At 41.9% G+C, this 107,942-nt stretch overlaps 5 protein-coding genes across 12 annotated transcripts; 2 read left to right on the forward strand and 3 right to left on the reverse strand.

Moving 5' to 3' along the window:
- The first annotated feature begins 364 nt into the window (after window positions 1–364).
- NOCT (nocturnin) lies at window positions 365–7,980 on the forward strand. Its single transcript, XM_058803625.1, has 3 exons — window positions 365–545; window positions 5,573–5,842; window positions 6,669–7,980. The coding sequence occupies exons 1-3, from the start codon at window positions 365–367 to the stop codon at window positions 7,502–7,504; spliced, it is 1,287 nt and encodes a 428-aa protein (XP_058659608.1). The 3' UTR covers window positions 7,505–7,980.
- Window positions 7,981–12,936: 4,956 nt separating this feature from the next.
- ELF2 (E74 like ETS transcription factor 2) lies at window positions 12,937–41,370 on the reverse strand. 6 transcript variants are annotated; one of them, XM_058803061.1, is made up of 9 exons: window positions 41,251–41,369; window positions 35,533–35,728; window positions 34,421–34,586; window positions 20,295–20,408; window positions 19,150–19,323; window positions 18,098–18,184; window positions 15,599–15,791; window positions 14,883–15,236; window positions 12,937–14,651 (listed from the first exon to the last, which is right to left on the reverse strand). In XM_058803061.1, exons 2-9 carry the CDS (start codon window positions 35,602–35,604, stop codon window positions 14,024–14,026), a joined length of 1,788 nt encoding a protein of 595 aa, XP_058659044.1. In that variant the 5' UTR covers window positions 35,605–35,728; window positions 41,251–41,369; the 3' UTR covers window positions 12,937–14,023. The 6 variants fall into 6 exon arrangements, with proteins under 6 accessions (XP_058659044.1, XP_058659045.1, XP_058659046.1 ...); XM_058803062.1 differs by lacking the exon at window positions 41,251–41,369 and adding an exon at window positions 40,697–40,915; XM_058803063.1 differs by lacking the exon at window positions 41,251–41,369 and adding an exon at window positions 40,707–40,886.
- Window positions 41,371–45,509: 4,139 nt separating this feature from the next.
- MGARP (mitochondria localized glutamic acid rich protein) lies at window positions 45,510–65,384 on the reverse strand. Its single transcript, XM_058803584.1, has 6 exons — window positions 65,275–65,384; window positions 63,797–63,900; window positions 62,640–62,742; window positions 58,251–58,532; window positions 48,532–48,580; window positions 45,510–46,845 (listed from the first exon to the last, which is right to left on the reverse strand). The coding sequence occupies exons 1-5, from the start codon at window positions 65,357–65,359 to the stop codon at window positions 48,534–48,536; spliced, it is 621 nt and encodes a 206-aa protein (XP_058659567.1). The 5' UTR covers window positions 65,360–65,384; the 3' UTR covers window positions 45,510–46,845; window positions 48,532–48,533.
- Window positions 65,385–66,416: 1,032 nt separating this feature from the next.
- On the reverse strand, window positions 66,417–69,261 carry NDUFC1 (NADH:ubiquinone oxidoreductase subunit C1). Of its 2 annotated transcripts, XM_058804186.1 has the most exons (4): window positions 68,978–69,254; window positions 68,155–68,258; window positions 67,279–67,358; window positions 66,417–66,582 (listed from the first exon to the last, which is right to left on the reverse strand). In XM_058804186.1, coding segments are annotated over exons 1-4 (246 nt in total). In that variant the 5' UTR covers window positions 69,039–69,254; the 3' UTR covers window positions 66,417–66,581. The 2 variants fall into 2 exon arrangements, with proteins under 2 accessions (XP_058660169.1, XP_058660170.1); XM_058804187.1 differs by lacking the exon at window positions 66,417–66,582 and having other exon boundaries at window positions 67,278–67,358; window positions 68,978–69,261.
- A 158-nt stretch (window positions 69,262–69,419) lies between these two features.
- On the forward strand, window positions 69,420–104,736 carry NAA15 (N-alpha-acetyltransferase 15, NatA auxiliary subunit). 2 transcript variants are annotated; one of them, XM_058803212.1, is made up of 20 exons: window positions 69,420–69,664; window positions 82,968–83,052; window positions 83,878–83,982; window positions 84,620–84,777; window positions 86,527–86,661; window positions 86,838–86,991; window positions 89,305–89,424; window positions 90,079–90,174; window positions 90,309–90,415; window positions 90,819–90,891; window positions 91,591–91,760; window positions 92,226–92,378; window positions 93,925–94,053; window positions 96,519–96,732; window positions 97,515–97,708; window positions 99,331–99,439; window positions 99,808–99,906; window positions 100,574–100,717; window positions 101,155–101,252; window positions 103,081–104,736. In XM_058803212.1, the coding sequence occupies exons 1-20, from the start codon at window positions 69,611–69,613 to the stop codon at window positions 103,279–103,281; spliced, it is 2,598 nt and encodes an 865-aa protein (XP_058659195.1). In that variant the 5' UTR covers window positions 69,420–69,610; the 3' UTR covers window positions 103,282–104,736. The 2 variants fall into 2 exon arrangements, 1 of the variants encoding a protein (XP_058659195.1); XR_009274648.1 differs by lacking the exons at window positions 92,226–92,378; window positions 93,925–94,053; window positions 96,519–96,732; ... (4 more) ...; window positions 101,155–101,252; window positions 103,081–104,736 and having other exon boundaries at window positions 90,292–90,415; window positions 91,591–91,756.
- Window positions 104,737–107,942: the final 3,206 nt, after the last annotated feature.

The following is a 107,942-nucleotide window of genomic DNA, read 5'->3' on the forward strand; positions in this document are numbered from 1 at the left end:
CGGCGGGAAACCTCCCCCGGGCCAGACCACTCCACGGCGGGGTAGGGGAGGCGGGAGCGGCCACGGAGCGCGTCCTTCCTACCGCAGCGCCCTCCGCCAGCGACAGCGGGACGGTCGCGCAGCGCGGGCTCGCCGGTCTTTGCGAGCGGGCTCGGTGTGCGGGCGGCGGTGCCGGGAGGGTTTGTTTGTACCTTGTCACTCCCCCTCACGGGTGAGGGTGGTAGTGCCCGAGGTACGCGCCGCGCGGGGCGCCGCCGCCCGTATAAGCGCGGCCGCGGGGCGGGCACGGGAGCTGCCGCGCTCCTGATCCCGCCCGGTCCCGCCCGATCCTGCCGGTGCCGCTCCGTCCCGTCCCGCCGGGAGCATGTACCAGAGCTCCGCGCGCTGCCTCTGCTCGGCCCTGCCCGCCCTCTGCTGCGCTCCCGCCGCCGCCGCCTCGGCCTCCCGCCTGCCGCGGCCCGGCTGCCAGCCGCCGCCCCCCGGCTCCGCCGCGCCGCGGGCAGCAGCGGGCGGCCCGCCCGCCCCGGGGACGCCGCCCCGCACAGGTGGGTACGGGCCGAGGAGGGGGCGCAGCCGCCCCGGGATCCGCGCGGGGTCACAGCCGGAGGCTGATGCCTGGTTGGTGCTGTCGGAGCGGGATCTGGGCTGTGCTGCCCGCGTCAGCGTGTCTCTTGTCCCCTGGCCAGCCTCCTCTCCGGGACTGGACCGGCCCTTGGGCTCTAAGGCAGCGGCCGTGGCGTTCTCCCAGCCGGTGAGAGCGGGCAGCATCCCGCGGCACCGCGGCAGGCGCTGCCGGAGAGCCCGCCGGAGCTTTGGGCGTTTCTGGCTCGGTGCCCTCCGTGTGAGGGATGGAGCGCCCTGTGCCCGCACGTAGGCTGGGTGCGCCGGCCTGTCCGTGAGCCAGAGCGTCAGTGTCCGTGTGCCGCTGTCAGGAGCCTGCTGTCGGCTCGCTGAGCTGCCCTCTTTAGCTGCACTTGGTGTAGGATGAGCTTGACTCACTCGAGGCTCACTTTTCCCTCAAGGCAGCGTGTGGGAGCAACCCAGGTTACCCTCTGGCAGGCAGCAGCAGCCATCACGTCCCCATTTGCCTCTACTGTCAAATAATTACAGCCTGTTCTTCGTTCCCCACATGAGACCTGGAAAGTGCCCGATGCCCTCGGGTGCCTGTGCGGACCCCACGCACCCCTGAGCTCGGATCCAGCCCTAAGCCGCCTCTGTTGGCTCTGGCCGTGGCTCAGAATGCCATCCGAAGCCATTCCTGCTGACAGCTGGGGCAGCATTCACCGTGCTCCTCACTGCTGCCGTGGGCAGGGCGATAAGCCCAACTCCTTATCATTGAATGGCTTGGGTTGGAAGAGGCCTTAAAGGTCACCTGGTTCCAGCCTTCCCTCAATGGGCAGGGACACTTCTCACTAGCCCAGGTTGCTGAAAGCTCTATCCAGGCTGGGCTTGGACACTTCCAGTGATAGAACAGCCACAGCTTCTCTGGGCAATATGTCTGAGGCTGTATGACACATCTGGCATGCAGGAGATCCACTTTGCCCTACTGCCTTCAGCTGGGGCTGGGGTGAAGAGAGTTCCTTCCCTGTTGCCTCTGTGGCAGGAGTGTGGAAGCCAGGCTGGGGTAGGGTGCTTCTCTTGGTCCTGTTGATGCCAGGCCAGGATGCCATATGGCAGGATCGAAGCTTCATGGCACTGCAGGGAAGAGGAGCATATGCATCTGAGAGCTGGCAGAATCGAGTTCATGATTAATAAAGCATTCATGAAGATAAAGGTTTCCAGAGCTTGTGCCAAGTACTGATTCCCTGTATTACTGGAGGCAGGATTTGAGGTTCACTCTTCTTTCTGGTGTTGCCTGTTGAGAACAGGCAGCTTCTGCCTTCCTCTGGTGAGCTCTCATTGCTGTCCCAGACAAGGTTGTACATGTAGTATGATACCTTGGTAGTGTACATTTTGTCACATGGGGATGGCGCCTGTCATGTTGTTCCTGGAACTGGGGTTCCAAGGAGGGCATTTCTGGCTGCTGCCAGCTCTAGGGCTGTGGAGGCTGATGCAGCTCCAGACTGTGGTGTGTGGAGTCATTGACCTAGCAGGGAAAGCTTTGTGGTGAACAGGGTAGGGCTTCTGCCTGAGAGTGGGGCGGGGAGGTATGACCTGAAAGGAAGGGAAATGGGAATGTTGTTCACCTTACCCAAAAGGTCAGGGTCCAACACCCTTCTGCAGCCCTCATCTCTGAAATAAAGTATCTGATGGCTCATTGCCCAAGATCCTCGAAGTTCCTCTCTTCTGTGCTGGATGGAGCAAGAAGCCTGCCAACTTTACACCCTGTTCTAACATTTAACTGTCTGTTTGAATTCTTCCCTTACCCTTACTGTGCTGAGGTGCCACCCTTGCTGAGGAGAAGGAACTTTTGATTTAAGCACCTTGCATAGTAATTGCTGAGTTGGTGTTCCCTGTTACATAACACCAAGAGAATCACTTTTATGTTTGCTATCCACTGCTACAGTGCAAGCTCAGAAGCCTGCTTCCTTCTCAGGGAGGAAAAAGAGCTTCAGTCTTCTCTTGAGGGCCCAGAGATGATTGTGTGAAAGAGGGTCTAGACTGTAAATTAAACACATTCAGTCCTGGCATAGGTGGCTTGCAAGTTCTTGGCTGAAGCAGGGGGCTCCTTGGGAAGATTCCAGCTTGAGATGACTGCTTATCTGCACAAGTCTGCCTGTGCCCCCACCAGCACCACAGTGTCACAGTACTGGCAGCACACATTGTCCCAGCAAGTTCACTTCACTTGCACTGTGAGATTGCAGAGTGGTGACCTTGTGCCTGTATTGTAGCCGGACTGCTGTGGACACGGTTCAGCATTGCAGAAATAACAAAAAATGGATCCTGTGTTTGGAGTTTTCAGGTTTGGGTTGTTGGTCTGGCCCCTGTTCTGCAGAACACCTCAGTCTGTGTTGTCAGGATTCCAGCACTTTGGGTACAAAGAACTTGTGCAGATAAGCAGTCATCTTAAGCTGGAATCTTCCCTGCTTCAGCCAAGAACTTTTGAGCCACCTATGCCAGGACTGAAAGTGCTTAATTTACAGTCTAGACCTCTTTCACACAATCATCTCTGGGCCCTCAAAAGAAGACTGAAGGTCTTTTTCCTTCCTGAGTCATGACTGACTTTAAAAGCTGTCAGATCAGCTCTGGGCCACAGTACAGGCTGGGCTGTGCTTTACAGCCCATAAAGAGCTGGATACACCGAAATCCCAGGGATGATGAGATTTAGACAATGCTCTGGCTTTGTTTGCAGCTTGGCAGGTGGAGGCTGAGCTTAGCCTTGATCCTGCTGTAACAGCTGTAAGCTGCTCAGGGCTTTGCCAGCAGGCCTGTGACTCCAGCTGTGTTGCACCTACCTTCAGCATCATCCCTCTGACTCAGGTCAAAGCCACAAGCAGCCTAAGAGCTTGCTAATGGCTTCTTGGAGGGTTATTATTATTATTCCTTTGGAGAGCCCCACATGAGCCATGCTCCTCATCCATGGCACGGCACGATGCAGGATGCATGTCTGATGCAGCAGAAAGCACTGTGCTTATCTCCACTTGCAGCACTCAGCCAGGGCTTGTACCTGTCCTAAAAATAGGTGAGCGGCTCCCTGTGGAGCATCTATTAAAAGCTCTACTGATTTCTTTGGGCTTCTGCATGGCGGCCTGGCAGCCCTGCTTGTGTGTAATCTGCACCCTTCTGTATCCAGCACAGAGCGCGCTTTCATCCCTGCTCCCACTCCCCTCACAGCTGTGGCAGGATCCTGCTCAGGGATTTTGTGTTTTCCGTCACTATTAAGGGCACTTCTACTACTTCAGCAGTACTTGGCTTCTTGAGAAGAAGTAAATTTCTCTGTAAACTGAGAAAGGCTGCAGAAACAGAAACACTACACATAGCTGCTGTGGAAAGATGTGTGTGTGAGCTCAGAATCGCATCTCAGTTTGAGGAACTCCTATTCCTTTAACTAAAAGGACAGAGATGAGGAGAAACTTCCTATATCTAATCTAAATTCCCATTTCACAACTTTCTTGGAACTGTTCCATGGGCTTACACATACAAAACACACATTAAAGCAAATAGTTTTTAGTATCTTTTAAAAGAATCCATTTTCCTAAGTACAAGGATGTGGGGCTTATACTGGAGAGTCTTTCTTTTCCTCCTGAATATGTTTATTGAACTGTAAGGGTGTCCATCTTACTGCCTGCCCCTCTAGCCTGTCATTACTGTATGTCTGTCACCAGATCTTAAAATTGGTGGTGCTGTAGTTCAGTCTGAGCATGCAGGTGTGTTGGGTAGCATGCCAAGTCTTCTGCAAGATGTGATCACAAGATGACAATTTCATCCTCTTCCTTTTTTAAGTAACTCAAATGTACAAATAAACCTACTTAAAAACCACTGTGGGCCAACAGCAGTGCAATACTGAAGTTCTTTTGCTCAAGATTCCCTTTGCAAAAGGCATTCAGAGTAAATAAGTAAGTTGAGACAACAACAGAACTCAGTCAGCATTGCCTCTTATGCAAGTTGCTGTGGTGCAAGCACTGTCCTTCCTGCCTTTGCGTTTGAAGGAGCAAAGCCCTCCCTCCCTGAGACGGGGCTGGAGAGCTCTTGCACACACAGTGTAGCAATACCACAAAATGTGCACAGGGACAAAACAGAGCAGGGACACACGTGCATCCCCATCCCGTGGCAGCTGTGAGCCCGTGTGGGAGGGGGAGCCCTCCCTGCAGGAGACATGGGGCTGGGTGAGGGCCAGCTGCGTTAGCAGGGAGAGCTGGAGACAGCAGCTCCTGTGGGTGAGGTGGCCACAGGAACAGGAGGTGGCTGGGCCAGGGAGGGCTGAAAACTGCTGAGCTGGGGCACAGCACAAGAGAGTGAGGAGACAAAGGGAGAAAGGAGGGTGGGGGGAATGAACGTAGGGATGTGGAGCTGGGAGGCACCACCTTCTCCACTCCACATCGTGAAGTCTCAGCCAGCAGAAGCATCTGGCTGCTTCATGGTCATGACAGCATTACTGCTTTGGGGATAAATGACACTGATCAGAGATTGCTGTTAAATACCAACCTGAGGGTCAGTCAGGTTAACTGGAGTCTGCAGCCTGGAGGCATCCCATATGGACACAGGGTGCCAGGCCATACAGAGTGCCCTCTCCATCAGAAGTAAACGCTGTGCATGAAATAAGGAGCAGGCACCATTTGTCCACCTGCTGGGCTCTCTCCTCTGTGAACAGGGAAAAAGCGTGCTCTACTGTGTTTTCTACAATATATGCAGAGTTAATCTTAGCCCTGCTATTCTGGTTGAAAGAATTCTTTGTTGCCTTAGAAGACAGCAGCATGATGTCTTAGAGCAGGCTGTTTGCAGGCTGCAGCCCCTGATGACAGGCAGAACATGAGGCTGCACAGGACTAACCCTCTTCTGCATTCTTCTTGTTTTGCCTCAGAGTTGGGAACGGGCTCCTGCACAACCATCAATGGCTGGCACTGCAGAGAGGTACCCAGGTGATGAGGAGAGCTGTGGTGGACCATCTCTAACGGGAGTTTTTCCCTTGCAGTGTGTTCCATGGGAAACAGCACCAGCCGGCTCTACAGCGTGCTCGCCAAGACGCTGAGCAGTGGCGCCGTGTCCCAGCACCAGGACTGCCTGGAGCAGCTGGACTCAGCACAGCTGGATCCCATAGACCCCAAGGATTTGCTGGAGGAATGTCAGATCGTTCTGCAGAAGCGGCCACCCCGGTTCCAGAGGAACTTTGTGAACCTGAAGAAAAACACCGGCAGTAACCACCGCCCCATCCGGGTCATGCAGTGGAACATCCTCGCCCAAGGTAGGAGATGCTTGTGAGCTCAAGGTGTGAGCTCAAGATCAAATGCAGCCATGAAAACCCTGGCAGAGCAAAGGGAGAGAGGAGTGAACTCCTCTACATGAGACACAACTGACTGAGGGCCAGGGGGGAGTATTTTGAGCACTTGAAATAGTGGCTTTCCTTCTGTCCCACAGGAAAGGAAAAAAAAGGTCTCTCCTTGCAACTCTGATGCCAAAGGTAGCCCCAAATTCCTGTCTTAAATGAACAGTGTATTCTAAAAGCTGTGACCCATTGGTTTTAGATGGTTGTTAACCCCAGAGAAAACCAATCTTTTTCCTAAGTTTTATTTGTGACGTTTCTCTTCAGTTTCTGATTACCTTATTGGTGAGCTGTCCATAAATTCAGAGCTGCTACGGGAATTCTTGATGCTTAAAAATAATTTTATCTGCTGGTTTTGAATCAAGGCTGTAAGTTGACGACTGCAGCAGCCTCATCTTATCTTTTGAGTGTGGGAAATTTCCCTCATAGGGGCTGCCTTAACCTTCTGCAGTCTCTTTTAACCCACTTCATTTTATTTTGGCTTATGCTGCAGCAGCCACACGTGGGAGTACTTGCCCTTACGTAGTGGGCAGAGGGGGAGAAAGTCTTAATATATCTTTTATCTGTAAAAGGAACTTAATTTTTTTGGAGCGACTCCAGTGACTTGAGATGGGGTTCTCACACCTACTGGCAAATCTGGTACCCTTAGAGTCACCAGCATGTAAACTGATAAAACCTGGAGGATGACAGGCTGTTTCAGCTATCATTAACTTTTGGGTTTTTTGTTTACCCTCCCTGCTAATTCCAGCTCTCGGGGAAGGCAAAGACAACTTTGTCCAGTGCCCCATGGAAGCTCTGAAGTGGGAGGAGAGGAAGTGCCTCATCCTGGAAGAAATCCTTGCGTACAAGCCCGACATCTTGTGCCTTCAGGAAGTCGACCACTACTTCGATACCTTTGAGCCGCTCCTCAGCCGCCTGGGCTACCAGTGCACGTTCTTCCCGAAGCCGTGGTCGCCGTGCCTGGACGTGGAGCACAACAACGGCCCGGACGGCTGTGCCATGTTCTTCCTCAAGGAGCGCTTCGAGCTCGTCAGCAGCGCCAACATCCGCCTCACCGCCATGAAGCTGAAGACCAACCAGGTGGCCATCGCTCAGACGCTGAAGTGCCACGAGACCGGCCGGCTCTTCTGCATCGCCGTCACCCACCTGAAGGCCCGCACGGGCTGGGAGAGGTTCCGCTCTGCTCAGGGCTGTGACCTCCTCCAGAACCTCAAGAACATCACCCAGGGAGCAAAGATCCCCCTGATTGTCTGCGGGGACTTCAACGCGGAGCCAACTGAGGAGGTCTACAGGGAGTTCTCCAACTCCAGCCTCAATCTGAACAGTGCGTACAAGCTGCTGAGCCCCGATGGACAGACGGAGCCCCCCTACACCACCTGGAAGATCCGGCCCTCTGGAGAGTGCCGGCACACGCTGGATTACATCTGGTACTCCCAGCATGCCTTGAATGTGAACTCAGCCCTGGGCTTGCTGACTGAAGAGCAAATTGGGCCCAACAGGCTGCCCTCATTCAATTACCCTTCCGATCACCTGTCCCTTGTGTGTGACTTTAGTTTCAATCAGGACCCTGACAGACTGCTGTAATGTCCCGGAATGCCAGCTGCTATTGCCGTGTCTGAACTCTCCAGTCTTTTATTTTAGAGAAAACCTTTGAAGCTAGATGCTGTTGAAAGATGAGGAAATACTGTTGACTAACCATTATTTCAGGCACTTGTTTGGAGTTACACTTGCTGTTCAGCCCTCATTAATGTGCAGCCTTCGAGGGAGGAAGAAGGAAGCCAGTGTTCTCATCGTACTATTCTTGCCGCTTCAGGGTTTGAAAACTAGAAGGCAAATGGCTTTATTCTTTCACTAAGCCCCCTGTTTTAAGGATTTAATCCTCTAATGAATGTGGAGGCCTTAGTATTTAAATTAAAACATTGTGTCTGTAAAACATCTTGCCCTGAAAGCATGCTGATTTTATTTATTTCATATTAAGCTTCTGCAAGTACCAAAGGGAGTGAGGTTCAACTACCCAGTGAGATTACTTTAAATCTTTTTCTGTCGCAATACGAAGGAAGTTTAATGCAGTTTAGACAAAAAGCTAAGCTCATAATAGTGTGGTCTTGTCATTTTTCCATGACTTGAGATGACAAATTCATGACAAGTGTGAGGAAGGACCCCTCCAGTAAGAGCAGGTGAGGAAAGAGAGGCTGACTATGACCTAGAGTAATGCCCTCACTTTTCCAGAGCAATGTGCATGTATCTGTCACACACATACAGCCTCTAGGCTGTCCAGTGACTGTACCTTCATCTCTTCTGTGCTTCCCTCTGGAGGACACAACTAAGCAGGGACTATTTCTTCCTCTGAGTATTACTTTTCTAAATGGTTTAAATTTGTAGTCTTGTCAATCTTGCTGTTTCAGTAAAAGGCCAGTCTTAATATTGAAAGATTTTCTTCTATTTATCTTCAGAATCTAAAGCTACACTGGAACCTGTTATAAGATAAAATTTATTTATTGAGAGAAGTTGGTGATCCTGCATCTGATTGGAAAGCATGGAGTGAGAGTGTTCAGGAGCCTCTTCCTGTGACCCAGAGAAACTCTGGCAAAGCACCTGGGCTACAGCAGAGGTGTGTTAGTGCAGTAACTCCTGTGATGCTCACTGCTGACATAGGAATTGCATATATGGGTTGTAAACATGCCATTATGCCAGAAAATAGCATAGGAAGAGAGGGGGGAAGAGGGACAACAGTTGGGAGTTGTGCTGACACTCAGATAGTTGAGGAAGACATGGCAGGCAAATAAAGCAGTATTTCCATGTGAAGTAGGGTGCATAGTAACTCTTAAATGTTCCAGCTGTTTGTTAATAAAACTCTTTGGAAAAAAGTAATGTCTTGGCTGCTGTCTTTCTCACTTTGCTGTCCCAAGTTCCTGTTGCCAGGGAGGTGACCTGTCTCAACTAGTTTGAGCTTCAAGTTGGTGCTGATGCTTCCTCTTCCAAAGCTCTTTTCTCCCACCCCTAACCCGGGTCTCAGAGTGGCATGGCTGCTTTGCCTTCACAGCACACACTCTTTCTCCAGCTTGGAATGTCCAGATTTCACAAGTCTGAAAGGAACGGAGTTATGCTTAGCTGTTAAGCTGCTCACTCTTCTAGTTAGAGAGGAAACCTACACTGTATTACTGTAAATATTCCCCTCTCCATAAGTGTTTGTCAGTTAACATCTGTAGTCATCTGCAGCTAAACACTTCTAAAATCAACATCACAATAAGACCTATAAGATGGTACATTGAGTCGGTCAAATCCTTGCTCATCTACCACAAAAAAACCACACCAGAAGCTGGAGCTTCCATCCAGACTCCTTTTGGCAGTTTCATTTCTCTGGAAGAAACTATACTTGTGGTAGAAAGCCCTGACTTGAGAGCAAATATCAGGTCTGTATTTAAAAACAAACTACACCATAATCAAAAAACCCCACCACTCCCACCGAACATGAAATCACTCCATGATTTCATTTCACTTTTGTACAAGCAGCTTCATTTTCCTCAGGCCAGCCAAGGTGTCCATCAGTGTGGCCCCCTTCCCACTTCCAGAGCATAGAGCCACAGACCCGATTATGGGAGGCTTTTTACCAGCAGGAGCTGAACTATCCCAGCTGCAGAATTCCCACTGTCACTCTCACAGTGGAGTATATGGCATCTATGATTCTTAAGACATTTTGATTTATACCCTTGCTTGCATCCCTTGCTTAATTCTCCTAAACAAGAAATCAAACTGGTGAGAAAGAGCATGATTTGTATGGTACTGCCATCACTGCAGAACCTCTGATGAAGTGGAAAGGGCTGGGATTCTTCTTCATCCTGGACACGTTACAGTAGATGTTCACTGCTTCAACTCCTTAAAGGGTAATTTTGAAGGCAAGGGGGGGGGTGGAATAACTGAAAAGGCTGGAGACTCTTCCCATCTCAATGCAATACTGTCCTCTCAGAAAATCCCTGCTACAGTGCAATGTTGAACCCTTTCTGCTGCATTTTAATGAAAAGGTAGATAGACTGGAGAAATTAACTGCTAAGTTCCCAGGCAGCTTCACCCTTTTATTCCAGTACATGCCATAATTTATTTGGCAGACTCTTTTGGAAAAATTAAATGGATTATTGCTTTTGCTTTGTTTTATGCAGCGAGAGACAAGCCTGCAGCACTGAAATACTTTTGCCAGTTATAAATATCAGTACACTAAATATTTTTCAGAAGAAGCAGAAAGGATTTTTTTTTCCTGTGTAGCAGTATGACTCTTAACAATAAAAAATGTCTTCCAAGCTCTCCTTGTGAATGTATGCCTTATAAGCACACCAAGGCTAAAAAAAGGCTCCACAGATCCCTTGCTTTCATCTTGAATAAAGGCTGCCTTAGCTTTAGCAGTGACACTTTTCCCTCATTCTCAAGCAAGCTGCAGGAAGAAATGACCCACTTGTTTAATTTGTGAGAGGCAGAAGCTGCTGCAAGCTTATTAAAACACTATCTCTCCTGGAGAACAATTAGATCCCAAATACATAGCGTCATTTGGATCTTCCTAATAAGCTTAACACCTGCTATTTGAACTGTCTCTACAAGGCAGAATTGCACTTGGCTTGTTCTGGCAGTAGCAATCTTCACATGTAGCTGAGATCCCTGCTGCACATGTCGTGCTGAGTACCAGCTTGAGGCTTCAAGCGCCTCTCCATTTTCTCCTCAACTTCTGACTGCCCCTGGCTCACTCATCCCTGATCACCTCAGATGGAACTCCCCAAAGCCCTAAAGTTGATGAAATCAATTAGCAGAGGATCCCAAGTTCAGCCTTCCTTTCAGCACACTCTACCCAGAGTTGTGCCAAGGCCCAGGCCCCTTCGCTGGGAAAGATATGCAAGAGAGAGCTAACAAAACCAGTTGTCTCTAGAATGGGATTCTCCTCTCAACTTTTCTCATTTTTGATACTCAGACATTTATTCTGAGTTACAAATTACAGCTGAGGTATTTTTCCCCTCTGGATTACACACCACTCTTTTAATTCTATAACTTAAAACAGTGGATTTGAAAAATAAAAATAGTTCTTATCTGCAGAATCAGTGGTACCAAGTCTGTGTGTGTCTCAATGCCTTCTGTATAAGCATACTCACTTCACACAAGTTTCATTCTACCCACACATCTACGAGTTTCTGCTTGCCAAGGATTAAGTTAAGCCTGGCCCCTACATGAACCACCAGATTCAGATGTAAAAGGGAATCCTGCTTTCACCCATGTACCAAACAACAGGTTTTTCAATGGGATTTCAAAAGCCTGGGAGTACAGATAGATACTAAACTAACCACTTCAATATTCTAGTGTTCCTTTCATCTGTTTCAAATATCACAAACCCAACCAAGGCTCCCTCATCCTGAGGTCACGTCCTCCAACACCACCAGTAAAAACATCCCTATTGACAGCATCAGGGTAAGCCCCCTCTCCATTTCAGTTACAGCACATCCTCACACAGACTGAGATTCTCACAGCACTGCATGAACTCCAGTGTGCCACTCGCTGGTGGCCAGGGGAGAGAGCCAAAGGACCATCACTGGCTCCGTGGCAACACGCAGCACTGGCAGTGTCTCAGAGCTGCCTACCCCACCAGCAGGGGAGCTGGGTGCCTTCATTCCTCCACTTTTTGCCATTACATAATGAAGTCTTGGCATTACAAGGAGGTCATCAGCTGGAGATCCTTATCTAATTCCAGGAAGACAGTTTGTCCCCATTTGACTTCCACTGTATCTAAATTAGGTGTTGGAAAGGTCTTAATTACAAATACTCGACATAGATACTTCATGCTCTGAGATACAATCAAGTAACAGCCATCTAGAATTGGGTTTCTTAGAGACTGGACTTGCAACAGAAGCTTTAAAAACACTGGTTTCTCTCATCTTTTAGCTCAGATCTGTACCACCACCTGCCTCTCTTTACACTGCTCCATTTTCCTTTACTCAGAACATTAGTGCCTCAGACTGTCAGATAATGGAGTGATTGCCCAGCTTCCCCTACTTCCCTTTCCTACCTTTCTTAGGAAAAAAGTCATCTTCTCTCTCCATGTCCTTGTGTGAAGGGCTCTTAGTCCTCTACCCCATGCCAGAAACACAGTTCATGTGTAAGAACTTTTGATTCTCTGGATTGCTGCGTTACACTCACTTTTTTATTGGCTTCAGCTTCATTTTGCTCCTCAACTCCACTTCCCTGCTGAAGAGAATGAAAAATAATTGTTTTTCCAGAAGCCTTTAGTCCCCCCAGGGCTGGCCTGGCTGTGTGGAGATATTTCCACTTTTCTTACCAGTTGAAGGGAAGAATGGGCCTTGCTGCTTGAACTCCACAAGTAACCTGCTTCTCAGCATGTAAAGTATTTAATTCTGGTGTCTCTCAGCATTACAGAAGGCCTCAGCTTCAGACAGCTGTTAAAATTGCTCCGACAGCTGTTAAAATTGCTCCTCCAGGCATGAAGTACCTAGATGATGATTCAGACTTCAATTAAATTTCAAGATTACCCAAGTTCCTGCCCTGAAGACTTTTCAGCGCATATCACTAGGAACTGGGGGTCCATTGGCTACCTGACTACTCAGGTCCTCATGTGCTGTGACTACCATGACTACCCACAGCCTGATGTGCCAGTGTGGTGCCCCTGAAATCAGGGTAAGCTACACTTCAAGCCATGCAGATGGACTGGAAATACAGAGCCACCATCAGGTGTAGCTGGAGGAGCAGTTGGGTAGCTCACAGAGCCCATGTGTATGACCACCATACTGAAAACATCGAGGAACTGGACCCCTGCCAGAAGTTACCTCACCAGCTACTGCAAGCTCCACAGGTATTTACACAAATGAGTGAGAGAGCTGGTCAGCCCTTTGAAGCAGGGAGGAGTCCCAAAATTTCACACTGTATCATCTATATTAGGATGAATGCCTGGAAGATTTCAAGTAAGAAAAAAGGTTAACAGGTTAGCGGAAAGGAAGAAGGAAAAAACAAACAGCACACCAAAACCATTAAATTTTCTGTCTGTATTTCATTAAAACCTACTTGAATACACTTTGAAACAAGAGTACAACAAAATAGAATATACTTCAAATGTTGAATATACAAACTATTATAGTTCGTTCTGAACACTGGTACTTCCCTCTTAACTTCAACTAAAAAAAAATTTACAGGTTTAGAACTACCTGACAAAAGCTCATGCTGGGCGTGACCTTTGAAGTGAGAGTAGAGCTGAAACTGAAATGTATGCACAGATGTCAAGGCTAAGTGAGAGAAACAGGCATGGTACAGCAGAAGGCAGAAAACCTGCTGCTACTTTGTCCATGATTAAGAAATTTAGACAGACTTTTAACTACCATACAAAATATGTTACATGTTATTCTATAACAATACTGTGCTAGGTACAAGGTTTTTAAAAAATTTGTTTTAATAAAAAAGCTTTACACAAACAAGCCATTAGCTTATTTCAAGAAAGATAACTGAAAATCAGTCTAAGGCTTTCAATTTGAATCTGCTTAAGCTGTATGATACAAAAATCCCTCCAGGCCTCTGTCTTCTTTTAGAAGCTCTTTAATCTCCTTTATTTCACTTCCTACAACACCTAGTAGCATAGTTTTTCACATAGCACCAGTTGAGTACTGTGGGCACACAGTAGTAATCGCTGGTATGCACATAAAATGCATCAAATTTGCCATTTGTGTAACAATGAGACTTTCCTCTCCCCCTGAAAACTAAAAACCAAGGCAAACCTCTCACACAGCTCTCTCTTAGTGTTTCAGGTCTTAGTGTAGCTTGGTAACCGGTAGCGTAGTGAAATTGTTTGGTCCCTTTTCAGTCCCTCTCTCTTTCATTCTCCATAGGTTCAGCTGTTTCCCAACTGGAAGAGGCAGTTTGTAATCAGCGTATCAGCGTGCTTTAAGTCCCACTGAAACACGGGAAAATAATTTTTTTTCCAGTAAGTCTTCAACATATGCATGTTTATTAACATTCCACAACTCTCCTTTATGACTTGGTGGGGCATCCACATCCCTCCCCCAATCACGTCAGTATATTCAAAACCGTAACAGTCAGAAGTCCGTGCTGGAAGAAACCTATTCTTCATTTTTCACACGTGATGATTCCTTCTGTTTTCATTGTTACAGGAAGGGCAATGGCTGAGGGTGTACTAACTACTACTACGTGGGTTACAGTCTTGCTTCCATCCACTGGCTTCTCCTCCTTTACCAGCTGCAGTGTTTTCACTTCACATTCCTGTTTCAAGGCGGCCGTGTCTGATTTAACTTCTGGGCCTTTGAGAAGGGCACTGATCACCCTGGGCGGAGTCTGGCCCGAGGCCTGCTGAGCAGGAACCGACAGTCTCATTACGGGTGTCCCATGAGCTATGGACACGGGGGTCAGTGCTCTAACAGCCAGCGGGGCTCCCACGATGTTGATACTCCCTGACCCCGACAGGCTCGTTTTTGTTTGCAGCTGACACTGCGTGAGTTGCGTGGCAGGGATCGTGATGATTTTGGTGGGCTGCATTGTGATCTTGTCTCCATTTTCAGCAGAGGTTGGCATCACAGTAGGGATTGTCTGGATTACTACCTTTGGGGTTGTTGCTGTGGTTGGACTCGTGTTGGTTATTAACGGTGACCCTGCATTTACTGACTGCACCGCCACAGTGGAGATTTTCTGTCCCAGAGAGGTCATGACAACGGGCACTTGCATTGCCACTCGAACAGTCCTACAAGATAAACGTGTGTGTTTAGGCCAAAACACAGGGCACCATCACAGATGACAACAAGGACAGGCAGTTCCAAGAGAGACAGGTTTTTAACTGGTTCTTAAAAAAAACCAAACCTAACCGCAACAAAAAAATGAAAAAGCCAAACCAGCAAACAAAGAGCCCAACCCCAAACCTTTTGCACATTTAGCAATAGGACTTTGTAAATTTAACAGGTCCATTAACACAAACCTGGGAGTTGATGTTGCTGGGACAGTAGCAGTGGTAGTAGAAGGATGAGATGAGGATGTGTCATGAGCTGGTGAGGCAATATTCACAACTCTGGTGACTGCTTTTTCTGTTCTGGTACAGCTTAACTGAGAGGAATTTTTTCCTCCACGTGCAGAGGTTGCTGCTTTTAAAAGGTTTTCTGCAGATAAAGACACTCTTTCCAGGGACTTTTCATCTGTAGGCATTGATAAATCTTCATTGCAGGACTCACTTTTGTCATCATCTATGACAACTATATTTTTTGGCATCTCCTTAAACTGATACACAAGCCTCTGTCCCTCAACCTTTGCCAGGATTCCTCTTTGATAGTAGTATCTGCAAGTAAAATACAATTAAGTATTAAGCAACATTTTAAAGAAAACGTCATTCTGAGCTAACAAGACAACCTGAAGTAATCACAGTAAAATCTACAGTGTAAGGAGGTATGGAAAGAAGCTCTTAGAACACACTGGCAAATGATCTGAAGGATGTACCTGAAAAAAATCTTACCTTTCAAATACATACTTCAGGAATTAAAATTGCGAATTTACTGGTAATATAAAAAGTTACAGGGACTGCAAGATGAAGGCTAGATCTGCAAAAGGGCAGTTTTTAAAATTTCAGAACCTTTATATTTCTCTGGGCAAAAATAAGATTTTAAACTTTAATAGATAACCTAAGGATCTAAGAGTTTTTACCTGAGAGCTCTTCCCATAGTCTCATAGTTCATGTCAGGCTTGTTTTTGTGTTTTCCCCAGAGTTTGGAGACAGCTTTTGAATCCACAAGTTTAAATATTCCTTTCTCTCTCTGAGTCCATTTAATATATCGAGGACATGTATTTTTGTCCTGAAGAAGGTCCAACAGGAACTCCCATAAGTATGTTGTATTTCCTACAATCAGAAAGCATTTTTGTGTTAGAAAACCACTTTTAAAGATAACAGAAAGTTCTCCATATGACCTGCGTTACAAGCCATGTTACACAGAGGATGTGACCTGCACATAGTCATTCACTCTGTTTAGTTTAATGAAGTTTCCATAAATATTTACATTCTGAAAGAGCTAATTCAAGTGATTAACTATACAACACAGGAGCCTGCCTGTTCAATCCAATACCCATTTTCTTGAAAAGAAGTATGGGAGGGTGTTCCAAGTCAGTACCTATCTATGCAGCAGGACGAGCACTAGAATTTTCTTCTCATATTTGATTAAACAGGGCATGAAATGCCAGTACATTTTATGACACTGCAAACCAGGAGGATATAAATATGTAATTTTTAAAAGGCATACAACCTGCAGCAACAAACCATCTCAACTGTGGTTAAGTCTGTCAGGGATCTGGGACTCTCAAACTAACTGGTGGCACCCCATGTTCTAACCCTTCCCAAGAGCTGTTGCAAAAACGTAAGTGGGCTTTAGGATTAGAAAGCAAACAGGAACTTCAAGAGAATAAATAAGCTGTAGGGCACAATTAAATCACATTTACAGCTGCCTAACTTTGCACCAGAAAGTATCCAGAATGCACAAAGGAAGGAATGCCAACAAGGGATCCCCTTTCCAAATGTGCACAATCATCTCTCATTCTCCATGACTTAACTCTGATAGTACTAAACTGTAGAATAATTCCTGATTTTCCAAACCCATGCTGCATATGAAATAGCCTACCTTTGCAAGTGCTTTTTAAAATAAGTAACAAAAATTAAATCCAGTTAAAAAATATTTTGTAGGACATCAAGAAAAAAAATTAATTTATTCCACTTGTAGTATAAAATACGGAATGAGACACTTCATGAGAACAAGAGATATATGTAGTGTATATATATAGAGTTCATTAGGAAGTGCCAGAGAAATGAAATAAATTTAAAAGAAAGCTAAAAAATCTCCTGAAAACCACAGAGCAGTACCATCTCCCACTTTATAAAACAAGAAGCTATAGAGCTGAATTCACCAGCACAAAAAGGAGAACAGAGAGAAATACAGGCCTCCTTTTTCAAATCATTTGTCCAGGAAACTAGGACCTAGGACAACTGGAAAGTACTGTTCAGGTAAAAGAAAGCTGTAATACTAAAATCTGAAATAGAAAGAAAGACAAGGATTCAAGAAGACTACAGAAAAAGGAAATAATTAAACAAGACGTATTTTTAAATATAGCAGATACAAAATCTGTCATCTCCACTGAAGTCCACTGCTACACCAAATCTAAAGCAACTCTGGGCACTGTAGGGAAGTTTAATCAGTGTTTGCACTGGTTTCCATGAGCAAACATCTCCATGAAGTCAGTCCCATTCTTCCTTGCCCTATTGACAAAGGTGATGACTCAGGAGCTGTAGCCAGATAAGGAATTATGTAAACAGCAGAGACCTTGCTTTTAACCAAATGTCAAAACAGCAGTGGAGCTGACCACCACACACGCTTTCAGCTAGCATGCTGCTATTCCAAGTCACTAAGCTGTTACTCCCAGCCACAGCAACATCTCAGAACAACCACCAGTGCACCAAGTGGAGGCAAGATCCAGATGTGTCACCTGCAGCCAGGGAAGAGCTGATACATGGCACACCACCCCAAAGGTAACCTGTGAGCTCATGTCCCAGTCTGTCTTCTTGCTGAATGAGTGGCAGGGGCTTGGAGCCCAAGAAAGGAACCTCTATTTATCAGGAGAAACATCAGAACTCTTCTGCACATAATGCTCCACTCAACCAATATAGAAACACATCATCATTTGTTTTTCTCCTTAAACGAAACTGAACCTATATTCCCACTGAAGTTTGTCAATTAAATAAGAAATCGTATTCCCAACCTTATTACCTTTACTTCCAACCATCACCTTACTAAATGCTCATGTGCTGCTGTCTTTACTTGAAAGCAAGTCTTACAGCAGTAGCTTAATAAATTATGTGTGTAGCACTAAGTTGAAACATAACACAAAAGACATCACGAGTCAATAACCACAAAGTAAAGCAAATAAAAAATGAGAAAACCTATTAACTGAGGAGGGTACTAGAGAAGACGCCTACAGCACATCCTAGATACATCCTTGAGCTAGATCTTGTACAAACAAATTTAAAGACACTGAATAAAACTCTAGTAAAATAAGTACAATCTCATCCATCACATTTTTAAAGATATGTACATTTCCTGTGATAAATACCATACAGATACATTGCTTATTTTTAAAGACTCAATGATTGGAAAAATATACCTTTGCCTTCTCTAGGTTTCTTCTTTATACCTAGATCTGGAGAGCCATCAGATAAAGCTGATTGCTGGGTCTTGGGTTTACGGCCAGCTGCACATAACACATGGGGAAAAAGAAGTATTAATCATATGCAGAGTAAATTTTATAGTTTGCCTTTGCAAATTTTATAGTTTGCAGTTTGTGTATTTCCCCCCTGCTGTTTCCTTGCCACAGATATGGATAAACTTTGATTCTTAGATTACTACTGCACATCCAGTGCATTTACCATTCGGTTGCTTACTTCATGGGCAGATTTAACTCAATTGCAGACAAGTTAAAGTGCATTTTTATTAATTCTAAGACTCAAAGATCTTGGATTTGTATCATTTTATCAGAACATTGCATTTGTCTCCCTCTAAATTACAAGTAAATGTTCTTATCTCAGCATGTCTGGAAACTATTAAATCAATGTTCCTAAAGCTATGTGAACTGTATTGATGCCTCTAACAAAACTGCTAGACCAGAGAGAGCAACCTTACCAAGTGCCCACCTCTCATGTGACAGCAAAATGCTTAGAAATCAAACACTGTTCTGAATTGATTCTCCTCCAAGACATGCCAATTAGACAGGAAAGAGAAAAATTTCACAAATAAGATCTTATCATGATTTTGTAAACTGATTTATGTTTTTTTTAAGTTAGAATTTACCCTGATGCTTCATTGCATGAACCCCAAGTCTACCATCTCACCAAATACACCCACATTTCACACAAAGTGGCTCCCCACCACAAAAGTCCTCTTTGAATACTCTACCCTTCCTCCACTTTGTGTTAAAACACAGAACACAGAAACCATCTTCCTTCATGGCTTGTCAAAGCCCACTCTCTTGCTCCCTCTTTTTTCTTGATGCAGACCCATTTTTCTAAGAACTCGCATTTCAGACTCCCATCAATCTGTTTGTAAGAGCAAAGAGATCAGACCATCCAATCCATCCTCCCCTGTATCAACTGCACCATCCATGGCAGTGGACAACAGAAGAAAAATTTTGAGATTGCTCCTATGAAAAGCCATACGTACCCTTTTTCTTTTTCAGTGGTTCATGGATATCAGGGGAAGTTGGAACAGGAGACACATCCATTTGTTCAGATTCCTCTGTTGATACTTCCACCACGGTTTCTGTGATCACATCAGGTCTCATGGCTGCATGGATAAATTCTGGGGTGGACACACAAGGAGGGACAAATACTTCCACTACAAGAGAAGAAAAAAAGAATATCTGATGAAGTTTCTACCTGATTTTATTTTAATGTATCTTACATAAAATTATTTTAAACAAAGCATATGCAACACTGTATAAAGTTTCTGCTCCAAAATCCTGTCACCTTGAAAATCAATCCAACTCTCCGAAACATGCACACTTGTCAGTAGTTTTAGGCAAAAACAAGTACCACACCAATATTCTTCAGAACCAAACTCAACTTTGTTTTAAACAAATTAGAGCTTCATCTTTGATCATTACTCTGATCTCCACTTCCTATTTTGTAGCTTTTGCATTTCAGTTTGATCATTATTTCATCCAACATATATTAAATAACTTCAGAAGGGACATCAGTTAAAGTAACCATCAACATTAAGGTTTGGTTTTTCAGACTGGTAACACTGTGCAACACATTGGTTTTGGGTATTCTTTATAAAATGGAAAGATGAATAGAAATACTTTTCCCTTAAAATAACTCTATTTCAGCAATTTAAAATGTCAGATTCACAGAACCCAGAAGGGCTGGGGTTAGAAGGGGACCTGGTCCAACTCCATGCTCAAGCTGTGCCACCTAGAGCTGGTTGCCCAGGATCCTGTACTTTTTAGTATCTCCAAGGATGGAGTCCCCATGGCTTCTCTGGTCAATCTGTGCCAGAACTCTGTCACCTGCACAGTGAAAAAGTATTCCATGATCTTTAGGGGGAAAAAAATTAACTTTAAATATGTTGTTACTCAGCTATCTCTTCCCAACAAACCCTCTCAGAGAAATGATTTTATCTGTCAGTATACATGTTGCAGGGTGGAGAAATCATGTAAAACTCAAACAAATCAGTAGTTTTTAAATATGCAGGCAAATGTTTAAACAGCATACAGCTCTTCACAGAAACAGGTTTCCCATTTTGCTTGTCTTACTGATTAGTAGAAGGAGAAATGGCTCCCAGAGCAGAGACTGTGGCTGACATACCAGGACTCCTGGCATCTCTCAGGCAGGTAGGAGACTCCATATGAAGCAAGGCCTCTGCAGCTTCAATTGTCTTATCTGTGCAGTGCACATTACTGCCATGAACTGATGCTTCTACTGCAGAAGGATACAAAAAAATTATGAGAACAGGTTACTTATACAAGTCCACATGTATCCCTGTACAACTATATTCTCAATCTTTAACACGAAAACCACAGGATTATCAGATGTCTTCACACCTTTTATACCTTCCTGTCAACAGAAATATTTAGGGAAGACATAAGACAAGCAGAACTGACACTGTCACTTCCTAGATTAGATTTCTAGTTCACAAGCAAGCTACTCATTTCCATGAGGAGTTCAAGAGCTTACAGAAAGAGACTGAGATTTGTCTTCTGCCTTCAAATTAACCAGAAAAAAACAGATGAAGATGATTACAAATTAATGCAGCAGAACAGAGAAGCAGTACCATCTCCAACTATTATCCCATTAAAATCTAAAGGTCACCTCTGCAAATTTTCAGTCTTTTTGATAAATATATACATATACATGTCTATGTATATACATATATGCAAATACAAGACTAGTTTCCAAAACATACATCCTGTTTTGATTTCTGACACTGAAAATAATTTTGAGTTCATTTTAGCAGATTGGTTGTTAAAAAAACCACAAAGCACAACAAACAGTATAAAGAGTGTGCTTTATGCAAAAACTAAGGGAAGAAGGTAAAAAAAAAGTTCTTTTTTCAAGTTCTGAAAATTTAGGAAAACTAATTAAAAATAATGTAACTTCAAGAGAGCACAGTTAAGTTTGACACAGTGCAGATCACAGCACCAACACAAAAAACCCCAATGTACCATGCAAAACCACAATTCTATGCAAAGCTAACTCCATATTCCTCACCCCTGTAAAAGTTTGGAAAAGTGGTGAGTGCAGAAACACCTGTTGCCCATTATCCACCCTCTGGCCAAGGTAGCTGTCTCTCTTCAGTTGCTCTTTCCATTTATGGCCATCTGCTCTAAGCTGAGCCACTCCAGCCAGGCAGCCGGCAACCAGGAGATCTATCTTTAGCCTGAGCACAGTCACCTATCTCTAGTATCACACAACTAAAGAGGATTTGGGAATAATTCTCCACAAAAACTTCAAGGCACGGATGCTGTTACTGAAAAAGTCTGAGAAATACCTCGATGTTTGTTTAGTGAAAAGCAGGAAAACACAATGCCAGAGTTACCTCCGACTTAGGGAAACACCAGACACACAAAGATTATTCCCTGCAGGCTCACATGGGGAAGCCTTCCAGCATACTGCAGTTCTCACAAATGCAGGGATTAAAAACCTGAAAAATCTACTAGCCAGCAGATTAAACATATCAACCAGAAGCTGAAAGTGGACGAGATGTGGAAGATGCAGAAATGCAAAACTACAGATGACAAAGTTCTTGCTGCCCACCTGCAGACTGGCTGATGGGATTCCCACCACAGCCTGTTAGCCATGGCCTGGGATGCTATTTAGAGGGCTTTACCTTTTGGAACAGTAGATGCCTGTTAAGGCTGGCATTCCAGCACTGCTTCACCCCAGGCTGTGAACAATAAAACCTGACCTAAGAGCACAGGAAAATCAGGGAAGGATCTTTATTTTGCACTCTGTCCTTGGATACCCAGTGGCCACCAGCAGGAATTATGCACCATGAGCCCCTTTCCCCAGCTGCAAACCCTGGATGCTCCCCATGCTTGGCCAAGTGTTTCCTTCCCAAGCAGCTGTTTGGTTATATCCAAAGTCCTGACCACCTTCATGGTAACAGAACAGCCCTCCTGCAGCAGGAAACCCTCTGACTAAACATTTCTCTTCCTAAACAAAAGTTTCAGTTGCACAGAATTTGATTACTAAGTTTCCCTCATCTACCTGATAAAAATTTTCACTGATTATCAGAATACAGGAACAATATTCAGATAGTTGATAAAAAATGTGTAAATCCTACAACACTACTGAAGTTAGAAAATCCAAATCAGTATTTATATATGTTATTATTTTAATGCATGCAATAAGATTCAAAGCATGTCAGTAAAGCTTCTCCAACCAGATAGCTGCTTCTGTGCCATTAGGTTCAGTATATAAAGGACTTTTGTAAAGAAATTCAAACTCAGATGACAAATTTCAGTTTTAAGAGGGTATTGAATACACTACCTCCTAAATGCTTAAAAGCATACAAAACTTTCCTACAGAGAACAGTTTAGATGCTGCACCACAACTAAAAGGTACTTAGCAGAGGGCAGGAACCAGGCAAGAAACAAACATAGCAGAAAGCCACCTATGTACTTTTCCAGCACTAGGACATTCTGCTGAAGGATCAGAGAGGAGGAAAAGGAAATACAACCAGCACTGGGGACTAGGACTGCAGAACTGTAACAGAAAAGCAAAGGAGCCACTCAACCTCTCTCCTAAGCAACCCTTCAATGTCCAATAAAATCAGCACAATCTACTCCTCAAAGGCTCTGACACTTGAAAATACACACTTCACAAATGCTTTTCCCATGGGAGCTACTTGGGACTCCACTAAGACTGTCACCTAAAACATATCAAGCAAAAAATAGTAACACTCCTGGCTTTGGCTGAACAACACATGATGGCCGTCTGTCTGTCACGAAGTTAGCAAAGTAATCTAACATTGCCAGAAGGACAGCTATTAAAACACTTACTAAATTCAGTTCTATTACCAAGTTTAAAGCCTTCCCAGCTAACCAGTTCTCCTTTACCCAGTACATGGGTTTTAGCCTTAGAGGCATTTGTGAACATCAGGAGTTTGCATTTCCTCACAGGGAATGTTTGCTGCACCAACACAGTGGGAAGGAAAAAAGAGAAATTTGTATCTAGCATGTCAGAAAGATATTTAGGTAAAGGTAAAATACCTTTCTGACATGCTAGAAAATGTCTAACAAAAGAGAGCATGTCAGAGTGCTCAGACAGAAGACATGGTACCCAAAACCAGCTAAAACACCCATCCTAAAAGATGAAGTGAGGGAACAGGCTCTCTCAGAGAAGGGACAAGAAAAAAACAGGCAGCTCTCCTTGCAAATGACCAGACCAAGTGTCATCAACTAAATTATACTTGTAGCACAACAGTTCTCACAAAAAAAGATGGAGAGAAAAGGAAAACAAAACAAGTAGGATTCCACAATTAAAAAAAGACAACTTCCCAAGACTTTGATATACAAGTATCACAGTTCTAATTAAAGACTGAAGTGTGTCACCCACTTCTCTAAAAATGCCCAATTCTATTTCTATTATATTTATGCTATCAACTATATTCAAGACCTCCAAGCTAAAATAGACTGCATTGTTTCAGTAAACAATACAAGGGGTAGGTCTGTTATATTTTACAATCATTTCAGAAAGAACTGTAACTCGCCCAAATGAAGCAAAGTAGTTTATGTGGATGGAAGCAAATTTTCCACACTTCTGTAACTGAGTAATGAGAGAACTGCCATTTACTCATCTAGAACACACGAGAGCTTATCTTCCATTCTTTAAAATCAAATCTCATCTTACTGCTTTTATTAAAGACTCTGAGTCCTTGGCACATGATTTTAGAATATTTAATTTAAAAATTTTGATCTATTTATAGAAAAAAACCTCAAAAAACAAATTCAGATATAAAGTGTAAATAGATAAGTAGGCTAGTTGATATCTATCTTCACTGTTGGCCTAATGTTTGCTAACTCCACTTTCTACCCAAATAGTGTGTATAGTAGATTATTCAAGGTTCTCAACAGCTGTTACAAAATACTAACCTTGGTAATTAAGTCTGAAAGGGCTGTACTTTGGATTTACAGAAAAAAACTGTGGCAACATACTCATTTGGTAACAATGTCCCCCCCTTTTAACATAAGGCTAACAAAATTATTGAAAGCAATTTATGAGACTGAAAAAATGGATTGATATTTTCAAAATGGTATTCTTTTGCACTGCACTGCAGTAGCACCTGCAATAGCTTACCCTTTAATGCTGTCAGGCAATCAAAGCAACATTTTATTGAAGAATTCACAATTCCAAGCATGGAACTCAGTAGAGTGACTACCTATACACTAAGAGACCTCATTAAAGTTCACTGGCATTCATGTGCTTGTTTTATTTCAGCATTTAAAATCAGCAGTGGAAGTCAGCAAGAGTGCTTAAACAACATCTTAATTAAAAGCAGTTGAATTGCTTCTATAGGTAATACCCAGAAATCTTTCTGTATGCAAAACCTGACTTGGAAAAGAAAACATTCTTCAGTTTACTGCTTGTTTCATAGCAGACATTTATTCAGAAACCAAAAACCAATTTCTTGGGTTTTTCAATACTTCCCCAAGCCTGCCTCTGCTCAAGACTCTCAGCTGCACACAATGTAAGGATGATGCCTAACCCACTGCATAAAGGCAGATCAATAACAAAGATGAGAGCAACCATCTCAAAACACTTGTTTCACTGTGAGCCATATGTTATCGGCCCAATATTGACAGAAATATTAACTACAAAGCCAAAACATAACTTTGTAAAGTCATTTAGGAGTTGCTCTTACAACAGGCAATTAAGAGAACTGTAAGCAGTAATAATTTTGGTCCATCTTATTTCCCACAGTTATTAAACACTGAAGTTTTGTCAACACTGAAACCAGCAGCCATGGGAAAAAGCAACATGTAATTATTATAATTCCTTAGAATAAAGAATTCCTCACTTAAATCCACGTGATAGCTACATACAAAAGGAAGTAAACTGAAATGGCATCTTGATAGTACGATGATGGGAATACTAGATACGCATAGGTATCACTCACTGCAATGCAAATATGGAAAAAAAGGAATAAATTGGTTGGGCTAATGAAATTAGTATGACAAAGGACATCAAAAAGAGCAATGCAAAGGCCATTCATTATTTATCTAAGGGCTGGCTCTCAAGCAATCTAGTTACAGTGACTTAAGAAGGTGTTGACACAATGACCAGCTACTCAAACGTTCTCTATTCACGGACAATCAAAAGTAAAAAACAACTCACTGAGACCTGCAGAAATCAAAGTTGTTCGGCTGGCAAAGTCAAGCTATTGCTCCATCTCAGACCCAAGTGTCAAAATGCTTAGGACCTACTCTGTTATGCAGCACAACAGTTTTTCACTGCTTTGTAGTGTATTTTTACATGTCTGGGGTGTGGGTCATCCTCCTCCAAAAAACCCTGGGTATTTTTCCACATTGAGTAAAATAAATGATGATGATGATGTGACTTGGCCCTTTCTGAAAACATGTCTTAATACACTGATAAACGACAGAGCATTTATCTTTAGGCCTCTAAAAACCCACTGTCGTGTCAATGCAAAGCCAGTATTAAGCTTGACTCTCTCTGAAAACTCATGTCCAGCTACTGCACAATTTTCATTACCTATAATGCCATACACTGAACTGTTTATGGTTCCAAGGACTACTTTTAGAAGTTCAGATTCATGATGTAAAAGGAAAAATAAAATCAGATCTAGTACAACTTCGGTGGAGAACTGAATGCCTGACACTGCATTTGAGCTTTGGGTCAGTGGTAACCTTGCTCGTTCTCCAGGGCTTTACCACACTTTAAGACAAGTCTGCGATCACCGGAGTATCCTGTTGTCAGACGGACATAACGGAACGGAACGAGGCCAAACCATGCAGGGCTCAGAACACAACCCCGAACAAGCGCTGTAGCTCGGGCAGACGGCCCTGCCCCGGCAGCGGCTGCAAGGTCCGGCGGTGCGGAGAGAAAGCGCGGCAGCGGCAGGGCCGGCATTCCCGCCGCGGGGTAGCCTCGGCCCGGCCCGGCCCGGCGCACCGCCCGCCCGTGCCCCGCCCGCCGGGGGCGCCCGCAGGCAGGCGCGGCCACGTGCGGCGGCGGCGCGGCCACTTCCGTGTTTACAGTCGGCTCCCCACGGTGCCGCGCGCGCCCGCCGCGCCGCCACTCCCGCGCCCGCCGCGCGCCCATTGGCGGCCGGCGCCCCCCGCCTCCCCCGCGCGGGGCCCCGGGGGAACGCGCCGCTTCCGCTACGCGGCGCGCGTGGGGGAGGGGGCGCCACCGCCCCCCCGCGTCGCACACGTGGGGCCGCGGCCCTGCCGGCGGCGCCTCCTCCCGCCCCGCCGCCGGAGCCGAGTTTAAAAGGGCACGGGGGGCAGGCGCCGCGACAGCGGGGGACGCGAGCGGGGGTGCGGTGCCCGGCGAGACCGGGCCGCGGCCCTGCGCGCGGTGCGCGGCGGCACTCGGCCTGCCCGCTCAGACAGCGTGGCGGCAGCGCTCGGAGCGAGGAGAGGGCCGGGAAAGGCGGGAGGACAACAGCCCCGCGCACTTCCTGGTTCTCGCCCCAGCCTCCCAAACCCCGCTAAACTCCTCCGCGCGCCCCGCCGCAACTCCCGGCGGTGCCGCCCGCGCCGGGAGGCAAGTGCCGCGGGCCGGCCGCTACCAAGGTGATCACTTCCTGATTGCCCTCCATTGCCTCCCGCTCGCCGCCGGAGCGCGACGTGCACCGCGTCCTCCCCCCCGCCCGCCCCGGCCCGTCCCCGCTCCCGCCCCGCGTCGGGCCGGCGCGGCGCAGCTCACCGGCCCGAATGAGGAGGTCGAGCTGGTTCGTGGGCCCCTCATGCACGGACGCCGCCATGTTTACGCTGCCGGAGCGGCTTCACATTGACGGGCGGGCGCGCGCAGCGGCCGGCGGCGAGGCGCGCTCCCGCGGGCGGGCGGGCGGGCGGAGCGCTCACCGCCACGGCGCGCGGCGGCGGGAGCGCTTCCTGCGGGGCGGCGCGCGCGGTCCTTCCGCTGCCCGCCCCAGACAGGAAGTGCCGCGCCGGCTCCCGCCGCAGCGCGGGGGAACCGCCGCGCCCCGCGGCCGCCCCGCCGCACGCACGGGCAGCGCCTCCCCGCGCGGCCCCGGAGCCGCCCCAGGGCAAGGACGCGGCGCAGCCCCGCCAGCCCCGCACGCCGCCAACGCCTTCCGCTCCATCTCCCCGCAGCCCTCGGCCATCCGCGCCTCCGTGCCCCGGTGACGCTTTGTGAGCGGGGCCAAACCGCCCAGCGGTGTAACCCGGACAGGCCTCACCGAGGTGACCGCTGACTCATTAACAAGATTTCTCCTTGACAAGTCCCTGGGGCACCTATGTTAGTAACAACTGCCGGAAAAGCTCCGTGCCTGCAATCCACCCTATCTCCGTCAGAGGAACAGGGCCTATTCCAGTTAGCCAGCCTTCATCTCGGAAAAGATTTGTGGGGTGAAAAAAAGGTTTCATTGCTCTCTTAATTAAAAAAAAAAAAAAACCAAAACCCCAAAGCACTACCACCACTTTTTGGGGTTGCATCCTCTCTCCCCTGAAGAACACCTGTGTCACTCACTAAGGCCACAGCCCTGGACAGAGGCACCAGTCAGGAGAAGACACTCTCCACACTTCCTACCCAGTCCATGCACTAATGACTCCCAGGGTAAAACTTGAGAGCTGCATACAAAGAGCAGCTGTGCCAAGAAAAGCCAAGTATGTCTCACACAGAGCTGTGCATGGAAATTACACACAGGAATTCCTTCATTAAACCACACACCTGAGCAGGCCTACAATGTTAAGTCAAGATCTCACAAACACCCACTGCCTACAGAGCCTTCCTTGAACACATCATCTGCACAGTTCCATTAAAAGAAGGTGAAGAGATCCAGCTGCAATCTGACTACACAATCTCTTTCCTTCTCAAGTTTCAGCAGTCCTGGAGCAGAAGGAACAATTTAGAAACAATTTTCCCCAGCACCGAAATCACAAAATCGTATCCAGCAAAAATCAACTCCAGCTGGTAAATTCAGTGCTTCAAACTCTTGACAAATACTATTCCTCCACTACAACTCTCAAGACACTATAGGAATGCATTTTCATGACTGTATTTATAGATAAGGTTTATAATATGCAATTAAAAAATCAGGCATTTTGTAGATAGCACTCATCTATTCCTGGGTGTAAGGAATTAAATTAAATTTGTTCAGTGCCTCATTGGATAAAGAGCAAGACCTGCAAGCAACATCATTCACTCTCACATTCAAGAGAGGCCATGATACCTAAGGATAGGCCTGTGCTACAATTTTGCCCATCAAGATCCTTCCACAGTCAGAAGCACGGACAAAACAGGCACCTAGCCAGCTGTGAGGGCAAAAAGCTCTCATGCAGATCCAGCTTTGCCAACAGCACAGTGCTCCTGTCAGCTTTTGTTACTCAGAGAGCTGGAACAGCAGTGCTAACAAGAATTCCTCCCATCAGCACATTTCCACTAGGGGACTCTGCTGTATTCTCCAGCAGAAATTTTCCGAGTGGAGACAAGCCCAAGGACAAGAAAAGGCATTCTAGGCAGGCACACACTTATATGTGCAATAAAATTTAACAGTTGTTCATTAGAACATCCTGAGATTGAAGTGGAAGCTTTACATGGTGCAGTTTAGCAACACCATAGCTTCAGCCTATGTACAGAGTACTGGAATAACCCTGTAGTCCTGTCACGTTGTACACTTGCGTGTACCTCCTGTTGTTAAAAACTATAATTTACCCACACTCCAAGCAATAAAATACAGTTTGAAAGTTTGTCTCTTTAGATCCAGATCAAAAGCTGTACTGAGATGCTAAATGCCTTTGAAGATCCACACCATGTCAACAGGAATTCACACTACCATACTTCAGAAAAGGTCCACTCATAGTTTTTTCCTTTTTTGATTGCTGTGTAATTCAGTGAGGATTGTTTACTGATGGCAGCTTCCAGTCAAAACCTGAAGTGTTTGACTCATACCCAATAAAGTTTTGCCTGAGACGTTTGGACTCCTTGAATAAATGCATGCAAGTAATGGGCACTGTGTAACTTCTGACAAACCTCATAGGTCCAAAATTAAAAAAAAGCCCAGAAAGTATTGAACATGAAGTTCTTGATTTAACACCAGTTTCTTAAGCAGCATTTATTTACTACTGCAAGCACAGATTGAGCACAATGTTTGCCAGTGCACATGAAATGGACTTGAACAGCTGCACATAATTCTATTCAAATTCTGATCTAATAATTATAGAAGTAGCTGCTGTCTTCAACAGCAGGCCATCACTGCTCATAGCTATTACTGCATTGCAAAGGTAACCATAGAAAGAAGCATTTTTAACAGTTAAATGCCAGAAAACATACAAGATGATGCAGCCATCTGTTTTATCAGCACATCAACATAATCATTACCATCCACTGCAGATTTGACAGTAGAAAATGCCCAAATAGCAAAATAACCACAAAGTGTCCCTGGAAGATGGAGGGAAATATTGAGGAAAGTGGTCCATGACCATGCCAAGCTTATTTTCTTAACTACACCATCTGCAGTCTAACAATACCAAAGTGTGTCACAATCTGTGCCTTGGAGTGAACTCAGGGTCCTGATGTTACTGAATAGTGACAGCAATTAATGATTCCAAACAGAAAAAACAATGTATCCTCAGGATTTGGCACTACTTCTGACAAACTGAAACACACTTACTCAAAATAGCGTCTACATTTCACCATTATTACTTGTGCATGCAGAGTAAGAAAATTCAGCTGTCTTGAAAAAATTAAGAAAACCAAACTACCAACCCACAAACAATCAATATTTACACTTCCCTGCTTTATAAGGAAATTCTTTCCTGGGCAGTCTATCAGACAATGATAGGTCAAGTATTTGCATAGCACTCTGTGATTTTACAAAGTTAACAGTATTTGAGACTGGTAATAGACTGGCATATAAACTATGCCACACTTGAGCAATTTCTCTGTCCCAGATGCATCATTTTGAAGTCCTTAAGGCATTTCTGATAACAACAAACATCTATTCTACAAGTCCACTGAATGTCTTTAAGGACTAAATGTCCTTAACAAACATGGCTTTATTCTCATCCTACAGCTTGCTGTCAACTACAATCTCCTTTTTAATATGCAGATCACCTTTAAAAATTATTACTGTCAATAGTTTTCACTATTTTTTGATCAAGAAACACAGAAAAAATAAACAATTGTAGCAATTGTTAACTTCAAACACGCTGCTTCTTAAAAGAAAGCAGCTTCTGGTATTATGCAAACTACAAATGTTTTGTTGAATAAATCCTAAAACTGAAGGGCTAACTACTTTTAGGGGAAAAAAACTGCAGGAAATGAAAACCAACAGAATTTGAGTATGATTAAAACTTGTTAAGATGGATGTATCTTTTATGATATAAACATGCTCACTGTTGCAGTAAACAAAATTTTAAGGCTGTAACTCAGTTCTCAATGATTTAAAGGTACCACTCCCAAGAATATCAAACAAAAAAAGAAAAAATTTAAATACTGTCAAACAAACAATTTTATTTCCCCTTCCAATCATTACAAAAGGCACTCACTACTTCCACAAAGAATGTCACAAGGTCAAATGAAATGACCCAGATTTCCATCTTTTGTTTTTGCTAGAAAACTCCTTTTTCTATTCCAAGCAAATAGGCATATTTTTCTAGAATAAAAACAATGAACCACTAAGTTTTTCTTATTTGCTGAAAGACATCCGGGTTTTACTTTAGTAGTTAATGGATTCATTTTACAGTTAAAGGATTAATTATAAATAATGATCCTTGATTCAAGAATCAAGATAGATTAGTGGGAAGGAGTCTGATGGGGGGTAAAAACTCACATACTCCACTAGAATTAACTAAAAATTCATGAGTACTTATAATGATCATGTAGTCTATTTTATTTGAATTGTGGTTTCATAAATGTGAGAAGTTTTTTAATTAAAAACAAATTGCAGACCCTGATTCTGCCCTTGGCTCAGCACAACCTGTCCTTATAGTGGACACAGTCTCAAATCCATTCACAGAGCAGCAAACCACAAGCAGAACCATTCAGCGATCAGCATAGATCATCTCTTTAGTGCCCTACGCAAATCTTCCCACAGCAGTTTCCCTACAACATTTTTCACACAGGGTACTAATCCCTATCTCTGGAGGCTAGAATAATGCTACATTTTAATAAATTATGCAGCTTTAGATGAACTGCAAGGTAGCCCGAGGCTATGTGAATGTGTGTTGTAATGCTCTAAACCACTTAAATCAGTAGCCATTGGAATTGCCAATGAACTGTCACAAGAAAGAGAAAAAAATCAGGCCCATGGCCCACAGGAAAGATACTGACAAAGGGGGATGTATTATGTGAAAAGGGATCCTTTTCAAGTAATGCCAAGGATTCTTTAAGATGGGTCTCAGTATTTACAATGCTGTCTGTAGAATCTAGAACCACAAAAGGTATTAAGTCTACTCATTCTTGGTGCAATGATACATTTATCAAATAATATGAAAATTTTTGTAGCAATTAATTCTGTCATTTAGGAAGTAGAATATATTGAGACTACTTTAGCAATAATTGATTTCTGTACATCTTAGAAGAAAAATCTAACTATTGCACCTCTCTAAATTGGGATAATTAGCATAATAAAGGCACGTACTTCAAAAATTAGCACCTTAAAATGCTCTTTAAACATTGTACCTTGTTTATTGCCTTAGCCTGCTTTCTCATTACAATTACCATGGCGCCTGTTCCCACCTCTCCCCTACAGTAAATTGCTACCTACCCACAGCCCAGTATCTACTGCAAAATTTCATTTAAAAACAGCACACTCAGATTCACTGTCCTGCAATTCATTGCTTATTAATAATGGTGCATCACCAAAATGAATGTTCCTCAGGGCTTTCATACTTTCTCTCTGCCCATCTTACCTCTCTGTATGAGAAACAATTCAGAAAGACTCCTGGCTGTATCTGTTGCTCACAACACATGCCCCACAAGACTGCCTCCCTGAGAACAGCCCAAACCAAGCACTCCTGTCACCAACACTGGACATTAGTTCTGTGCAAGGACCACTACTCACTGTCAGGTGTAACTACACCATGAAAACCACACTGGATTAATAAGGGTATACACTACACAAATAATGCTTAAAGGATGGACTGTAGGAACAGGTGTGCATTCAGAGTTTTTAAAATCTTCATTAACTTTAATTTCTCCTCCACTGTTTACTGGCTTTTCATGGCCTATTAATTCTTAGATCAAAACTATTAAAACAAATAAATATTTGAACTGATTTAAATATATCATGATCTTATCATACTAAATTTTTAAGAACATATTAATGTCAAACTGTGAAAAACAAAAGCAACACAGAAAACACCAACAAACTACATGCAGTCAAGACACATCTCTGACCACCTCCAGCCACAGACACCAAATTATCAGATCAACTGCCCTATATATTTTAACACTATACTTTCAAATATCAAGGCTTGGAAGCACCCATGTCCCTTACTTTGAACAGCAGCTTACATAAAACTATTCCTATAGAAGAGCTACAAGTTTTTAACTGTAATTTCCCTCCATTTATTATGGCTGTAAAATTATGCTTAAAAACACAAAGAGTTCATTTGCAGCAGCTCTTTATCCTCAAAGAGCTGTTCTGTTAGCCATTAATTTAACCACATTTCTACAAAAATCTTACTAGAAGCAGCATATTTAATGTGTAAAAAACAACTTCTGAATACAAAAATGTTCGAAGTATAAGCTCTTTAAGGTTTCCCAATATAAACTTAAGTTGTAAAACTCAGTTTGGGAAGAATACTATCACTTCTCACTTACCTTATCCTCAAAAGTTTTATTACCATAGTCAGAAATTAAATTTAAGAAATACATTATTTCAGAACTTCCCTTTACATTTCTTTGTTGAAATTCTAACTAGCATATTTCTTCCAAAACACGTTTCAGTAAACTGGAATTGTAAGTATTGTCCCAAAACCTGCATCACTAGCTCATGCTCACCTTGTGAAGTTGATGCCTGTGATTTTTGCTGCAGTGCTATAGGATAACATCCAACTTGAGAGGGATGTATGAGCAATTGCATGCACTGTTTACTGAGAAATCTGCACTGAAACTTACCTAATCTGATAGGAATGAACATAGCCTTAATGAGATGCCAAGTTAAGCAGCTGGGACGGTCTCTCACCTTTATTTTGCTTTCCTGACATCATGAATTTGAACTCCAGCTCTAAATAAGGCAGCTGCAGGAGAGGAGCAGATGCTACCAATGTCAATGGGTCTCACCAGTTACATATGGAGTGCCCAAGGGGACTTGTCCATTGGCTGCAGTTCCATGTGCTCCCTACTCCAACACTCTGCTAATCCAGCAGAAATTTACCTCAACAAAAATACAAAACAGTTGAGGGTCTCCTTGCTATTTTTCTTCTTGCAAGATTAGCATAGAGAAGTATGAGAAGCAACACAAGAGAGCAAGAGGGAAGGAGAGCAGGAATCACAGCCCAGCAGTCAGAGGTTATTAGGCTGCTACAGCAGCAAAGCTTTTGTTCCTGCAGACACTTTGGTGCCTCTCAGAAAATGCAAACTTCCTGATCATGTATGTTCTTTGGAGAGATGGTGTACAGAAAGATTAATCTCATCTAAACAGTTAATCTTTCACAGCAAAGCTCCGCTCCTTTCTCCATTCCTAACTTGTTATTTTATAGACAGATGTGTTAATTTCAATGTATTAGGCTTTTCACTCATAAAGGGACAGCCCAACTCCACTCCCCCTAGCCACCCACTCCTGCAACCGAACCAGCAATAACAAACTCCTGCACCAAAAAGGCAGGACAGGAAGGGACAGACAGGAAGGGACAAGAGCTGGAAGATGGGGTAAACAGAGCCACACAGTACCTACTTCCAGCTGCCCTGCCCTTGTGTGCCTCACACACAGCGTAAAACTCAATTCCAGCTAACGTCATGGCTCAGCTGATTGTTAAACACTCCAAGTTTAGCTCTCTAGTAAACTCCCTGCATAAGTACATAGCAAAGACACAACTGAAGACCTGCCTGCTCACGAGGGAGGAGACACAGTGTTACAATGCAGCATTCTGAATGCAACGTGACATTTTCACCTGCCAAGGTGATCCTGGCACCAGTGAAGCCTAAGCAAAGCTAAGCTTAGAGCAAAGAGATGTGACCCCACGTCAAGACCTCCATCCTGTGGATAGACACATTCCTTGGGGAATTCTAAAAGTACAAAAGCCTCATGGAAGAAAAGAATTAAGTCAGTCTACCTGTTTCCACAGTTTCAGTCTCAATTTCTTGTTCCTCTGCTACATCTTGCATCAGGTAAGTCTCATCATCATAAACCAGGACCTGAGCAGCGTAACCCTGTTCTAGTCTGGCACTAGGAACTGGCTCCACAACCACTGCTGGGAATTCAGAGACAGGCTCATTTTCCTATAGAAAGGAAAAAAAAGGAAAGAAAAGAAAAAAAATGCTCTAAATACTGCACTATTGAACTCTATGTCAATATTTTCCTCTTATGTTCTTAAATGCTTTACGAAATAATGATAATAATTTCAAATATTTTTACAGGAAATTTTCTTCCAAAGCAAGAGATTAAAAGAATAACAGATAGTTATCAGCCATTAGAGGGAACGTTCTAAATCTCAAAGTTTTCCTTAGTTTAAGGAAAATTTAAAGCACCAGACAGCTTAAGATATCAGAAAAGAGCACACTTTCTGATGAAGACACTGAGCTGTGGGAAGTGTTTCTCCTCCCTCTGCTTGATGAAAGCTAACAAAGGCTTTGACCATGCACTGCAAGGTACCTACACCTGACCTGTGTCTTTCAAACATGTTTTGGTTATTTACACAAGAACTGACTACTTCAAAGCCTATGTGCCATCTCTACTTATTTAAGGATGAAAATGTCTGTAAAAACATATACAATCAGTTAGTGCTGCAGAGGTAGAACCGAGCCAGATGATCTTTATTAAAAGCTACCAAAGAGTAGAATATATTTATTATTTGTTGATAAGAATGCAAAATACAATAAAATATGCTGTGCTGGCTAACTTTAAAAGAGGTCTGTATATTGTTCTGCTCAACTTGTTCTATATCTCACATCTGAGATGTTTAAAGAAAGTTTATATATAGAATATAAGTTCGTAAACCCAGTCTACAGTTGTACTACAGACTTCAAGACTTCCTGCTTCCACTGCTGTGACAACAAACTCTTCTACTAAAAGGTATTCGAAAAATTGCTGCACTCTTCCTCCTTACATAACAACCTCAGATCCATTTCATCTGCTTTCACAGCAAGTTCACAGCAAAATTTTCTTTCAAATTAAGATAAAAGGTTTCAAAGTTTGATAGTAAATAAGTGCTATTTATTTTCTGACCTCTTGATTTTTTATTTCATTGCTGTCAAACTCCAGGGCAGGACCTCCATTGTCAATCACTACTGATGTCATGGTGCATCCCCCGAAGAGTCTTTGAGAACTGTTATCTCTCCTGAAGATACTAATGCTGATAACCTCAGGATATCAAAGGCTTGGATTCACAGTCCACTGCTCTTAAACAGCTAGGCAGAGGTTGCTGAAACACAAAATAATTTTAAGTTATTTGCATAATTTATACTCAAAAGTCTTCTCTTGCATGCTGCATCTCTACATCAAAACAGGGCATCAGCAAACAGTGAGATCAGTGCTTTGTAACAAAAGACAGTATTTGGCCCAACATTTTACTAAAATCCATCCATTAGAAGGCTACACCAATCACTGAGGTCAGCAAGAAAACAGGACCATCTAATATGTATTGAAGAAAGAAATGCTCATCCAAACTGCAATGGGCAAGCCCAGTGAGTCTGCTTTTCAACAGCAGGGAGCTGGTTTAAACTAAACTCATCTTGCACATTCAGGGAAACACTTGTGTGGATTCATGCAGGGTAACTGGGCTTCCTACAGGCAAGGTTACACTAACAAATATTACAAATGCTGATCATCTCCCCAGCCAGATACAAACTAAGCAAGGAACAAGCACAAGATACATTTGAAAAGAAAGAAAAAAATATACACAATTTAGAAAAAAAAAGGCTTTTTTTGCTCACTTAGGCAGCCCACTCTACCTGACAAAGCACATACCTAACTCGTATTTAATTTGTAACAGCACAAACCTCCCCCCTCAAAGTTACTACTTTATTTTCCATTGTTTCACCACTTTTTGATGAAGAAGAAACTAAGAGTTCCTCTGCTCCCCAAACAAGACTTGGGCTGAAAAGCCTTTAACAGGCATCCCTTGGAGCCACAGACACCTGTCACCCTGCAGACCTTTTAGAACAAAAAGCCCACTCCTTACCTATCCAAAAGGCTTTAAATTAAAAAAATACATTAAGTAGAAAAACAATTGCTTATGAATACACTAAAATAATAATTCAGAAGAAAAGAAATCAATTTTATTGCAAAATCTTTTCTTCTTCTACAGTTTTCCATTTATACACAGAATAGAAATATTGCCAATGAACCATAACCCAAAATAGAAGGCCAAAGAAATTAAATTGCATATTAATTTAGAAGCACAAACCTTCTAACCTGTTTCAAACATCAGCACTGTTCCTGCAACTCAGACTCACAGCTCAGTGAACATACGGTGCTTCATATGGTTCCTCTGCTTAAGCACATCACAAAGCTAATTCTCATGCACAATATTAATGCAAACAAACAATCACTGATAATAAATATTGATGCAAATAAATAAAACACTAGACGACATCTACTGTATATTTATATTTTAGGTACTATAGTCCCACACAGGTGGCCAAGTAATTGCCAAATTGCATCAATTGAAAGCACCCAATACTGTTTACAAGATCAGGCTCTCTCTAGAACTCTGTGTCCCAGGTTACAAAAGGTTTCAATCACTTTTATGCTGATCTATCTCATATGAATCATGGATTTCCTATAGAAATGAAGGCAATGCAGAAACATAAATGATAAGTCTCATTTTCCAGCTGGGGCAGAAATCACAGTAAGGACCTTACAGGGGAAAGAAAGTACACAGAACAATGTGTGAGATGCTGAATCTCAGCATTCATTAACAGAACTGTATCCTCAGACTGAATATGTGGAATAGTCCATCAAGGTACTCCAAGTCTTTATACAACAGGATTTGAACTTCATACTGGCATTCAGCCAGCAATGTTTCCAAAACTCTGCCAGGGCAGAGAAAACAACAAGCCCACTCGTCAGCACGTGAGAAGGTGAAAGGGTTTCAGTTCAGCCTGGTTTGGGAGTTCCAGGTTAGAGCAGACGCTCAAACACGCACACACCTACATTTATGTGAGATTCCCACAGACACAGCCCTTCCTCTTTGAGCCAGCATCTCCCTTGTCCCTCTCCCTAAGGAGCGTGTCTCAATGGAAGACTTCTTGCTTCTCCCTCAAATTTCAGCAGGACACTGAATCTATTCCCCATCCTCTCTCTAGCAAGTCCCAGCTCATTACATTCCTGTAAAAGGAAAATCCTGTCTGGTCACTACAGGAATCAGCTCAGAAATTCACATTTCCCAAAACTAAGGCAGCCAAAAAGGCCAAAAGACAATTGGACTCACACTCCTAAAGTAAGAGGTGGTTCAGGTTTGTAAGAGACTAGGCTGTCCCCAGTGATACAATTAGCAAGCACAGAAGCTGGTTCAAAGTACAACTAGTTTTGAATTACAGAACAACCTGCAGAAAGATTAAAAATAAAAACAAAAACCTGCACACTACAAATTTAATTCCTCTCTGGATAGATGCTCACAATAAAACAAAATACAGAATAACATCAGAGGGGAAAATATAAATTTAACATTTCCAAAAAAATTACCAAATCATGTTATTACAGTTCTGACATCCACTCCTGTTCTTCCTGGCAATGGAAAATTCAGAGAAAAACTAGTTCTGAAACATTTGGAAAAACCCTTATGACCACAAAAACATCCTTGCTGTTATTTTTATACATATCTCACGGGAAAACAAAAATAAATCTACATGAGCCCATTGCCATATAATAAAAAACAAAACCCCAATCAAACAAAAAATTCTGAATCTTGAATACTTTTCCCCAACAGCAAGAAGTTTCTAACTATTTACACTACAAAACACACACCAAAGACTCAAATTTTTTATAACTTTCACTGGTCAAGACAACCAATTAGAGCAGGTCCTCAGAGGCCACAGGGCACTTGCAATAAAGGCTGCAAAACACCACTTCATTCACAGACTGAATAGTACATTAATCTGACCTACATTACGTATCCAAGGGTGTGCCTACAAGAAATCCAAACTATTCTCGTGAGTTTCTGGCACAAAGTTTAAAACTTTCAAATCACAACTGTAAATCCTAGTAAAAACGAGATCACAACTGTGATGAACACACATCCCAGTAAACACAGTATCTGAAGGTGATTCCCCTGTGCATAACTACCTATCAAATTAACAGGGAAGCAAACATGCAGCTCAACAGAATAAAAGATAACAACTGAAAAACTGTGCAGAAAGGATGGTAGAGAAAGTCATCTCTTCTAGGCCATACTTCAAGTGAAGTTATTTAGGACTAATTTTAAAACAAAACTCTAAATATAAGTCTGCAAATAGCTTTAGCACACGTTCATTTTAATTATAAAAGGAACTAGCAAACAACCCCTCAAAACACAATGCTTGAAAAAAGATGCCCATACACAAAAACAAGACCAACACACAGAAATCTGAGCAGCAGAGGCAGCTGCTCCTCCAGCACTCAGAACCACCACAGGAGCACGTGGAACAACATCCCCCTTTGATTCAGGTCGCATTAAATCCTGAGGGGATTCATGCAGATACCTCCAGAGATGCAACTGGGTTTTTTGGAGGTTTTTTTGGTTTTTTTTTTTTTTTTTTTTCAAAACAGCCTTCTTTTGGTTTAATCAAAACCAAAAAAATTAAGAAAGTTGGCTTGAAAATTAAGTTAGTTGCACGAGCAGAAGTACATCGGCCAAGATCACTGCAGAATCCCATTAAGAGGAACAATATATGGCTTTCTAAGGGCCCTAAGGTGTTCTATGTTTCATAGGCAGTAAATGCCACTATCACTCTGACACAGATAAACCACAGCACACTCTGTAACACATTTCATGTTGACTGAAAAGTCTTTTTAAAGATGCTTTCCCAGATCATATTTACAGCTCTGGCTACCTGATTCATACTGGCACGTGCAGAAGAAACAGCAAATTGCCCTTCTTTTTCTGAAACTCAGCGAGTCTAAGAACTGAAAAATTAAGTTACTGAAAAAGCTGTCTGAGCAGAACAAAAACTCCTAAGCTTCTCGCTAAAGTTTGTTGCACAGGTTATATCCAAAGTAGGATACAAAGTAAATCCTTGCATCCACGAGGTCAGGGGAGCATGCCAACCACACAGTCTACAGTACCTCACAATTCAGACCGAGCACTAAAATTCATAAATACAAATCAAAATAAGGGATGTGCAAAGTAGTCCCAGCCACACCACACTTCATAAGTTTTCATACCAAAAAAAAAAGCAGTAAATTTATTCCTGAATGCACAGAAACTGTTATGCTGGATCAAATTAATGATGCAACAAATCCAGCAAAACACCAGAAGATCTCCTTCCATACATATATAATCTGAACATCCAAAGTTTGCTCTGAAACCTCAAAAGCTGAAGCTGATGAGCCCCAAAACATGTAAGCTTATAATCACTTAGAAACTATTAACGTTCTGCAGAAAGCTTTGTGGCTTCAGCAGGCTGCTCCTGGACCTTCTGCATCTCATCCTATTAGCAGGCTCCCTTCCCACTGCTCTCTATTTAAAGACACCCGGTAACCTTCTCTTCCCTCTGACACGAGTCTCACTTGCACCTCTCTTTCCAGAGAATTGATTGTTGGTCCTTAACAATCATTTCCACTCCCCCACAAGCCAGAGTAGGGAGGAATTATTCATCACTTTACATAATAACGCAGCAGAGACGATTAAATTAAATGGTGAGGATGTAGGTTTAAAAACCAAACCCCAACACACGCTCTAAAAAGAAGCAGTGTGCAAAAAAATTCATAATTAGCTTTGGCAGTATATTCTAGAGGTCAAAAACTTGTACGATTTAAGTTAGACAGCTTTATGATGGTAAAGCTCCTGAGTAGCTTATGAGACTATTGAATATAAAGATGTGTGTAACAGTCTAAACTTCAGGCACCTTCTGAACCAGATACTACTGAAACCTGAGAGATGAAGAATGTGTCACTGATGGCACCACACAAAAGAACCATCCTTTTCCCAGCACCCTTCTGAAAGCACTGTATATGAGATGGAATGAGTGCAGAAGGAAGAGCAATAAGGACTAGACCCAGAACCAGTTTTTAAACTTGCAGTAAGGTTGGGCTGTCTCTGCTAAAGAAGTTAAATGACAAAAGAAAAGTCACACGAGAGGCAACAGCGACCAGCCATAAGGGGGGGAAGCAGACAGAATGAAAAACTGAATTATTCAAGCGGGGAGAGACAAGAGGGAGCGCATCCAAGAAGGTAACAGACAAACACGACCTGGGCTCACCCAGCACGGCGTTTCACGGCCGCGCTATAATGAAAGCTCGCCGGACCCGCGCTGTTATCAGCGGCGCGGGCAGGGACGCGCACGGCGGAGCGCTCACGCATGACAGCGAGTGTCCGGCGCTCCGGGCTGCCATGTTCTCCCGACGCCCGTGTAAACAAGGCGCTGCCCCTCGGCGCTGCCCCGCCGCCTCCGCCCCGCTCCCGGCCCGGCGGCCACACTGCCCGGGCTGTGTGCGCTGACAGCTCCGGGCACCGCCCGCCGCCCCCTCCGCCGGCGCGGACCCGCGGGCAGCGGGCCCGGGGGCGGCGGGACGGCCCCGGCTGCTCCGCCGCGCCCCGCGCGAAAGCGAAAGTGCGGCTGCGGCGGGCGGGCGGCGGGTGGGAGGTGCCGCCGGAGCGGCCCCCGGGCCCGCCACCTCCAGGCCATCCCACACAGCCCGGCGGCCTCCCCCGAGCCGCCGCGGCCCCGCGGCCCTTTGCCAGGGCAGCTGCCGCCTGTCAGCGCCCGCCCGCCGCGGAGGCAGGAGCCGACACCGCGCCCTTACCGTGGCCGTGCTTCGGGAGGCCGCGTCCGTGGCCCGCCCGTGCCGGGAGCAGGAAGCGGCGGCGCCGCCCGGGCAGAGCCGGGCCGGGGCCGGGCCGGGCCGGGGCCGCCCCGCGCGGGAGGGGCGGGGGCGCAGCGCGCGACCTGCCCGGCCCGGCCCGGCCCCCCCCGCCCCGCCGCCGGGCGCGCGGGGGCGCTGTGGGCATGCGCGGCCGCTCCGCGCCTGCGCGGGGCTCGCCCGAGCCCCGGAGCGATCGCGGGGCGATCCCGCGGAGCGGCGGCCCCTCAGCGGGCCCTCAGCCACCCCTCGGCGTCCCCTCAGCCGCCCCTCAGCGGCCCCTCCTCCCCGCCGCCGTGCCCCGAGCCGAGGGCAGCCCGTGCTCGGGGCGCGGGCAGGCTGCGGGGAGGAGCGGCCCAGGGTGCCGCTGCCCCGCCGCTGTGTCGAACAGGTGCCTGCGCCCTCACCGCGCTCCGGGCCGCGGGCGCGGGGCTGCCCCGCAGCGGTTCTGCCGCCGTGCCGGGCCGGCTGCGGAGCCTCGGGCGTGCGGAACCCATGCGGGCAGTGTCCTGGCAGCGCAGTGCTGAAATGCCGGCCCGCAGCTGTACCCCGCCGGCTCACAGAGCGCTGGGTGTGGAACCAGGCAAATTCCTCATCCAGTTCTTGTTGTTCCCTGGCAGTATGAGATGCGCTGTGTGGTAAACGCCAATCACTTGTTTTTACAAGTTTAATAGTAATAAAATCGTTATTAAAAAAGCAGTAATACAATTAGAGTAATAGTAATTTGGACAAATTGAATTAGGACAATATGAGACAATAAGCACAAAGAGTTACGGACGTCCAGGTACCTTTTTCTGAGCAGCACGAGCCCGAAAAAGGACCCCCGTTAACAGATGATTAACCCTTAAAAACAGTAACCTGTTGCATATTCATACACTTCATACATGATGCATAAATTCCATTCAAACACAGGATTCTGTCTGATCATCGTCAACTTCTTCCTTCTAATCCTTACAGCGCCTTCGAGGCGGGAAGAAGTTCGTTTCTGCTGATAAGGGGGCAATAAATTCTTTTTCTCTGAAAGATTCACGTGTCCTGTTGCTGCTATCTCGCTGCAAGTCCTTTCTTTTAAAAAAGCATCTTACATAGCATAGTTTCTATTTTAACTAAAACTATATTTACCACGCTACTTAAGAGAATTAATTCAGTGTTACTTTCTAACACAACACATATAATATTCATTTTAATATTTGCGAAAAGCCAATAATGAAATACATGCATTTTTCACACTCTGCATTTGAACCTGACTGGCTGTGAATGGTAACCACCCAGCTCCCTTGGCCAATGGCTTTAGAAGAAAAGTCGGTAAGGTCAAGAACCTTTTGATACTCAGCAGGGGTTGTAACACCACTAAATACATAGGAGTTACATGATTTGAGCAGGGGAACAATGCAATGCCAAAACAAACCTGTTCCAGGCAGGATTTTATTCTTGAATAAATTTATCCTGCTTTTAAAAAGAAAGAATTACATAGAAATAAAGGAGTAAGTGGGGGGTTTTTTTGCTGTATGTGAGGCTTTAAAATATAGAAGTTGAAATATTTTAGAAAGGAAAAGAATCAGTATGAAAGAGGGCTTTACCTCATTTTCACTTAGAAAATACATGGGATATATATGGCATGTTGCTTTTCTTAATTTAGAGGTAGCACATAACACAACGCCCACTTCTTATACAGGGAAACTGTCTGAAAATTGTGAAGAAGAAATTCCATACAGAGACTAGCCAGTTTATTTTCTGTTGTTTTAGTTTAAAAAAAAATACAGAATCATTGTCCTCAAGGACCTTTTAATTTCCATAGCATTATACTTCAGCATTGAAAACTACTTTTGATTTAGGAGCAGCCAATTCACGTTGACAGTGGTGAGTGAGGATATCTCAGAACTGGTATAGAACACAAGACTCTGGGAAGAGACGTGCAGAAAGGCAGTGGGGTAGAAATCAAGCCATTAAAGGCTTCTCATAAAGTAACAACTTCAGACAATTTAAAGTGTCCCTTTCTCTTTATTTGTAACTAGAACTGGTGCTTTGTGTGGCTTCCTGCTGCTGCCAGTACTTGTAGTAAGTGAGGAGAGGTGAGGCTGACTTGATTTTGATTTCATAGAATGCATTAATAATCTAAATGGTAGCAAAGACACTCACATCCAGCATCATTGTGTTCCCAGAAGCAAGAACTGTAAAGCCTTGAGCACTTAATCCCAATTTGACTCCTTTCACTTCATAAGAGCCCAGCACTGAACAGGTTGCATTGGAAATTAGTCACTTACTAAAACAGCAGAATGAAAGCATTTTTGTGTTTTGGATTTTCTACAAACAACAAATAAAAACAAGCAAACAAACACAAAAATCCAAAACAAACAAAAAACTCAAGCCAATTTTCTTCAGTGGGAAAAAAGCACACATTATGAATTTCTCCTGTATTGTTAAGCTCCAGGGTTTGGGGATGAGGGATTCTTTCTCTGTCCCAGGTTTTAGCAGCCTTACTGCTTTTGATTTACTGCCCTCTTCTGCTTGATGATGTGAGTTACCCAATGGTTAATTATGCTCAATTAGCCCTCACTGGATAACAACATTTCCCACTAACTACTCAGAAAGAACATAGCCTTATGCAGGAAGAAGGAAGCCAGGAAAAAAAATCTCATATTGTGGGAGAATGATCAATGAACCCCATGGGCCTAAGTAATTTAATTATGTTATAGTGAAAATATGATTTTCATGCATATTACTGCCTCTCCTCTTTGCTTCTCTGTATTTCCCTCTTTAATTGGTTTGCATACCACAGTCAATGCTGAACTGAGAAGAAAACGCATCGGCAGCTGAACTTCCTGAGGGGAAACACAGCAACCACAATTTTAACACTTTTCCTAGGGCACAAGCAGAGCTCACACATATATATTTTTGAAGATCTCTAAGACGTGAAGGTTTTTAATTCTAAAGGAAAACTATTTATCACTAGAAAAGCCTGTTTAGAGCCTGTGATGTCGGCGGTCTCCTTCCCCCTCACGTGTCCCAGCCCACCATGCCCTAATATGAAGCCCAGACCCCCGCACTAAAGCAGCACAGAATCTGAAAAATATAAAAGCTCAAACCTGAGTCATCAACCCCATGTCGTAAAATGGATTTATAACATATGTTGAGGCATAAATAAAAAATAAATTGGTTTCTCTCAGTAAACCACAAGCAAACCTGATGGAAGTGAAGGGAGACGAGCACATCCTATTGATGATCATTGGTCTCAAATTTATTGATCCAGCTTACATACTTTTATAGTAGTGTTAATTAAGCTCAGACATATTGCAAAAGCTAAGCTCATCATTGGTTACAGATTACATGTCAACCCCTCCTTTGTGGCTACATTCTCAAAATACTTGTAGTTTTCTTGTTGAGGCTAATATTTGTTTTGTTTTTACATCCTGCTGTTGACTACATTCAAGGGCACCATGTTTTTCACTGTGTTTTTCTTGTTATTTGCTCAAGGACGCAGTGTTGTTGTTTTTCTCGTAAGGAAAAGACTGAGAACTTACTGCTTACAGCTGCTTTTTTCTGCTTAACCAGCTGTATATGATCATGGCCTTTTTTCCTCAAGCCACGTCTGCATAAAAACTCTCCACACAAACCATGCTGTTTCAATGCACTGTTTAATTACCTGTAGTTCATGCTTTCAGAGAGGTGAACTAGAGGGGCTCACTGGCACTAAAGGGAGGTGAAAATCCTTGCCAGCTGTTCTCACAGATAGTTCCTGACAGCAAAGGAGCAACGCGCTTTTGGGACAAATTCTGGAATCTCAAGCTTTTCTGTGGCCTGTGAAGTGTATTGTCAAGACCAAACCTTTCCCCCAATCTCCTTTCCTTTAGTCTTGCATGGTGTCTGTTCTCTGCTGTGGCACTACTATCCTTTATGGTCCATTTCAACAATATATTTCAAAATTTTCCATGGTTCGTCACAGCCTTTGTGTAGCAACCCAAAAATTCACTTTTTGGAAGTGAAGGACAGAAAAATTTTAATTTATGTGGTATTCAGACTCCATACTAGCAAGGCTGAATAAACAATGGCCAGACCTCAGCAAATTGCAAAATATCACTGTTGTTACTCTAAAATATTCAAGTGCTGAAGCAGACCATGCTGTGCTGCATGTCTTTTTTTTTTTTTTTTTTTAATTAAAAAAACCTAAACAAAACAAAAGTAAAAAAAGAGGAACTCTGGCATAAAGCATGGACAGGCTGTTTTGGGACTCTCACTGTTTTTTTTAATGGAAAGGACGAAAAGCTTTGGAAACCATAGTTTGTGAATCAGTCATTCAGGCAGCTGTTCAGAGGGCTAACATGCTTTGCCATGTACCAGAGCAGTTCCAGACATAAAGAGCCATTCAGAAAAGCTTACATTTTACCAGAAACCCTACTGTTAGATCCAGTAAAAACAGCTTCTTTTACTAGGAATTAGTGAAAATGAATAAATAGAACATTTAAGTGCATACATCCATCACAGCATTTTTAATCCACAAGACAAACATAGACTCTTGTCCAACAAAATATCAATGTAAGATTTTTATTCCAGTAGCTTGGTCTACACAAATTGCTTTTAATCACAGAGGCCTTATCCTTCAAGCAGAAGGCTGTGGTTTGTCTTCTTGAAGCTTGGGAGCCTGCTTTTCCCTCTGCATTATTCCAGTTATTCCTAAGTAGATCCAGGAGCAATAGGCTATATCTCTGTTGGAACACTATTGTAATTTGCTTTAGGATGGGGAAAGGAGCATGGGTTGCTTTGTGCCATGTGTAGGAGGATGCTGTTATTTCTCTTTCAACATTTTCCAAACTTCTGCTTGAAGAGAAGAGTCAGACACACCTTGTGAAACACACTTCCTATACAAATAGTACATTATGTACCTTATTTGGCTTATTTGGCTCTGGTTTAGAACCATTGCCATTCTGTGATGGCTGCAATGGGTTTACTCCTGGATGTTACTGTGCAAGGAGTGGTAGCATCTGAAATGTTTATGCAGGAGGAAAATGAGGTCATGTGCAGCCAGATGTCCTATGCTCACAATCACAAATCCAAACGCAGGAGCAAACACGTTGTTATTTTCCCTGTGATCTAATTTAAAAATGCTAACAGGTACTTTTATAATGTTTTGGCTTAACCTTTTGCTTACATTTTAGCATGGGATGTTACAAATGTATAACTACGCACAACAGTTTGGGCCAAAAGGAAGAAATCAATGTACACATCAGGACAGAAATGACATAGAAGGAGTTCATCTGGCTGTTTCTCTTAGCACAGGTATTTAGAGCATGCTGAGTGGCTTGGCTGGATGCTACTCTCTACAGCAGAGTTGTTAGTCACAGAAGCGTTTCTCTAGGCAGCACAATTCATCTCTTGCAGCATTGGATAATACTGGCCAGAATGGCCAGAGTGTGGTAGGACAAACTGCACAGTTTCTTTGATGTCTCCAAGGAAGAGTATGATGAGGTTTCACACAGGAATCAGCTGGTTGATTGCCACAAATATTTGCATTAAACTTCCCAAAGGTGTCCACACTGCTTACTGGGGAAAAAGAAAAAAAGAAAATCTCATTTAGAGTAAGCAGCAATAAATGGTGTTTAGCAACAGACGCCGTTCAGCGGGTAATTTTCTTTGCAAACATTCAAAGCACACTGTGACTTTGACTGCAGGTTACAGTGAAGTACAGAGTACACACAGCACTGATGTGTGAATCATGCTGGTCTGATGGCTCAGGGAAACTCGCTCTGCTGCCATCACCAGAGCCCAGTTCCAAGGAATCCCTCACGTTCACCCACATGGTTCAGGCACAAGTGAATTCCCCTGCATGCTGGACTTCTACAAATAGTTACATGCTTAAATTTAAGCACAGGGTAAACCAGTTGTATGTGCTGAGATTACTGATACAAGTAGTTCCAAAGCAGCATCAATAGGGGCCCAATAGCCACACTCAGGAGAATGGCTGAACATCTTTACTCAGGCATGCTCTGAGCATCAGTTTAGGGCTGTATCTGAGGATTTAATCCACTACTACTTCCTCTATCCCTTCACCAAATAAGCAGTTATTTTTTTAAAGAAGTTAGCTAGATAGTGATTTGATTCTCATGTCAACATTCTTTTAATTTCATTTTCTTTGCCTTGAATTCCTTAAAAAGTACGATGTGTTTTAATGCAGAGTTGAGCTTCATGCTCCAAAATGTTTACAATCAAAACACCAAAAAAAAACCCCCAAAAAAACCACCAAAAAAAAAAAAAAAAAAGAAAAAAGAAAAACGAAAAAAGAAATAATGATTTCCTGACTAGGAATACAGTGTGGTTTGAGACTTGCAAACTGGTCAAACGACCAGTAATCTTCCAGCACCAAATGGTAAAATATTTCATAAATCATCTTCTCCCTGCCAACAAGATCAAATTGAAAGTCAATGAGAGACCCTTTTGTAAACTCGTGTTGCTATACTCTTAAAAAGTTTTTTTTGTCAAAAAGAGTCCAAGCAGTTGAAGCAGAATTGAGTAAACCTGTACACTAGTAGGAGATTAATCTATTTTTTCATCTATTTGCCTTCTCTATACCACAACATTTATGTGTTCCAGAGCAGAAAGAATTTCTTGGTCATTTGGTTTTCTGATGTGGTACCCTAAGGTGCTCTTAGCTTTCAGTTTGAGCAAAAATAAAAACCTTGAGAGGCACGCGCTTGCAACTTTTCTGACAATAAAATAATAGATAAAGCCACATGAGAAAGACACTAGCAAAATAGAAAGGATATTCAGTATTTTTCATTAGCACAAATTGCAAGTGCAGAGAGACTAATAATGAAAGAATTTATTTAAAATAAAACAGTGCAGGGGACTATTGCTTTATTGCATAGAACAATATTCCAGAAGTCCAGTAGCCACATATAATTTGAACCAAATATCCAAAGGACGTTTTTTGCTTGGAAGAAAGCTACAACTCTCAGGTCTTTATCCAGTTTGCATGGGACTAAGATAAAGCTATAAATAAACACACACTGTGACAATTTATATAGGATTTGCTCCCTAGCCCCTTAAAGATGCCAGCAGTGGTTCCCAAAAAATAAGAAATACTTCAATAAAGTTACTTTTTGTTGAGAGCAGAAATACAATTTCACCATAACAGTGCATGAGCATTTACCACATACTGCAGCTGCCATTAACTGAGAACAAAAGATGGGTGAAGAGCAGAAAACCACATGCTGCAATTGTACTGTGTACCTTTAGGGCTCTTTAGCAACCTCTTCAGTTGTCTTCTCCTGGTCAGAAGCTGCAAATGGAGACAAAACACCAATGAGAAACACTGCAAATTATTTCTTCAATGGCAAATAGTCAACCAAGTTGTTTCCCTTAGTCCAAAGGATCCTTGGACTAAAGGGATAGAATTTACAAAGCTATTTGAGGTATGCAGGCATTTTTCCTTTTATCTTTTTAATTCTAATTTTAAAAGAGTTTAGAGGCCAGACCTTCTAAACTCCTGCTTAAAATCTCAACAGTGATGATTCTAACACACATTTTTCTTTGCATTCAATTACATCACTCAACTTCAAAAGCAATTGTTTATCAGATTGTTTATAGTGGCATTAAAGCACTGCAAGCTTTATTCATACCATTCACACTTTCTAACATAAGACCTTTTACAATCTATTCTGACAGCTCTAACTTTAGGTTTAGAGAGGCAAAATTCTTCTAAAAATTATTTTACTGCTTGCTAGTCACACTAATTAATTCCTCATCTTTCTGGTCCATTTTTTTCATATCAAGTTACAGATTTGGTTTGCTTCCCTAAGATAGAACAATATAAGCATGCACCATATTTTTCTTTACACCAATGAAATTTAGGAAAATTCTGTCTTTCAAATCGAGGCAGATGTTGATAAAATGTGTTGTATACAGCACAAGGGGAATTTTTTGTTCTTAATGAAGTTCACATCCAGCCACTTACTGAGCAGGGCGCTGAGCTCACCCCACTGCCACGATCAAATTTAGCAGCCTCCTTCTACTGCACCACAGATGGAACTATTTTCATGTATATAGACATAGGCAAATATTCTCTAATGTATAAATTATCTCTTGCAGATACTGTCGCTTTGTTTTCTGATTTCTGTCTAATTCGTAGGACATTACATCTACACTACACATAACCTTGGAAAGACATCATGGGTAGTTTTAATGTAAAAATATTCTAGCATCAGGCTGAAGATTCAGGCTGCAATGGCCAGCTGGCCATTTTTCAATACTCCATAAAGCATAAAGCAGTCTGTCTCTATAAAAAGCCTGTAACAGGTAATATTTAGTAGTAGGCAGTCTCCATACAGAAAACACATCACCCTAGTTAAATACAGCATATTCTGAACATCAATTATTTCACTTTACTTTTCAGAATGCTTTCTGGATTTTGAAGAAGCAACAGGAAAAGAAATGCTCAGGAATTGCACTTTTGCCTTTATAGGGAAAAGCCATGCAATAGAAATAGTACATTTGAAATTTGGAACTTTAGATATTTTACAGCAAGCAATACTTGATGTAATGCCACGTATTCGCTATGGTAACAAGCTGCTAGGTTTCAGTTTGTAGCATCAAACATTCAGCTTATATTACCAAAAGCTCTTTCTCTGGCTGATAGTATTTAATTTTTTTTTCCTTGTGAGTATTCTAATTTCTTTTGCACTAAGAAGACTAGATCAGTAGGCAACTAGGGGGAGCACCACAGTCTTTTCTGCTTTTTAACAAAATCTCATTTCCTTTGGATGGGAATTGTGTTTATTTGTCTTCTACATGAATATCTGCCTTAAAACCAAACATTAACCACTTGTACTGAAAAAATTGTCTCTGGTCTGAACCTTACGGCAATCAGAAAGGCAATCTAATGCAAAAAATATGCAAAGTGTGACAGAGTTTAGGCATTTCTCCTTTGTGTTTCCCTGTTTCCCAGTGCTATTCACACCCTCTTTTTTTTTTTTTAAATCTGCATGCATTTCATAGTTTTTCAATCCAGTTTAATCTCTTGCAATTGCTCCATGTAAAATCCTGCAGTAACACCCTATTTCATACAAGATACTTTAATCTCTGCCTGGTACAATGGTGACTCATTTTCCATAATCCTTGGATGAAGGATTTTCTGTCTGTTAAATTATTGTTAATAAGACTTTCATGAACTCTGCAGCAAATAATGGAGGTAACTAAAACCACTCCTAACTTTTGTTAGTTCAAATACTAAAATATTAGGCTTCTTTATTTTTTTCAAAATATTTGTAGAGGAGTTAGAGCATCTTCACTGGGTTCTGTGTTGTTTCCTGAATGATGATTAGTTTGACAATCTGAAGTCCCTGCATTTCTTCATGCAGTGATGACTATGATCCATTTTGTCTGTTTATGCCAGATTTCTTACAATTTCCACAGGCTGTAAGTTAACAAAACAATCTGAATTGTGCAACTGCTTCCCTGCAATGAGGACACATGGCATTTTAATGTTATGCTTTCCACTGAATGCCCAGCTGCTGTATTATCCTTATAGAACAATACCACTCCAGCTCCTTGACATCTTCACCAAAACACCCACCTGCAGCATTCCTGCCAAATGGATCTCAGCCAAGGGATAATTCCATCCTGACCCATACAATTTACACCCTGCCACAAATTATTTTGTTTCCCTTCATATCCACAAAAGTGGGGCTCATTGGGCTCCTTCTTCATTCTCTGGGGGAAACCGCCCCCTGCACACACATATCCTTCATCAAAAGCACTGGAGTTACATGGCTTCACTATATTCCTGCTTCATTTGGTGTGCTATGATTCCCCCCATCCTAGCAGGATCTATTACTCTACAGAATTTACAGAATATTGCTCTACAGTATACACAAGGATTACTTCACAGTTTCATACAAGGTGCTATATTGCTAGCAAAAAATCTCACCCTCTGCGTATATATATTTTTTTCCTGAAAGTTTCTTTTTTTTCTCTTGAGCTTTTTCACTGGCTATTTGTCAATTTTCAATTTTCTCCTGGGATAAGTAGCTGCATCCCAGTATTGCTGGCTACAGCTTTCTTCAATTTTGCCAGGCATTTAGGTATACCATAGCACTTACAGGTCTGAATTAGGACCTTAACTTTCCCGTGTTTCAACAAAAGACAATAGAAAAGAACTTAAAGCCTTGGAGGAGTCAAACTAATCACATTTGCTAACTGTAGCCACGCAGCATGGCGTATTGCACCAACAGCTGTTGCCAAAGCACTCAGGACTTGGACACAGCAGGGATTTTGAGGGCAAGCATCCCCAAGAGCTACAGGAATTCCCAGGCAGTCCTGAGCTCCTCTGCTTTAGGAGAGAACCATGTGGAGAAGAAATGCAGCCTCCCAAATTGCACTTGCAGGAACAGAACACGGCTGGGCAAGAAGCTCCAGTAGCTTATTAGCACAATATCCAACATTTCACCTAGAAATGTCATTTTTAGGAAACCATCCTTATAATTTCAGTGAAAGAAAACCCATGAAAACCTGCTTCCTATGTAAAGCAGTAATTCCTGCAGTCTTTAAAGACAATTTTTACAAACTCTGAACTTGCAGCCCTGAGAGTGAGTGCAGAGCTACACACTTCTGTGCACTTAGAGTGGAAAGCAGCCCAAATGCAGGGTGATTCTGCATGCTCATGATGGTCAGTTTGAATTGTGTGAATATTTGTGAGCTCAGCAGAACAGAGCGACAAGATAAGCAGGGACCTTTGTGCCCTGTGTGACTGACTCATCCCTGCTGCAGCTGATAATAAAAAATAACACGCCCAGACTGACTTTCTCCTGCTAATAATAAAGGGAACCCCATGCAAGTGCACTGACTCCCAGAACCCAGATCCTACTGCTTGCACAGCCTCTTCCCCAAAAGCCTTCAAGCTTTTAAAGCAAGCTTTCCAACTTTCCTGGGGCAGTTTTTATGCAGAAACAGCCTGGGGTTTTGTCTGGGATGTGCCAGTGCCAGCTTACAGTGGCAATCATGTCCTACAACTCAGTAGAAAACATGATATAAGATGACCTTGAAACAAGGAGATGGAAGAGATACAAACTAATTTGTATATTATTTTTTTAAATCTTACTGGATTTTAATCTTCTACCTTGTATTTTTAAATGGTTTTCTAAGTATGTTTTCCTGATTTACAATAAGAGATTAAGAAGACAGCTGTTCCAGATTTTAAAATGAAAGCTGTATTCAGTCTTTTCCTTGCTTGGGGAGAGGTGGGGATTCCTTCCAGCACGACAGAAGTTTTATAATGAGGTTATACAAGATAACCCAGCCTTCTCAGGACTTCAGCCTGTATTTCTTCCCTCAGTTTTGCATTTCCTTACCAACCCATTTAAAGCTAACATATTTTGATTCTAATCCTAATTCTTTGATTAATTTAAAAGTGATCTTTCCATCTAGAAACAACAACAAAAAAAAATTAAACAGGCACTGGTATCCTGCAATTTTTAAAGGTATTTAAAAATACACTTTTCTGAGTGAATCACTTTACTTGAAGCAGTATCCTTCATATGATGATTTTTTTTTCTAGGCAGTCAAGATGAGGCTGGTATCTGTAATGCCAAACACCAGGTTCAATTACTTTAAAAATATTCTTTGCAGAAGAATTTGGTTTTATAAAGCTAAAACAACACAAGTTATCCAGCATCATACAAATGGAATCCACCTGGAGCACGCAAACCAAAGCTGGAGTGCAAAACAAGGCTTTGATAATTCAAGCTGCCTGTAGCACAACCAATGTCACACACTAATTCCAAAGGTGGGCAGGGAGGAGGGGGAAAGTCAAATTTAACTGTGAAATTAGAAGCAGCATTTTATTTACAGTCTTTTAGAGACCATCTCACATTAGAATATGATGCTTTTGTTTACAGAAAGCTTCCTCAGTCAGGTCCATTGAAGGTCTCAGGATGTCCCCTGAAATGTTAAGATAAGCAGAGCAGAATATTCCTGGTTCATTTTAATAGTTTAAAGACCTGCTAATGGAAAACTGGTAGTTGAATAGAATTGACTTTTAAAGAGTCAAATTCTGTCACGTTGGAAAAGTAATTCAAGGATTTTTTTGAGAAAACCTGCAAAACAGAGCACAAGAAGCTTGGGCTCCACACCTTCTCCCTCTGTTCATGGGGGCTCAAACCACATCAAAAGAAACAAGGGGAAATAATAATCACTGATACAGTTTGGGACAAAACAGGCAAAGCTATGCAGCTGTCCCTGTAACACGACCAAATGCTTCAGGTGCCATTGGCCAGGAAGATCCAGGGAGCTCAGCATGGAGGGCTTGCAGACACCCATCAGGAACATCCCATCACCAGGAATGTCTCTCAGGACCATCTGAAATGTTCTCTGTCTCCTCTCTGGCATTTTATTCAGTGAACATTTAGGATTCCAACCAGATGTTGGAATCATCTGGTTCCAAGCAAGTTACTCAACTTATTGCTTGGAAAGGAAAACCACTTTACACCTACATTAGCCTTAAAAAAGGAAAAAGGTCCTGGGTGGTTGACCACAGTCTAATGCCTCTGTGCAATACTGTGAAATCAGCACTTGAGCTCCACACAGGGAAAAATAAACGTTTTAGTTCCAAGCAGAGTCAAGGCAAGAACAATTACTTAGAAAAGCACTGATTATTTTTCAGTCTGATCGTTCCCATCCTTGAATGCACAGGACAGGAACTCGTGGCTGGCAGCTGCTGAGCTGTGTGTGGAACCACCTGCTCTGATCGTGCTGGTACTGGGACACAACATGAGGGCAGCTCAACCCCAGCCCTCCCTCACTCCAGCCCACAGGCATCAGGAGTTCAGTCCCTCTGGCATTCCAGATATTCCATAGGATGAACACAAACCAAAGGCTCAGAGCCCAAGGTCTTTGGGAAACTGATGAGCAAAGGAAAGCTGGGATTTCTCATAAACCTGCCACTACACAAATATGACATATTTTCCTTTTTGCAAGCCATCCACAAGCAATCCAGATAAAAATCCATGAAGTCTAGCTGAGAACCTAAATCATGGCATTATGAAGCCCATTATGAAGAATAAAAATTTTCACCACTCCATACAGAAAGAGAAACGTGTTCAATGAGCCAAGCACATCACAGGTTGTTTGTGTCTGATGTAGGTCACTAGCTCCCAAGAAAAGCCTCATTAGCTCTTACTAATGATCAGAAGGTTCCTTTGAAGAGAGTTTATTCTCCAGTCGTTTATTAGAAAAAGATCCAGAGATCCCTATAATGGTCACAATAAAAGCATAACAGTGCATGTCACATTAATCCAGAATAGTTTGTAATACCTCAGACATTTCAAGAATATTGTTTTATATTCTGTAGCATGGAATTGTAGCAATGAGAAGCAACACACATTGTTTGTTTGTTTGTTTGCTTTAAACATGGAACAATCTTTAGTTACTGATTGGAATGGATCACAAGGAAAACTAGCATAAGTTAATATAAACCATGTGTATGAAAAGCACCCTAATAATTTGATGTATTAAATTGTTTGGGAGTTCTAAAAACACTTCTAATCAAGACATTTTCTTTAACATTCCTCATACAAAGTAATGCATCAAGTTTTATCCACTTTATCCACAGTTTTTAAAGGAGCAAAGTTTTCTCTGCCACAGGAAACATTGCCCAAAAATTAATTTCAAAATCCCCATCGTTCCCATTCTGGTTTGAACTGCCACCATAGGAAAACAGCAAGGGGTTCCTGTTGCTGTCTTTTCTCTAAAGTAGGAGACTAAAAATATTCCAGTGGTGGTTGTATTTACAGGAAAATTTCAAACACAGGTAATACTATGTACAGTAAGTTAAATGCTAACAGATTTTGTTGTACAAAGTGAGTTGTTGCTTTCCAATTTAAATACATACAGTTATTTTTAAGGGTTTTTTTAAGTCTTGGCAATGAGCTATTAATACTAGTAAAAGCATCTATTTTCTCATTAATAGTGACATTCATTTAGGTATTACTATTCACTGTATGTCCTTCTACCATTTTTGAGAAGCTGCTTGCCCCCTTGTTCTAGAATAGACAAATAGGAAGACAGTTGTTTTAGGCAGTTCTCTCTCACTTATTTGTTTGCACTCGGCTGGGAACTTCTAGGGGTTTTTCCATTTTACCAAAATCTTCCTCCCCAGCCCAGTGCATGCTGTAAAATTCCATTTGGCTACGCTGATCAAAACTGAACAGACTCTCCATGGACCAGCTGGATCTTCAACTCTCAGCTCTTGTGAGCTCTTCAACGCTCACAACTTTTACAGAATTTTTTTTCTAAATATTGTTCACTTTCTTCCAACAGAGATTTTCCAGTTATGCTATGATGACTCATCTAAAACTCAGTTCTATGAAGGAAAATCAGGAGGAAGAAGAAGACACTAGTGGCCAGTGTATGGCAATCAGGTAAGTGCAGCAGTCCAAGAGACAGATAAAAGAAAGTGATAAATGTGAAACAGAACTATCCAACAGCAGTTCCAGATACAGATATTTCCCCATATGATAATATTTACATAATTCAACTTCTGAGGGCCTAATTTAGTTAGATCAGTCTATCACAATCAGTAAAGAGAAGAAGTGCTCATTCCTCCACCTCACACAAACAGATGCCTAGAATGGTGTGCATGTTCTACTGAGCAACATCATTCTGAAAGCCTCTCAATAATTATGAGCAATTGCAAATCACCCTGAGGACTCTTCAGTAATTTTCTAAGTACCACCAGTGTCAGCACACCCAGAATTTGGTAGTGCACCAAGCCAAGCCAGCGTGCACTGATTCTATCAGGTGCTTTTGTCTGCCTGGCACCACTGCATGATGAGCTCAGCAAAGTCCTGTCCCAGAGCAGCAGCTCCTGTGCGGAGCAGCCTCCACTTGTTTCTCTAGGCTGCACACAGCTGCCATGGCAGCGTGTTTGAAGCTCAGCATGGAAAACACTGGCACATTCAATTCACTCACTAATCCTCCCCAAACCCAGGCACTCACTCAAATGGCCTTGGAAATAACAGAGACCACGTCCTTCAATACTTTAAAGAATAGGGAAAAAACCTGTTAGTGAAGTCAGGAAGAAATCTGGAAAAGCACAGTTTGGGGCTAATTGCTTCTCTTATTTCAGTTGATAATGCCAGAACCTCAAGCCTCAATACTAGAGCTGGAGAAGAATTTATGGTGGCAACCCAAACACCAGAAGTCACAGATGCCTAATCCAAATAGCAGTTTGCCAATCGGTGAATTTTACAGCATTTGGTTTGTCTGAAGAAAAATTTAATTTATGGTCCCACACACAGACTACACTGTGAAAGGAGAGCAACAGGAATTTAACCAGTAACCAAGAGTGACAGCTCAAGCAATAAAAAGGTAGAGAGAATTAGAATTTAGAGGAAGTTAAAACCTTGGGAACAGAGTAACATAGTTCAGTACTCATTTTGGTAACAGTATTTCACAGAATTCCAGATTGGAATTGTGGATTGTAAATTGCCTAATTTGAGGCAAGGAGAACATTCCAGGCAGGTACCATTGTTAACTGTCTGAAATGGCAGAAATATTTACCATATAGCAGATCCTACCTTATCCAACCATGGACAGTTATTCATAGATAAGCGCTGTCAAAGGAATACACAACCACCTCCAGATACAAGCAAGTGCTTAGGAAATTAAAGGGAAATTTTGCAATTGCTCTCTAGAGCAAGAAATGCTGCAATACATTTTTAAACATATCTCTTAATGGCTGTAATTCACCAAATTTAACATAAAACAGACTACTTCCTTAGAAATGGAAATTTTTAGGGCTCTAGGTATTTTAACTACTACCTTATAAATATTTCTATATGTAAACAGTAATAATCACAGCCAAGGTACTTACTTCTACTTTCTATAAACTGTATTACAGCAGATCACACTAGGAATTGTTTTAAAATGTTATTTGTAATAGATGGTTTCAGAGACAAGCACAGGAACTAATCAGATTTGAATTAAAATCACATTCATACACAGACCTTTCATAAAACTCAGCAATTAGAAGTGCTGCACTATTTCTCAAGTTTATTTGTTAAAAAGGCAATTAAGATGCATCCATTCCTCATCGGAGTCACCAAGTAAAAAGTGAAAATCATTCCAAATCTGCTAATGCCTTTGATGGTACTGTGATAAACGCCATAGATTAGCAGTCAAAATAATTTTAATCTCAGTTTGATCTGTGTTTTAGACATATCCTCTCAAGACTAGCAGTAAAAAGAAAATTTTAAAAAAATACTTTAAAATCTGCCAAATTAAATTACAATCCTGTATCTTGCACATTTTATGGATAGTTTTGCATTTGTATTATTGCAATTTTTTGAAAAGCACAATAAACCAAAATATTTCAAACACTCTGACAGCTCAAAATACTGAATGTTTTGCCACTTACCAATTTCAGTGTTTAACAACAATTTGAAGTTTTATTGTGTTGTGAAAATTTAGTCTAATATATCCTTAGAATTGAGACCATGACAGCATTTCCTTTGCTATGCAAGATCCTGTTTAACTTACATTCATAGAACAGATATAATTATTCAGTGTGAATATCTTTGGAGTGGCTAGTGAACTAAAGAGTTTAGATTCCTTAAAAAAGCCTTGAGAACTACATCACTAAACAACTGCTTAACTGATCACGTTATAAGCTCAACTTAATATCTTAAGAAATAGGATGGGGTAGGGAAATAAAACATTTGACTCCACTTGTTTTAGACAGTAACTCTGGTGCCAGAGGTGGGATGCTTTTAGAGACACTGATTTAATAAACTTAATCACCTTATGCTCATGATATGTCAATCTTAATGCCTGAATTAGTTTTCACTGCAGGACAAACTCCATTAGGAACACTGATGCTCATTCTCAGTGTTCTGTAAGAGGCAGAGCTTTAGAACCCACAACACACACACACTCAAAAACTACATTCATAAATTAACCTTGAACTGCAGCATCTTCTGAATTATCAGCAAGTTCCAAATTAGCATCAGCTTCTGAATTAGCAGCAGCTTCCTGCTGTGCCTCCTCCACAGCATGGGATTCCTCTGGAGCCAGCAAGTCATTCTCCCCTCCAGCTTCTGGGGGCACCCCAGAACTCTCATCCTGTGCTGTGGGCCCAGCACTCTCCTCCTGTGCTGCAGGTTCCACAGCAGCTGCTGCCTCAGCTTCTTCCGTGGCCTTCTCTGCTCCAGTGACCTCATCCACCTCTTCTGCATCACCTTCTAAGGATTCATTCAATACAATAAAGAGAGTAAAATGCATGCATGCAACAAAAAATTCACCAAATACTTTTTATCATCATCATCCTCATTTAAATTTGAAGTGGGAAGCTAAGATTTGGGATCAGAATTAACAAAAAAGATCAATAATTAATCCCCCATATTGTCTAATGTGACATCAAAAAACTAAGAAGAGGAAACCATATTCTTAATTACTGATTTCATTACACGTTTCAGTGATAAGAAAAGAAACTGTGGCTTAAAGCAAGCGTTGGGGGAGCAGTGAAGGATAAAAAGGACAGTGTCAAGTGTTGCTTCAAAGCACTCTGCTGAGAGGGCCAGTGCTGGTACACACACAGGTGCCAGAGGGAGCACGACTCTGTGGAATTACCACGTGGGGAATAAGACATTTGGTCTTATATAGAAAATAACTTGCTAATTTCAAGTGGTCAGAGCTGACTTTTTAGATGTATGACCACTTATGACTATTTTCTTTTTACAACTCACAACTCCCTTTTAAAGACTTGTTTACACCACTATGGGTCCAACTCCTTAGGACCTGAAAAACAGTGTTTCCCAGTCATGCATCACTTCAAATTCAGCTGAGACAAGTCATGAAAAACTAACAGCACAAAGCAACAAGGATGCTAAACCACCATGCAAACATGCACTAACATCAAGTTCACAAAGGAAAAGTTATATACCAACTCTACATCACAAGTTCACCACTAGAACCAACTCAGGATACAAAAAAAAAAAAAATAGAACTGGAAATAAGTTTGTAACAAAGTGTCAACTATGTGAGAATTGAAACAAAAGAGCTTAAAGAGACATAGTCAGAGTTTGTTTGATTCTTTTGTATCTGTTTAAAAACTAAACAGACCAGTTTCATTTCTTGGTCTTCTTATGCCAGTGAAAGCCTATAATTTGGTGATCAGGTTTCAAGACAAGTCCATTCATTGCTCGGTAAAAATCAAAACTTTGCATTATGCAACCTGATCATGTCCCTTTAAGAAAACATTGTTTTCAAAAACCCCTTAATTCATCACACAAAGAACAGGCTAACGGCCAAGATCAGCATTCAGTACACTTTATTGGACAGTCAAATATCGAGTGCATTCATTCAGAACAGCCAGCTTCTCCATCTCAGAACTGCCTTCTACAAAGCAGATTCAGTAATAAGCTCAATATGGTTTGGCCTTGCAAACAGGTAGTTCTTTAAAAGTCTCACACAAATGGAGTTTTACAATAGAAGGTACAAAGTCATCCCAAGGTAGGCTGCAATGTACTCAATGGTAAACGATTGTCCTTTGTTTGTATTTAACTTCCTCAGGTTTGGAAAGAGATTTCCCTTGTGTCTGGAAAGTGTAAAAGCAGAGCATAGATTAGAAAGTCTGGAAAGTGTAAAAGCAGAGTATAGATTAGAAAGATTGAATCAGCTTGCAACAAGTTAAAAAGAAAAGTCATAGAGAAAAAAGAAAGAAATCAGGAACAATCTTAAAGGACATGAACAACAAACGGAAGACAAAACTCACTAAATAAGCAAGGAGAACATCCTGCAAGCCAAACATCATTTTACATTTGAAATGATGTCCCATATTTTTTACTGCTACTTTGAGTCAGGCCTCTTCCAGGGGCTTTTTAAATCCCTCCCTAATTTAAGTGTAGCTTTCAGATAAAATGAGCCACAGAAAACTTGCTATCAGATCTCTTTCTAAATGTCTGTTATCATTAATTAAAATACTATTAAATATAATTTCAACCCTCTAATAAACAAAGAACCCTCGTATGATTCTTTCTCTTGTTTTGACAGACTTGTTTGCTATGTACAGTTCTCTGTAATAGACATTTTGGGTTCAGGCACAAGGGGAGAATTTTCACCCACATGAGAAATCACAAAAATCCTATCAAAAGAATCTCTGATCAGCTGCTCTCCAGCATTAAGTTCTTCCACCTAGGAAGTTCTTTTACCAGAGGCAGCAAATATGCCATGAGCATGCTGCTTGGCATACTGCTTTTCTATCCATCACTTCATATGGTTGCCAGCTCTGCTTTAGACCTTACTTTAAGCTTGATTTAATGTGCCCCTAAAAAAATACCAGAATACTTTGAGAACAGAATTTTTAACTGCTCTTATCAGCAATGCTTACTGGGAAAAAATATAAGGATTGACTCTAAAGAATGCACAGGGAAAGAAACTGCAAAGGCACTTCTGGGAAAAGCAATGCTATTCCAGCACTCTGTGACAAGGTAAACACAAAAATATGACTATGCAGGGAACAGGAGAAAAAGGGGAGGAAGAAGGGTGATAACTCTTTTCAGAATGCACACAGAGGATTCTGTAGGAAAAGTAAGAACAGAACTGATGCTCATTCTTCAAGTTCTGTTCTTTTGGGTGTACACAGCTGGGAATGAAGAAGGATTTAAAAAAGGAGCTGATTCAACAGTGGTTTTGTACTGTGAATTGGAATTAACTACTCAGAAGTCCAACTAAAAACTCTGGGTTGAGCATTTATTCAGAAGTCAAATATTGAAAATAATACAGGAAACAAGTTTCAACTGTATTCCCTGAATGGCCTTAGAAACATTTTGGACTTCTTACTATCAATAAAAAGGGAGGCAGCAATCATCTGCCACTGGTTGTGACATTGATGTGACTTATGAAGCAGCAGATGATGGGATATCTGGAGAGCACCCAAGAGCGGTTGCTGAGCACTCAGTGCTGTGGGTATTTCACTCCAGCAAGTGGAGAGGCCAGGGCCAGAACTCAGTACCTTGCAGAAGTGCACCTTAGGAGAAAAGAGACATCACTGGGAGTATGTTGGAAGGTTTGCTTAGTGCTTCCCCATTCTCCCAGCTATGGCAGCCAGAATGTAACGAGGGTAATCCTCACTTCTGTCCTGAACAGCAGGACACCAGGTCCCTGGGAGAGATCCACTTTGGTCCTCATTACATTTTCTATTTTAGGGACAACGAAGGATTGCAAATTGTGGCTGAATTCTCAGCATTTGTTTAAACAATTGAGTTTTAAAACTAAACTGCTTTCTTTTTTGGAAATTAAGGTATTTTACTACTTTAAATCTTAAGGTCTGTAGTTTTAATGTTCTGAAACTAAAGCATGTGTTGTAGAAGTTCAAGGCTAACAACTCTAAAGGAATAATTATAGAGGCAGACAATTTAAACCATACTCTCACACTGAAGACAAAATTTAAACTCCTGATACTTTAATCAAAGGTATTCTTTGTGTGCATGCAAATATATTAAAGTAATTCTTAGAAGCCAACAGTATAAAAAAAAAAGGAAGAGCTTCAAGTGCTATGGCTTCAATGCTTCTTTTAAATAACAACCAAAAAAATATTTAAATATCCTTAAGAAATTTTCCTAATTGTTTTTCCTAGCAAGGCCATGCTTGCCAAAGTTCTACCTTTTACATTAATGCGAAATTAACATCAGTTAACACTAATTGATGTAGACAGGGACAACATTCCATTACAAGTATTTGAACTAACACAGTCTAATTATTCAAGCATGAAGAGCTAAGTAAGGATTTGCTATACATTTAGGTAATGCCTGCATTTCATCTAACCCCAAATTAGAAATGACAAAATCAAGATTGTAGGACAAAAAAATCGATGCAAGTTAATTTTTTTTATGTAGGTTTTTTCCTCTATTGAGCTGTATTTCCTGATGGCATGTGGCCTGAAGCCAACCTGTTGACTAAGAAAAGATATTATCTTCTCCCCCCCACTAAAAACAAAAGAACAAAATTGATTTTGACAGCATTATGTATTCAGTCAAGTTTCATTAAGCTTCCAGTAAATCAAATACCCATTATACAATTAATAGTATTCACACATCAACTCTTTCCATTCAAAGAGACTCCACAGGTGGACCAAAGACCAGATTAATACCTGAACATTAAGGCCACTACCAAAATTCGTGCAGCAGGAGCTTTGTAGCAGAACAATACTGTACAAGCACCTCTGTCTTCAGTCCCACTCACGCAGTTCAGACAAGGACGTGGACAGTGCTAAAGCCTGATTAGACAATATAGAAATCTGTTCTAAATCCTCCAGTACCCAGGGAACAAGAGAAAGGAGCTCAACTCACCCTTTCTTGACAAAGGATTGCTTTTCTGCTCCTTGGCTCTCTCACGAAGAATATTTGTATCTTCAACAAACTTGCTGCGGGGTGAACTGACTACTCTGTAGGCCTGAAAGGGAATTGTACCTGAATTTACAGCTACATCCCTACAAATTTACCAAACACAAAGAGGCAAGAGGGAGAGAAGGGATTTTAAACAAGTGCTACTGCCCATCATAAAATCCATATAAAATTTATCCTAAGAAAGGCTAAAAAAATTAATAATTTACTAAATGAATATATTTATGTATTTCATATTTCTCCATTGTTAGAAAGCAAATACAATATACCATGCAGCTTTTGAAGTGCTGCAGTGCTTCAGGAATTGAAAACAGCTTTTTAAAAGCTAATTACATTAAGATTTCTATTTTTGTAATGTGGTAAAAATGTGACAGGAAGATACTATGTTATTCATCCAGAAATGCAATCATACAGGTTTGATATTTTGAACAAACAGCTACTTACCATTCAAGAGGATTACTTTGTGGGACAGGGACATATGTACCTCTCTGGGGTGTGCTAGGCACTATCTCAGGTCTTGGGGGAGAGGGTAGAGGGAAGCTGTAGAACGGAGGATTTAGGGATGTGAAGCACAAAATCAGACACATTTAGAAGCAGGGAGGAGAATGGTTACCCAAAAGCTTAACAAAACCAGATGCTTCCAAAACTTTAACATGCTTCCTTGCAGTAACTAATGCTGTTATCTTCCTTTTTTGTGCCCAAATTAACAAGGTTCGTATCTTCCCCCTGCAGCTTCAGATTGCTTATTTCACATCTGCCTCACCCACTTTGAAACACTGCAAGTGTTTCTGGTTGACAAGACAAGGCAAGGGGTTAGAGACAGGTGCGCTACTCAATCTTTGGAAACATTCATTTCACGTAGTTTTAAGCATGCTTTCCATTAAGAGTGACCCAGCACTACTTATCAAAGTAACAGTAGAACAGGCAAGCAATAGGCTTTCACCTTCACTAAATCCTCTTAAGCTGATTTCTAAGTTAGGCTGCACTTAGCTGCAATATCTGTGTTCATTGATGGCTTGCATCCTGACAATGCTCTAACCCAGCACACACCTTGTACCATGCCAGCTCAGAAAGCACACACAGCTCCATCCCCAAACACTTACATAAAATAAACCACCAAAAGCAGCAACACCAGCAAGGAGATAGATCATCATGCTGTCTCTAGAAGAGCCAGGAACGCTCCCAGATGACATCTGGCGAGGAGGCGCTACAAAAACCATTAGGGAAAGTGATGTAAAGTGCTGCTAAAATATGATCACAAAAATGAATTATGGAACCTGAACCCTGTATGGGAAAGGATGATTCAAAAAGGTTATAAAAACAGATGTTGATGCATATTAATGTATCCTATGACTGAGTAACACAGGGTGTGGTGCTCCATGGCTGAGCTCTTCCTAAGAGGTGTTTTTCGGTGAACTATGTAGTCTACCATCAGCTTCCAGGTTCTGAGCACAGTCTATATAGACTAAAGAATGTTTAATAAAAAAAAAAGAATGTAAAAAGCTCCTGATTAAGGTAGGTAAAATAATTATCTGTCCTTATTCCTTATGATCAGCAGAAGTAATGAATTCTCTCTTCAGGGTAATAACAGGGAATTTTTTAAAAAGCTTTTTCATTCGAATTCACGTTCTTTCACTCTCAGACTGCTGACACTTTGATCCATACCCTTCACCTCATGAATTGGCCAACAGAGCCAACAGAGAGGTAGAACTACAGAGTTTTTTACCTGACTTGATACATATTAACTGTAACAGCAGTGCTACCCATTCATTTGTTATAAACTGATTCTTACTACAGTCTTGGATTCATCCGTACACCTCAAAAAGATAACTATGAAAACCACACGTAATTCTCTTGGTCAACAAAGCTTTCTGTGGAATTTTGTGACTTGATCCCAGATGAGAAATGTCTCATTGAAAAAGCGCTCATGAAAAATAAAATAGCTCAGGGCATTGCAATTGACAGCTGCAAAAATAATCCCGATGTCAAAACATTGCCATGGTTATGTTTAGCATCATCTGTCTCATGACACAATTCTCAGACTGTTCTCCAATAGCCGGGCATCCTCATGGCTTTGCATACATTTACATTTTCGTTCAGCAGCAGTGTGTCCTTAACCCTCCCCCCGGGGCAGCCAGCTATAGGACAGTGATCAGCAAGCTGCCATCGCCCAACGCGGCTGGCAGATTTTTTTTTGCCAGCGGTTACACAACCCCTGATGCGCCAAAAGCCACGGTTGTGGCGCACCGGCTCTGCTCCCGCTCCCTGCCGGGGCCCCGCCGCTGCGGCTGCCCTACCGGGGGGATGCACCCGCTATTTTAAAGGGAGGGAAGGCAGCAGCGGCCTCCGCTTTGCCATGGGCCGGGGGCAGGGGGTCCCGGGCCAGCTCGGCTGCCGGCGGAGCTCTGCAGCAGCCAGTGCCGGAGCCCAGCATGACCGAGCAGCCGCGCCCGCCCCCGCTGCACCTGTCCCGGCCCCGCGTCGCCCCCGCCGCGCATCCCCTCAGCCGCCGCCTCCCGGTCCGCGCCCCGTCCCGCCATCCCGGGATCCCGGGAGCGCTGCCCGGCCCGGCCCCGCGTACCACGCTGCTTGAGGCGGCTGGCGGCGGCGGGAGCCCTGCTCAGGCGGGCGGCCAGCGCCTGCGAGGCGGCCCTGCACAGGGACATGGTGGCGAGCAGAACGGAGCCGGCTCTGCGCTGCCGGTGCGGCGGGGATGCGGCGGCAGAGCCCGGTCCCGCCTCGGTGCCGCGGGGGCGGGCCTAGCCGCAGCCCCGCCCCGCGCACCTGGGCGCCGCTCCCGGCCGGGGGTGCCCCGGCGGCGGCGGGGACGGAGCGGAGCCCCGGCTGCGGCGGGACGGGGGAAGCGGCGCGCATACTGCGCAAGGCCGGGGCTGCGACACCCACCCGCCCCACGGCAAGGGAGCGGCGCTCGGAACCGACCGCAACGACTGACCCGGGATAACGGGATGGCATGGACCAAGGAGAGGGAAGATAGGAAGGAGCTACTGTTTCACTTAAAAAGGAAATTCTCCAAGAGAAAAAACAAAACCAAAGAAGAAAACAACTACATTGACGGGGAAGGGCGCTCGGGTTAGGCACGGTGCCAAAGGCGCTCGGTGCGAGCAGTGAGTCGCTCGCAGTGAATCGCTGCTCTGGGACCATGCGGACTGTCGCAGCGCAGGGCGTCTCCGGGTCAGACATGTGCAGCTCTCCTTGTCCTACCTACATTGTTGGGCAGCAGCCCGGTTTCCCCTCCTCTCTCTGTAGAGAGCTCCTTTGTTCCCTAATGATCATCTAATGCCATCACACTCTGCCACGATGGCCTTTTCCCAGCCTTTGTCCTTGACTGACCTTGAGGCGCGTTCAGAAGGCAGAGCTCACACCCAACACTGACACGGGCTGGGCAGTCCTTCCCTTGGGGGCACCTCTCAGGCACGGCCAGTCCCCAAAATGCTCACAGGAAAACGCAGATTTTAGCATTTATACAGATCCTATTCTTATATTTGCTTATTTTATAAATTTAGCAGTGACAGTGATGGCAGAGCAAGACTACACTTCTGGAACATTTACTGAACTTCATCTGAACTGATGTTTAATTTTATAATATATCCTCCAGAATAACAAAGGCAGTTTTGAAAATAAGACTGATAAACTAAGAAATGGAAATGAAAACATAAAACAACTTCAACCAGCAGAATGAAATATTGATGGTAAAGAAAGTAGTTTCAGGTTTCTTCTAGACTTTATAATTTATTTTTAATTATGCACATGAAATGTATGAACATACATTAGATAACCTTTTACTTCTTCTGTGCTCATTTATTCATAGGACAACAACCACATACACTTGGCTCTGTAGTGCACGTCTCTTTGTGACCATGTCATCAGCCTAAGAAAAGAAAAGAAAAAAATCCTAGCAACAAGAAAAATAGATGTGATCAAAGTGGCAAGAAACATCTCATAACATCCTGCATTTTTATCTGGAGAGGAACATTCATGGGGAAAAATAACCACAGCACCACAAGGTTTTCTGTAGTATAAGGATTTTTTTCATGTTAATTCCTCTGAGGCCATAATCCCCAAAGACTTCTTAGCTGGCAGAAACACAAATTATGGTTTTTTTACTGAAAAGGGGACAATAACTACATACACTCTGCCCTATAGTGCACATCTACAGGCACAGACCCCACTGTACATATGTTAAAAGAAAAACCAAGATGAAAAGATAAGCTATCATTAGTCACTCTTGTTTCCTTGCCACTGAGCCATTTATAAGGTATTCAATTTACAACTTTTATTCATTGCAGACACTGTAAGAGATGTGTTATTTTCTAAGAGTTTGCATGTTCAAGACAGAAAGCTAAGAGGGAATACACACACAAGTGAATATACGAAAATACAGATCAGCCACCCTATCATTTTAAAGCTGGGAATGATTTAAAAGAATAGTAAAATCCAAAATGCGAAGTACTGAGGAAAAAAAGAAGACTATAAGTCAGTTCAGTATCTTGACTTCCAAAAGATGTCAAAGACCTTCACAATTTGTGTTCAGCTAAGTCAAAAGCATTGGTATGTGCATACTTACTATGAACACTGACTACACTTATGTGCTCTCGCTTTTCTTCTTTCATATTCCGTTACATCCTCATTGTGCTGCTTGATAAGCTATAAAAGGGCAGAATATTATAAACAGCTATACAATTCACAGCTGGATCCAGACAGCAAAGACAGCTCGCAGAATATGAAATACTTGTGACCAGCATGCAAACCAGTATGTAACTGGGACCGTCCAGAACACAACACATCTAAATTAACAACTGAAAAAGGTGTGAGAACAATGCCTCGTAGGACAAACATTTTCTCTTGACCACTGCCAATGAATTCACCACCCCCAAAAAAGGGGGAAACCCATCCCACCCTGAAAACACTGTCACCATGGGGAGTGCAGTTGATCCTGCACGATTCTACTGCACCCTGCTTTCTTTAACACCACAAAGTCTGTGAGTTCTCTGAAACAGAAGTATCTTACATCTGCACTTTGCTCAGGAAAAAGGGGTCTTAATCCATTGAAATCAGCTAAAACCACCTTAACCAGCTAAAAAGTGAGAATGCATTGGTAGTGTGATAAATACAACATTATCTGGGCACATCCCTAGGTCTTCTCTCTTTTTGGAAAGACCATGGGGAAAATGATGCCAAAGCATTAATCCAACAGGCTTGAAGAATTAATTCTCTGTTTGCAACAGAGAGAAGCTTAGGAAGTTGTTCATTTCTTAAAATAAGAGCACAACATAAAGCTGGGAAAACATAAGTAATGAACATAATCATGCTTCAAATTTGAGACCTGCTATGACCATCCATTACCTCAGTAAACTCAATAGTTTGCAGTCACTGCATTCATGTCACTATTATAATTTTAAAGGAATAGTCAAGTTCAACAAAACCAAATGAAAACACTTACGAGAGCCCACAAGGCAGCACTGGTGCCAAACGCCAAGCCAACTCGCAGCCAGTTCGGTTGGGCATTATTCGCTTTTTTCACAACAAATGCAGAACGAGTAAAAGCTAAAAAGGCACAAGATTACAAATGCATTACTATTCCTCAGGGTTAGACTACCAGGTTCTTACTGACATCCGTGCAATCAGGGAAAATAGCAAACGACAACAACAAACCCCAAATGAATGCAATGATGAAGCGGTCTCCATAACACTTACACATAACATAACATAACATAACGAGCCGATCTGCTCGCAGGATCCCCGCAGCACACGCTCCCTGACCCGCCAGAGAGGGGACGGGCGGGCTGCCAACACCTCAAAGCAGCGCTTTTTGCCAGTTCCCCAGCCACAATAACAATTTCCCCCCGCATCTTCTGCTCCATAAGGATGCCTCTCACAGTCCCCTGCCCGAAGCCCCCGGCCCCGGGCCTTTCCCGCCTCCGATCCCCGCTAATCGAGCGCGCTACGGGCACAGCCTGTCCGGGAAGGGCCGGCACCACCACCGCGGCGAGACACGGTGAGCCCTCCCCCGGCCCGGAAGCAACACCAACTTAAAACACATAAAAGATTTAAAGATAGCTAATGGGCTTCGATTAAAAACAGTAGAAGGAGAGAAGCTACCAACGAAGCTTCCTCTACCGCCAGACGCGGACTGGCTGACGGGGACGCCGCCGCCTGACCAGGCAGCAGGGCTCCCGCAGCCCTAGGTCAATGGGCCAGGCCGGGCCGGGTTGAAGCCCACCAGCCTGCCCCGAAGGGGATCTCCTCCCGCCACCGCCGCTCACCAAGGCTGGGCGGTGCCGCCACCAGCCCCCAGCGCCTCACCGCCCTCAGGCCCGCCGCCATCTTGTCGACCGGACGCGGCTCCGCCCGCGGGGGTGGGACCACCCCGCCCCGCCCGTGCCCCGGCGCCCGGGCGGGCGAGCTCCGCCGCGCGAGAGTCGGCGGGCCCTGCGCAGCCCGATGGCTCTCCGCTCTTTCCCGCCCGCCGCCGGCACCGGGCAGTGGCGCCGCCGCTCCGGAACCACGCCGGGCCGGCCGCGGCTCGGCGGCGGAGCCCACAAAACCGGCGGGGCGGGGCCGGCGCGGGGCCGCGGCGCATGCGCGGGGCCGCCGTGACCCGGCTGGGGAAGCGCCGCGCTGCCATTTTGGCGGCGGCTCGGCGGCCGCTCGGGACCACGTGAGCGCGCCCGGGGCTGGCGCGGGGAGCCCGGCGCGCGCGGCGGCCGGAGGGGCCGGGAAGGAGCGGGAAGGGCCGGGAAGGGCCGGGCCCGCGGCCGGCGGCAGCGGCGGAATTCCAGCGGCGAGGCTCGCGGCGGCGGCGGCCGAGCGGCGGAGACGGGACGTAGCCCGCCCGCCCGCCCACTCAGTCTCCTCCTCGGAACCCCTCGGCGGCGCCGGAGCCGGCGGCGGGGAGGATGCCGTCCGTGAGCCTGCCGCCCAAGGAGAACGCGCTCTTCAAGCGCATTCTGGTGAGTGGCGGAGCGGGAGGCCCGCGCTCGGCGGCGGGGAGCGGGTCGAGGAGGCCCCGGCTCGTACCCCGAGCCGGCGGGGAGCGGAGTCCCGGCGGCACCGCCCTGGCCGCGGCTCCCTCCGCTGGGGCAAGCCGGGGCCAGCGCCGCCCGCGCCCCGTCCCGCCCGGCCGGGGCAGCGCCGGGGCTGCCGCGTCCGCCCGCTCGCCCCGCGGGTCCCAGCGCCGGCCGCGGTGAGGCACCCCGGGCTCCGGGAAATGCCCCGCCGCCGCTTCATTCATCGCTCGCCTTGCAGAGCCGCTGTCCTGCCGAGCACCCACCCTGGGTTCGCTTCATTTTTTATTTTTACCTTCTTTTATAACTCACTGTTTTGCTGTAGGTAATAACCATGTTTGTTGGTCGGTAAGAAGATGGCTTTCGAAGGAGGAAGTGGAGAAGGATGAAGGTTTTGAAGTCTTCTTGAAGTTTAATTTGCAGCCAGCTCCTATGGAAATTTGTCAGTCGATTTTGCTGGGTGGCGGCTGGCATATGGATGAGAGAGCATTCAGTGTAATTTAGGCGAGAAGCCTGGTTTTCAGAATGAGGTTAAGATGGTCTACAGTCCTAATACCAGCAAAGGGGGCCCAATTCAGCTACATCTTAAGGAACTTGTTTCAGCTTTCATGCGGTGTTGCTGGGACATTTATCTTTCTAAGGACTTGGGTTGAATTGGAAGTGTCTTAAGTTTGTTAGTGAGCAGCTTCAGTGGACTTACTTACCAGATTTTGTATCCAAAAATCTTTTTGGATTAAGCTGCTTTCTCTCAGAAGAAGTCGGTTTTGTCTAAAAATCTCATGTTGTCTTTCAGAAAGACTTAGGCTACTATTTTGAGTCATTCCGAAGATCAGAAGTAGGATGAGTACTGTTGTCCTCTTGGAGCAACAGCACTCTTAAGGTTCTGTAAACTTCTGCCACTTAAGTGGGAGGGATGTATACAGTCTTCTGTCACTTCTGTTTCCAAAATATTTTGTGGAAACTGAGCACGTAGAACTAGAAAGCCCTATGCACAGGCATGTGGCCGTGAGACATGCAGTTTCAGTTAGGGTTAAAAAGTAAATATGAACTATAAATCTCTGAAAAGATTCAGTCATGCTTTCGAGTTGGTATGACCTTGTACTGAGTGTGTAGTTTTTCATGTGTTATGGGCTGGGGCAGATGTTGCCTTGCTGCTCAGTGATCCATCCTCCTTTGCATTGAGAAGGGTTTGTGTGATTACAGGGTACACTGAATCAAGGAGCTTCTCCCTGTTTCAGTCTGAGCGGGTTTGGTTGGTTTTTTGTTTTTATTTTTCCCTTTGCTTGGATGTGTCTGAGTACTTGTGTGGAGGGCAGGAACAAATAAGGAAAAAGAGTGTCTTTAGAGAAAGTGCTGGCTCAGCAGCCTTGCATTCAAAGCTTGATTCAGACTAGAAAAGGTGTGCCCCAGTGCAAGCAGATTTCTGTATGCTTTTTTTCAAGCTGAAGGTCTTCAATAAAAATCGTGGAGTCTGAGGTGTCTGGATAGGCTGGAGCTGTTGTATCATTGTGAGCTTTTCCTGTCTCACAGGGATGAGCCTGGGAGACAGATGTGCAGTCTGGTATTTAAGACTGCCTTCTGATGTGGTATCTTTATAACACGTGGTGAATAGAAAAGGCTCAAAGCTGGTTTTCATCACACTGAAAGTTTTGCTAATGAACTGCTTGTATGTCCTGCTACAGATAGTGACCCTGCTTTGTGAAGTTTTAGTTATGTGTTTGACTTGAATCAGTGAGACATCTTTTAGGGAGTCCTGAGTGCAGGCCATAAGAAAAATTACTTCCCTTGTGTGCCTTCCCTCTTCCCTTCACACCTCTGTCATGCTGCAGCCTCTGCTCATTGTACACATGTTTTCTGGAGACTGTAGCCCCTGTATCTCTGGCACACCGTGTGGTGCTCTCTAGGAAGGAGGAGCTGCCTGGGCAGCCCTGAGCCAGGAGGGAGCTGGTCCTGGTAAACCCCTGGTGCCTCCTGGCCGGCCAGGCCGTGTGTCCTGTGCAGCGTGCCTCCGTGAGGTTTGTCAGCAGGTGCTTTGGGAACTGGCCCAAGGGTTACTGAAAGGATGCAATACCTTACAGACGCGGAATTGCTGGTACGCAGACTGTTAACACAGGTATAAACCCATTCCCATTCTGAATTCCGTGGAGATAATAAACACAGGACCTGAGTGGATAAGTGCCTTGTATTTTTGTGAGTGAGCATAAAGTTGGGGTGTTTTTCAATGTGCTTTGTGTGTTTTTTCAATTCCTGAGGCCTCATTTTTAATTTTTTTTTTAAGATATATATACCTGTAGCACAAATGTTACCAACCTGCCCAGCTTTGCATTGCAAAGGGCAATAATTAGCTTTTAGAGTTGGGTTGTTTTGTTGGTTCAGTAGTAAGCATCTTGCATGGTCAGTACCTTTCTCATGTGTAGGGGTTTGCTCAAAGACAGCATTTCCACTTACCTGACAAATTCTGAGTTCAGAAGTGTGTACACCTGTAACTAGACTAATCTCTTCTAGTCACTTTACAGGCATGTGGAGTTTCTAATAGAAACATTTTTCCATTTGAAAGACATTTTACAATTCAGAGTTCCTGTAGTACAGCAGCAAAGAGATCTGCATAATTAGCTTGAATAAAAAAAAACACCCACAGGATTAGCAATCACTGTTCTCCTTAAACCTGCACTTCCATTTAAAATAAAAGCGTCTAGCTCATATATTTTTTATAGTTTTGACTATTTGCTGTTATGTCTACAAGTAGATGCTCTACTGCCTAGAGATTCTGAGGAATTTAGAGCAAAAGTGGATATCAACATTTGAACATCTAAAATAATTGAGTCTTTGTGATTCTTTTGAACACACATAATTTCTAGGCAGTCCAGAAATTACTGGAGAATAATTCAGGTGGAGGCAGGGGAAAGGGTAGAATAGTGAACAGAGCACAGGAATGGTTAAGGTGGCATTTTGATACACATAAGGCTGGATACACTATGAAGTAATGGAAAAAGAGGTGTATTCCATTTCCTTCTACCCCCACCCCCCTAGTATCAACTGTAGAACTAGTAGTTGTAGGATGTAAGATTGACTGATTTTTAATTAAATGTAGCTGATGAACATTCCTTAACCCTTCCTGGAATTTTGCCAAATTATTTATTCGCTATATCTGGTCAGGTACAGTTCATCAATGATGTTCAGTTTTATTTCACAAATCCCAAAGACAATACTCAAGTTTTCTTTGGATGTAGAAGTTAAATATATTTATTGAAAAAGTGTTGAAGAGAAATTAAATATAGAGCTGTTAGGGGTGCCATATATTTTGTGGAAGAGTTTTTTCAGTCTCTTGAAACATCAGGGTGAAGCTCTTAGAGTTCTGGCAGGCTGAGGTGGTGCAAGTACTTTTCACCATGCATAGTGAGCTTAGCCTTTGATGAGCAAAGAGGAGAAAAGTCCAAGTGTTTCAGAAGTGAAACGTTGTTGTGTTTTATGTTGGAAACAAGCAGTTGGGCTGTGTGAGTGTGTGGAGTCCTTGTTTAAACAGTTCCACTGCTCACAACTCTGCTTTGTGCTCCAGAAGTCATGTTCTAAGGAAGGGGATGCCGTACTGCTCTGAGCTGGTGTGTATTGCATTGTGTGCAGATCAGTTTCCCTGTTCAGGACTGGGGATTAGCCATGGCCATTTTGACACATGGAAGCTGTTCATCTTCCATCTCTGTCCTTTCCTTAGGTGCTGTGCAGGCTTGATAGGGCATGGCCAGACCCGTGTGCTGCTGTGGGGCACTGCAGTAAGCAGAGTGTCTGCTGAGGGACAGGGACATTTCCCCTTCCTGTGGTCATTTTCACCTGCACATTGCAGCGCTTGTGGGCACTGTCTGTGAGCTGGTGGGCTTCCTTTCCATGCTGGCTCTGAGAAGTGCTCTACCAAGTGATGGAGGAACTTGCTGGTGATAAAAAGCCTGTTGAACAACCTCTCTGCCGTGCCTCTGCTGTAAATATGCCAAGGCCCTCCTGCTGGGCCATCTTCCTGTTTCTTCATTCCAGAATCTACTCCCTGTCCCTGCACTTTGAAACTAGACAGACCAGTGCTTCTCCTTTACTAACACTCTCATCAGCATGAAGCCTTTAAAAATTTGTTCTGTCATAGAAATTCAGGTGCTGATTTTAAGACTGCTGAGGTGACAAGACTTGGAAATCTCTTCTTAAGTCATCTTAATTCAAGATTAAAGACTTGATTTCCAGAATTTCACTTTTATCAGTAACCAAGTAAATTAGTTTGTTTGCAGTCATTGTTGCATTTGCATGGCTGTACAGTAATCAAGTATGCACACCACTGGAATTTTATCATATATTGTCTTTCTGTTGAAATATGGAATTACTAACATGGCTCTTCCAATTGCTTGTCTGTTGAGATGTCAATTACTTCATTTTTCTTTGCCAAGAGGAATACTCTACTTGGTCAGTAGTAGTAGCAAGAGAAATTGTGTCATGGCAGGAACATTGGAATGGAAATACAGGATAGGCTTGCTGCTTTAAGCAGAATCACTGATCTTATTTTTCAGAACTGTTTCTCAAAGCTGCTTAAGAAATTAATTACTGTTTGAGACTTCAGGATGCCACTGAGGATTCACTTGAGAAATACATGTTACTAAAGCCTGTTCATGAAATTAGGCCATTTTTTGTCACTGGAGCTGTCAGAAATTGTAGAAACATGATTCACTGCTGTAAATTTCCAAGGAGCAGCATAATTTTATCCGTTTTGCTGGTGAAAATAAAAGACTCATTAACATAAACATTGTCAGCTGTAAGATTACAGCCAGTCTTACATTGTTAAGGCTATAGATACTCTTAATTGAACCCAAAGTGGTTTCAATTAGGGCAAGGGAGTTAATTATTTATATGCTACTACCCATTATTTTGGTTAGGATTTGATGAAGCTGTGTTTATTTCTGTTTTTGAAAGGTTTTTGTAATGAGATTTTGTTGATTGGACTTTATGTGGATGTTTCAGGTTTAAATCTCTTGTCTGCAACAGCACCGTGTCAATGCAACGGGAGTGGGTGTAAGGAACTATGCATTTTCTGATTTTGCTGATAGGGGATTTAGGGAAAATTAACAATTATTCACTGCCACCCTTAAAAGTGAGGTCAGTGGGGCTTGCTGCAGGGATTTCTGTTTGCTTTTGTGATACCACAGAATCAAGTTACCAAACCTTGTAATGTTAAAGAACAACTTTCTTATCTTAATAGGCCCATTTAACTATTTCTCAATGCTCAGTGCCACCAGACCTCATCTTGCATATCTCAGTGCGAAGGGTGAGGAGTACTCTAGGTGTAATACATAGGTGGAAAATGCCACAGCCTCACCATGTGTCTTGGATTATTTTGTGAGATACATGAATACTTCAGCTCAGGTCTCAGTCCAGAACAGCCAAGGCTCCTTTAGACATTTTTATGCCACATCTTGGAATTTGGATTGATACAATTTGTTGTTTCAGATGATCATTAAAAACCAACCATATCCTGTGCATCCTGGATCTCTTGTGAGGTACAGTGGGTTTCTTGATGAGTTCAGGGAGGAAACCTGAATGTGGAGGCTGTGAACAGAAGTCACTGTATTTTAGTTGACAGGGCCGAATTCATGGTAATTCTCCCCAAGAAGAGGTTAATGTAAGCAAGTCCAGGCCAACAGAACTGATTTTGAATAGTGGTTTTTTTTTTCAGCAAGTCTGTCTTCAGTGAGTGAGGATTTCTAGTCTTCCAGAAGAGCTGTAGTTAACTATTTATCAGCTCCTGTTTCCAGCTGTATTTTCTGAAATAAAGGAATAAGACCAATTCAGAAGTGTAGATATAGCATAGATTTGTTTTTTCTGCCTTAGTATTAAATGAAAAGGTGTACATATTTCTTAGATTCTTCCTAACTAATTTGAATTTCAACTTTTTCTATTCCTCTGGTTGTATGCTACCACGCACCACTAGTTAGGAAGATGTCAGTGACTTACAAAAGGTAAAGCATGCTGTGCAGAGGAGGATTTATTAATCCATTGAACCAGGCAATTGTTGAAGCTGTTTGTTACACTGAACAATTCAATTAATTAACACTTCAGAGCAGTGAAAGAGGATAGTTTGTTTCAATTTGACAGCAGAAAACGATGCCAGTTTGCTCCAGAGCTTTTCAGCATTAACACAGCCGCAAGATTTGTGTGGTTTCTTCAGTCCTTGGGTTTATATATCTTGTGTTTGTCATGAAATTGAATCGGTGTGGAATATCTTTTGCCTGGAGCTGCTGAGCTGTTTGATATGGTTAGTGCTCAAAGAGCCCACTAATTCATGGTGAGTAGTAGCTCCTAATGCTTCCAGCTTTCAGCATCTTCTTTACTGCATTTAGCTTGAGTTAGTGCACTTTAGTGACTTGACCTGGTCTCGTCTGCCTGTAGAGAGGAACTGTGCTGGAACACAGCACCTGAGTTCACTGTCTGGGAAGTGCTGCCTCTGAGCCGTGCTGGAAGAAGTAGATAGAATCAGAGTGGCAGATGGGCACTTAGAGTGCAGGATATGCACACCTTGGGTGATTCAAAGGCCAGGGATTCCAGTGCTTCCTGCTGCCAGAGATCTCACAGCATCCTAGTTGCCAGGGGATGCCCCAAGTGTACATCCATGACTGCCACTGGGAGAAACTGGGGTCCCCTAAGAGCACACTGCTCTAGTTGAAAGGGTTTGTTGTGGAACCATAGAATCATTTGGGGACCAATAATTTGGTTGGAAGAGACCTTTGAAGGTAATGTAGTCCATCTCCTCCTCCACCGTGGATGGGCTCAAGCCTCAGAACCCTAGGGAAGAGGACAGCAGTGACAAATTTGTGAGTTGTGTTGTTTGAGCAGCCCCTTCTTCGCTGTGCTTCTTCCTGGGGCCAGTGAGATGCTCACCTGTGCCCATGTGTAGATGCCTTGCCAGTGAGATGCTCACCTGTGCCCATGTGTAGATGCCTTGCCAGTGAGATGCTCACCTGTGCCCATGTGTAGATGCCTTGCCAGTGAGATGCTCACCTGTGCCCATGTGTAGATCAGCTGTCCTGGTGACTCTTGTATGTGATGGGGAATTGTCTGCAGTATGTTTCCTCTGATGGTGACACTGGCTGTGTCACTTGCTGAAGGAGAGGGGCTGAGTACAGTGAACTCCAGAGAAGTTCAGTTTGCAGCTTTGATGTCTTCTGGGGCTCAATCTCGAGAAAATCATATTCTTCAGCTGGTCTGTCACAGCACCGACTAAATGAGGATGCTTACTTCTACAGCATTATTTCTGGGTGAGAAGAGATTTCCTGTGGGGGTTTTGGTGGGGCTTTTTGTTTGGTTGGTTTGAGTTGATTGTTTTTAAGTATTGGGGCACGAGGTAGTTTACATTCATTTTACTTCAGTTACATTGCAGATGTGGCGTGTTAGGTTGGAGTAAAAAGTGTGACCTGGTAAAACAGAGTCTTAGAAGAGAAAACAGTTAAAAGTTCTTTATGCTGTTTTTTTTTCTAAAATTCTGTCTCTTTAATGGAAATTACACACTATTTTTGGTTTCTGTTCAATTTCAAAGGGCATAACAATTGGTAATGTGATCCCATTCCACCCACCTGGTTCTGCTATATTGATTTAATTCTCACTCTGCTCTTTCTTGTGCTGATTCAAATAAGAATAAAAAGAAAGTAGTCAATAATGCCCCAGTGCTCCCACTTGTGAGCTTGGGGAATAGATGATACCTTCTTGTCTTTGATAATTACTCTAGAGGGAAAACCTCTAGTCTTGCATGCTTGCAGGTGAGATGACAAAGGTGGTTGCTCCTTTATGTTGGTCTTCTGTGACTGCCTTCATCTTGCTCATGAAACACTTCTGGGTGTGCTTCTCACCTGTTTAATCAGCTGCAAAATCCAGGCAGCATAGACTCCTTTGTTTTTTTCTTTCACTGCTGCAAATTAGTTTTAAAACACTCTTGAATCAGCTGGGTTGTACCTGTGTGTTGATCCTCAAGTGTACCTGCTTGAAAGGGAGTTTTCTGCTTTGTGTTGTGATTGAGGTGATTCTTTGTGTAGGTTGAGTGGTACTTGGTGGTAGATTCACTGTGAAGCTTCTGATCAGGCTCATGGTAACACCTGATGTTCAGCTGATCTTAACTCTTGGTGTTACTGAATGTACAACATACTTCAGTCTGCAGTGTAGTTTGTATAAAATTTCTTATAAATAGCACGTTTAAGTCTGGATGGCTGTTAAATAATTTACCTTAGTTTTCAAATGTTTGGAGGATGTGAAGACTGCTTTGTGATAAAAGGATTTGCAGTCCTTGGTGTGAATATGTGCAAAATATTTCATGTATAAATGGCAGAGTCCAGTCTGCTGTGTGCTGTGTCCCCTGAGGGAGATATCTGTTTGTCAGAATGCTTCACTTGACTAATATCCTTTAGTTTTAGTTGGAAGCACATGTATTTGACCATTAAAATGTCTAGTTTGAGAGGGAAGAATTACTTGGCAGGTAAAATACACTGCTGGCTTACAGGTAGCTGTCGTGGGTTTGATGCTGGCCAAATGCCAGTGCACCCACAAAAAAATCATTCACTCATTCTTTGGTATAGTTGAGCAGAGCAGGTGGAAAGAACAATTATAAAGGAGTTCATGAGCTGAGGTAAGGATTGGAAAGAAGCATTTTACGGGCAAAACAGTAATAAAACTTAAAAAGGTGTTTTCACCTTTTCCTTTTCTCCAACTCGAGGGAGAATTGGTGTTCAGTCATCAGAGCCTTTAGGAATTGGCTCTGCTGGGCATAGTAGAAGTTCAAGGACCCTTTCTTTCCCAGAAGCCTCTGTGGTTCCTCTGCCACCACTAAAAGCCAGATTGTGTTAACCTAACACAGTAGCAAACAGTTACAGAGCCTAGTCGTGTAAATTTCAAAAATATAAAATCTCTAAAATGCTCTGGTCACAATGTATTTGCTTATACTGTATATAAAGAAAATAGTGCTGAATTAAGTTTGGATGGAAGTAGTTTCTGCTATTGTAAGCAGCTCTTAGTGCTACTGTAATCAGTAGCACGGCCCTTGTATAACAACCTTGTGGTTACCTTGTTCAAGAATCCATGTCAGTGTTCACTGCCTGTAGGTTTGGCAGCAGGGTTTAGAGAGTAGATGGGAGAAGATTCAAAAATGGAAAGCTGGGGCAAGGGAGCAACAAACTCCATGTAGCCATGAGCTGTGACTTGATGTAGATAAGCTGTGAATAGTAGGAGTCTCTTCACCTTCCTCCATGGCAGCCACCAAAGAAGGAACGGGGAGGAATTTATTCACATTTGGCACAGTGAGCCGTGTGTGTGTGAGGCATCTGCTGGCCAGAGACTGAGTCTGCACTGATGCCTTAATGCAGTTTAGAGAACATCAGAATAAAGCCCTCCTGCCACCTCAGACTTGGAATTGTAGATAATATGGGCCATCTAGTAATTGCTGTGCCTTCTGATCCATTGAATAAATACTTGGTGGGGGAAGCAATGTAAATACAAATTGTCACTTACCTCCTGATTTCTAAGGAATCAGACTTTGCCTGCCTCATCTTACTAATTCTTTGTGCAATTGTATAAAAGCAGGTGTTATTTCCTTCCTATAAAGACAGAAAATTAGTTAAGGGATATTAAAAGAACCTTGGTGTGTTTAGAATAGGTTTTAATTCTGGCAACAGCATGTATACAAAAGTTTGTTAGATGTCTTAAAAGATCTGGTAACTTATTAAACTAAAAGCTTTGAAAGGCAGGAAATGTGTAATAGATTCAGTACTGATGTAGAGTCAGATTCTGTTCTTCTGAAGCATTAGCCTTCTTAACCTTACTCTTTTAAAGTTTAGCTTTCATGTTTTCTCATCTCATGATGTCACACGTTGTAGCTGCAGCCCTTGTCTGTCAGGCATCACAGGCACACTGTCCCTGCTGGCTTTGAAGTTTACACGCGCAGGAATTTAGCTTAGTGCAGGCAGCTGTGCTCCTCAGGCCATCTCTGGGACAGAGAAATGTCACTTCTGCAGAACATCTGTCCTGAAGCAGGGGCTGGAGCTCTGGGAATGACTGCTACAAGCTGTTCATCTGGGAGGAAACAAGCTACCCAGATGAATAAAATTCCTGTTTCCAGGAAGCCTGTATCTTTATGTCCCAAGAATACTTGACATGTCACCATTCCTGCTTCTGTGATTTTTTTTTCTTTTTTTTAAATTTAATTGCTTGTTCTTTTTTCTTCTCTCACTCAGAAACTACTACTTGCTTAAGGATCTTCTTTCCCAGGCTGTGTGTATATTTTCTGTCTCCTTTTTGTTGAAAGATTTTTGTTTGAATTGTCTGTTCCTTGAAACTATGGGTTCACTGATGTTTGTACCAGCCGTGGTTGCATGTGTTTCTATCCTGGCTTCCTTGTGTCCCATTCCCACCTTAATTTGAGTTTGCTAGTCCATAATCTCTCTGGAGGATGAGTTAAGTATGTGCACAGCTTCAGGCAGGGGAATCTCAATGTGCTGTTGGGCCCACTATGAGGAAACAGTCTCTTCTTTTTTGAAGAGCTAAATGTGACCTCAATTTCATTTGCTCCTTTCCTTCCATTGTCAAAGCATACAGTATGCTCACAGAACACATACACAGAATAAGGAAACACATAAAAAACACAGTTTCAAGTGTTTGCATTAACAGAATGAAATAACCTTGAAAGTATTAACAAGAAAACTTGGTGAAATTGTATACAGGAAATCATTCCAACTTGTCTTGATCTAGAACTGACTTGTCAACGGAGGCATTTGATGCTTCACTGGGGAGTATACACAGCCATGTCTATATACAGAGCTATATTCTGGAGATAAAAGTATTTCCAGATTGTTTCCTGATAATTTGTTGGCCCTATCCAAGTGGTTTCTGAGTTATGAGATGTAAGTATATATAAACTTGTAAATCTTTCCTCCATGAAGCCTAAAGGAAGAATTTGTTACAATTGTCGGTGACTTTGCTCTGTTCCAAACTACCTTGCATTGTAAGCTCTGTATCACCCTAGAAAACTTTATGTGCAGATATTTCCTGTCTTTAGCATGTATCCCATATGACTTTGCTTAAGCTTCAAGGTGGGAGCCTGGTTGTTAGAATACATTAAATGGAAGCATTTAGTGATAAGATGTCACGTTCATAGCCAGCATCTGAGCAAGCTGTGCTCAAAGCCAGATTGCAGAAATCCAGAGTGCCCCATCTGCTTGTGTCAGTGCCTTAGTTGCTGCAGACACCTTCTTCAGTTCCTGTGGCTGCCCCACTTCTGTGACAGGTTCTGCTGCTTTTCACAACTACCTGGGTGGGGGCTCTGCTTTTCAGGGAGGAGGCCTGCCTGTAACATTTATGACTGATGGTTTCAATTAAAAAAAAAAAAAAAGAAAAAGTCTGTCAGCTTTGACTAGTTGGCTGATTATAGTGACTCAGCCAGCTGCTTGAAAGCTGATAATGACTGGAAGGTGTAAGTAATACCCAGTCAGGTTTAATAGGAAAAAAAAAAAAAAGTTGTCTGTACAGATTTTCTCTTACCTAACCCTTCAGATGTTCTTTTGCAGTGCTGACTTCTCCTGTCCTTGGTGAACAGAGGGAGTTGTCTTTTGGAAGTGTTCAAAGTCAGGGCTGGATGGGGCTTTGAACAAGGTGGTGTAGGGTGTTTCTGCCCATGGGGGTGGTGGAACTAGATGGCCTTTGAAGGTCTGCTCAAGCTCAAACCATCTAATTCTTTTGTTGATCTGCTCCTCTGTGAGTACATCTGGCTTGCACTCTCTGGGCTCTTCCTGCTCCTTCTGTTTCCATGTGAGCAATTTCCTTTCTCCAAAGGGTGACAGTGTAGGGGGAGCAAGATGGGTGGTGAGTGATGCATCTTGGTCTTCAGTCATTATTTCACCTGTATGACTTTAATGCTAGAAAATAATACATGCACTTAGTGTTCTGCCATTTTTTTATAGCTTTGAAATTTATTGTTGGTATTTCCAAGAGAAAACCAGACACTAAACATCATCTTTCATTATGAAGAGCAGCATAAAACACAGAAGTTGTAAATATGCCATTTTCTTTTTTTAAGCATTTCCCCTAACATTCATGTAACTCTTTCCAGTTTTATTTTTAGAACTGTCTGCTTGAAGGGAAGACCTCTTGAGTCTGCCTTTCCTAAATATTTTTGTTGAGAGTGGTTTGAGGACACATGGTGTCCATATGTGCTTATGAATGCTCTTGGATAATTACTTTGGAGCAGTGTGAGGAAAGATGGAATCCTGAGCAACAACTTATTTAGAAGGACCTGAAACTGAGTTGTACCCAATTTTTACACACCTGTCCACCATCCTGCCACCAGAATGAATCAACCAGAGTCAGTGAGATCCTGTTATGAATGACTTTGTAATTAATAACAGGATTAATAGGATTTGGGCTGGTGCTTAGTCAGTGTGTGCTCCTGTACTCCTGGACTCTTAAATGTTTATTTCATTACAGAAACATTACATGTAAGAGGTTCCAAGCATTTGCTGAAGTGACCTAAAATCTATGAATTGGTGTTTGTAATGTTATTTCTTCTGCCTTCTATTTAAATATGAGCAGAAGAAGTATATTTACATAAATAAAATACTAAAACTAGTTTCAAAAGGTCATGCTGTGTGCTGCAGTGCATTGTGGTCACCTTGCATAATGAATGAGGCTCAGCCAAAACAGTTGGACTACGAAAACAGTAGAGGAATGTTTAAATTTCCAGTATGGCAAGATAATGTTACTATATGCCAGTTTTGAAAGTCTGGGTGTATGAGATACATGTTGTAATCAAACTCATCCTGAGAGGTTGCTGTCAGAGGTAGTTTAAGCCAAGTTCCAGTGATTTTTGTCTTTCCAGCTCGTCTGCTTGTTGGAGGTTGTCTCGTGGGTTTCTATTCAGGATAATTGACCAGAGTGGGTTCAGTGCTTACCTTTTGTGTTGAGGGAGAGTTGAATCTCTTCAGGCACTTGAGCTTCCTGTGGTTGTCTTGAGATTCTGCTGTATGATAGTATGTCTTTACTTCTACATTTAAACTCCTGGTGTTGCTAACATCTTTTTTTTTTCCTGTCAATGGAAAGAATTTTTAAACACAAGAAGCTCAATAAAACAGGATTCATTAAAATATTAGTACATTTTCTAAAATCTGTATGTGTACTGATGCTTCATTTCAGACATGCATGAACACTTCCACTCTACAAATTTTTTGAAAAAACTTATTTTGTTTTTCAACAGAGGTGTTATGAACATAAGCAGTATAGAAATGGGCTGAAGTTCTGTAAACAGATCCTTTCCAATCCCAAGTTTGCAGAACATGGAGGTAAGTGTTCAAATGGCATGTGCTCTCTTTTTCACTGTACTTTACAGTAATTATTTTAATTTTTTAACCTTTCACTGTTAACTTTTTGCCCATAAAGCAGTAAGAGCATCCAGGAACATGTATTAAGCACTTACTGTTGGTAAGATTTGTCATTTTAAAGACTTATCTTACCAGTAGTCAGAGCTTCCCATTCTTTATCATTCAAGTCTAAGATTCATGGAGCAAGTTTCCTAATGCAAGTATGCATTAATAAAATCACTTTTCATGGGAAATCGATATTCACTCACATAAAAGTGACAAACAAAAGGAAGAGGCTGAATATTGTTCAGTATTCTGTCAGCTGTGGGATGCCAGTTTTCTGAAGGAATAGTCTTATTTTAAAAAAAGAAAAAGGTATTTATTCCTTCACTGTATTTTTAGTCAGCTCTTGCCACTTAGTGAAAGTCTCTTTGCACTGTTCAGAAATGGCTTTGTGGGTTTTTTGCAACTACTGTGGTATGGGTAGATGTGTAGAAATATCAGAGTTGTGAATAAAAAATCTCCAGAAGCTCGTAGAACAGACAGGTTTAAAATAAAGCATTCCTTCATCTTTTCATGGAAGTAATATAAAAGGTTTATTGCTGTGTATGATATACTTAAGTGAATAATCTGACAGTAGAGTTTTCCATGTGAGAAAAGAATGAATTCTTGATAGTGAGAACTGAATCTAAATTTGCATTTATACTATGTTTAGGGCTGCTATATGGAGCTTAAAACCCTTGAAAATGAATAACTGAATCACCCATGAAATGAATAAAGAATTAACTTAATCTTTTTCTTTCTTAGAAACCTTGGCAATGAAAGGACTGACACTGAACTGTCTAGGGAAGAAAGAGGAGGCTTATGAACTTGTGCGCAGAGGCCTGAGGAATGACCTGAAGAGTCATGTCTGTATCCTTTGTGAAACAGGGCTTTTGCTGGTCAAATGAAAAATTGAAAACTTCATTTCTGCATATGCTTCATTCATAGAATAGCAATAAAAGCCAGTTTAAAGTTCAGATTGGAAGTGCAGAATTTTCAATTTCCAATAAATGTTTTGTCTAAGCTCTCCAAAGTGCAAATGCTTTGCAGTCCTTACACTCCCAGTTAGCTTGCATATTATTCTGGCATGAAGTGTGTGTTTTTTATCATTAATCTGCAACTGTAAACCCATGGTGGGCATTTAAGCATGTGATTTGCTTTGGAAGCATGAGTGGTTGCCATTACATTGTTAAAAGAACGCTCATACACTTAGAGTTCAGGAAGTATCAGCACTTCAGCTGTCTAAAATTGTGTTTGAGTAAGCCTAAGAGTGTTTTCAGAGATCCTGTTACTTTATTTCCTCCCCCAGTGTGTGAAAAGTAACGTTTACAGCATATTGTACAGATTGTATACATATAACTGGCACAGTCCTGACAAAAGGAATTTTACTGTTCCTGTCCATTTACAAAACAGCTCTAGAGCTTGTTGCCAGCTGTTCTGTCCCTGCCCTGTTGGAGCTCATTTGTCCCTGCTCAAATTCAGAGGAAGCCTTAACAGAGTTTTCCAGGTTGGCACGTCTATGGCCTTCTTCAGAGGTCAGACAAGAAGTATGATGAAGCTATCAAATGCTACAGAAATGCACTGAAATGGGACAAAGACAATCTTCAAATCCTGAGAGACCTTTCTCTGCTACAGATTCAAATGAGGGATCTTGAAGGGTACAGGGTGAGTATGCATGCTGCATTTAATGATCATCTGGGGAACTGCAGCAAAGTGGGCAGATTGATTAATGACACTTTAAGAAAAAATAGTTAGGTCCAGAGGGTTAAAACTATATGCCAGTCTTTCACTTCATAAAGTAAAAGCAGATGTGCTACTGGGCAATTTCTATAAAATACAAAGATTTAATGGCAAATTAAATTAAGCATTTTCAGCTCAGTGCAGAATTGTTTGCCTTGTGGAGGTTTTTTTTTTTGGTGCTGTATAACCCAGCTGTAGGCAATCTCCAGTCTTGTTCTTTTCTTGAGAGGATTCCTGTAGGTAGGAGGCAATGTGTTTAGAACTTGACTTTTATTCAGGCAAAGGAGCTTGTATTTTTTAGTAACTTTGTACTATATATCCCTCCACCTTTACATCACTGGCCCCCTGTTTTCTCTTAACAGTAGGTAATAACGGAAAAAGCAGTGTACTGCTTGAAAGATCATATTTGGTTCCTTGCCAGCTTGGACATTAGTGAGTGACTGCTCAATTTTTTTGTCAGGTTTTCATCTTTTTAGGTTTCCCTTGCACCTCTAAAGTTGTGTTATTTAAAACACATTAGTTGGTCTCTTCATGTACTACTTCCTTTTCAAATTAGGGTAACATTAGTTATAGCCAGGAGAAAATTCTGTGCTCAGAGTTGTGTGGAACCATGAGCTAGTACAGGTCCTCAGAGAACTTATTCCTCAGTCAAGACAATTCTTAACCACTGATTTTTTCATAGTAATTTTTTTCATTTAGAAATTTGGTTCCGCTCTTGCCAAGACAAGATAGCTAGAACTTAGTGTAGGTGCTAAAATGCACATTTGCAAAATGTGCTTGCAAATTTCTATTTTCTTGGCTTCTGGATAAATGTGAATGCAAATTTTGTAATCTCTAAACATACAAGTAACACATGGTTGCCAAATGCATTAAGGATTAAATGTTAGGATGCGTAGAAGTCAGTAGTTCATGGCTAATCATATGCTGGTCTCTGAAGAAATGTGAATTTGCTCTCAAAACTGGGAATTAGGTTGTGTTTTGATTGGTTTTTTTTTTCCTTTCCTTTAAATTCCAGCCTCTACTTCATGAAAATATTTTGAGTGATCACCATTCTATTAAAACAGCTGTAACTAGTTTTCGTTCTTTGTTAATCCCTACTTTTGACAGTTTAGACAATTCTCAATGAGAAGTAACTTTTTTCCTTTAAGTTACTTGAAAATGCCTTTCAGCAGTCTATAACAAAACAAGTTGTAGCATTAAAATTGCGTGATACCAAGCAAATCTGTTGTCTTTTCCAGCTGTGATTATCCTCTTGCCAAAGAACAGGGATGTGTTTGCGTGACCTGTGTTGCCTAAGAACACTTCCAATTATTTAAATACATATGTACTTTCAAGGTTAATGTGAAACACTGGTAAATGTTCCTGCAATTCAAACCAAGTATCCTTAATTATGTTCTGTTCATAAGTGGTTAGACAGGAAAAGCATGTGTGTCATGCATTAACAAAATTAGTCTGACTCATCAGGATTTGGTTGGGCATGTTACTTTGTGAAGGCTTACTTTTTTATTCAGTGAGCACCATTGCAATTCAAAGTTTATTCTTTCTCTGGTTAATAAAATGCATGTACAAAACTATTTCGCAGTGACTTCTTAAATACTAGAATATTGAAGACAGGATCTTGCCTAAAGGATTCTGCTGAGTATCAGAGTAAAATCAGCAGCTCCTTTTTTGCAGGAAACAAGATACCAGTTGCTTCAGCTCCGACCCGCACAGCGAGCATCATGGATCGGTTATGCCATCGCTTACCATTTGCTGGAAGACTACGAAATGGCAGCAAAAATTTTAGAGGAATTTAGGAAGACACAGCAGGTAAGAGGAGAACATGAAATTGCTATATGGAGTGCTGCGGAAGCCAAAAATAAAACATTCCTTTCATGATGAGAAAAGTTCATGCATGACTAAACTTTGTTTAGTCAAATGAATTTGATCCCAAAGTTTAGAGTTAGAAGGCTGATCTATGTCCTGTGTCTGGCTTTCCTGTGTAGACATCACCTGACAAAGTGGACTATGAGTACAGTGAGCTGCTGCTCTATCAAAACCAAGTCCTCCGGGAAGCAGGGCTTTTTAAAGAAGCCTTGGAGCATCTTTGTACCTATGAAAAGCAGATCTGTGATAAACTGGCTGTTGAAGAAACTAAAGGTAATCACTTTCTGAAGATACATTTAAACACATAGCATACAGTGGGATATCTGTACTGTCAGGTTTTCCCATCTTTTGGAACTCAGATTTGTTTTTAGCTTTATTAATTTTGATGTTATGTAGGACTGCTTGTCTCACAGCTTATTCAGTCCCTGTCATGCTCTTGTCCCAAGCTGGTAACTCACCAGTGAGGTACAGATGTGCTGTTCTGAAGCTTTTAAGCAGCCTGGTGTTTGAGACAGGAGATCCTAAACTGATGTACTGAAGGTCTATGTGAGTGTACCCTGTGCTGTTACAGCTTTGATAGTGGCCCTGACAAGGATAGCATGTGCTGCAAAGGAAGAATCATCTTTGGTACAGCAGAAGGCTTTTAAATGTCCCCAGTCACCCTTGCAGCATGTAGAAATTGACTCTTCAGTGAGGCTGGGGGAGCTTCTGTTGTACTATTAAAAACCTGGTGTATATAATACTGTAAGAGATCAGTACAGTATTGTAGCTTATATTCCACACATGGAATTGCAGAGTGATACAAGTTCACTCTAGCAGCTCTCTTAAGAGGTGCACTTCCTTAAAGCATGCTTTCTTCCTTTTCTGCTTGGTGCTTGTACAGTCTCTCTGTGAAACTGCCCATCTATTGAAGGTGCTGCTTGCTCTTGGCTCACACTGGAATCTGTTTAGATGATAGCTTAAAGAGAAGAAATCCTTTTACCCTAGTTTGTTCATGTAGATGGTGTAGCAAGTTCTTATTTCTGGTAATAGTAATCTCACTGTCTTGGAAAGGAACCTAGGAATTGAGCAGTGACAGTAATGGCAGGTGTGGTGTTTCCTCAAGGAAATTGATTGCAGATGACTCTCCATGGTAGCTGAATATCTTACTTGGTTTGCATATGAAAGGAGATGGATATAGAGACTACAATATCACAGATCATTTTTGAAACACAATGGTGGGACTTTTGGGGGTAGGAGTGGGGTTTATTTTGACTTTATTTTTTTATCTGAAGGATCTTTTGACATACTTTGTTCTGTGTTGATGTATTATGCGACATAGTTAGTGTTTGAAGGTCCAAAGTCTGGGATGAAAATAAGTTTTGCAAATAGGACTCTATTAACAATAAACCTGAGACCAAAACACAAAACCTCCTTAGGAAGTTACCAGACAAAAGGATGGAAATACTCTTTGCAGGCTGTGTGCTTTCAGCAGAGTACAAGTGATTAATTTTTTGGGCACAGCTCCCATTGTGTTGTTTGGACTGGCTTGGCTGCTGTGTATTCTCTATTGTAATAAATGAGTGTGTGCAAATTTTAAACACAGATGCAAAAGCCTCTGTGGATGAAGTACAGCAGAAAAACTCTCAAACTTTTGCTGATATTTGCTGGTCTTAGGAAAAAAAATTAACTTTCACCTCAGAGAAAGAATTTAAGGTTTATTTTCCCAATTCTGTCATTCTCAGTGAGTGAACTTTTTCCTGGGCACTAGATTCTGTGTGTAGTCCTCAAGTTACTGTAACTGTGTAAAGCAGCATCTCTTGACAAAATTGCATGTTAATTGTGTGACAGGGAAGAAGAAAGGTAAATTTGCATTTTCCTCTTTTAAACTGGGTTAAAAAAATCTTGCTTTAGTCTAGACTTGTATTGTTCACCTCTGGTGTGTAATCTGTTCATGCCCAACATTTGCCAATAGCAAAGCTTTGTTAAATGGTTTTCCATTGTGAAACAGGAAATCTACTCCTGTTGCAGTTCCAGCACTAACAAAGATGCTTATACAATTGTTAGAGCTAATCTTTAACAATTTTCATTTGTATTGAAGTATCGTGAAAAGGAAACTTATTGGCATAATCTTGAAAATTCATCCATCTAATCAATGGCTTGATTAAAAACATTGAAGTTAGTTTCATGAAATACCAGATTGAAGAACCATTCTCTTACTTGCAGCTCTGCAGTTTGTTTGCTTTTCAAGATGCTGTATACATCAAATACCATGTGCTGCTTTTAATTGCCTTCTGCAGTAAAAACTGCACTTAAAGTAACCAATGACTTCAGTAAGTGAGGAAAAAACCCAAATCATAGGCATTTTGCATTAAATTTTCAAGTAAGTTTCAGGATTTATGGGCCAGGTTGTAAAAATCTTACTTTAACTGCAGCTATTGTCAAAGTAAAAGCATATCTGTCAGCTAGTTTGTAATGCTATATGTAGTGCTTATTATTTCTGTGAAATTAGAATCTGGATGGAGCTAAGGATTATCCAGTCTTTTAGTGTAGAGGGACAAATGTTACACTGCTTTTACAATTTAAACCATCTTGTTCTTCACACAGGAGAGCTCCTGCTTCAGCTTGGCAGACTTGAAGAAGCAGTTGATGTCTACAAGGGACTGCAAGAAAGAAATCCTGAAAACTGGGCTTATTACAAAGGCTTAGAAAAGGCACTTAAGCCAGGTAATGATTTGCTATCTTGTAGTAAATAAGCTTTTTCTATATATTTAAAATTACTACGTGTATGAAAAGCTTGTATTGCTTTAAATACTAAAAGTATTATTTTAAAAGTCCCCATCTAAATTTTGCTTTTTAGTCAGCATGTGTACATACTGTCATAATGTTGGGGCTTCTTAAGAAAGACAGGAAATATTTCTTGCATTGTTGTTACCCTGCCTTATCCAAAATCATAGAATCATAAAGTCTTTGTGTGTGGTTGAAAGAATAGAATTATTTCTTAGATGACAGTTTTAATTTTGAATTTTTCCTTTACTGCTTCTGTTATCTTAATGTTATGTTGTAGCTAATAAAACTGAATGGCCTTCTTTGAAGGTTTTAGACAGCAATAAAGCAGGGGCTGTTTTTAAGATGAGAGATAAGCAGTTAGTATTCTAGTGCTGGAAGAGGAATTAGCAGATACTGTGTACCTTGGAGTCATTCAATTCATTATTTTTAGTAAGAATAAGGAGGAAATTCTGTTCTTTAGGAAGCCATTATATATATTATATTATAGTTGTTATATATTCTGATTCCTTTTTTAGTCAGGTATAAATCACTTTCCCCTTTTCCTTCTTGCCTGAATGGAAGGGGAAAGTAAACTGTAAAATTCTTTTCCAGCTAATATGATGGAGAGACTAAAGATCTATGAGGAGGCCTGGACTAAATACCCAAGGGGACTAGTTCCAAGAAGATTACCGTTAAACTTTTTGTCTGGTAAGTGCATGTTTTGCTGAGCAGGTAGTGATCAACACTTGTGTTTCTTAGATTCTGATTTAAAGGTATAAACAACCTGCAATTGATGAGTAATGTCTGGTAAAACAAAATCAACAGGTCTTTTTCCTCTCAAGGTGAAAAGTTCAAGGAATGTCTGGACAAGTTTTTAAGGATGAATTTCAGCAAAGGTTGTCCACCAGTCTTCAACACTTTGAGGTCATTGTATAAAGACAAAGAGAAGGTAAGTGTTCTAACCAGTTTTTGTGTTCTACCTCATAACTGTAGTGTATTGAAGAGATGAAGGAAACCATTTTTCTTCAGTGTTCTCTCCATGAGCACTGCTTTACATGACCTGATACAGTGGAGAGAAGAAAGTAGTATGTATGTGGGCATACATGTGCCAAGTTGGTAAATGTAAAAAACTTAAAGTTTAGTAATTTTAAGCTGTGTAAGTGTTCACCAAGGGAGGCCTGGTTAAAAATAAAGTTGAGATTGAGTACATTCTCAGAAGTAATGTAATTCAGGATATTGCAGAGTTTTCTTACCAAAATAACTAGTTTGGGTAACACCAAGTAGCTCAAGTTAAAATAAAATACTATCTGGCCTACAGATTATTTTTCCTGTGTCTCATCTTGTACGTGTAGGTGGCAATCATAGAAGAGCTCGTGATAGGTTATGAAACGTCTCTAAGAAGCTGCAGGTTATTTAACCCAAATGGTGAGTGCTGAGACTGTTGGGCTTCATGGAAGTAGTGCCTGGTTGTAAGCACTGTGTGTCCATTCAGAAGTGGGGAAATGGGAGTGAAGAAACAAAGGGGATGTGGGGTTTTTGTTTTTCCCCTAATGCAGAACCATAGCTGTCAAATAGAAAGTCTCTATTCAAAATGTAGTCACTTGCTCTAAACTTTTTTCCTGGATCCGTGAATTTAGTTGTGTCTTTGCAGACTTGAGTTCAAGGTGCTATTTTCAAGATTTGGGTTTATCACTGTTCAGAAAACTGAAGTTTGACAGCTGTGTCAAATCTGTTACTACAGAAATGCCAAACAAAAGGCAATATACTGATAGTACAATCTTCAAGGAAAAGTGTAGTTTTGGAGCTTTTGTTGGGGACTATGTTTTGTGTTCCTGGAGGTTTTGCATATCTGACTGCCCTAAGCAAATAGTTGGAACAGACTGCACCTGCTTTTGACCCCCAACTCCCTTTTCCTTAAAACCACAGAAGGAGAAGGATATACCTAGGTCTTGGATGGACTTAAAAGCTCATGTACGTACCTAGAGCCAGTAGTTTGAAAGCTCTCCTAGGTCTGATAGAGAGACAGAATTAATTTCAGTGACTGTGCTTAGAGCATTTTGCTTCTGGTATGTTGTTTTAGTAATAAACTGAACAAAAAACCCCTCTCCATTTTGCTCCTGCCAGATGATGGTAAAGAAGAACCTCCAACCACTTTACTCTGGGTCCAGTATTACTTGGCTCAGCATTATGATAAAATTGGACTGCCATCCCTAGCTCTAGAATATATAAATGCTGCTATAGAAAGTACTCCCACTTTGATAGAACTCTTCCTTGTGAAGGCAAAAATCTATAAGGTAAGTTTGGCTTTATTTTTAGTGACCACAGGTGATTTGTTTGTTAGGAATTGTAGTGGGTTTCTAGGTAAGGGTATTGTTAAGCTATTTGAGATGGGGTTTTCTGCTGCATAAGAAAAAGCCACTATGTAGGTTTCTAACTCAGTAAAGGAGAAATGTGAATTCTTAGTTTAAAAATCACACCGATAAATTAAATTGAGTCTTTCATTTGTTCTTACCCCCTGTTTTTGTAGCTGCTTAAAACAATTTCTCAGGGTGCACTGTGATACTGTGTCAGAATGGGATTATCCAAACTGATTCTTTAAGCATTTTCAGGAAAAACATTCAGTGCTAAAAGACCAGTAATTCCATAATGAGGAAAGGTATTTAAAAGTCTAAAGAAAAAACTATTTATATCAAGCAGTGAGTAGATAAAACATGCGTGTTTTACAATTACTCAATCAACTTAAATTTCTATCTTTATAGCATGCTGGAAATATTAAAGAAGCTGCAAGGTGGATGGATGAAGCTCAGGCTTTGGACACAGCAGACAGATTTATCAACTCCAAATGTGCAAAATATATGTTGAAAGCAAACTCCATTAAAGAAGCTGAAGAAATGTGTTCTAAGTTTACACGGGTTTGTTGCACTTTTCTAGAAGTCTTTGGAATAGTGTGGGCCTAATCCCTTGTGGAATAACTTTTTTTAACTTTGCAGTCAGCCTCACTATCATATTTAAATTCTGTTTCAGAGCACCTATGGTTGCTTGCTTCAGTTATGGTAGTCCATAGCAGGGTTTGAATTAATCTTGGATAAGCATGATGCCATAGGAATAAGTGAAAACTCTATAACGCTTCGGTTTGGTTATTTTTGCTAGGTAGGAAAAATACAGCATGAATGTTGGGTTATGGAAATGGCATGATTTCATGCGTCACTTTTTGTCCCTGCTGTAGCCCCATTCGGATAGGTTTGATAGTCACACATAGTTACTTTTTAAAATGTACTACTTTGGTATTCTTTCATAACTGCAAGTCCAAACAGCTCAGTGAAGTCTCTCCAGACTATTTGTCAAATTACAGTTTTGGGATACTGGCAGGGTCATTTGTGTGTTGTCTGTGGGAGACAGGCAACAAGCTGTTGGGATCTATCTGCAAAAGTCAAGCCTTTTCTGTTTGTTTGTCCCATTTTCTCCTCTCTTAAAGAGCAGGAGAAACCTGGAATGCAAGGTGAGTTGAATGGAGAGAAGGGGGAATGGTATTTATGAAGAAAACCTGAAGGATCTTGTGAAATGAAGGCCATATGGAGGCAGACATGAGGGGAGAGAAAGTTCTGTTTTATGTATGCTCAGTAGCTCCATGTGGGAGTTTTGATGCAATCCCATTATGAATTTAGGTTAATTTGACCTCCCTCAATGCCTTAAGCAGCTCTAAGATGATGTTAAAAGGAAGCATGCCAGTTACCCAAAACTGAACTTGAAAAATACTGAAAGAAATTGATGAAGTTGCTCTTTACATTCTTATTTATTTCTATTTGATCTTATGTCTAGTGCTCAAATACAGGCTTCTTAATTAAAAAAAAAAAACAAAAATAATTAGAGGAGTCCTAGATTAAGCATACAGAAAATAGGACTGATACTTTTCCTCATTTTCAGTTGCCTAAATCAGGCTGTTTTGAACACTGCCTTTCTCTTTCATTGCTAAGTTCTATGGGTCTGTGCAAGTATATATAAATACCGATTTGAAAGACAACTGTAATCCCATTTTTTGAACCAGAAGGTGTCAAACTAAAGTGTTCCTTTTGCCATGCCTTACTCTCTAGTACTGATTGCATTAGAAATAATCATCTACTACTACTACTACTACTGTGAGGATGCTTAGCTCAATCAGCAGTTCTCTGAAAGATGCACATGGCAGTTTTAGTTGAGGGGGAAGAAAGTCCTGCAGGTGTTAGTGTCTTGTTGTGGACTGGAACTTTTCTGTCATTTTTTCCATGCTGTTTGTATTTTTATATTAATCAACAAAGCTAGTCAATTTTAACTGTGGCATTTCCAACTTTGAAGACTCCAGTTCTGAGATTTAACAATGATTTTCTTTAACTGTGCTTTTAATGAGAGCAAGATAAAAGAAATAGCAGCTGATGACTCCTATGAGATTTATTTTCTGTATAATGCTGTTTTTGTTTTTAGGAAGGAACCTCGGCAGTAGAGAACCTTAATGAAATGCAGTGCATGTGGTTTCAGACAGAATGTGCACAGGCCTACAAGGCAATGAACAAATTTGGAGAAGCACTTAAGAAATGCCATGAAATTGAGAGAGTACGTATTCAGCTCAATGGCTTAGATTGGAAAACACTGGTTTAAGTTTACTGTGCTGCTATGTCACTTTTCTGAGCAGTAAGGGTGCATTTCATGTAGCTTCAGGAGGGATTTCATGTTGATTACTGGCAAGATTATATAGTTGCATTTCCTCCTAAAAGTGCCATTGTAAACTGTGTTTTATGAAAAGATTTTATAAAGTTCCTTAAAGATCCAGACAAGAGGAGAAAACTGTCAAGAATAATCTTAGTTTTGGCAGTGTACATAAGAAATGGGTATTTAGGTACAAACAAAGAGTATGTGCACTCTAAGTCCAAAAATAAGTGGATGAGCTGACAAGCCCATCCTTGAGTAAAGGACAGATCTCAGTTACGATTAAGGCACTGTTTTAGAGCTACACAATAAATGTTTAAAATATTACCAAAAATATTAACTGTCTTCTTTTAAAAAAAGCTGCAGTTTAAAATAAGCCATTGCAAAAATAAAGACTTCTTAAAGTAGAAATTTTATTTAAAAGGGGGAACACTTGCACATTAAATGTTGATATCCATAGTAAGGCAAACAACAAAATTTGGATGCACAGCTTTAAAAAGAAACAGGTATGAATTTGGGGTTTTTTAAAGCACACTAAAGTCTAGAGAAAAGACCCGACAGCTGAGGGTGTAAAAGAAGTGCTGAAAGAGCAGAACTTAGTAGGAAGCTGTGCCTCTTTGCAAATAGAGAGGCATTAGGGGATTTCAGCACTGCTGGTCTTCTGCAGAGAGGACTCAGCTCTGGAACATTCTGGTTTGAAAAAAGTGATGTAAAATTTTCAAAGTAACCTGGTCTCGTGAAAGGTGTCCCTGCCTGTGGCAGAGGGTTGGAAACAGATGACCTTCAAGGTCCCTCCCAATCCACACCAGTTTGTGATTTGCCAGGATTGTGTTTTATTTGCACAAATCCTTTAAATAAATTAGTGTAAGATTTTTTTGTATAAGAAACTATTAGTCTTATAAATTGTCTAAGGTACCAGAAGAGGTCAGCAAATGAAGTGATAACTTAAGCCACCAAAAAGAATATTTCTAAGCATTTAAGTCACTGTGTTTAATTTATTTATTGGATTAATTGAAGGTGTAGCAAAGTTCAACCACAAGATAAGCAAATATGTTGAATTCAGAAACCATGAACAAAGCTTTTGTAAGAAAAAGCAGTGCCTTCTAAATCTTTTAGAGGGGCCAGTTATGCAAAGGGGCCAGTCTAGTTGATGAAATGTGTTCTGGTTTTCAGAAGCATTTTTATCTCATACTTTGCACCTAAAGGATCTAAACTGTCTCAGAAAAAGTGGGGAAGCTGATCTCATGATTTAATAGCTGATTCATGGCTGGGGAAACAGAGTAGGAGCAAATACTCAGCTCTTGCAAGAAAAGGAGTTTATCATGGAGATTACTAGGGTGTCTCTATAGAGTTTTCATTATTCCATCAATACATGATCACAGAAACAGACTGACAACTGCAAGGACAACACCTGCTCTGTCTCAGTACTAAATGATTAAGCAGCCCATGAAATATAATGTTCAACAGTGTAGTCAGTGACAAATTCTCTGCCTATGCATAAGTAGTAAAAGGTCCTACAATATTGCTACTCAGGAATCCTAAAAACTATTAAAGATAATGTTGCAACAACTTACGTGCAGGTGTGGAGCAGCAGTGGAAAGGACATGTGAGGAATTAAAACTCGAGAAGTAGTGCTTTTCTTCCATTATGCAAATCTGTCACAGTGTTCACATCTGAGTGTCACATCTTAAAAATGTGCTAGTAAGTCACCAGCTGGGGTAGCTTCCAAAGGAAGAGACCTCAATTAGCTTGTTGTGCTTACTCTTCTATCCTGAGCTTTGACAAACTAAGCTGAGTTTAGGGTAAAGTTCCTAAACTTCAGGAAGTTCCTAAACTAAGCTGAGTTAGGGTAAAGTTATACGAGATGTTAAGTACTTGGAGAAATTCCAGAGGGGAATGACTTTTTTACTACTTCTTAAACAAAGACAAAGGGACATTAGATGATGTGGAAAGCAGAGCTTGAACAAAAGAAAGCACTTTCTCACGTCTGATTTAAGAGTGAGATTCATTGCCATAGTATTTAGTAGAAATCAGAATTAATTTTTTTTTATTAAAAAAACCAGAGCAATTCAAGGAAGAAAAACTCCTCAAATGATGTTTAAGTGCAGCAACTTTAAAACATTTGTCTGTTAAACTGGAAATTCTCAGAGGTAGTTACTTGTAAGACACTGAAATTGATGTATTTTTGTTCTGGGCTAAGATGCCTTCTGTTGTTCTCATGGTGACTTTATTTTTGGAGGGTTTTGTTAACGTTTGTAATAGTTAGGTTGTATTTGTCAAACATAGGCTTTTATTAAATTATTATTTTGAAAGTCCAGGTTAGTATCTCATTGTTAATATTTGCTAACGAATGTTTTGTTACATTGTGACAGCACTTTGTAGAAATCACGGATGACCAGTTCGACTTCCACACCTACTGCATGAGGAAGATCACCCTCAGGTCTTATGTGGATTTATTAAAACTAGAAGATGTGCTTCGACAACACCCCTTCTACTTCAAAGCAGCACGCATTGCCATAGAGATCTACTTGAAACTTCATGATAATCCCCTAACAGATGAGAATAAAGAGCATGAGGCTGACACAGGTATTCAACTCTCAGGGTTTATTCATCGTGCAGTTTCACTAATTAGTGGGTATTTTAGGTAGGTCTGTGATAGCAAAAAACAAAGTAGGCAAATTGCAGCTTGGACTGCGTAGTAAAGTAGATGTTCTGCTGGAAATTAAACTGATGTGTGCTTTATTGTGGTTATTGCAAAGCAGTGATGGGTTTGTAGTGAGAGTTGTAGTTCTTAAGTAAAAATATTTGTGTTACAGAATGACTGCAAAAACATCAATTCTTATGTTGGTTGGTCCATGGAATAGGAGATTGAAGCAGATGTGCTTGGTAGTAACTTCTCTAAGCATTTTATCAGTGTGCAGAAATTTCACTTGGTAGCAACTTAAATTTTATCATCTCTTGCTTCTGATATAAAAATAATGTTTAAATAATTATTTTTTTTTCCTCACATTTCTGATTTGAGAGCAGCTTAAGCAGTTATGGCTTGGGGCATCTCAAATGGTACTAACAGAGGATCTTTCATGAGAGGATCCTTTAAGAGGAATTTGTAAAGTTTTAGTACTTTTCATCTCATTATACTGTTATTTTAATTTCTGTCCCTTGATTCCACTAAGGAATTTGTGGATTATGAAGCATCAGCATAGACTATGAAACAACCTATCCATAGTAAATAAGCTTTTACAAAGGTGATGAGAGCACTGCTTTTTAGTAGATATAGTTTAAAACAGGTGATGCTGTCTGACATCTGCTTGATGCTGTTAATTGTGAGACATCAGTGTTGTGTGGTTTTGTCCTTTGTGTGTGTTCAGCAAACATGTCTGACAAGGAGCTAAAGAAGCTACGAAATAAGCAGAGAAGAGCCCAGAAGAAAGCACAACTGGAGGAGGAGAAGAAAAATGCTGAGAAGGAGAAGCAACAGAGGAATCAGAAAAAGAAGAAGGATGATGATGATGAAGAAATTGGAGGACCGAAAGAGGAACTGATCCCTGAGAAACTGGCAAAGGTGCTTACCAATGTAATAATAAAGTCTTAGGAATTTCTAGAAAAATTGCAGTAAGCACACATAAAACTTAAAAGCCATTCAAATAACTTGTAAATTTTTTTTGGATGGCATCTCTTCACAGGCAGTGTTTTAAAAATAATTCCTTTCTAGGGCTAGTTGGTTAGATACAGTGTCAGTAGTGTGGAAATCGCAGTTTTTGTGCCTAGTTCTCAAAGGCCATAATTGAAGTCATAAACATTTGCTACATGTGGAATTATCTCCATATGTTCTGCTGCACTACCTTGTTGATTGTGCCCTATTTCTAGCTGGTTGTGTGGAAGTCTTTCTATCCTGTCTGTAAGGTGATTATTATTCATTCTTTTATGCCCCCTGATATGCTTTCTGTTTCATTTCTTTATTCTGTTCACATAGTCTGTCAAAGAGGAGACACTGAAGCACTGAATGCTTTAACGAGATTTGTTTGCACAAACAAACGTTTTGAACAAAACATGTTTTGAAACAAACATGTTTTGAATGGGGGGGGGGAAAGGAATAAAGAAGCTGTAGTAGTAAATAGTAGACTAGACTCAGATGTATTTAGAGATCTGGATTAAGAACTATAGAGAGCTATAAAAGGGAGGTGACTCAGAAGACTCTTCCTTTAGCAGAAGTTATGTCTAAGGAGCAGGAAAACACTCAAAAAAATGTAAGGGAAAGATAAGAAAATTATAGAGATTGGAAAAATTACTTACAGCAATAGTAGTATAGATTGCAAGTCTTAATAGATCCAGTATTCTGGATCTATATTCATACTGTTCACACTGAAGTGAGTTGTATTTGCTCTTGAAGGGATATTTGAAAGTTGAGTCAGTGAACTTCACTCTCTAGCCAACAAACAAGTGACTTAAACTTGACTAGTTATTAAGAATATTGCTGGTATTTCCATTGTGTAGTTCACTGGTTGCAAGAGGCAGAACTAACTGCAATGCTAGTCAAGATGGAAATGCAGCAGCATTTATTGAAATTGAGTTCTGTAGTACAGAGATGTCATGGGGTACCCATGAAAAATCTAGCCAGTCCCCAAGATTACAAGGAACAGTTGCAGCTGTGTAATGCATTTCTTTGGCAAATCTAGCTATGTCTGTAATATACAGATGTGAATATAATATGATTCCAAATTCTGTATCACAGTATTGTATTGTGATATTGGCTGGGACTGTCACTGTGACCTGGCAGCTTTTAGGACCCTGTCTAAAGCTCACATGAGCAGGATGTCATGGATGTTTATCAGTCATTTACCTCAGGCCCATGTATGTAGTTTGGTGTGGGCAGCCACACTGCCCTTTCCAGTGCAGGTTCAGCTCCAGGGGTGTTCACCACAGCGTGTGATAGAAGGAAAAGAATTGTATCTCTATAGCAGAATGTGCTTTGTAGCCATCAGAAAGCAAATATTTTGGACTTCTTAGTCTGTGTTTAGGCATTGAGTAAAAGCTGCAGAATTTGTAACAGAAGAGATTCTAAGCATCTTCTGCACTGCCTTAGGAGAGTAACTCTCTGATGTGACTCAGCAATAGCTGGGTTTTGTTGTTGTACTTACTAGGTTTCAACTTTGACTTACGTGTGTCACTTCCTTGAATCTGTAGGTTGAAGCACCTTTGGAAGAAGCCATTAAATTTTTAACACCCTTGAAGAATTTAGTGAAGAACAAAATAGAGACTCATCTTTTTGCCTTTGAGATTTATTTTCGAAAAGGTAAGTGAGAGCACTTAATGAAGGCAAGCAATTTGTGAATGGTAAAGGTGTATATTGTAACTTAAGCAGCAATTACTGATGAGGTGTGAGAAGCCCATCCCTGTCACGGCACAGAACTTTTCATTGGACTCCAGCAATGAGCAGTATGTGCAAACCAGAGTTTGAACATTTGGTGATTATTTGGTGATTATCCACTTAATTCACTGGTTAAACAGATGCATGTTATTAAAAATGGCTTTTGCAGCACACTCAGCTGTAAATTCTTTTGATCATTCTAATTTCAAACACTAAATACTCTTGTAACACAGTGCAGTGGTTTCCTGCCATAGGTTTTTGAACACTTGTCAACACTTGGTTTTTCTTTCCAGAGAAGTTCCTTCTGATGCTTCAGTCTGTCAAGAGAGCCTTTGCCATTGATTCCAGTCATCCTTGGCTCCACGAGTGCATGATTCATCTCTTCAGCAGTGGTATGTGTCTGTTTGGTAGGACTCCACCTGTGCACACTGCTAGGTGATGCCAAACCTGCAGTCATTGGTTTTTAGCACAATTAATTCAAAATATTTAAAGCATGTATTAGAAAACTGATTCATGCATCTGGATTTAGGAGTCATTCCAGTATTGTTAAGAGTTTTTGAGACTGTGAGCAGTATGTGAAGCCTGAGAGAGAGAGACAGCGAAGAAATGGAAATTACAGAGTGAGGAATGGGACTTTTCTGCTGACAGCCTGTGTCAGCATGCAAGGAGAGGGCTTAGAATTCTGTCCTTACTGGTGAAAGGTGGAAGAATTCTCTCCCTGCCCCAAAGGTCACCCTTTCTGATGGAGGCTGCAGAGTTGTCTTATTTAGGAACAGACCTGTATGACCTCAACCTCTGAGCCTAATAGGTTTTAATTAGTAAGGGGGGGAGAGTATATTAATGTAAAAAAGCTCTGACTTTTTCTAGCATCAGGTAAGTGCCACAGTTAAGCTTCTTCTAACACATCCAGTATTTACCTGATCTAATTTCATGCACCTTCCTTTGAGATACTTTCCAATTACATTAATAATGTAAACATGAAAAATGCTAAAATTAAAACATAAATTGTATTTTGTTGTGATTACCTGTGCTCACCTCAACTTCTTTTTTTCCCAACAGTATCTGAAAGTAAGGATCTGCCTGATGCTGTTAGAACAGTGTTAAACCAAGAAATGAATCGGCTTTTTGGAGCAACTAACCCAAAGAACTTCAATGAAGCTTTCCTTAAAAGGAACTATGACTCACTGCCACATAGGTTATCAGGTACTTTGCCCTTTTCCTTGTTCTGCCTGGTACATTTTCTGTGCTTCTCTGGCAGTGGTATCAGTATCAGCCCCAGTGATGTAACAATCACTCCTTTCCTCTGGAGTGCTTTCTTCTCTGTTTGTGGTTTTCTGACAACATGATTTCCAGGTTGTCTGTGGTTTTCCTTAATTTTCTCTTTGTGCTGCTGAAGTGGGAATGTGGGGACCTCTGCCCTGTTGTTTCTAATGTGTGCAGAATGTTTGTTTTAGTGCTTTGTTTGGAGCTTCCCTTCTACCTGCGTAGGTATCGTGCTTTATGCTCCAAGCTGGTTCCATTTGGAACTACTGCTGGAGAGTTAAGTCCCCCCTCTTCCTCATGTTATCCCTATTTTATGTTTGTGTGTAAGATGATTTTGGTCATCCACTGGGTGATGAATCTTTCTTTCCCTCCTGTAGCTGCCAAAATGATGTACTACTTAGATCCTTCCAGTCAGAAAAGGGCAGTGGAACTGGCAATGACCCTGGATGAATCCCTTATTAACAGAAATCTTCAGGTAACGTATTTATAAATTGTAGACAACTTCTGTTGTATCTGTGGAAGCTTAAAGCAAAATTCGGAGGTAAGAGGAAGCTGAAGTCATTGTTGTGCCTTATCATAACACACAAGAAGGTTGAGTTGTGAAAGAAAGGGATGTCAGGTTCATCTGAACCGAAATATTTAATATCCTTTTTGCACACTTAAATTAATTTAGTTTTGTGATAATAGGAAAATAGCAGCAGTGGAAGCCATATTATTGCTACAGGTAATGGGAAAACGTATTAAACTTGAGAGAATTCACAGGGCAAAAGAAAAGGTAGTAGTTTGAGCTTTGGCTGCCACACAGGCCACTGCTCACAAGAAAAGGAGTGGCACAGACTCTGGGAAGGCTTTCCATGGCCAGCTTCCTGCAAGCTGTGGGAATTACCGTAGGTTTAATAAAAGCTGCATGTGCCCAGTTATGCCTTAGCATGTACTTAAGTGAAAAGCTCACCAGTGAGTCTTTGCTTCATTCTGGTGGTCATGGAATAATCTCCCTTTGACACTGCCTTTAGCATTTTTCATAAACTTGTCTTGTTTGGGTATTGGTTTTTGGATGATTTGAGTTTTCTTTCTGTTTGAGTGGTCTCAAAGAGTTTAATCTAGATTAATTATAAGTAGATTTAGCAAACAAAAATTAATTTGCCTTCTATTTGCTGGGTTTTGCCTGTGAGTGGAATTCTGGGAATTGGACGGGGGAAAGATGAAATGTGACCAAAACTGCTTGGTTGTTCTGGAGGTGCAAACTTGGCAAGACTAGAAAATAAGCTTTTACCAGCTCAGCAGTGCATAAATGCATTCCTGTGCAGTGCATTGTGATACAACTGAAAATGTTGACTTTAAGCATGTTTGGTGCCAACATGAAGGAAGAGTTGGACTTCTTCTGAACTTCTAGATGAGAAATTAAAAGTGCCCTAAAAGTGGAGGAGGATCTAAAGGAGTCTAGGTGTTTGTTGAAAGGCATTTTTGTGTGCAAAGAGATAAATTTATTACATTTCATTGTATAAAGACCAGGTGTCTCAGGGCACACTGCAGCTATAAAACCAGATATATTTCACCTTTGGTGGATGCCAGTGCTACAGAGAGCAAAACGGGTCCTTGAGGAGAGCTCCACAACCCTTCAGCAGGAGGACAGAGCAGTTAATCCCAGTCCACAGAACAAACAAAAACTGTACTAAATGTCAGAGGAGCAGGAGAAGGCTGCCTGGCTGTGCTAATGCCTGCACACAGCCATGGGCAGGTGTTAAATGCTGCCAGGCTTTAGTGAAGCTCACTAGGTTGGTTTCTCATGGTTGGAATGCAGGCTGCAAAAAGTTACACAGGAAATCTCCTTTTTCTCTTCTAAATCATTAACTAAAATCTGAAAAATGTGGTAATACCAGAGTAATTTGATGCGATTGAAAGGTATGTTATGTGTTGCTGCAATGGTCAGTGTGTCCCGGGAATGGTGGGGTTTTTGGTTGTCAGTTAGCAAGAATGGGTTTTTCTTAGGAAAATAAGAAACAGGTGACAAATTAGTATTTCATTTTACAGTCAATATTTCTAGCTGTGTTTTAGATCCCTTTTTAAAGTGCATTCTTTCAAATCAGACTACACTGGTATTTCATGCTGTGTTTAGTTAGAATGTCTTTTGATGAAAGGTGTGTGGCCTTTTGAGCAGGTCTGTGTCAGAAATACTGTTTCAAATGTGTCTTGGGAAATTATTCTTATCTGAGAGAACAGAACTGCTCTTTGAAACTGTGTTGTGAGTGTTCAGCTGAATGTTTAAGAAGCCATAACACTTGTTTATTTTTCTCTTTAATTAGACTTGTATGGAGGTATTAGAAGCTTTATGTGACGGTAGCCTTGGAGACTGTAAAGAAGCATCTGAAACTTACAGAGCAAATTGTCATAAGCTTTTCCCTTATGCTTTGGCTTTCATGCCCCCTGGATATGAAGAGGATATGAAGATCACAGTTAATGGAGATAGTTCTGCAGAACCTGAAGAACTGGCCAATGAAATATGAACAACTTTATTGCAAAAAAATGACGTTGGACCATATCTGGTGTATAATATTTTTGTCACGCACCTGCTGAATTGTTCTAACTTACACAAAGAACAGAAGGAAAAAAAACCCCGTTGCCTTCAAATAGTTTTACTTTTTTTTTTATCCTGCTGACAAAGTATATATATAAAATATCTAACATATTACTGGTTATAGGTTGTTTGGTTTCTTAAAAATTAAAAGCTGCTAAAATTGATAAAAAAGGAAAAAATAACCCTTTTCCTCACCTACCCACCCATGTTTTTAAACTAATTTATATGAGACCTGGAGGTGTATAGCCCTCAGAGCAGGTGTGTGGCAGAAATATTAAATTTAAATTTGTCTTGTGAGATTACTGTTATCTCAGACAGCAAAACTGCTGTTTTAGCACTGGATTCTTTCACTGAGCACAAAGAGTTGATGGGGCTTTAGCATCTGACTGATTTTGATACGGGGGATGATTGTGTCCATAGGAAGTATGCAATGTGAATCAGAATATAGAGAGAAACCCGCAACGTACTTGTTACGTTGGGGTGCTTGGACATACGGATATCAGCCAGAATTAAGAAACATAGTGTGTTCAATAAGCTTGTTGTGTCTCTGAAATTCACTGTACACGATCAGTTCGGTGTTCTTGCACCACAGTTTTTACCTGAAGGAAGGAACCAGTTACAATGGTCTCTCTTGGAATTAAACTCGGGGTGGGGAGGGGAGAATCAGCATTGCTGTTGTTGAGATGAACCTATCAGCATAGGTTGGCCAAACTTTTTAAAACTGTAATGCAAGAACCAAATAAAATTATGCACTGTGATGTGGCACCAATTAGAAAGATCGCATGCATTTTTCACGTAGAGTGAAAACAAAATGAGAACATACTATGGCTTGAAGTTGCAAAGAGGAAAACTCCTGACTACCATTTTGACTGATCAAGAGACTAATAGATTAAAACCTCAGCAGGCCTTGTTCACGTTATGCAGAAAAAAAAAAAAGTGCTGCAGTTTAGATACCTCTGGAACTTTTCCACAGTGTCACAGGTTTGTAATACTTGAAGCCCTACATTTCTAAGAATATATTTCTTGCTCAGTTGTTTCAGGCAAGCCCAAGACTTTGTAACTTTTAAGGGGCCCAAGATTTTTTTTTCAATAACAGACCAGCTTCTTATTCCTGCAGTTACAGATGTAATTTCCTTTGTCAAACATAAGGTACCAAATATAATGCAATAAAATGTTTTGAAAAACACCTGTGTGAATATTCCAACCAATCTATGTTGTACTTGGACAGTGAATGGGTTTGCTGGAGTGCAGCTCAGGGCTGGCTCACTGTGCTGTCCAGTCATGCTAACAGTGTCACTGCTGACAATGGGTGGTCATTGAGTATAAAGTGCAAATGCATTCTGTGTAAATACTGAATGTCTGGGAAGTCCTATAACAAAATGCTTTGCTACTCGGCTTCTAAGTTCCACCAGTGTTTCCAAGTCAAGCTTCAGTCTATAAGTCTACTGTGTTAATAATATAGATAAGTACTCAAATGTTTTCTTTTGTAGGCTCATCATATAAAACAGAGCAGAAATAAACTACAGCTTACGAAGTGAGTGCCTTCTTTGCTGCAGGAGTTCAGTTACAGAGTATCTGTTTTGTGGATACACAGCCTTCCTCTTCCACATAGTGGAATTCAGTGATTGACATGTACAGTTAAGAGATCCTGGAGGACTTGCTGGGGTTTGTAGATTCCTAGGTGTCAGAACAACAGGCTTTTCTTCATTGTGTCTTCATCTCCCCTTCTTTTCATGGCTAGCCTATCCTGGTGTATGTTTGCAGTATAGTTCCCATCACAAGTGTGGGTTGCTGTATTTGTATGTTTACCTGCTGGGCTTTTAGGGACTGGGATACCAAGAGAGCCTTTAACTGACTCGAGTATTGATGTCTTGATCTCAGTGGTTTCTGCAGCCTGAGGTACTTGGACTGCACGTCTTCTGCAACTCCTGGAGATGGTTCAGTCTTGCCTACACAAGCTGTGAGATTTTGGCCTTGCCTCTTGAGTATTGCTGCCCATTTCTCGGCTGCTGGAGGCAGATGAGTGCTCACTCATAACAGATTGTGAATTGCATCAAGCAAATGCTTTTTTTTCCAGATACTGGGGGTTTTGGGTGCTGCCTATAAATGGGATTATTTCTTTTACTTTTTCAATGCCTGTTTTTGGGTTGAAATGGATGAACTAAACTGGAAGTTACTCGTTGTCTTTAATTGTGCAAATGGGGAAAAGGATGCTTCAGTGGGCCTTCCAGAAGTCCTCATCTACACATCTATTTTGATTTTCCCAAAGACACTTCATAGCCTTGCTGAAAGGCATGCACACTGCTTCAGAGATGGTGCTTTTGGATTAAAGAGGGTACTCATCCCCTTCCAGAGGACTGCAAGCCCAGGACAGAAAACTAAGCCAAGAGTTTGCCTGAAAATGGAGGTTCTTTAACTGGCAAAGAAATTGTTATTCCTTCATCTTCACATCTGTTCTGTTAGATGCAAGACTGACTTCTGAGGAAGAGCTTCTAGAGCTGGAAATGAAGTTGAAATCCAGTGCAGAGTCTTCTTTGGTAGCACAGAGTGCTGTGCTGCAGTGGAAGCTTTCCTTTGTGTGCTGAGATCCAAAATTGTAATCACTGGTGCTGGGCTGCCAGAGCAGGGGAGCAGGGAGTGCAGTTGTGGTCAGTGACCTAGAGCATTGGCATGACACAATTTAGTTTGATTCTTCATGATTTTCACTGGAGAAGGAAAATGTCACCATCAGTGGAGCCACTGGTGATGACACATGATACGGGTATCTTTCCTGGGTACAAAAAAATTTCTGACATTAAATTTTGCCTAGATAAGAGAAGATGGTGCACACTGCATGAAGCAGTGCCAGAGTTATTTATGGGCTTAAATTGTAGGGAACTGGAAGTTGTGGTTTTCCCTGTGATGGTGGGTGAGGTACTTGCTTCCTCTGTGTAGAGGGCAAAGCATGCAGGCGCATGTGTGAACAAGCAGGTAAAATAGCCTCAAAATTACCTATTCAGTAATTTCTTTGCATATTAAATATCTTAAAATCTATATTTGACCTTTTGGGTTTTGTTTTTTTTTTTTTTTGTTAGCAGGGTTCTTAATATTTGCATGTTCATAGGGGGAAGGCTTGTCCTGATGTGTGCTGTCTCAGCCAGAACAGAGGGAAGTTTGTCACCCAGATTTTCCCCTAGCATGGGGAGCAAATTCACATTTCCCAGGGAGCTCTCTAGGGCTACATAAGGTGTTTATGATCAGCCTGTTACATCTTCCTTTAGCATTAGGGTTTGCAAGGTTTGGAGGTGCTGCAGCCATAAGAGTGGACTCGGGAAGTTGGTGTAGAAACTCAGAGATTGAATTATATTTTCCCTGAAAGAAAACACCCATAAGGGCAGGGGGAGATGAGGCCTGAGGAGCCAGAGGTGCAACCACCAGTATCATGTGAGCAAGATAAACAAGAAGAATTAAGGTGTCTGTCTAAAGTGATGCCTTTGGGGGTTGGAGCAATGGTGCCATCATTCCTGCAGCATTCCCATGTTGTTGCCACAGTTCTGTTTTAGACATGTACCACTAATGCCAACAAAACCACTTGATACCATCACCCAGCTCGATAGACCTGGATAAAAATTGTATTTTCCCCTTTTTGTGATTGCTTTAACTGTTTTTCTAAGTGTTCTGTACAGAGTATGTAGCTAGCTTTGACATCTTTTCCCCTAAGGAATTTTGCTTTACAAATGCCATTTTTACTGAAGTGTAATGTAAAACAGCTTGAACTGTGTGGAAGTCAGAGTTACACTCGTGTGGTCACGCAGTGCTTTGGGGTCCTGTGAAGGAAAATGGTGCAAATGTAGTGCAGTTAGAGATGGTTGTGTGAGTAATTGATTCAAGCCATCTATAAGCTCATGAATGAAAGGTCAGGTTCCAGTTGGAGGAAGGTGGTTGCTGAGCCTGAGGAAATGCTTTTGCTTCCAGGAGCCTTCCAGTAATCAGCTGTCCTGGGATGAAGCGAGGCACAAAGGGTGTATGATTTTACAAAACTTCTGGCCATGCCATCATGATTCTGTTTCCTGGAAATGAAAGCTCCAATCTACAAACACTAATTTTAATGGCTGTGTTGGGCAGAGACTTTCCCAGAGCATGCAGCCAGCAGTGGGAATGGCAAGGAGCAACTGATAGAGCAGCTCGCCAAAAGAAGACTGAAGTGAGTTGTAAGGAGCTGGCATAATCGAAATTTCATTTTAGATTAAATATAAAATGGCTTTTTTATTGGTAGGAAGATGACTGGAGCTGTAAATACTATAAATGCAGTCTTCCCATGCCAAGGAAGCTGTGAATGTGTATTCTGGAGTGGTACAAGCAAAAGCAGTAGTATGTTCACAAATACCAGTTTTGTGTGTTAGTCTCCATGCAAACTGTGGCAGAAAACTGGAAGGACAAAAATTGTCCACTTTACAAGAGACACTATCAAAGAGTTTGTAATATTGCAAGAGAAATATTGCTACAAAGTCCAAAGCATCTTAGAATAGCTTCCCTAAGATGTTTTAATTAAAAGTGTTAAACCTGCTAACTGTTCATAATGAAAGACAAAGAAGTACCTTGACAAAATAT

Source organism: Ammospiza caudacuta, chromosome 4 (assembly GCF_027887145.1).
Source record: "Ammospiza caudacuta isolate bAmmCau1 chromosome 4, bAmmCau1.pri, whole genome shotgun sequence".
NCBI lineage: Eukaryota > Metazoa > Chordata > Aves > Passeriformes > Passerellidae > Ammospiza > Ammospiza caudacuta.

Excerpts from the sequence above, each read along its gene's own strand:
- NOCT (XM_058803625.1), top strand. The coding sequence starts at position 365 with ATGTACCAGAGCTCCGCGCGCTGCCTCTGCTCGGCCCTGCCCGCCCTC. Across the intron at positions 546-5,572 it reads GGGGACGCCGCCCCGCACAG|TGTGTTCCATGGGAAACAGC; the intron begins GTGGGTACGGGC and ends TTTCCCTTGCAG. Across the intron at positions 5,843-6,668 it reads GTGGAACATCCTCGCCCAAG|CTCTCGGGGAAGGCAAAGAC; the intron begins GTAGGAGATGCT and ends TGCTAATTCCAG.
- ELF2 (XM_058803061.1), bottom strand. The coding sequence starts at position 35,604 with ATGACATCAGTAGTGATTGACAATGGAGGTCCTGCCCTGGAGTTTGAC. Across the intron at positions 15,792-18,097 it reads GAAACCTAGAGAAGGCAAAG|GAAATACAACATACTTATGG; the intron begins GTATATTTTTCC and ends TTCTGATTGTAG. Across the intron at positions 15,237-15,598 it reads ACTATGGGAAGAGCTCTCAG|ATACTACTATCAAAGAGGAA; the intron begins GTAAAAACTCTT and ends TTTTACTTGCAG.
- MGARP (XM_058803584.1), bottom strand. The coding sequence starts at position 65,359 with ATGTCCCTGTGCAGGGCCGCCTCGCAGGCGCTGGCCGCCCGCCTGAGC. Across the intron at positions 62,743-63,796 it reads CTTTTGGTGGTTTATTTTAT|GCCTACAGAGTAGTCAGTTC; the intron begins GTAAGTGTTTGG and ends ATTCCCTTTCAG. Across the intron at positions 58,533-62,639 it reads CAATCCTTTGTCAAGAAAGG|AAGGTGATGCAGAAGAGGTG; the intron begins GTGAGTTGAGCT and ends ATGAATCCTTAG.
- NDUFC1 (XM_058804186.1), bottom strand. The coding sequence starts at position 69,038 with ATGGCGGCGGGCCTGAGGGCGGTGAGGCGCTGGGGGCTGGTGGCGGCA. Across the intron at positions 68,259-68,977 it reads GGCGGCACCGCCCAGCCTTG|CTTTTACTCGTTCTGCATTT; the intron begins GTGAGCGGCGGT and ends GTGCCTTTTTAG. Across the intron at positions 67,359-68,154 it reads GTGCTGCCTTGTGGGCTCTC|CTTATCAAGCAGCACAATGA; the intron begins GTAAGTGTTTTC and ends GCCCTTTTATAG.
- NAA15 (XM_058803212.1), top strand. The coding sequence starts at position 69,611 with ATGCCGTCCGTGAGCCTGCCGCCCAAGGAGAACGCGCTCTTCAAGCGC. Across the intron at positions 99,440-99,807 it reads TGAGATTTATTTTCGAAAAG|AGAAGTTCCTTCTGATGCTT; the intron begins GTAAGTGAGAGC and ends TTTTCTTTCCAG. Across the intron at positions 100,718-101,154 it reads ACTGCCACATAGGTTATCAG|CTGCCAAAATGATGTACTAC; the intron begins GTACTTTGCCCT and ends TCCCTCCTGTAG.